This window comes from Macaca mulatta, chromosome 12, assembly GCF_049350105.2.
Source record: "Macaca mulatta isolate MMU2019108-1 chromosome 12, T2T-MMU8v2.0, whole genome shotgun sequence".
In the NCBI taxonomy this organism is placed as follows: domain Eukaryota; kingdom Metazoa; phylum Chordata; class Mammalia; order Primates; family Cercopithecidae; genus Macaca; species Macaca mulatta.
In genome coordinates, this window is record NC_133417.1 from 121,612,568 (window position 1) to 121,755,567 (window position 143,000).

At 44.1% G+C, this 143,000-nt stretch overlaps 3 protein-coding genes and 3 long non-coding RNA genes across 9 annotated transcripts; 4 read left to right on the plus strand and 2 right to left on the minus strand.

Moving 5' to 3' along the window:
• Positions 1 to 4,800: 4,800 nt before the first annotated feature.
• Positions 4,801 to 71,806, plus strand: SMARCAL1 (SWI/SNF related, matrix associated, actin dependent regulator of chromatin, subfamily a like 1). Of its 4 annotated transcripts, none has more exons than XM_077957520.1 (18): positions 4,801 to 5,133; positions 6,179 to 6,215; positions 6,920 to 7,774; positions 8,525 to 8,575; positions 12,557 to 12,790; positions 16,199 to 16,249; positions 21,148 to 21,334; positions 25,477 to 25,627; positions 28,098 to 28,256; positions 32,415 to 32,480; positions 40,957 to 41,097; positions 44,813 to 45,031; positions 52,357 to 52,427; positions 55,994 to 56,096; positions 63,840 to 64,022; positions 65,689 to 65,789; positions 67,098 to 67,194; positions 71,490 to 71,806. In XM_077957520.1, the coding sequence occupies exons 3-18, from the start codon at positions 6,979 to 6,981 to the stop codon at positions 71,727 to 71,729; spliced, it is 2,850 nt and encodes a 949-aa protein (XP_077813646.1). In that variant the 5' UTR covers positions 4,801 to 5,133; positions 6,179 to 6,215; positions 6,920 to 6,978; the 3' UTR covers positions 71,730 to 71,806. The 4 variants fall into 4 exon arrangements, with proteins under 4 accessions (XP_077813646.1, XP_077813647.1, XP_028686926.2 ...); XM_077957521.1 differs by having other exon boundaries at positions 4,801 to 5,069; XM_028831093.2 differs by having other exon boundaries at positions 4,801 to 4,983.
• Positions 57,881 to 58,619, minus strand: LOC695847 (chromobox protein homolog 3-like). The gene has a single exon (XM_015110932.3). The coding sequence runs from the start codon at positions 58,488 to 58,490 to the stop codon at positions 57,939 to 57,941; it is 552 nt and encodes a 183-aa protein (XP_014966418.1). The 5' UTR covers positions 58,491 to 58,619; the 3' UTR covers positions 57,881 to 57,938.
• On the minus strand, positions 66,833 to 88,122 carry LOC144333475 (uncharacterized). Its single transcript, XR_013402143.1, has 2 exons — positions 87,915 to 88,122; positions 66,833 to 68,319 (listed from the first exon to the last, which is right to left on the minus strand). It is a non-coding gene; the product is annotated as an uncharacterized LOC144333475 (long non-coding RNA).
• On the plus strand, positions 87,716 to 88,087 carry LOC144333476 (uncharacterized). The gene is made up of 2 exons (XR_013402144.1): positions 87,716 to 87,856; positions 88,045 to 88,087. It is a non-coding gene; the product is annotated as an uncharacterized LOC144333476 (long non-coding RNA).
• Positions 88,123 to 88,151: 29 nt separating the features above from the next.
• RPL37A (ribosomal protein L37a) lies at positions 88,152 to 90,798 on the plus strand. The gene is made up of 4 exons (XM_015110933.3): positions 88,152 to 88,185; positions 88,582 to 88,710; positions 89,261 to 89,343; positions 90,672 to 90,798. Exons 1-4 carry the CDS (start codon positions 88,183 to 88,185, stop codon positions 90,733 to 90,735), a joined length of 279 nt encoding a protein of 92 aa, XP_014966419.1. The 5' UTR covers positions 88,152 to 88,182; the 3' UTR covers positions 90,736 to 90,798.
• An 18,021-nt stretch (positions 90,799 to 108,819) lies between these two features.
• Positions 108,820 to 128,003, plus strand: LOC106992721 (uncharacterized). Its single transcript, XR_013402146.1, has 4 exons — positions 108,820 to 108,879; positions 108,993 to 109,124; positions 110,189 to 110,263; positions 119,310 to 128,003. It is a non-coding gene; the product is annotated as an uncharacterized LOC106992721 (long non-coding RNA).
• Positions 128,004 to 143,000: the final 14,997 nt, after the last annotated feature.

Here is a 143,000-nt window from a genome sequence, read left to right on the forward strand (position 1 = left end):
AGGTAGGAGAATTGCTTGAATCCAGGAGGCAGAAGTTGCAGTGAACCGAGATCGCGCCACTGCACTCCAGCCTGGGTGACCCATCGAGACTCCGCCTCAAAACACAAAAAAAAAAGAAGAAGAAGAAGTCGGAGTTCTTTGGATGCAAGCAACAGAGACTGACTTTGGTTAATTAGAGTCTCCCTACTCCAAAAATAAAAATAAAGAATTCACTGGAAGGCTAGAGGTAGTTCACAGAATAGCAAAATCAAGGCTCAGGAATAACAGGGGCAGGGTGACTCTCGAAGCTAGGTGACAGGAACTAAGGAACAGACTCCATTCAAAGCCACTGCTGGGCTCTATCAGCTCCGTTGTCTTTTTCTCATTGTATCATATCCTTATAGATTAAGTTCCCAGAAGGAGGGGTCTGGTGTTTTCCCTCATGTTTTGCATCCACTACTTTCCCCGAGGGTGAGGCCCTCTGATGAACACTCTCCCAAGTCTGCATGAAGTTGGGGAGGGATGGTTACTCCAAAGAGAGATGGGAAATCGATGTTTCTTCCACCTGGGGAATTAGCTTTGGCAAAAGAGGGGCATTCTTCTGGGGTGGCAGCAAGACTGCCATTTGGCCGGGGACCCCGCTGGGGGCTGGCAATACTCTGCTTGCAGTGGGTTCTGGAGCCAGGCTGCTTTCCTGGGAGAAAGGGGTGTGTTTTTACAACACACAAAGGTGCTGCTATGGACTGAACTGTGTGCCCCCGAGATTCATATACTGAAGCCCTAACCCCTACTGTGACCATATTTGGAGACAAGACCTGCAAGGAGGGAATGAAGGTTCAGTGAGGTCCTAAGGGCGAGGCTCTGATATGACAGGATCAGCGTCCTAACAAGGGACACCAGAGGGGCCTGTGCTCTCTCCCTCTCCACTGCATGAGGACATAGAGAGGAGAGGAAGAGCCGGGCGCGGTGGCTCAAGCCTGTAATCCCAGCACTTTGGGAGGCTGAGGCGGGCGGATCACAAGGTCAGGAGATCGAGACCACAGTGAAACCCCGTCTCTACTAAAAATACAAAAAATTAGCCGGGCGCGGTGGCGGGCGCCTGTAGTCCTAGCTACTCAGGAGGCTGAGGCAGGAGAATCACGTGAACCCAGGAGGCGGAGCTTGCAGTGAGCCGAGATCGCGCCACTGCACTCCAGCCTGGGCAACAGCGTGAGACTCCGTCTCAAAAAAAAAAAAAAAAAAAAAAAAAAGAGAGGAGAGGAAGAGAGTCCTCACCAGAAACCAAATCGGCCTCGATCTTGGACTTTGCAGGCTCCAAAATTGTGAGAAGATAAATTTCTGTTGTTTAAGCCACCCGGTCTATGGTGGTGGTTTTTTGTTTTTTTGTTTTTTTGTTTTTTTTTTTTTTTTGAGCCTGAGCAGACTAACACAGGTGCCATATGGACTGGCAGCCGATCTGGCCTCTATTCCCTCACCTATGAAACCAGATGGTCTCTAAAGCCCCTTCTAGCTTTAAAATGCAGTGTGTCAATATATCCGTGAATCATCTATCAATGCATATTTGCTTGCTGCTCAACTAAGTCCTGAGCTACTGATAATAGGAGGCTGTTAAGTAAAATACAGTATGCCCAGTTACATTTGAATTTCAGATATGTTTAAATCCATTTTTAGTGCAAGTATATCCCACACAATATTTGGGACAAATATTTGAGACATTTGTTAAATCTGGCTGTTCTAGTTATTTGTCTTCTGTTCTCCAAGTACTGTAACCTTTTGGAGGGAGAAAAACTGGACCTTACTCATCTCTGGATTCCCTTATAGTGGTGTCTGCCAGCTTTTTGGATTTCACAGACTAAACATTATTGGATTAAGTTTTGGAAGAAAAAACAACTTTTTATTTTGCCCAATAGAGGTATTTATGATAATCATCACTTTACTAAAGAAAAACCAGTTAAACTTTAAAACCTATCAAATAGACCCTCAGGATTTTATAATTAATTGTAAAAATTTAGTTTTACAACATATTCATTCCATTGTCCTTTTGTTTGCTTGTTTCTAAGGCAACCAGGTGACGCTTCCCACCATTTTGGCACTGCTCAGTGCTTAGGTAACCAGTATTTGGGAGCTTCAGCTGTGCTGTGTTTGGTTGAAGGTCTTACATGACTTCTGGACATTTTTGCTTATCCGCTAGAAAGCTCAAGGTCAAATTGGAGCTTAATTGCTACAACTGTCTTCTCCTCTCTTTTCACTCCTTGTTTCCTATGTTTTCTTCCAGGCCTTTAAACTTTTTTTTACTAAATGAATTTTCATTATAATCTACCTTAAGAACTGGTGAAATAATAGTTTTTAAAAAAGCCTTGCATACATTAAGACTTCAGTAAACGATGCTATTGACAAAGCAAAAGATGTAACTGTTGAGTGGGATCTAATTAGTTTACTTTCTGAAGAGGATTATTCCCCCCAAATGCATTTTTTGTTGTTGTTGAGATGGAGTTTCACTCTTGTCGCCCAGGCTGAAGTGCAATGGCATGATCTCAGCTCACTGCAACCTTCGCCTCTGGGGTTCAAGTGATTCTCCTGCCTCAGCCTCCCGAGTAGCTGGAATTACAGGCGTGCACCACCACACCTGGCTAATTTTTCTATTAGATGGGGTTTTGTAGAGTTGGAGTTTCACCATGTTGGCTAGGCTAGTCTCGAACTCTGGACCTCAGGTGATCCTGCCCACCTTGGCCTCCCAAAGTGCTGGGATTATAGGCATGAGCCACTACACCCAGCCTCAAATGCATATTTTAATTTCCTATTCTTAGAATTTTAGAATGGTAGAGCTAGAAAGGTAATTACATCTTCTAACTCAATTCCAGACTTACTGAATTGGAATTTCTGGGGTAAGATCTGTGAATCTACAAGAATTCTAGGATCTAAGATTAGGATCCGCTGGTCCACAGGCCCTCTTAGCATATGTCATAGCAGGATATCATTTTACAGGTGAGACGACTGAGGCCCAGGAAAGTGAAGTGATGGTCATATGAATTGGTGACAGACATGAGTCAAGTGCACAGCACTCAGCTTTCTTAGCAAATTAACTGACTCTGTTGGGAGACAGGAAGGGCAGGGACAGGTGTTCATTAACTAGTTTCTGTTCACACTATATAGTAGGAAATGAGCACTAGGTATAGAGAAATGGACGATATAAGAGATTTACCTCAAATAATAACAACATTCCTCTCTTACCTGTTCCGGGATTTCACAGTTCACTAAGCACTTCCCCTCATAATGCCCTGCTTTGATTCTAATAACAAGGGGATTTACCAAGGTGGTATTGTTTTCTACATTTACTTTACAGATGAGAAAATGGAGGCCCAGTCACTGGGTATGTCAGGTCAAAAAAAAGGCAGAGCTGAGATTTGAATACTTTCTACTACTAAACCTCACACAAATCCCCTAAGACAGGCAATGTCTTTGTTATTTAAGAAAAATGGGCCAGGCGCAATGGCTCACACCTGTAATCCCAGCACTTTGGGAGACCAAGGCAGGTGGATCACTTGAGGTCAGGAGTTCGAAATCAGCCTGGCCAACATGGTGAAACTCTGTCTCTACTAAAAATACAAAAATTAACCAGGCATGGTGGCGTGCACCCATAATCCCAGCTATTTGGGAGGCTGAGGCAGGAGAATCATTTGAACCCAGGAGGCGGAGGCTGCAGTGAGCCAAGATCACACCACTGCACTCAGTCTGGGCAACAGAATGAGACTCTGTCAAAAAGAAAAAAAAAAGCAAGGAAGGAAGGAGGAAGGAAGATTATTTATTGCTTCAAAAGTCACACAAGTTCTACATTATTATTTTAGAAAATTCAAATCATTCTGAAAAATAGAGATTAAAAAGCTGAAAACTGTATTCCATGCCACTCTGCTCCTGGACAGTTTGGTGAGTTTTCAAATTTCCTTCCCAGACCTTTATGAGTTTACATACATGTATAGGTGAGGATTAAAAAAACAAACAAACAAAAAAAGAATCAAACTACACACATTGCTGTGCTTCCTTTTTCTTAGCATGTCTTGTCCATTTTTTTCCAAATCCTTTAGTAGACATGTTTGTTTTTAAATAAGCCATGTTTGAAAATAGAACAATAGCAACATTGATATGCACACTGATGATAAAGAAATATTATATTTATCACCAATGGTACTCAGGATAGCTCAGGATGTTGGTGCTCAGGATGGGGTAAAATGACTCAAGTCTCATGACTCATCTTCTCTCAAGAGGAGGGACTATGGAATCAGAATCACAAGCTAGCTTAATAAAGCCTTGAGAAATATTATCAACTAGCTGTCTCAATTTCCCCCTCTGTAAAATGGGGACAAGAATGTGTTCCATAGGGTGTTGTGCGGTTAAATGAGGTGACTCATATTTATGCTAAACGCAGTGACTGATGACTGCAATGATGACGACGATGGCAGGCGGGCGCAGCGGGTAGGGCTTAAATTGCAAGTGTAGCAACACCAGTAATGGATGCCCCGGGGAGATACTTTTTATTAAGAGCTGCCAAGTTAGTATGGCTGTCTGGGATGCCCTCTGGAGACACGAGACTCCGGATTTGGGAACCTCAATGTCCCAGGCTTTCAGGACCTGGCGTTTGGCTAAACCTCTGGAGAACTACAACTTCCAGGGTGCACCACTTTCTCGCCGCCCGTGACGTTGCAGCTCCCGTTTCTCGCCAGGCTCCCGTCCCGAACTACAAGTCCCAGAAGACCCTGCAGCCCCGCTCGCGTTCTCGTCTTACTTTTGGAAGCGAAACTGAGGCCGCGTTGCCTGCTGGGAAGTGTAGTTCAGCGGTAGCCGAGCCCTTCAGACCTGGCCGCTACAATAAGGCGGGTGAACTCGCAGCGCTTGAATACCCAGGGCCTAACCGTCCACTCGGAAGACTGGCCCCTCTCGGGAGGCTCTGGAGTCGCGCCTGGGGTCAGGGCCGGGGGCTAATGCGGCTCGCGTTCTGGGCCTCCCTGGGTGAGAAAGTGGTAGACTGGCAGGAAGGCGGCGGAGGCGGACGAGACCAATGCCAGCCTGGAGGAGGAAGTGGGCCAGTGGGAAGGGTGAATCCAAGTGGAGATCGTAGGGGTGGGAGTGGGGCGTGGCGCCCGCTTACCTTGAGGCCGGGTGAGGCGCGCCCCGAAATGCCGGGGAGGTAGAGGTCCCTGCCTAGAGAGGAAGAGGGGCGCCCATGTGGCGGGATGGATTTATGGTTTGGGGCTGATCAGTGGGTCTTATGGCCTCATCTCCCTGGTTAATGGAGACAGCTCACCAGGCCTGGGATTTGGGGAGTTTGGAGGTGCAGGAGATCCCTGGTTGGAAACTTAGGCAGTAGTGTGTTACCCAGCGAGACTGAGGGCTTCTGCTGTGCACCTCCAAAACCTTTCCCTAACCTCTTCACCCCTTCCTAACTGCTAATGGTTGAAGAAGGTGGAAGTTCTCTGGGGATAGATACTTCGTGGTGGGGGAGTGGGGAGAGGGGTTGGGTTCTGGCCAAAGGGAGCTCCAGCAGGGAAGGAAGCCTTTGAACCCTATAGCTGCTCAGAGGCCTAAGCAGTGCTACTGGAGTACCCCTACATCGTCATTCTAACCATTACACAGCATTACATTAGATGCAGGCTATTTAGTCTGAACCAAGCCAGACAAATTGGTGTCCTGCCCCCTGCTTCTAAAATACTGTAAAAATGTCTCAGCTCATAGGAAAATAAATATTCCGGGTAAATTCACGGAAAAAAATAATCATGATGCAATATGGAATGTTTACAATGTTACTACTTTATAATAAATTCTTATGTCTCCTAAATATGTGCCATATGGTTATGGATGAAAAAAAAATCCGAACTATATACTCTAAATTATTAATTTCAACTCTGGTTATTGATGGCCGGTAAGATTACAGATTAATTTTATTCTTTTTTTGTTTACATCTTTACGTAGCATCTTAATTTGCACAGTAAACACATAATTTTTTTTCTGCCCCTTATTTTCCCAGGAGAGTTAGTCAGTTGTCCCATGTGTTGTGTTCTGGAAATCAGATACTAAGGCCAGCTGCTGTGGCTTGCACTGAGCCACAGGCAGACTGATGTGCCAGGAATGATAAAAAGGGGTGAATGTGAGGGGAGAATTTAGTGTGCAGTCTATGGGAGGCTAATGCTTTTTTTCCTTCTTCTAGGTTGGAAAGAGACTATTTTAGCAAGTGTCACGCCATGGTATGTGGTTGGTTGGTCTATTTCAGCCTAATCTATTATGCTTTCTGGTTAAAAATGTGACCTTTCTCATTATCCTGATGGATTTAAGTTGCACTGCATAACTTTGTTAGGTTCTGATAACTCACCTTGGCTGGGCCATGGGAAGGAAAGAAATATTGCCTCTGAAATGCCTTTTTAGCTTTGGATTTGCTTTTTGCTTTTTTTTTTTTTTTTTTTTTTTGAGAATTTTGCTCTTGTCATCCAGGCTGGAGTGCAGTGTCATGATCTTGGCTCACTGCAACCTCTGCCTCCCAGGATCAAGCAATTCTCCTGCCTCAGCTTCCCAAGTAGCTGGGATTACAGGCATGCACCACCACGCCTGGCTAATTTTGTATTTTTGGTAGAGACGGGGTTTCACCATGTTGGCCAGGCTGGTCTCAAACTCCTGACCTCAAGTGATCTGCCTGCCTCAGCTTCCCAAAGTGCTGGGATTACAGGCATGAGCCACCATACCTGGCCTGCTTTTTGCTTTTTGATCAGGATCTTTATTTTATCATATGCTACCTACTATTTCAGTGTGTGTGCAATTATAAAAGAAACTTTAATATATCCTTTAGTTGTGCGCATTATGCATTTTCCGGGACAAAAGCTTGTTAAAATCATGGTTGGAGCATGGCAATTAATACATGTAATGTTCATTTAATTCTGCTTACTTTCTTCCACAGCTTTTGCCAATTTTTCCAATTAAAGATTGACATTCCTGCATAAGCATTTCTCTGTGAAAATGTCCTTGCCTCTTACAGAGGAGCAGAGGAAAAAGATTGAAGAGAATCGACAAAAGGCTCTGGCCCGTAGAGCCGAGAAGTTATTGGCAGAACAGCATCAGAGGACTAGCTCAGGCACCTCCATTGCTGGCAACCTATCCCAGGCCAAGCAAGGCCCATCCCAAAATTTCCCAAGGGAGTCTTGTAAGCCAGTGAGCCATGGTGTAATTTTCAAGCAACAGAATCTCAGTAGCTCATCTAATGCTGACCAAAGACCTCATGATTCCCACAGTTTTCAAGCAAAGGGAATATGGAAAAAGCCAGAAGAAATGCCTGCTGCCTGCCCAGGCCACAGCCCACGAAGTCAAATGGCTCTCACTGGAATCTCTCCTCCCTTGGCACAAAGTCCTCCAGAGGTCCCTAAACAGCAGCTCTTGAGTTATGAGTTAGGTCAAGGTCATGCCGAGGCTTCACCTGAGATCAGGTTCACACCCTTTGCTCACCCAACTCATGAGCCTTTGGCCAAAGCAAAGAATTCCCAAGAGACACCAGCTCGTTCCCCTGGACAGCCTCCCAGGGATGCTAAGTTAGAGGCTGAGACAGCAAAAGCCTCTACCTCGGGGCAGAACATTTCTTATATCCATTCGAGCTCAGGGACAGAAGGAAGACTCCAACAGAAGTCAGGGTCCTCAGTCGAAAAAGGAGTGATCTCTCAGAAGGGAAAGTGCATAAGGAACGGCGATCGTTTCCAGGTGTTAATTGGGTACAATGCGGAACTCATTGCAGTGTTTAAGAGCCTGCCCAGCAAGAGATATGGTAATGTCTTTGTTCTTCAGGTGTTTGGTGTTTTTTTTTTTTCTTATTTTTGGAGTCTCTTTTAATCTAACAGTTTCTCATAAATATTAAGAGAGTGCATTGGCACATTCTGTCCATCCAGTTGTTAAAAATTTTTCAATTTTAGCTTGTGTTTCCCTTCATAATAGTCATTCCCTCAAACAGCTGCCAAACTTGATGGTTGTCACATGGCCATCTGGAGAATGGTTGAATGTTACTGAGAAGACGCTTCCTCTGCCAGGTGCTTTATATGCATTGTAGCACTTAAGCTGAACAGCAGTTTTTTTGAAATAAGTAGATGTAATTTCAGTTTTTAAGGCGATGGAACTGGCTCAGCAAGAGTAAGTGACAGGCCCAGTTTCATTGGTCTGGAAAGGCAGCGTCAGGATGTGACCAGCTCAATTACAGCCCGGAGCCATTGCTCCTCATACTGCTTTTCCTGACCACACTATGACCTGGAGAACTTGGATTCTAGTCCTAACTCTGCCCTCAGTCCACTTAGGTGAAGTTCATAACTTCCCAGGGCCTGAGTTGGATTCCACTACATGGAATAAAAGAATTATCTATATTTACTGTTTGTCCTCTACAGAGATTTTTATAGATCAGTGGAGGCTTGCTGGTCAGCTGTTGTGAACTTGGCGTGCATTCATTGATTCATTTAGAAGACAAGCTTGTGTTAAGTGCCCAAGTACAAATTGTAACCATAGTCATCAGCTCTCTGTTTTGTTTCAGATCCTGACACCAAGACGTGGAACTTCAGCATGAATGACTATAGTGCCCTGAGTAAGTAGGCACATGGCTGTCCCTCATGGAGGGCGACCCTGGCGCTGAAAATCTTTGGAGTATCACATGTAGTCTAGCTTATGGTATGCATGGCTTTACAGGTGGTGAAAGCTTTCAGGGCACCACCCCACACTCCTTCCCACTATGTCTAGCCTAATGAAGCAGCTCTGTGGGTGAAGGCCATTGGTAATATTAACAAAAGCTAGCAGTAAATGATGCTTGCTATGCATTAGGCAATTCTAAGTCCCTTAAGCTAACTTTTATTCCTTATAATAACTTTTACAGATGGCAAAACTGAGGTCCAGGGAGGATGAGTCAGTAACACAGGGTCACACAGCCAATAAGTTGTACAACTGGGATTCAAACCCAGACAGTATGACTTCAGACTACATGTTCCCACCAGACTATGCTGGCCCCAGCAGTGACAGGCAGCTCAGGCAGCCTGCCAGCCCCTGCTCCCAGGAAGGTAACAGTTCAGCAAACAGCACAGATCCTCAGAGTACTCTCTGTGCAGCGAACTACTCAAAAATGCAAGGAGGGGGCATTGGCCAGGCAAGTTCTAATGCAGTGTCTGGTCATAGTCAGTACCTGGTTACGTCCCTCTGTCTTCTGAGAAAACTATCATACACTGAAGTTTTTGTCACTTGATCCTGGCACATGGAGCCTGCACACGTGTGTTAAAGCGTCAGCCATGTGTGTTTTCATCTTCCATGTATTCTACTCTTCTCCCCCACCTGCCATTTCTACACCCTCTCTTCCTCCCCCCAGCTTAAGAAGGGAAAAGATAAGGATGTATGCTTAGGCCGATTTGCAGATTTGGGGCATGAGGTAGGATGATCTGGAGGCACCAGTACAGTTTGTGGGGAGGGTGGTTTGGGCCAGTGATGGGACAGCTCCCTGTAGAATTTCCTGGTTTTCTCCTTGGCCTCTTGAAATGTGTACATTAGGCGGTATGTCTTTCTTTGGTAGCTGCTAGCGTGTTCGTTTGCGAGGGCTGCCGTGACAAAGTACCACTGACTGGGTGGCTTAAACAATAGAAGTTTATTTTTTCACAGTCCTGGAGGCTGGAAGCCTGAGATTGGTAGGGTTGGTTTCTTCAGAGGCCTCTCTCCATGCCCTGCGGCGGCTGCCTTCTCTCTGTGTCCTTGTGTGGATTTTCCTTTGTGTGTGCAAATCCCTAGCATCTCTCCCTTTTCTTAGAAGAACACCATTCATTGGACTGTTGCCCACCTTGGTGACCTCATTTACCTTATTAATCTTTAAAGGCCCTGTCTCCATATACAATCACATTCTGAGGTCCTGTGCTATGTGTTTAACATGAATTTCGGAGGGACACAGTTCAATCTGTAACACTGCTTGCTGCTAGCTCCGTCTAGAGAGGGCTCATTTTTTAATCCATTTGTTTGGTGTTGGAAGGGGGAGACCCAAGGCTCTGGATAAAGATTGCAGATTTTGATGCCTGGTATTCTCATTGCTGGTGATTTTAAACCAGTGGTTTCACCTGTTGCGGTTGTTTGTTTTGTCTTTTACGCTTGTTGTGATCACGGTGCCTGGTGGCTTAGATGACTCCTGCTTTTGCAGATTCATTTAGGTTTTTTGTCTGATATCATTACTTTTTTTTTTCTTTTGAGACAGAGTCTCACTCTGTCACCCAGGCTGGAGTGCAGTGGCGCAGTCTTGACTCCCTGCAACTTCTGCCTTCTGGGTTCAAGTGATTCTCCTGCCTCAGCCTCTTGAGTAGCTGGGATTTCAGGCGTATACCACCACGCCTGGCTAATTTTTGTATTTTTAGTAGAGATGGGGCTTCCTCCATGTTGGCCAGGCTGGTCTTGAACCCCTGACCTCAGGTGATCCACCTGCCTCAGCCTCCAAAAGTGCTGGGATTATAGGTGTGAGCCACTGTGCCTGACTACCATTGCTTTGTGTAATGCTCACATGTTTTGAAAACCATGTTTATTGGGTACAAAATTCTGCCTATATACTTCTCAATGAAGCTTACAGAAGAGAAAAAAAAAATTTCCATATAGCTTTTAGATGAATTTTTCTGATTGTTTGACTCCTCTATATCTTTACCAATGTGTTACACACTTGGCCTTTTGCCTGCTTGAAATTTCTTGCCATAATTATGGATTTGTGAATTTCTCCTTGTATTTCTAAGTTTCAGATAGGTTCATGATTGTGTGTCGTGATTGGCTTTTTATCAGTATAACATATAAAATTGTCTCTGTATCAGTCTTTTTGTCATTTTGCTTTAGGTGTATCTCTGGATTTTGCTTCATTAACCCTACCACATACTCACTGTAGAACATATTTTGACTGTGAAGAAGAAAAACTATCCCCTGTAATCTCCCCACTCAACTAACCATTATTAACATTTTGGTTTCATATCCTCCAGCCTTTTTTCTGTGCATTAAAATATCAAGTTTTATATATGCATATACTTTTTATTTTGCCCTTTTAATTTAATGCTCCAGCATAAAGCATATTTATTTTACTGAATGTTAACAGTTAATTCTAAGTGATGAAAATGTGTCCATTATCATAATGGGCCATTTTGGCCTTCACATAATGGTTTCGTGTTGTTGAATTACTTTTGTCTTTTCCAAAATTTTTAGTACGAAATAAATTTTAATAGCTATATAACATTCTGTCTTACGAATGTGTCGTACATTGCTTAAATTGGTTTTTTTTTTTTTTCCTGCTTGATTTTAATTTGCTGCCAGTTTTTCCAGTTTTAAAGCTGGAGAGGAACACCTTCGTACCTAAGTTTTGGTCTGTATTTTCAATTGGTAGTTGGGATAGATTCCCAGAAGTTGAATCATTATTCTTAGAGCTCTTGCTATAATTGCCAAATTGTTTTCTAGAAGGTTTTATTCCCAACTAGCAATATGGTTGTCTAATTGTTTCTCATCAATTTTGATAAGTAATTTTGACAAGTTTGATAAGTAAAAAAGTCTCTTGTTTTTCTGATTATTTGTGAAGGTGAACATTTCTTCAAATGTTTGTTAGTCTTCTTCCTCCTGTTTTGAATTGGCTACGTCTCTATCCTCTTCTTTTGTGGTCTTAGTACTTTTTTAAAGCATAAGCTCTTTTTATATTTCTTTACTCAGGGTTTTTGCCTTTCACTTCAGTGTGTGTCTGTTGACAGCTTAGTGTTATACAGTTGAATTTGTTAATTATAAAAATGCATCTGTAGTAGATGAAATAATGTTTAGAACTGTGCGTTTGTGACCTGGTGATCCTGGTCCTCACTCCTTTCTTCTCTGAGCAGTAGACAGAGTAGCGACCTAGGAGTGGGCTTAACTGGGTGATTTGTGGTGTGCTGACCTCAGTGGCTTCTCCAACACAGTGCCAGAAATTATCTAATAAGTTTATTCATCCTGGTAAGCTTCCTCTTTCCCTTGTTAATTTCTGAATTTTAAATTTTTTGATTTGAAAAATGTAGGGAGGCCAGGTATGGTGCCTCACGCCTGTAATACCAGCACTTCAGGAGGCTCAGGCGGGTAGATGGCTTGAGCTTAGGGGTTTGATACCAGCCTGGGCAACATAGCGAAACCCTGTCTCGACAAAAAATACGAAAGTTAACCCCATGTGGTGGTGCACACCTGTGGTCCCAGCTACTGGGGAGTCTGAGGTGGAGGATGGTTTGAGCCAGGGAGTTTGAGGCTGTAGTAAGCCCTGATCATGGCACTGCACTCCAGCCTGGGTGACAGAGCAAGACCCTGTCTCAAAAAAAAAAAAAAGAAAAACTTAAGGAGATGGAAAGTTACATTCAACAAATATTGAAATTCCCAAAGCCCCAACTAGAAAACACTTTCAAGCCTTCCTAATCTAACAGTGCCTTTTCTTGCCTTCCTGCCAAACCTAGTGCCTCTTGAACATGTCCCTTCCCCACTTTCTCCCTCTTCCCTTGCCTGTGTTTCAAAGCCACATCATAGCCCTCTGCTTTATCACTTCTGTTCGATTCTTCTTCTTTGGCAGTGAAAGCAGCCCAGAGCCTCCCCACGGTCAACCTGCAGCCTCTGGAATGGGCCTATGGCAGCAGCGAGTCACCCTCCACCAGCAGTGAGGGACAGGCCGGCCTTCCATCAGCTCCGTCGCTTTCCTTTGTCAAAGGGCGATGCATGCTCATATCCAGGGCCTACTTCGAGGCAGACATCGGATATTCACAGGACCTGATTGCACTTTTTAAACAGATGGATTCCAGAAGATACGGCAAGTAATTGGTCTTTGTCTGATTCCCCGAATGTGTAGTATGGTCTGTGATCTCAACATAGGGTGTTTTTCTCTACCTTGAATATTCAAAATTTACTTTCTTGGGAAAGCCTTCCCGTTCTGCTCCTCTTCCTATAGAAAGATGACACGTTAATTATTCCAGATAGTAAACATACAGTGGCGGCTGTTTTGTCATTAAGGCCTTCCAAAGAGAAGACCCCATAATTTCCCCCTGGTCAATGCCTTCTTGGTGGAAGCAGGTAAATTCCTGCTTCAGCCATTTAAAACCCATCTGTTTTTATTTTGGCCTTTGCAGAGCAAAAAAACAGGTGGTTGCCATAAAATAAATGCTTTTCCATATGCAAACTTCGTGGTTTTCAAACTTGAGCCTGCAGGGAACCGCCTGCAGGGGATGTTAAAACGCAGATCGCTGGGCCCCACTACCGGAGTTTCTGATTCTGGAACTTGAGCGTGGAGCCAAAAATTTGCGTTTCTCACAAGTTCTCTGAGCTGGTGCTGCTGCTGGTGATGGTGCCATAGTTTGAAAATGCTGATAGTTCTCCTCTCGGCCTGCCCGTCAGCATCACGGGGCCACTTTAGAAACACCGATGCCTAGTTCTTATCCAGATAAGTTGATTTATTTTGTCTGAGGTGGGGCTTGGACATTGCTGTTTTGTTTGTTTGTTTCATTTTTTTTTTTAATCTTCAGATGAGCCTAATTATAAGCCAGTCTTGAAATCTACTGGCCAAGGCAGAATAGTTTTGCTGTATTTTATTTATTTTTGAGACAGAGTTTCACTCGGTTGCCCAGGCTGGAGTGCAGTGGCACAATCCTGGCTCATTGCAACCTCTGCCTCCTCGGTTCAAGTGATTTTCCTGCCTCAGCCTCCTGAGTAGCAGGGACTACAGGCACCCGCCACCACACTGGGCTAATTTTTGTATTTTTAGTAGAGGCGGAGTTTCACCATGTTGGCCAGGCTGATCTCGAACTTCTCCGCCCGCCTTGGCCTCCCAAAGTGCTGGGATTAATTACAGGCGTGAGCCACCACGCCTGGTCGTTTTGCTTTATCTTTTTGTGAGGTTCTTCAAAAGCTGCCCCATCAGAATAGAGGAGAAGCAGCTATAGATTCTGGACTCCTGGGTGTCATTCTTAGCTTGGGCCACATTGTTTTTTAAAAACGATATAGTTTTTATGGATCGGTGTTTCCCCATTCTTGAATTGGTTTAATCTTGTTCTTAATCAGGTAGAACTTAAATACTTAAAACCTCATGCCTTTGAGACCTCACATTCAAGCATCGTCCTGGAAGAAGCCTCTAGAATTGCTTGCTCAACAAGAGTTTTCATCAGGATTTTGGTTCCTTCCGGGGGAGGCTGATGCTGGTTGCTACGTCATCATCCTTAGGTGGATGGAGTTTGGACTGATGAGGGCAGGCTGGTGAGCAGGGCATAGGGGAGTTGTGCGAGGCCCAGACGGGTCGTGAAATGAGCTGCTCCACAACAGCCTAGATCCTTTGCCTTTCCTGCCCCCTTGGATGTTTGGCTTCTGCTTGGGGTGGCCCGTAAAAGGCAAATACAGGCCGGGTGCAATGGCCTGTAATCCCAGCAGTTTGGGAGGCCGAGGTGGGTGGATCACCTGAGGTCACAGGAGTTTGAGACCAGCCTGGCCAACATGATGGAAACCTGTCTACTAAAAATACAAAAACTAACCAGGCATGGTGGTTCCAGCCTGTAATCCCAGCTACTTGGGAGGCTGAGGGAGGAGAATCACTTGAGTCTGGGATGCAGAGGTTGCAGTGAACCAAGATCGCACCACTGCACTCCAGCCTGGGCTACAATCTCAATAAAAGATAAAAAAGGCAAATACAGTGATGTGTGTCTGTCACCGGCCTGTGAGATCACACTCCTGACATGGTCTGCATTCTGGGAGTGGGTACCATGAAAGTATTGATACTGATACTGCTCACACCCGGATGTCCAAAAACCATGATTGGTTCCTTTGCCTCAGCTGTTGCTCACAACGTTTCCTGATTGCTGCTGTGCCACTGTGAGAATCAAGTTGTCAGGAAGGGCCTTCCTCTTCTAGTTCTGCATTTAAGATTAGTCTGTCTGCTTTGTTCCTTCCATCCGGTTGTACCTGGACGACCTTGCTTTTTCCTGAAACTGACTCACTGTGTCCAAGATACCTCTGTCTGACCACCTTGCTTTTGAAGGAACCATACAGTGAAGAATGAACTTTCGCTGCCCAGATAGCATTTACCGAGACCAAGCGTCCTTGATTTTCCAAAAGATAGATTAGTAGAGAAATTCCTCTATTTAAATAATGAGCCACCATTGGGTAGAAAGATGCTCACCTTTTTAGTTGATAATGTGTGTAATTTATACTACACTATGCTAATTAGCAGATGATGTAATAATCACACTAACAATAATTCATAATAACTGGATTTTTAGGGTGCTCATTGTTTTCCAGTCATACTTTTATAAGCATTTTACTTTATTTATTTATTTTTATTTTTTTTGAGACGGAGTCTCGCTCTGTCGCCCAGGGTGGAGTGCAGTGGCACGATCTCGGCTCACTGCAAGCTCCGCCTCCCGGTTCACGCCATTCTCCTGCCTCAGCCTCCCGAGTAGCTGGGACTACAGGCGCCCACAACCGCGCCCGGCTAATTTTTTTTGTATTTTTAGTAGAGACGGGGTTTCACCATGGTCTTGATCTCCTGACCTTGTGATCCGCCCGCCTCAGCCTCCCAAAGTGCTGGGATTACAGGCATGAGCCACCGCGCCCGGCCAAGCATTTTACTTTAATTTCACATAATCCTCACAGTAAGCAGTGAGGTAGGGGCTTATTTTTCAGAGATGGAAACTGAGGGAGAGGTGTTACAGTGAATTGCCCGAGGTGACATAGCTAGCAAGAGGCAGAGCTGAAATGGAAACTTCGGCAGTTTGACCACTCTGACCACATGCAGCTTCTTTCCCATGTGTAAAATGGAGTTAACAACAGCCCACTTGGGAGGGTAGATGAGATGGTGCCACTGAGTGTTGGCATAGTGCCGGGCTGAACATGAATGGTGCTTAGGTGTGAGCTACAGTTATCACCCCCGTCACTCAGGGCATTTCTGACCTGCTAGACCCTCCCCAGCTGTGTATCCTGTGGCACCTTTTGTCACAACCCTTACAACCCAGTGTTGCCAGCATCTCTGCCTCTCTTTCCTCCCAGTATATTGGGGAAGCCTCCAGGGAAAGTACTCTCCTAACTTCTCTATCCTCAGTGCTAGGTACAGGACCAGCTGCCACATTGTCTTTAAGCTTAATGGAAGTTTATGAAGCCAAGTAATAAATGAGTAAGTGTGATCACGTAGCAGGAGGACAGGGTGTCTTATTTGCTTATTTATTTCTTGTCATTGCAGATGTCAAGACCAGGAAGTGGAGGTTTCTCTTGGAAGAGCACAGTAAACTAAGTGAGAAGCCTTACTTGTTTTATATCATGCTTTGTTAAGCTTTAATAATTCACCTTAAATTTGATGTATTTTCGAAGAATCTTCTCCTTCGTTTGCTCTGGTGGGATGCTTGAGTACAGGGTAAGTAACGGTGAGGATGCAGCCTTGTCCACATCCACTGAGACGGTGGCTTTATGACAGCCCAGACAAATGCCAGGCCTCTTTTGCCATAAGGGTGAGGTGGCAGTAGTGAAATTTCCCAGGCCTGGGAAACCTTCCTGCTGTCATGGAAGTGCTAGAAGCATGGGTACATAGACTTTAGGAATTAGAAGTGAGCTAGGATTGCTTAGCTTAGGTGGAAGTGACCATAGATTACTTCTGAGAATAGGCTCTCAGTGTACTTCTAAAACTGGATGGGATGATCAAGAAAGATAGGAGAGTCTCACTAGGAATGGACTTCCTAATAGAGTTCTGTCTGAGGCAGAAGCCAGGCCAGGGACTTCTGCATTGTAACAAGCACTTTACAGACTGACCAAGGCAAGGGGTATGTGTACAGACAGCATAAGTGCAAGAAGAAGAAGCCAGCTTGGGCTTATCATTTTTCTTCTCTGTGTTTTGCTTAGATAGGGCAATAAATTCTAACATGCCTGGAAAAAGGAAATATGGTCATATCTCAGACTGTACCAGAATACTAGTCCCTTATCTATCTGGCTGTAACAATTCCGCATTGGGTTTGCAGCTAGCATAGCTTATGTTCCTCTACTTTACTCCCAATCCTGACGGCCTATTGGGCCTCCCAAACCAAGGAAGGAGTCATCTGTGGGTACCAACCAGGCCAGGACAGACACGAACCAACCCTGGGAGCTCTGAGTCATTGGCCATCTTGCCTGGCAGGCTAGGGCTTCAATGTGAGGGAAAAACTGGGTTCCTTCCTTTTGTCTCCTTCTTATGTGACTTACTGTGTGACACTGGGTAAATAATTAAACATTTTGGGTCCCATTGTCCCTTTAGTAAAAAAAAAGAGGTGGTCTTTAATCTCTATCTGCTCTCCTGACATAGGAATTAAATATAAAGGAAGAGCCTTTGGTTCCTTGAGCAAAACTTGCTGTGAACTGCACAATTAGGTTTGAATGAGATGATAACTTAATAAGTGCTGGCTGAAGCAGAAAGGATGGCTCATGTTGATCTTGAGACTCTCTGGCTGCTACTATTTGGAACTTGTGATTTAGAGGGAATTATTTGGCAAAAGCTGAATTTTTTTTCTTTTTGAGACAGCGTCTCACTGTCACCCAGGCTGGAGTGCAGTGGCACAGTTTCAACTCACTGCAACCTCTGCCTCCCAGGCTCAAGCGATTATTGTGCCTCAGCCTCCCAAGTAGCTGTTACACAGAATCCTTTTGGTGCCACTTTGCCAGCTGGGCTTGCCGCTGGGCTTGCTCTGCCCGCTCGGCTCACGCTACTAGTCCAGATTCCACACTCACTGAGGGCAAGCTAGGCATGGAGCAGTGGAAAGTGTGTGAGCGAGTGAGTGTATGGTCTGGCCATGGCACACAGCCAGGTGCACCAGTTGCTGCACCGGAGCGGGCAGCTCCAGACTGTGGCACGGGTACTAGCTCCACGTGAGGCTGCAGCTGGACGAGGCATACCACAAGCTGCTTCTGCCTTGGGCACCAGCATCTGGATGATGGGAATATGCTGGCGCCCAAAAACTTAAAGATACCAGCACCCGTGGAGCCCCAAGGGGGTGTTACAGCATGTTACAGCTCTGGCTTAGGGAGTCCCAAGGTCTGGGCCCCCAGAAAGGTTGCCGCTCTTCACTCCTGTGGTCCAGCAAACAGGAGCACATCACTGCCCACAGCTGGGCGAGCAGACTAGGAACGTGTTTAGCCCTTTTCTCACCTGCCATTCAGCGGGTCCCAGATTCTTGCCCTGCATCCAAGAAGAATGAGGTTACATGAACAACTGGAGAGTGAGCAAGGCAGAGAAGGGTTTTATTGATCAACAGAACAGCTTTCAGTGGAAAGGGGACCCAAAGTGGGTAATCCCAACATGTGGCTGAGTCCAGGGTTTTTATGGGCTCAGAATGGGGGCATGTTTGCTGATTCGTCCATGGGCAGGCCTGGAAAAAGCACCATTCAGTTGGCTAAAAGGCACTGAGGAAGTTCTCACTCTGGGTTGTGGACTCCACCTAGAACTGGCAGCCCGGTTTTCAGGTTTTAGTCTGTCTTCAGCTTGAAGGTTGGGTTTCACTGTGGACCCACCCCTGTCTGCCTATGAAGTTGTCTGCCTCCTGCTGTTATCAGCAGGAATTGTAGGTGCATATCCCCATGCTTGGCTAATTTTTGTATTTTTAGTAGAGATGGAGATTCGCCATGTTGGCCAGGCTGGTCTTGAACTCCCGGCCTCAAGTGATCCTCCCACCTTGGCCTCCCAAAGTGCTGAGATTACAGGCCTGAGCCACCATGCCCGGCTGCAAAAGCTGAATTGTTGATGAGAAATAGGAGTGAGTTCTTTCCTTCTCGCCTTTGTCTTTCAACCAGGAAACACAAATATGTTAGCTATAAAGTCTTGACTTTTACGGAACAACAAAAAGCAGGACACTTACAGCATTAGCAGATAAATGTAGTGTTGAAAAACCATGACTTGTGACTCACATAGCATTGTAGAGTGGTTCCTGATCTTTGCAGACAACACACTCCTTGAAATACCTGATGAAAATAATGGATTCTTCACCCAGAAAAGAAATGCACATAATGGCCACAAATAAGATTTTGCACTTGATAAAAATGATTTCATGGATCCTGAGTGAAGATTCTAGATTTAGAGTTTTTACCTGCTATCTCATCACGACAGTGTCTCACGGAAGATAAGACTGATCTTCCTATTTCGTAGACTGAGAGAAGGTTGGGCCCAGAGAAAGGAAACAGTGGCTTTTCTTACTGGGAGCATTGCAAGGTCACAGTAAATCAGTGACAGAAATAAGACTAGAATTGCCATCTGCCTTTGTAACATGACCCATTATAAAATTTAGAAGCTAGCTATACTAAGAAGCTGGGGAGGGAAAGCGGTGAGAATAGAGCCCAGTTCCAATTTAGTTCCAATTTCTTTGCCAGTACTGTGAACCTGGGGAATGCCCACCTCTCTCCTCACCCCATGCTCTCCTTCCTCATGAGTGAAATTAGATGGTTGACCCTGAGCTAGTGAACGTGTGCCTAGGAAACTAATGAAGAAATGACAATAAGACCTGCGTACGTGCATGCTCATGGGTGAAGCAGTGGGAGTTATTTTCTCTAGTAAGGAGAATCTAAGCTTTCCTCCTCCCTCTTTTCTAAGTGACTCAGGCCTTTTGCCCCCAGTGAAATTGGCATAAGGCCTTTTGTTTTCCCCTTGCTGTCAGTCCAGAAGGGTTCTCAACAATCTTGTCTTGTCAGCTGCTATTTGAAAACATTAGCATCTCTGCTATGTGGCTAGTAGCATTCTGCCAAAGAGCTATTTTACAGAAATGACTTCTAGATGACTCACGAAGCCAGACAGCACGTCTGTCATCTCCCAGTACCAGGGAAAGGACAGTAGAGACAGTTGTTGTCAGGGAATGGTGGCTTTCTCAGAAACACCGAGATGGCTGAACTAGCAGCATAGGATTTTGGAAACAGTAGTTGGTAGGAGACAGAGTAGATGTTGGTTTTATTCCTCTTAAATGGCTGAAGGAACATAATGCCTACAGAGCACTGCATTTTCTATCAGCCAGTTCATCAGCCCTTTCGTAACTTTCATCGGGTATTTGAGTTCTGAAGATCACTAGAATTAAAATGAAAATGGTTTTTCTGAAAGCACATGGAGTGCTCAGCCTCCTGAAGTGTGCAGAAATCAGCATGCTAAGATTTAATTTGGAGGTATAAAATGTATTTGTGCATCAATATGGACAGTCTATTCTGTATTAAAGCCTTCAACCTTACCTAATTTCCTCTCATGGTGATTCTTTTCGTGGAAACTGTTTCCAGAAATAACTGGTACTTATATTTAGTGGAGGAGAGAAATGGACTTAAATACATTGAAATACAAAGCAGTTGGAGGTAGCAGTAGATGGCTCAGCCCTGCACGTTCACATCAGCATTTACAGTGGTAACCGATTGATGGTTGTGGCAAAAGACTTTTGGAATCGGTTGTGAGGGTATTAAGAAAACACGATCACACATGACCATGTGAACTAGAGAACCAGCCTTAGAATTCCAAATAAGATTGGATAGAAGTAAAATAATACCCAGTTTCTCTTTGTAGTTTCCTTTACTGGATACCGGAGGACAATTAGCCTCTTGGTGGGTCACTCTCACTCCCAGGGTGCCCTTGAAAGGGTAAAGGATAAAGAGCAATTGACGATCTGTAAATAATGGCTACTCTTCTAATTAGATTTTTCAAAGGAAAATGATAAAAGGGAAGAACATCCTGAAAGTGACAGCCCGCAGGACAGCAGGCTGTGGTTAGTGATTTAACGGTAATTCCACTGCCAGAGGTCTCTAGGTCCGTCATTTTTTTCTATGCATTTTTAATTTGTAATTCAGCCTCCTTCTCCCAAGAATTATGTGTTTTTTTAATCTCTCTGGTTTATTCTTTTTCTGTTTCTCTGTTGAATAAAGGTTTTTTTTTTTCCTCGTTTTTGAAGTTTAAAATCAGGTGAGACTGCATTCTTTCAGAAAGCAAGGTCAGTGCAATTCATTTGCTTTCATTTCCATGTAGATCCCAAGTAATTTATTTTTCCCACTTGGGTTAATGATCCTGACTAGGAGAGATTTCTCCACCCATTATATAGGGACCTAGGACCAGCATCACTGGAAGGAAATATTTATATCCCAAAGCTTCCCTTTCTCCAAATCTTTTGGGCATGAACACTCCAGCTCATATGCTTCTGTTCTTCTTTCCAGTTGCAAAGGTGCGCTGCCTCCCACAAGTTCAGCTGGATCCTCTGCCCATGACTCTCACCCTGGCGTTTGCTTCTCAGCTCAAGAAGACATCTCTCAGTCTCGCGCCAGATGTCCCGGAGGCAGACCTTTCTGGAGTGGACCCCAAGCTCGTGTCTAATCTGATGCCCTTTCAGAGAGCTGGAGTCAAGTAGGTTCTTGAGCTTCCTCTCTCTTCCTCTCTTGCTCGAATTTCATTACTCACCACAGACCACATTCAGATGCTTCCTGTTTTATGAACTTTTATTTTCCACGGAGAGATGAAAATTTAGAAGAGTGTAGGCATTAAACCGCCAGGTGTGCTGTTACCAAAGCCTTATTGTAACCATTGATTTCAAATTCCATGGGTTAATCAAGACTCGGAATTACAGGTGTGCAGAAACCCAATTCAAACTAGCTTAAGGAAAGAGATTTCTCAGTGCCTATAAGAGAAAATCCAGCATCTCTAAAGGTCTCATCAGGCTGCTGTCCTCTCTCAGATCTGCTTTCTGTTTGTTTGCTCTGTTCCCAAGCAGGTGCTCCTTAAGTGTGGCAGCTCGGGCAGCCAGGGGCTTCCAGCTTGCATTCTCAGCTTAGCAACACACAGAAGCACCTTTTTCCTAATTGGGCTAACACTGCAATGGCTTAAGTCTGGTACCAACGTTGGAGCCAGTTATCGTGGCCTTGGAGGCTTGAGGTCTTGTTGATTAGACTTGGTGATAGGCCCATCCCTAGAACCAGAGGGTAAGACCTGCCCAGCTAAATTACTTGGATTGAAAGTGGGAGGTAGCAGTTCTCCAAAAGAAAGTCAAGGTGCTCTTATTAGAGGAAGAAAAAAGGTAAACCTACATCTTGATCTTTCCTTTTTTTCCAGAGTTACTTGGGAGAAGCAAAATGCCAGATTCGAAATCGACTTCTCTTAAAAATTTGGGAGTTCAAGGAGAAGAAAGAGGAAGTCTTGATAGTCTGTCTAGAAATAAGAAGCTGTTATTAGACAGTGTAGTTGGACATAGAGCCCTGTGCAAGGGAAGGAACCTAAATTATCAATGGCACTGACACACCGCGACAGCCTGCCTGCTTGAAGCCTGATTGTGGTATTCTGGTGAAAGCTTGGCTACCGTCTCTGGCAGGATTTGGGTCTCGGTGTGCTGTTTGGGCACAATGCACTTTATTACATTACCTGGCCCGGCCCTTCCCCCTAATTCTTTTCTTCCTTTCCTTCCATCTCTCTTAAATAGCACACTCTGCAAAACGTCCTCTGGCATTGCCATTCCAATCCTTCAGCTGGTGAGATGTCCTTTGGGCCTTGTTTTAACCGGGCTCAGGGTGGTTTTTTCCTTTCATCTTTCTTCCTCTGGGCTCTTTATTAAAGCTGCAGTAGAGGTTGCCCAGCCCCACCCCCTGGGCAGCCCCTGCCTTCAGCATCCAAGTTCTTCGTGGCACTGTTAGCCATCCTTGGGCCCACGTGGTGGGTGCTGGTCTTACCTGTTACCCCATTATCCCTGAGAGAGGCTCTGTGTGTGAGGCACCCCAGGGCAGATCTGTTTCTCCCTCTGTGGCTCTAAAGCTGCTAACAGTACTTGTAATCTTTCTTCAGAATTTTCTAAATAAACTCAGATTTTAACTTTCATACTCTGAAGAGGTAGGGGCTTGGCATTGGAGGAGGAGGGCTGTCAATTCCGTGTTTTGTTGTCTTTAATGCAAGAACTACAATTGAAAACACCCTTTAATTTATAAAGCAAAATCTCTTAGAAATGTCAGCATCTTCTAATATCCAAGTCGGCCTCTTCAGCAGGTGAATGAGTTGAGGCTCAGAAAGACAGTCAGTTGCCTAAAGTTATTCAGCTGCCAAAAGTGGAACTGGGGCTTAAATCTGTGTTTTCTGATTGATTAATTTCTGAGTATGGCATTTTTTTCTATTTCTTTTTTTTTTTTCAATTTTGGCATGTGTTTAATTTTGCATATTTGTAGTTACAATCATGTTGCCTTATAGACATAACATAAAAAAATCAATGTCTCTATTCAATAAATCATAAAAATAGTAATAATATAAATACTACAATTCAAATTTTAAAAACATAAATTGTAAACAGGACTCCAGAAAATTTTTTCTATTATATTCAACTATCCTGTGGAGGATGACATTTAATTATGTTATTGTTCCTCTGTTATCCAGGCTTTTTCTGTCTTTGTTGTCACTTTTTGGCCACTTTGTTCCTTAGTTGGGCTCCCTCTAGGCAGGGGAAAAAGGAGAGAAAGAATGTGAAATTCAGGGGGTCCATTCTGCTCTAAGGATGCGGATAGACCAAACTTCTGGAAATTATAGATGGTAAAGATGAGGAGGCTGAAACAAAAGACGCTCAAAGGGCGTGGGGCTCTCCATGGATTCCGTTGCTTAGGTACTGCCTGTCCTCGCTGGCCACCAATTTTGTAAATCAGAAAGTGAGGTAGAAAATACATCTTTTCACACCTGCCCTCCCCCCATCTGTCTGTGTTGTGGGTTGATCCCAGAAATGGTCCAGAAGATTTCATAGAGGTGGGTGTACAGGGAGGAGGCTGTGCCTGTTCTGGAGAGGTGAGGCAGCCCACCGCTCGGCTCCGTTCCTCCCCAGTGGAGGGTGAGGCCGCCAAAGCAGGGCTTTGGGAAGGGCTGCCTCCTCTCCCAGGCAGGGGCCCGCTCAGGCTGCAGGGAGAACAGAAGGGTGCCATGCCGTGATGCCTGTTGTCTCCACACTCTACTGGCCTCGGGCTGCCTGGGGATTTGCTGCCCAGTTTTCCATCTTTGGAAACGGTGTTTCCAGGCAATTCAGAAAGGGCAAGTGTAGCCTAGACTTCTTGTCAGCCCTGCTAGCTGCTGATTAGAAGAGGTGACATTCTCTGTTTTCACTGTGTGAGAAGGAAAGAGAAAGAGCTATCCCAGCGGCTTATTATCAGGATTCTCAGCAAATGATCTCCTTTTCAGAGATTAGATGAAAGAAGACTAGTATTTGGCACAGAGGACCAGACATCTGGCACTTGGGATCCTTTTAGCTTTTCACTGTTTCATCATGCGACACGAGCAAGTCATTTTTACTGTTTGTGTTTTGATTCTTTTTCTTTTTGTGGAATAGTAGTTATGATAGAAGCACTTCCTTAACGCTTATGATGTTTCCAAGCACTGTTTTCAGTATTAGCTTTATTAACCCTCCCACAGCTTCATGAGATAGGTACTGTTATTACTCCCTTCTTACTGCTGAGGGGGCTGAGGTATAGGGAGGTTAAATCATGGGCATGAAGGTATACAGCTGCTGAGTGATGGAATTGGGACTCCAACCCCAGCCAGTCTGGCTCCAAAATAGTGGAATACACCTTTATTCATAAACTATTAGCAAGGGATGCTGCACTTACGGGCTTTAGGGTCCTGGAGGCTGCCATAATGAAAAACTCGATGCTGAGGTCGGTGCTCGCTTTTGGCCAAGCACCCTTCCTCCGATCCTTTTCTCTACCTCTCTTCTCGTTACCAGCATCTTCTGTCTTTGCCAGCCCCTTTCTCTGCCTTTATGCATACTGAATGCTCTCTGATCTTCAGAAAGCCTTCTTTTCACCCACCAGCCCTTCTTTCCTTCCTTTCTTTCTTTCTTTTTTTTTTTTTGAGATGGAGTTTCGCTTTTGTTGTCCAGGCTGGAGTACAATGGTGCAATCTTGGCTCACTGCAATCTCTGCCTCCCAGGTTCAAGCGATTCTCCTCCCTCAGCCTCCCGAGTAGCTGGGATTACAGGCATGTGCCTGTAGAGATGGCGTTTCACCATGTTGGTCAGGCTGGTGTTAAACTCCTGGCCTCAGGTGATCCGCCCACCTCGGCCTCTCAAAGTGCTGGGATTACAGGCATGAGCCACTGCGCCTGGCCCTTTCCTTCCTTTCAAGGCAGACTCTGGAGTGAGTAAGCATGCCCTCCTCAGTGCTAGTCCTGGACTCCCATCGCCCTCCTCCACGTACGTCCCCTGGGTCCTGCCTACAGTGGGCTGAGGTGACTCCTCCCTGGAAACTTCCTTCCTTGGCCTCCACGACCTAATCATCTTCCAGATCTTCTCCCTACCTTTCGACCACATTCCACATTTTTCCTTTTTAGACTTTCTCTCTCTCTCTCTCTCTCTTTTTTATTCTGCTCCCTATTTGGCCCATGCTCCTTCCCTTCTGGGGAGCAAGTCTGGTGGTGGGCTGGGCCTGGGCTGGCCAGTGCGGTGGCCTTCACCCGGCAGTGCTGACCCACCGGACGTGAGGGCAGATGAACTCGTGCCCTGGGAAACATGCCGTCCTCACCTTGTCTGCCTTCAGTTTTGCCATAGCCAAAGGAGGCCGCCTGCTGCTCGCTGACGACATGGGCCTGGGGAAGACCATCCAAGCCATCTGCATCGCAGCCTTTTACCGGAAGGAGTGGCCTCTCCTGGTGGTGGTGCCATCCTCCGTGCGCTTCACTTGGGAGCAGGTTAATGCTCTTCAAATTGCAGTTTTCACAGAGAAGGTTTTCTTCAGTGTTAGAGTCATAAAATAATGGTTTGCGGACAGGGTCTAGGGATCTTTAAGGATCCTGTCTCAAGTAAAGGCAAAGGCAGGAAGAGAGATGAGATGCCACCTGAGGGCAGGCTGGGGGTTTTCTGGATCAGAATCAGGTTACACCTTGAGGGAAGAAAGCCGAGGAGAAACCGGCTTAGAGACTTGTGTTCATCTGTCAGCAGGCACTTCTGGGACCTCTGTGCCCTGCTCATAATACTTTTCATCTGTACCACACTTAGTTTTCTTTATTTTTCTCGTTTATTGTTTTTTAAAATTTTTATTTATTTTGAAACTGGATTATGAGACTGGCTAGTTTTTGTACTTTTTGTAAAGATGAGGTTTTGCCATGTTGCCCAGGCTGGTTCCCGAACTCCTGGGTTCAAGTGATCCACCTGTCTTGGCCTCCCAAAGTGCTGGGATTACAGGCGTGAGCCACTGTGCCCGGCCCACACTTAATTTTTAAAATATTTTTACCTCCTATGTTTTCCTCAATCCCGTGACAGTCCTGTGTGGTAGGTACAATAGATAGTAACCCTATTTATAGACGAGAAAACGGAATCTCAGAGGTTAAGCTCCGTGCTTCCTGTTAATGAGGAGCCCTGCTGGGTCTTGTGGCATCTCCTGACTGCCCAACTCAGGGATTTTGCACTCTGTCGAGCGGGGAGTGAGTGGGATGTTCGCCGTCTGCCCGGTAACTTTATGGATGCAGAGCCTGGCAAGAACACTGTATCACTCACCCTTGAGCTTTTTCTACTCTAAATCCAGGAATCAGTGGTTGGTTTTGTGAAATGAATAAAAAGTCCGTGAACAAACTTAGTGAAGAAGGAAGACCTAGTCCATCGTCTACAGCTTTTTCTAACTTTATGCCACTGACGTCAGCCTGGGGCTTCTTCCTGAGGCCTCCATGAGCCTCTCGTGCAGAGGAGGCAGCTCCTCCTGCTGCCGGTCAGCCCAAGGCCCAGATGTTCTGACCGAAGAGATGGCAAAAAAAAAAAAACAAAAAAAAGAAAAACTAAAAAATGTGCACCTCGTTTTTTTTCTGTCTCAGTGATCTGAATTCTTTTTTTTTAATTTTAATTTTTAATTTTTTTTTTTTTTTTTTTAATGAGACAGAGTCTCATTATGTTGCCCAGGTTGGTCTTGAACTTTTGAGGTCAGTGATCCTTCTGTCTTGGCCTCCCAAGTCTTGTGATATGAATTCTGCCAGTGCCTGTAGAAAGTAATCTTCAGTACATATTTTGTGTGTGTTAGGTTCCCACAGCACCCTCAGAAATTCTAGGAAGAGTCAGCCAGATGGTGACCAGCCTGAGGTTAGAGAAAAGGCCAGCCCTCCTTGTATCGAACAATGTCAGCCCAGGTGGTGCAGGTGAGCACCCAGATGCCTGGGTGGGTTTGGCTAGAGATGCTCAGATTGCCAGAGAGAGAAGGTGGATTTGTAGGAATATTGACATAAATAGTTTCATCATCATCAATAAACGTTTATGATTTGCCTTCAGTGTACCAGGCTCTGCTAAGTCCTTCATAAAATTCCTCTTAAAAAGAGTCGTATTCTTTCCCTGCAGAAACTTACCATCTAGTTAGAGATCTTAGAGATGAAACCCAGACACCATGAAGTGACTGCTGACAGGCAGGGAGATAGCCACGCATGGTGGTTCACGGCTGTAGTCTCAGCAACTTGGGAAGCTGAGGCAGGAGGACACTTGAGGCCAGTAGTTCAAGACCAGTCTGAGCAACATACTGAGACCCATCTCTTTAAAAAAAAGAAGAAAGAAAGAAATTAGCCAATCATGGTGGTGTGCACCTGTAGTCCCAGCAACTTGGGAGGCTGAGGCGGGAGGATCACTTGAACCTAGGAGTTTGAGGCTGCAGTAAGCTGTGATGGTGCCACTGTACTCCAGCCTGGGCAACAAAGTGAGACCAACACAACTCTTTTGAGACCCGAATTTTCTCTCTTGTTGCCCAGGCTGGAGTGCAATGGTGCGATCTCGGCTCACCACAACCTCCGCCTCCCAGGTTCAAGCGATTCTCCTGCCTCAGCCTCCCAAGTAGCTGGGATTACAGGCATGCACCACCATGCCCAGCTAATTTTGTATTTTTAGTAGAGACAGGGTTTCTCCATGTTGGTCAGACTGGTCTCAAACTCCTGATCTCAGGTGATCCGCCCTCCTCGGCCTCCCCAAGTGCTGGGACTACAGGCATGAGCGACCACGCCCAGCTCCCCCAACTCTTAAAAAAAAAAAACAAAACAAGGAGTGTCCTGTCAGTGGCAAGTGAAGGGGTGCAGGTGGGTGAGAGGAAGGTAGAGGTGATGGCTGTTCATGGCCATGAGACTGCTGCTGTCACAACCAACAGCTGCTGTGCTGGGTGTTCATTGTAGCTTTATTCCCTCCTGTCATCCACAGGCCTTCCTTCGCTGGCTACCGTCTCTGAGCCCAGACTGCATCAACGTCGTGGTGACTGGGAAGGACCGCCTGACAGCTGGCCTGATCAACATTGTCAGCTTTGACCTTCTTAGCAAGTTGGAAAAACAGCTAAAAACCCCTTTTAAAGTTGTCATCATTGTAAGAAACTTGGCAAAGTCTTTAAGTACTTCATCTCTCTGGAAACTTTCTTTGTAAAAGCTCTGAGAACTTTCATGTCTATAATCTCCTTGAGCCTCATTTAGTTTCTAGAAGAATAGAAATCACTGTCTTTATTTTGTGAGGAACTGGAAATTCATTCCCTTCAAATAGCCATTCTCAACTCTGGCTGCATACTAGAATCTCGTAGGGAGCTTTTTTTGAAATTGTGATTTAATTAGTCTTTGCTGGGGATTTCTAGCTCATCTCTTTCCCAGCATGAGTCATGGATGGAGGCCATGATGTGGACCCCAGGCCACCTGGGGCTCTGGGGACTACAACCTAGACGGCAAAGGGGTGTGCCCACATCTGGTGCCATCTTACTCAAACAATTGAGTTTTCTTTTTTTTTTTTTTTTTTTTGAGACAGAGTCTCGCTGTGTCACCCAGGCTGGAGTGCAGTGGCGCGATCTCGGCTCACTGCAAGCTCCGCCTCCCGGGTTTACGCCATTCTCCTGCCTCAGCCTCCGAGTAGCTGGGACTACAGGCGCCCGCCACCACGCCCGGCTAGTTTTTTTTGTATTTTTTTTAGTAGAGACGGGGTTTCACCGTGTTAGCCAGGATGGTCTCGATCTCCTGACTTCGTGATCTACCCGCCTCGGCCTCCCAAAGTACTGGGATTACAGGCTTGAGCCACCGCGCCCGGCCAACAATTGAGTTTTCTTCCAGCCAATGTGAAGATACACCCCCACCCCACAAAAGCACTTTTTACTCTAATTGTTTTTTGGGGCCTTTTTTTTTTTTTTTTTTTTTTAATGGAGACAGAGTTTTACTCTTGTCACCCAGGCTGGAGTGCAGTGTCACGATCTCGGCTCACTGCAACCTCCGCCTCCCGGGTTTAAGCAATTCTCCTGCCTCAGCTCCCCGAGTGGCTGGGATTTTAGGCACCCGCCACCACGCCCAGCTAATTTTTGTATTTTTAGTACAGACAGGATTTCACCATGTTGGCCAAGCTTGGTCAGTGGCTGCCAATGGGAGGCCTTGCTCTCGTTCCTTGCAATTTGGTGCCCTTATTTGTTTATTTATTTATTTATTTATTTGAGGCAGAATCTCACTCTGTCACCCAGGCTGGAGTGCAGTGGGGCAATCTCAGCTCAGTGCAACCTCCACCCACTGAGTTCAAGGAATTCTCCTGCCTCAGCCTCCCGAGTAGCTGGGATTACAGGCACCCGCCACCACATCTGGCTAATTTTTGTATTTTTGGTAGAGATGGGGTTTCACCATGTTGGCCAGGGTGGTTTTGAAGTCCTGACCTCAGGTGATCCACCCACCTTGGCCTCCCAAGGTACTGGGATTACAGGCGTGAGCCACCTCACCTCGCCTCTAATTGTTTTTTAAAGAAGGTCTTACTGGACCCGCTTCCAGATTTGACAACGTATCTTTCAATTACACACAGGCTTTCCGACTTTTAACTCCTTACATACTTCCTAAGGATCTCTAGACAGATTTGGTACCCAGCCATCTCTGTCAGTACTCAGTGTATTTACATAGCTCACACAAATATTGTGGGAGCTTAGAGAAAGGAAGGAGAAGATACCGTTACTGACCTCAGGGGATCTATTATTATGTTTTGGACATGAGAACCACACTGTGTTCTTAGCATAAGCAAACTTGAGCATTGATAGTTTTGCAAAATGATAGAGGTAATGAGTCTTTGGGGGAGTCATTTCTGGTTTGGCACAAATTTAAGTGTGGCTTGGAAAAGATGTCAGCATTGCTGGGCGCGGTGGCTCAAGCTTGTAATCCCAGCACTTTGGGAGGCCAAGACGGGCGGATCATGAGGTAAGGAGATCGAGACCATCCTGGCTAACACGGTGAAACCCCATCTCTACTAAAAAATACAAAAAACTAGCTGGGCAAGGTGGTGGGCGCCTGTAGTCCCAGCTACTCGGGAGGCTGAGGCAGGAGAATGGCATAAACCCGGGAGGCGGCGCTTGCAGTGAGCTGAGATCTGGCCACTGCACTTCAGCCTTAGCAACAGAGCGAGACTCCATCTCAAAAAAAAAAAAAGAAAAAAGAAAAAGAAAAGATGTCAGCTGTCAGCATACATGTGAAATGAAAACATTATAAGAAGTTTTCCAGGATGATGGGGATGGCTCTAGAGTGTGTGGGAAGAATAATGCTTTCAATTCTTGACTGTTGCCTTGTGTTAGCTGCTGACATATAATCATCTATTTTCCCAGTGGTCCCTGAACAGGCTTTATCTTTTATCCTTGTGAATTATCCATTTCACAGCTGATGAAACTGGCAATGAGAGTGGGTACATAAATTTGCCCATAGGCACGAAGCTAGCAAGTTGGAGGTTATTGATTAAAGCTGGGTTGCGTCTGCCTTCAGAATTCATGTTCTCTTTCTGGCCCATCACTTAACCTGCCGTATGATTTTTTGGCAAGCCACTTACCACCATTGTTGGTTTGTTCTTCAGTTAAGTAAGAGCTCTGTCCTCTTGCTTTCAGAGAAATGTTGTAGGAAAGAACAGAGTGATGGCTCTGAAGTGTCACACTTCTCAGAAGAGGCTTCGGTTTCCAGCCATTCTTTGTGATTTGTTCCAGTACTGGCACATTTTTGCCTGTTGGTTGAAAGGGCCCATTCTCTTCCATATCCTCTGTACTCTCTGTGTTTTTTCTCCACAAATACCTTTTTCTTGACTGTAATGAGGCCTCATCATCAGAAAGGCATATGACTATAGCACTCCAGCTTTCTGGACAAGATACTGTCTTGACATTTTGAGGGTTATTTCACACTCCCCTCTATTGTGCTTTTGTGGCCCTATTTGCTCGTGATAGCTGAAATGGAATTTCTTATAGATCATCTTTAAGGACAGAGTTGGGATCTCAGTGGTATCCCAGCTATAGGAAGGCTGATAGCATTGAGTGCTTACTGAGTGGCAGGGCTGTGCTAAGGACTTTACATGTGTTCGCTCATTTAAGACTCACGGGAACCTAATACATAAGGAACTATGGTACCCATTTTACAAATAGCAAAACTGGCACTACAGAGAGGTAGTTGTTTACAGTCACACAGCAAGGAATTTGACTGTACCAAACTAGAAAATTTCCACTCAAATACTCATGTATTAGTTACTCATTTGGCTTTAGAAAATATGATCAACTGTATATTTGCTTATGCAACAAAAAGAAAAAAAAAGAATAAAGAAAAACAAACTATGTATAAACATATATATATGTATTTTCTTTTTTTTTTTTTTTTTTTTTTTGAGACGGAGTCTCACGCTGTTGCCCAGGCTGGAGTGCAGTGGCGCGATCTCGGCTCACTGCAAGCTCCGCCTCCCGGGTTCCTGCCATTCTCCTGCCTCAGCCTCCTGAGTAGCTGGGACTACAGGTGCCCGCCACCGCGCCCGGCTAATTTTTTGTATTTTTAGTAGAGACGGGGTTTCACTGTGGTCTCGATCTCCTGACCTTGTGATCCGCCCGCCTCGGCCTCCCAAAGTGCTGGGATTACAGGCTTGAGCCACCGCGCCCGGCCTATATATGTATTTTCTTATGCACCAGTGCAGAGTGGTTAATCAGACTTCATGTTCTAAACATAGCAGTTCCTTGAGGATGGGAATCACATCATCTTCTTTCCATTTCTCAGTTTCCCCAGCGTTTTGTTTACACTCACCTCAGTACTAATAATATAGCCTGATCGCTTGTCAGTGTGTCTGGCATCCTTCCTGCACCCTGAGCCCCTGAGAGCAGGGGCTGGACACCCCAGAGCTTTGCATCAGTGCAGGGCCCACTATGGGGCACTTGGTCTAGTGCTCCACAGGTGCGAGGTGCCTCTTACAAAGCAGCAAACCACCTTCTAGTGGTTTCTTTGAGCAGCCTCTGAGGTGGGTGGAGCAGGGAATCATGAATCCCACTTTATAGATGGAAAATTGTCCCCAGAGAGATGAAGCAGCTTGCTCAGAATGCAGTAGAGAAGCTGCCACCAGAACCCTGGGTCCTGACCTAGGCCCACTGAACCATCTCTTTAAATGAGAAAGTGCTAAGGGAGCGTCCACCTTGCACTTGCCATGCCAGGGTCAAGCCTCAAGTGGCCCTTATTTCTGTCCACTCAGGATTGGACCTTGTTCACTTACGTGGTTGCTTCTTTTCAGGATGAATCTCACTTCCTCAAAAACAGTAGGACTGCCCGCTGTCGAGCAGCTATGCCGGTCCTAAAGGTGAGTACTTCTGAGAACCGAGCCCACTGAGCATTGGCGTCCTGTAATATTTTGCTCAGGCTTGCATGTGGTCCTAGTCCAGCAGGGGTTGCAAGTACAGACCTGTGGGCCATGGTCATGACTTGGTGTTGACTTAGGGTATCTCTCCCTCCTTAGGGCTGTGGTACCAATTTCATCTTTCTTCCTAACATCCTGCTAAGGAACTAGTAATCAGTACTGGTAGTCAGTAGTACTGCCTTTGTCTCTCGAAGGTCAAGACCGTTGAGGCTGGGTGGGCACTGGACTCCAGAATCCTCCTTTGGCTTCCTGCTTAGACAAGGGAGAGCCTCTAGCAGTTTGTCCACTAAATAGCTTAGAAAAACTGCCTGTCTTCTAAGTCACTTGTAGTGGCAAAGCTGTCAAGATGCTGGAAATCAGGGAAGAAGAGTTGTATTAATGAAAGTAATGGCAAAAAAACCGTAATTACTTTTGCATCAACCTAATACAAACAGAACTGAGCAAGGGCTGGCGGGGTCAGTGAGATGCGCTGGTAAAGCCGAGATGGGCTTTAAAAGTTGATACTGTTTTCTGTGGCTACTGTGAGCCTCTTTGGTTGACAGAAGGGGCAGCCATCCACATTCCTCCCTGTGGTGGCCTAAACTCATCTCTGAGTGCTTTGGTGGGTGTGAGTTCTGGCTTCACAGCAGGCAGGCGTGGGTATGTGATGCAGATTCTAGTCTTTATCTAAGCATGTTCTGATGTGCAATATAGGCTCTGTGTTTCATCTGTCTCTCTCTTCTGTCTGTGTTTGGTTTCTTGGTCCCCCATCCCAGCAGAGGGTAGGCCTCCAAATTTCCTTCCATTTTTGGGGAGGGTGATTTTTTTCCTATTACTGGAAGAGGGAAGGGGAAGTACAATTAGAAAAGTAGCCTTTTCTCTCGTAACAAGTTAGAAATGTATCACAGATGACTTTGGAGGTATCCACTTTGGTTTGTTCAGACTGAGCTAACCAAAGTGTGTGTTTTTCTTGTGCTCAAAGCAACCTTTGTGTTGTATCAGCATCTTAAAACTAGCTTTTTATTGATTAAAAGAAGCTTTAACTTTTACCTAAACTGGGGAAAACAAATATGCTAAATGTTAATGAAGCTTAGCATTTGAGCATTAATCTTACCAGTTCCTCACAAAACACCCATAAGTGTCCACTCATTTCAAGTTTTCATGTGTTTAGGAATAACGGAATATGACACATCTTCCAAGGCAGGGTCATGTCATGTGCCAAACCTAAGAATAAAAGTCTTTTACTGAGAAAGTTTGGTTTTGCTGGGGTGGTGGCTCACGCCTGTAATCCCAGCACTTTGGGAGGCCGAGGCAGGGGGTCACTTGAGGCCAGGAGTTTGAGACCAGTCTGAGCAACAAGATGAAATCCTATCTGTACTAAAAATAGAAAAATGAGCCAGGCATGGTGGTGTACACCTGTAGTCCCAGCTACTCAGGAAGCTGAGGCAGGAGAATTGCTTGAACCTGAGAGGTGGAGGTTGCAGTGAGCCGAGATTGCACCACTGAACTCCAGCCTGGGTGACAGAGCGAGACTCTGTCTCAAAAAAAAAAAAAAAAAAAAAAATACCTTGATTCTCTGCCAGTAATACCTATAAATATTTATATGCCGAGAGCTGTTGATGGACACACTTAAATAAAATGTTTTTCCTAGGTTGGTGACCTTTCTTTTGGGAGGCTTTAATATGCTTTCTGTAGGAAAAAAAATAGGCTTTGGTATTATGGTTTCAGTATTTCAGCCATAACTAAATTAAATCTTTACTCCTGATTGTTTAGACAAAAGAAATTGCACAATAGATAGATTCTATCATTAAAGATACAATGTGAAAGCTTCTTAGCAACCACTTGTTAATGTAGCATTGCCTGGCTGGGTAAGCTGAGCCAGATAGTGGTTTCTGAAATGTGTGCTTCTCATCCAGACCTTTGGAAGCAGCGTATACCTCTTTAATATCTTGAGGATGTTTCAAAGTGACAGGTTTAAAATAAATCTTTAAACTGCTAACTAATATGTACTACTCTGCATTTGCTGTAGAACTTGGTTGAATTAATATTTTAAAATAACCCCACGAACATGGCCTGTGTTTATGAAGGTGTCTTGAGGCCACACTCTTCTGCAACATTAACTTCATGTAATGCTGGACTGTGGCAGGACTGGGGTGAAGGAATGGGATGGAGCATTCTGTGCTATTCTGTTAACCGAACCTTTCATCTCTGTCTATTGTATTTTCATCTAGATTGGAGTCTCAACCTTGGCACTGTTGACATTTTGGGCTGGTGACTCTGTTGTTGGGGGGCTGTCCTGTGCATTTTAGGATGTTTAGCAGCATCCGTGGCCTCTACCCACTAGATGCCAGCAGTTCCTCCCCAGTCATGACAACCAAAATTGTCTCCAGATGCTACCGAATGTCCTCTGAAGGAGGACAAATCACTCTCTACCCACCTTGCCCTACCCCAACCCCATGGAGAACCACCAATCTAAATAAGGAGATGAATCTAAATGTTTTTGGAATAATAAGGTAGTTAGGAGAAAGTAAAGTATGTCTTTGAAAAGCCACATAAGGACCTAATTTAATACCACTTGATTGTTCCTCTAATGTGAACATCTCTTAGAACTATATTCTGATAATTAATATTACGAGCATATTTTCAGCAAATAGGCATAATGAGGTATTTAGATTAAATCATACAGTTCGTTGGATAGCAGGGCCAGATCGTGTCTAGAAAATGTGGCCTTTGAGTCAGCAGAGAGAGGACGTGTTAGATTGTAAGAAACTGGTGTCACCATCCCCTGGGAAATGTGACCTTTTTCGTCCCCCACAGTACTGTTTGCTGTGGCTACTAATCCTAAATGAGGTAGATCTATTTTTATATATAAATATATGAAAGTAGACATGATAGAAGCTAAAAAGAACAAAGTTAAAATTACCGTTAATCCCTGCAACAGAAAAAGCCACTGTTAACAGCTTATTTTTCCAGCATGTCAGTTATTGGGCAAGATCATCATTTTTCAATAACTATGGAGCATTTACATAGTAGAGACACATCCCATAATTTAATCCTCAGTGTCAGATATGTGGTTGTTTTCCATTGTTGCTGTTATAAATAATTCTGCAAGTGAACATCATCTACATGTACCTTGCATATTTATCCTATTAGGACAAATTCCTACAATCAGAATTGCCAGGTCAGTTTTCATTTGACCTTTTTGGGGGAGGCCTCTGAAGTCCAGTCTGGCCAGGCATAACAGTCTTCACTCCCATTCAGTCTTCAGTCAGAGGCTTTTTTTCCCCACGTGACTCCAGCCCTCAGGATTATCGGCACTCTTTTGAACAGTGAGGTGTGTGTGGGGGGTTTTTTGGTTTAGTTTAGTTGTCTTTTGTTTACACTGGCTTTTATTGTTAAACTAGTATAATAACAAAATTAAAAATTTTTAAAAGGCAAAGGCTGCCAGATTCCTACCATTCTTTCCTAATAAGCAGCTGTTTCTTTTTTCTGTAAGTAGAGAGTACTTTTTATATCTCTGTTCATTGGCTGGATGAGATAGTAGCTAAAATGTATAAGGCTTTTTTCTTTTTCCTTTGTAATTAAAGTAGTTTAAATAGATGATAAATTCAAATGGGGCCAGGCGCAGTGGCTCATGCCTGTAATCTTAACGCTTTGGGAGGTCTGTAGCAGGAGGATCACCTGAGGTCAGGAGTTTGAGATCAGCCTGGCCAAAATGGCGAAACCCCATCTCTACTAAAAATACAAACATTAGCCGGGCGTGCTGGCACCCGCCTGTAATCCCAGCTACTCGGGAGGCTGAGGCGGGAGAATCACTTGAACCTGGGAGGTGGAGGTTACCCTGAGCCGAGATCGCACTCCAGCCTGGGCATCAGAGCTAGACTGTGTCTCAAAAAAAAAATTCAAATGATACAAAAGGATGGACAGTGAAAAGTAAGTCTTTCAACCCCTCTGGATCCCTCGTCCCCAGTCTCTTTCCCCAAAGGCAGCTATAGTTACCAGTTTTCAGGTTTACTTCCATAGAACAGCCTGCATCTATGGAAGTACGAATGTGTGTTTCCTTTCTGCCTCCTTAGAGTGTTTTACCACCATTGTTTTACACTTGTCTTTATCCCCTTAATAATGTATCTTGAAAATCATTCCATATGGTTCCAAATGACTTCTACCGCATTCTTGCAAATAGCATTCTATTGGATAAATGTATCATAATATGTATCGTCTGTTCTCTTTTGATGGATTTGTAACCAAATAGCAGCTATTACATGCAATATTGCAATGACAATTTTTTCATATGATAGAGACGTGGAGAGTAGAAAATGCAATCCCTCTGTGTCTGAGATAGCTTACTGCCTATCAGGCCAGAGGGGAGAGCCGTGTCAGCTGGCAGATGCCGTTTTCTCCCCGAGTGTGATGAGGCTATAGAAGTCCCCTGGGGTCCGACCATTCTCATTTGTTTCCTCACTTTCATTACATAATCAGACTTAAAAAGGAAATTATTAGAGTTTGAAACCTATGGTAAAATAGACTGTCTTTTCCAGAGTAAAAAAAATCTACCTTAGGCCAGGCGCAGTGGCTCATGTCTATAATCCCACCACTTTGGGAAGCTGAGGTGGGCAGATCACTTGAGGTTAAGAGTTTGAGAACGGCCTGGCCAACATGGTGAAACCCATCTCTACAAAATTAGCTGGGAATGGTGGTGTGCACCTATAATCCCAGCTATATGGGAGACTGAGGCAGGAGGGTCACTCGAACCTGGGAGGTGGAGGTTGCAGTGAGCCGAGATCATGTCACTGCACTCCAGCCTGGGTGACAGAGTGATACTCTGTCTCAAAAAAAAAAAAAAAGAGAGAAAAGAAAGAAAAGAAAAAAGCTTGGAATGGCATACTTTTATCAGCTATAATTATACCATTCGATGTATTCTCATTATAATATTTTGGTATTTTTGGACCAATGTACATGCAATCACTGTCTTCATTCTGTCTGTTCTTACCCAAGAACTGCTTTATATGTGGCATTAAAATTTCATTTATGTTAGAGCAACAATACTCATTTAGCTTGAAGGCATTATGGTTATCATAGCAAATTGGTTTAGTTAAGGTTAGTACTATTCAGATTTGTGACTAGAACTTTGCCTCTTTTAGAACATAGGCTAGAACCTAGAGGGAACCATTTATGTGAAATAAGCGGACCTGACCAGAGATTCAGAGGCCATGCATAAAGTATCACTGAGTGGTAGGTGGCCTTCTGCCAGTGCTTAGGGCAGCCTCTAGTCAGCAGTGGCCATAATTATGCTGTTTTCTTGGTTTGGCCTGGTTTGTTTTCGGGGGCACCACTCAGGAGTAAAGAATACACCTGCGGTCTCCTTCCCTGACTCCAAGCACTGGGTTTCTCCTGAACGTTGAGCTTTTCCTTTCGCTCTTAGACTTTCGATTTAACTACAGGTGTCTCTTTTGTTGCTCCTTGGATAGTGACTGTGATCCCACATTTATTCTTGATCTGTGTACTTTTGGTCACTTGTCCCCAGACTATGCTTGCCACTATCCTTATTTTTGAAGATTGTATAATGACCTCTGAACTAATTAAAACACAGCTTCAATGTCCCTGCCACATCAGGGTTACTGAGTATGGAGACTTTCCAGCAGTGTGGACTTGATCTTCTCTTTGATGTTACCTGCCTTCTTCATGTCTTATTTCTAAGTTGAATATATGGTATTGTGTAAATTTATTTAGAGTACCATTAGGAATAATTCTGGGTATAAGACTGGACTGAGCTTTGTTTTCCTAGTCTGGGGTTTTGGTGAAATATATTACAGCCCATCAGAATAATTCAGTAAAGTGAGTTACTGGCTCAGTTGGGGGAAAAAAAAAGAAATAACATAAAGTGATGAAGAATTTCTGGACTGCTTCTTATATAAACTTAGGACTTCAGCTCTTTTCTCTACAGTAGTACATTCTCTTGGCTCTTAATTTTATTTTTTATTTTATTTTACATTTTTTTGAGATGGAGTTTCATTCTTGTCACCCAGGCTGGAGTACAATGGCATGATCTCAGGTCACTGCAACCTCTGCCTCCCCTGCTGAAATGATTCTCCTGCCTCAGCCTCCCAAGTAGTGGGATTACAGGTGTGCACCACTGCACCTGGCTAATTTTGTATTTTTAGTAGAGGCAGGGTTTCACCATGTTGGCCAGGCTCGTCTCGAACTCCTGACCTCAAGTAATCTGCCTGCCTCAGCCTCCCAAAGTGCTGAGACTACAGGCGTGAGCACCATGCCCGGCCAGCTCTTAATTTTACAACTATGTATAGTTTATCCACTTTCAATTACTACATTGAACTCTCTGTGGCGAATTATATATATACACTAACTCAACCTATTCTGCAGGACTTTCCCACCCCCAGCCCAAGAAGAAACGAAGCCTGTCTTTGAGGGTCATCTGACCCCAACAGTGTCTGCACATGTGAATCACATTATCTTTTTAACACCACACAGAAAGTATTTTTTTACGTTGTTATATCGTAGATTTCTCAGGTGTTGCTTTTCTCCCTTAGCCATGGGAGTTCACTGTAAACTGTTCAATTTAGTGTTGATTTCTTTAGTTTTACAGATTTATGTTTTCCTAGATTTGGGAGTTTTCAGAAGTAGAGGGCGACATATGACACCTTTGCAGCTGGGCATGTGTTAAAGCCCTTATGGGTGATAGTGATGACATGCACACATGTTGGGGACTGAGCAGGGAGCAGGCCAAATCACGCCATTACAGACCAGGTGCCATTCTGGGTTCTTTTCAAAGCTGGTCTTTTTCTTTTTTTGTAATGCTGCCTCTGCCTTTTTGAGGCCCACAAACACCCCTTTGCAATGCTCCCATCACTCTCTAGTCTGGGCAGTGTATGGGAGAAGCGATTCAATACTAACTATATCCTATAAATATCTGACAGAAGACCCCGGAGTTAATTTCCATCATCTGATCCATGAACTGTTTTTGCCCTGGCTCCATCCCCAGAATAGGTTTGGGGTGATGAGGAGATTTTCTCTTATTGATAAAACTTTTCATTTTCCCTTTTTCATTGAAATGATCTTAAGGCCAAGGCAAGAGATGCTACCAACGTCAGCTCATTGTTATTTTAATGAGTCTGCCTTAAACCGTGCAGGAAATTAGAAGGCTTAGGTAATTGAACTGTGGAAAATTATAGCTGGAGACATTCATAGCTCTCCCATCATAATGGAATTAGATATTGGCGATTGCTGTGAGGGCATAAGTGCGTTTTGATAATTGTATATATTGTATATTTATAAAGAATGATTTTTCTTTTCACTGTTGCACCTTTATTTATTTATTTTTATGAGGCAGTGTATCCATCTGTAAACCTAATTTATTGTCCTAGGTGATTTATTACATGCAATTGCCTTGCATTACTGTCATTAACTCAAGGTTATAGTGGTTAACAAGCTGTTTCTAGACTACTGAGCTCCATGGTAGGGTCCCTTCCCAGAGCTGAAGTGAATTTTACCTCCAGTAATTTGTAGTGATTCTGTGTTCTAACACAGTAGGAAGTGTCTCCTTTTTTTTTTTTTCTCACCGTCTTTCCCATCTTAATAATAGGAGGTGGGATCTTTAGGTCTGATCCCCATGGGTCAGATTGGTGTCTGGGTAGTGAGGAACTTGGAATCTGTCATTGCTGTTGACCAACTATTTTTTCCCATCTTGCCCATGCTAAGCAGGCTGCTGCAGATCTGGGCTGTTTAGGGAGAATGGAACCAAGTATCACCTTTTAAGGTTCTTATTATTAATAACTGCAAAATGAGCCTGAGTCAGGGTAGGCTTGAAGCATTGTGAAGCTGAGTTAGTAAAGGCCTTATTTTCCTTTAAAGGAAGTCACATGGAGACGTATACATTGGCAACCCCTGACACTTCCTCTTGGGAATGGGAGAGGGCTCATTGTAATTGTCATTATCTAAGTTCAACTTGCATGTCACAGATTCACTCTGGAGGAAGTTCAGACCTGCCACTGTCTTCTCCCACTTCCTGTCCAATGCTGGAATCTTTGAGTTTACTCTGTGTTCCCTAGGATACTAATTAGCTTCCTTGTGAATTTTTTTGCAGCATACAGTGAACATTTATTGGTTACTTGGTGTCAGGCATATGCTACAGAAAATAAAGGTGAATACAGCCCAGTCCTTATCTCAAGAGGCTTGCAATCTAACAAGGGAGGCAGAAAAGTTATAATTCAATGTAATATGTTAAGCACTAAGATAGAGCTCAGCAGAGGGCAGGCAGGGAGGATTTAAAGAAAAGGAGATGCCATCTAACTGCTTGCATTGGCAATGCCATTAGGTTCTTGCCACACCCTGGGCATCCAGCTCCTCCGTCACTGGGGCATTTTGAACATTTCCTGTGTGCTCCTCCCTGTGTTCAGAACACCTTTGGTTGTTTGTCTGTTAGGTTGCCAAGAGGGTGATCCTGTTGTCGGGCACACCAGCCATGTCCCGGCCCGCAGAGCTCTACACACAGATCATCGCAGTCAAGCCAACGTTCTTCCCCCAGTTTCATGCCTTTGGACTTCGCTACTGTGATGCCAAGCGGGTATTTATTATCTCTTCCCTCCCAGCCCACCCATTTCTCACCCTGATTTTGACACTTACCTTTCTCTTCCTTCTCTCTGGCCATGATGTGATCAGAAGAGCACTGGCCAGGGAAATGGATTTCAGTCCTTCTGTTTCTTACTATGGCTTTGGAATGTCCTCAGTGGTAAGAGGAAAATGGTCATCTTACCCTTTCAGTCTAGTTTTAATGGTTATGGTGATCCAAAGTCATCGTTTTCCAGTAAAGGGACCAGTGGCTGATATATAGGTGTGTGGAGCTCTGAGAGCTGGCTGCCCTCTTGCTCAGGGTCACAGCTCTGCATGAGGCACACTGCTGGAGCTATAAAAGGAAAGTCCATGTCAAGTGCTGGCCCTAGAGAAGATGCTGGCACTGATGTGAGCTAGGAGTGAGGCTGAGGCCCCAGGCAGAGGGAAGAAGTAGGTGAGGGGGTAAGGGCTTCCTCCTGGCATGGGAAGAATATGAAGTAAAGGTGGGAAATTCCTCCCTGTGCCAAAAGAAAAGAAAAAAAAATGATAAAGATAGACTGGGGAGTCTGATCCCAAAATGCCTTGGGTGGGCTCTGTGAGTGCAGTGCCAGTGGAACAGGCACCTCAGGACCTATAGCCAGCACCCCAAAAATGCTCTCCCAAAATGGCAAGGAAGCCCTATAAACACAAATGCATTGCCGTGGAATCTTTGTTTTTAAAACCACATTAATTCGGACCTTAGGGATTCTTGTTTTGTGATCAAGTCACAAATGTATTGACACTTTGGAGAAATGGCTGCAACTTACCCTACAAGCCATCTATGAGGGGACCACCCATCTATGAGGGAAAAGCCTTGCTGTGCAAATACATGATATAAACAAGAGTGTCTGCCTTATTTTTTAAATTTTTAAAAGAAGAAAAAAAGTTTTCAAGTACTTTAAAAATATCCACTTACACTCAAACAAAGTACTTATAATGTAAATTGTAGTGCTTAGCATAGTTAATTGCAAACTATTTTTAGCTGGTTATTGAGGCAGGAAATTTCCCAATTGTTAAATGTGTTTAAAAGCCATATACTTCTTTAATCATATATTTAATTCATTTTCCCTGTAGATCAATCCAGATTAGATTGATGCTATATAGTTTTCATGGTGCCTCAAAACTCTTCATGTGTGATTTAGATTTCTGTCCTATTTGCAAACAGTCCACTTTCTAAAAAGGATCTTCTCTTTCTTGACTATCTGGGCCCATGGCATAATAATGTTCAGCTAGTGATGAAAGGGGCTGAAGATAAAATTCATTGCCTTTCCTCCCCAAACTGTCCCTTCCTATGTTCCCAATCTTAGGCCAGCATCTCCTCAGTAGTTTCTCCTGCCAGAAACTAAGGCATTAACTTTGAATTCTCCTTTTCCTGCCTTCTCGATACACCTCCCCAATACAACAAAGAATGCCTTCCTCCTCATCTTCACATCCTCCTTTCAGCCTAGCCCAGTGCCTGGTATGTGGTAATTTTTCAATAAAAACTTGTTGGATTGTGACTATCCCAAAGTCCAGTTTAAAATCTTTGCCGCATGCAGTGTTACACACCTGTAGTCCCAGCTACTCTGGAGGCTGAGGCACGAGACTCGCTTGAACCCAGGAGGCAGAGGTTGCAGTGAGGCAAGATCATGCCACTGCACTCCAGCCTGGGTGACAGAGTAAGACTCTGTCTCAAAAAAAAAAAAAAAAAAAAAAGTAACAAATTATTTGGTATTACTAAGTTTTAACCTACAAGATTAAGAGCTAACAGTATTAGAACCTAGGAGCACGATATCTGTCTTAGTCTGTTTTCTGTTGCTGTAACTAAATACCATAGACTAAGTAACTTATAAAGAATAGAGGTTTATTTAGCTCATGGTTCTGGAGACTGGGAAGTTCAAGAGCATGGCACTGGCATCTAGTGAGGGCCTTCTTGCTGCTTCATATTTATGACATGGCAGAAGGCATCATATGGAGAAGAGAGCAAGAGCATATGTGTCAGCTCAGGTCTCTGGTCCTTTTCTTATAAAGCTACCAGTCCCAACATGGGGGACCCACCATGATGACCTTATCTAATCCTAATTACCTCCCAAAGGCCCCACGTTCAATCAACATATGAATTTGGGGATTACTTTTCTAACATGTGAAATTTGGGAGACACATTTAAGCCATAGCAATATCCAAACTAATTATGATATCCACTTGTTCTCAGCATGGTTTTTATTTAATGCAACCCAGAAGCCAGGGCTGCTTTTTTTTTTTTTTTTTTTTAATTTTTTTTTGCCAGCTTCATGCATTAAGAAACCACTGAAAAGAGAACTTCATGCTGAGCTCATTTGCAAACCACTAACTATCTGAAGGCATTTGCTGAGAACTTGCAGTTGATTTCAGAGTATTTTTTAAAAAGAAGAAACAGCTTTACAACATTTTATTCCTCCACCTTTGACCATCTCTTCCTTCTGTCAATTTAGCAAAGGTTTATGAGACACCTATTCTGTCTCCACTATTATGCTAGGCTCTCTAGCCCTCTATAATGGAAAAGCCTAGCCCCTACCCTCAGGTAACTAGCTCATCAGCTAGGAGGGGAGATGAGCTCCTTAAAATACAAAGTAGCAGGCACACTAGCTCCCTGATTTTCTACAAGATTATAGAAATCAGTTCCATTTCCAGTAAGATTATTGGTGAAGGATAGGGTTTTTAATGGTAATGTCTTCTTTTTTTTTTTTTTTTTTTTGAGACAGAGTCTTGGTCTGTTGCCCAGGTTGGAGTGCAGTGACGCCATCTTGGCTCACTGCAACCTCTGCCTCCCAGGTTCAAGCAATTCTCCTGCCTCAGCCTCCCCAGTAGCTGGGATTACAGGCACACGCTGCCACGCCAGCTAATTTTTGTATTTTTAGTAGAGATAGAGTTTTGCCATGTTGGCCAGGATTGTCTCGAACTCCTGACCTCAAGTGATCTGCCTGCCTCCGCCTCCCAAAGTGTTGGGATTACAGGTGTGAGCCACTGTGCCTGGCCGGTAACGTCTTCTCTAGCTGTGTGACAGGTAATGGACATTTGAGCTCACTGCCTCCCATGAGCTACTCAACAAGGGGGGCCATGTTTATGAAGGACTACCTAGGCACTCAGCCAGACTGCCAGAAGCCTATATGGTGGGCTCCTCCTGCCAACCCCAGCTGCCATCAACAACAACACTGCATTACTTTTATTATATTGTACTTGTTTGTGCTGGTGTAATCCATACTGAGGAACAACAGTTTTTTAAATCCCCATAAGTCTCATCAAATAAAGATGTTACTGACATTATTTTATTACATTGTGCAACAGACTCTGTAGGATAAGCCATAGGGAAGATTTAGTATTTAGTGTACAGGAATAGTCAGACAAGCCAAGTTTTTTGTTTGTTTTTTAATAAAATGGACATGCAATTGCTTGACTTCCGGCATTTGCTGCTGGAAAAGAAAGCTCACTGCCAAATTGTAGAATGCCGTGATAGGTGTTTTTTGTTCACCTCATTCCTGACTTTTTCTCTCTTTTCCTTTCCGTTTCTCCTTTGTTTTACTGGGGGTTTATTTGTCCCTATAAGTCACTTGAAATTCTCTGAGCTAAGCCAGGGGTGGTTGTGAGAAGAGGGACCTCCTAGGATCCCACATCCCTGTTGGACTGGGCCTGAAAGGAGCCTCACGGGGCTGTCGCTGTCTTGTTCTCTGCAGATGCCTTGGGGGTGGGACTACTCAGGTTCCTCCAACCTGGGAGAGCTGAAGCTTCTGCTGGAGGAAGCGGTCATGCTGCGGCGCCTGAAGTCTGACGTCCTTTCCCAGCTGCCTGCCAAGCAGCGCAAGATAGTGGTGATTGCCCCAGGACGGATCAATGCCAGGACCAGAGCTGCCCTGGATGCTGCAGCCAAGGAAATGACCACCATGGACAAAACTGTGAGTCCAGGGCTGGAGACGGATTTGGAAGCAGACGTGTCTAGGCGTTCCTTTCCATGAGGGGCCCTTGAAAATGACCCGGCGTTCTCTGAGCTTTCCTTTCTGTAACCTTTTCCCTCTTCTCTAAGCAAGAAGAGCAAGTCCATTTCATTCCTCAGCCTACCTAAGTCGGTTTTGAAAAAATCCCTTATTAATTTGTGGTTTTATACTTGTATAGGTCGCTGTTGATGGATGGCCATAAAGATAAGCAAAGGCAACAGCAGGGTGGTGATCAATATTCCGAATCTCTCAAAGAATGTGGAAATTATGTCTACTATATTTTGAGAATGCCTCAGTCTAGTAACAGTTGTTAGAAAATTAGTCCTAACATATTTGATACATATGTTAATCCTTTAACCATACTGTGTCATTTGTGTTAGTCAAAATAATAAGTCAACATTCATATAACAAAATAGAGTTTTCAAATCCTCCTAACCTTTTAAATCCCTATTACAGGCATTTATGGTTAGCAGGAAGTTGGCAGCCCCCTTTTACAGAGAGGGAAACTGAGGCTCACAGAGATTGCAGTTTGCCAGGGTCTCTCAGCTGCTCCACCGCAGAGCTGAGGTTGGAACCAAGCCTCTTGCCCCTATATTTTAGGACTCTTTTCACTATGATGGTTTTATCTTTTCAAACACTTTTATTTTATTTCTGTCTTTAGTGTCATACTGTGCTAAGTGCTATAATCTACACCAGCTCTGTTTCTGTCCTCTTAGATAAAACCTTGTAATTTGTATTACCAAGAAAATAACAGTCATTGATAGTTTTCAACATCATGAAGCATTAGCTGGGCTTGATATTACCCCATATAAAGATATTTAGATATAGATCGCAGCCTTCTGGGAGGTTACAAAATAAGTAAGAATGACAAGAGACAGAATGCATGTTTTTCATGTTATTTTACCATGTGATGAGCAAGATTCATTGATAACTTTTAAGAAACGGCAGGATAGAGGATGCACTGGCAAAATGTCAAGCTGTATTGAATTTATGCTGTATTACATGTAATAATCTGGATGGTCTGGAGTAAGTGAGCAGGCATCATCTCTTTACTGTGAAGTTTTCAAACAAAGTTAAACAACATTGATGTGAACGTAGAGACCAGTGTTCCCAGATTATATTTCAGTGGAACCATGAGTAAAACCAGGAGGCTTTGTCACTAAAATCAATCTTGGTGCTCTTTTGTTTATTTTTAGAGATAAAAATGCAATGAGTAAAATATTTTTTCTCAATTTGAAGTTTTTTCTTATAACTTTTTCTTAAACAATAACTTTTGTCTACTGGTGAACTCTACCAGACAAAACAAATGAACTGGTATAGCAAATATATTAATGGAAAAATTGAGACATGCAATATTTTTAGATGCAAAGATCTGAATATTTATAAAAGGTTATTTTTTTTTTGCCAGCAAAGTTGTTCCTTGTGTGTGTGAGATGGAAGTAAGTTTGTTAGTGTTTCGTGAGATTCCCCAGAGAACACCCTCACCAATACCTGGTTCACCTCCTGAACCAGTTCCAGAACAGCCAAGGTAGACACCTGAAGAAGCAATTAGTGGGCATTTGAATTAAGGAGGAAAAGCACATTAGCTTGTTAAAACACAACTGTGAATTGTGTAGTATGGCCAAAAAGGAAAAAAGAAAACAGTAGAAATTTTGTACTTAGTGCAACAAGATTTGAAAGCATTTTGTAAACTTCCGCCAACTTGTATAGTTCTTCAGGTAAAGGGAGTGGCTCTTTTCAAAGACGGTTTCAGATGCCACCTGAAAGTTTGATTTCTGAGCTTGTTGGTGATGCTATGAAATTAACTAGGAAGTACCATGGAACTTAAGAATGTTGGGTGTTTCATAACTTTAGGTAGCTATACAAATCCGGTATTTTGGGGGATATTTTCATATTTTCTTGCTTAGAAATGGAGCCACAACTCCCTTTTGGTTGTGGAAAAGTACATAAGGGGCCGGGCGCGGTGGCTCACGCCTGTAGTCCCAGCACTTTGGTAGGCCGAGGTGGGTGGATCACAAGGTCAGGAGATCGAGACCGTCCTGGCTAACACAGTGAAACCCTGTCTCTACTAAAAATACAAAAAATTAGCCGAGCATGGTGGCGGGCGCCTGTGGTCCCAGCTACTTGGGAGGTTGAGGCAGGAGAATGATGTGAACCTGGGAAGCGGAGCTTGCAGTGAGCTGAGATCGCGCCACTGCACTCCAGCTTGGGCGACAGAGTGAGACTCCTTTTCAAAAAAAAAAAAAGTACATAAGGATAGTGCCGGTTGCCTAGAATCCTGCCTGGTGGGTGATTATCCCCTTGCTTTGTAAACACTGCAGTCTTAACTCCATTTTGCAGATGATGAAAATGAAGCCTAAATTGCAGCATCACTCTTTAAGAATCCAGCTGAGAAAGAGCCCGGAGCTCTTCTCAGTTCAGCACTGGAGAGTTGCTGTCTGCTTCCTTGGAGTCTTAGGAAAATTAAATGTTTATCCCTGAAAGATAGAAATTGAGTTGGTACAGATTACCTTCAGTGTGATGGCTGAAGCCAGACATAAATTCTTTCAGATAATAATTCCTTAAGAACTTGCTGCTTTTTTGTGTCTTAATATAAATCCATTTTTATAATGGAAAATCCAAGTAGAAAACAGATGTGTGTGCTTTGTGCTTTGGGCCATCAGAAGCTTTGGATTTCTAAAGTCATTGATTTCGTGCATTTCTAAACCATGGATCTAATCAGGAGCATTGCTGTAACTTACTTCAGGAAGGGAGTCAGCATCAGCTGCAGGCTGGACTACATGACCGTAGGCATGTCTTCCAAACCCTGGCCAGCTATGAAATCCTGAGTTGGAAGGGTTAAAATGGGGAATTATGGTTTGTTTTTTTAATGGTTTTAGTCGAATAAGGAGGCCCTATGGACCTATAGAAAGTCCCCTCTCTCCACTGCCCCCAGTTTTTTAAGTTACTTTTTAGTCCCAAGTTTCCTTGCAATTTTGCAAATCATGGTGACTCCAGCCAAGCACTGCTGACCTGCCTGTCAAGAATTGATTCTTTCTTTGTTCCTTCACACCTTTCCATCTGGAAGAATACATTTCTTAAAAAACTTTATATCACAGGAGCCGAGGTGAAGGAGCCAATTTATAGAATATAATGTATAATGAAAGCCTTTTCTCATTTTTTCAGCTGAAATAATGGATTTCGCTTCACAGGCTAAGGAAAGCTGACTGTGGTCATCTTTTGTCTAAAGCCATTTTTTCGTCCTCAAGACCAGGAGCAGAGAAATGGAACAAGTCCATACAGATTTCCTGGTGACAATATCAGTTCACCCTTGCCATTTGATAATCCACTCAAATTTCCGATGTAGAAAAATTTAAAAACTCCATTGGATCTAATTTAATTAAGGTCTAGTCAGGAACAAAGAATGCAGGTTATTTAAAATTTCCTGGCCAGTAGCTGGCAAAAGAAGTAAGATCATGAATAGAGAGTATTATGTCTGCATAGTTTGGGGGAGTTTTTTTAAAGCTAAAACTATTGATTTCTCCCACATTAAAAGTATTAATACAATAGATATCCATTGTATAAAATCTGAAAAATAAAGAAAAATACTTAAAATCAGTAACATTTATTGAATACTTGCTATGTGCTGGGCATGGTGCTTTACGTGTATTGGGTCATTAAATTCTCACCATCAGCCCAGATATTTGAGCCTCAGAGCCTGCACTTTTAAGTGCTACAAATTCTGGTTCTACCATTTAGTAGCAGTGTGACAAGTATACTCACTTGACTTTTTTTGCCTCAGTTTCCTAATCTGTGCAGTGGTGATAATAGTGCCTCCCTCATAGCAATGCTAATTATTAAATGAGTTAATGCATGCTTAGTTCTTAGACCACTGCTTGGCCCATAATAAGTGGTATATGAGAGTTAGTTGTTATTTTTATTACTATACTATAAAAAAGAATCATCTTTTATACAACCATAATTTTGGCATGTATAATTTGAGTATTTTTCTATAATTATGTGTGTATATGTTGCTTTAAGATATATTTTTTATATCTGCATATAAATATATATAAAATATTATATTTTATATATGCAGTAAGCAATACGTATATTTTAAAAGCAGAACTTGGATCGTACAAATACGTCAAGTGGGAAGGAAAACAGGTTACTGACTTATGAAGACTTTTCCATGTTGTTAAATATTCTCTTAAAACACAGTATTTAGCCAGGTGTGCTGGCTCACTCCTGTAATCCCAACATTTTGGGAGGCCAAGGCGGGAGGATCATTTGAGCCCAGGAGATTGATACCAGCCTGGACAACATGGCAAAACCCTGTCTCTACAAAAAATACAAAAAAATTAGCTGGGCGTGGTAGTGTGTACCTGTAGTCCCAGCTACTCTGGTGGGAGGCTGAGGTGGGAAGTCCCAGCTACTCGGGTAGGGGGTTGAGGTGGGAGGATCACCTGAGCCTGGGAATTTAGGACTGAGGTGAGCTGTGATTGTGCCAGTGCATTCCAGTCTGACAGAGAGAGACCTTGTCTCAGAAAAAACAACAACAACAACAAAATCGTTATATTTAAAGACTGTGTAGTGTTTTCTCACATGGCTATAATTTCGTGGATCGTTTTTGTTGGGCCTTTAAGTTATTTTCAATTGCTCACTATTCTGAGTAATACTGTACTGAAAAAGTAGCTTACATAGAAATTTGTGCACATGTGATTTTATAATGAGAATCGCTTTTAAGGAGTAAGTTGCTGGATGATGGGGTTTTGGCATATTTTAAAGGGGGTTGGTACATTTTGCTGCATCATCCCCAAAAGGGCTAGCCCAGTGTACCATCCCACCAGTCATGTATACTAGTGTTTGTTTCTTCACACTCTCATCAACTCTAGGTGCCAAATGTTAGGGCAAGATTCCTGAAAGTGCTTCTCAGCAGTTTTCCATCTGTTTGTTTTGCCCTCTTTCTTTCTTATTAGGGAGTGTGGCATGAGTGAGTGTGGGTGGGAGGGGTAGGCTGTCTCTGAAGGACACAGGAGTAAAACTGTAGAGGGGGACCGAATGGGGTGCAGTCTGATGGAGGCACACATGCTGCGAGTGAGGTCATCATAAGTAAGCCTGCCCTGCCCCTTTGGCTACTAGAAACTGCATTGGGTTGGAGGGCTAGCCTGCTGCTGGGGACCCTTAGAGGTCCATAAATGGATTTCATGAAGTCTGAGCTCACTAGCCACAGGTGAAAAGTTGTGTATGTTTCCAGAGGCTGATATAAAATAGGATAGGTCGCTGCCACTGCCAAGACACATGTAGGATATGAAAGGGATCTATGGTCTAATCAGTGACCCCACAGCTTCCTGTGGTTCCTCAGCATCTTTCTTTTTGCCGGTAAAGTCCTAGAGGAAAGACATCATTCAAAGCTAAGAAGCTGGCCAGGTGCAGTGGCTCATGCCTATAATCCCAGCACTGTAAGAGGCCGAGATGGGAGGATTACTTGAGCCCAAGAGTTTGAGACCAATCTGGAAAACATAGGGAGATCCTGTCTGTACAAAAAAATTTTTAAAAAGCTGGTGTGGTGGTGCACACCTTTAGTCCCAGTTACTTGGGAGGCTGATGTGGGAGGATCGCATGAGCCCAAGAGGCTGAGGCTGCAGTGAGCCATGATCGTGTCCAGCCTGGGTGGCAGAGCAAGACCCTGTCTCAAAAACAATAAAAACAACCCCAAAGCCAAGAAGCTGTTTTAACCAGACAGCTTTTTCCTCCATCCATGGTTATTAGTTTTAGGTACAGTCTGGCTGTGGTTGCTTTCCTGAGTTATTGAGATCTCAAGAATGACAGGTTCAAGGCTGTAGATGTTATTGCTGTTGAATCATGTCTTTGTTCCCCGGGGAAGCTGTGCTGTCAGTCACAGATCTTACAGAGGCCAGGCACAAGAAGAAGGTCCACCTGTAAAACCGTGCTTGCTGGTGGAAGGAGATGGCCACCTGTCTTGGTCCATTTGTGCTGTAACAAAATACTTTAGACTGAGTCTTCTATAAACAGAAACGTATTGCTCACAGTTTTAGGGGCTGGGAAGTTCAAGGTCAAGTGGCCAGCAGATTCAGTGTCTAGTGAGGGCCCAGTCTCTGTTTCAAAGAGGGTGGAAGGAACAAACACGCTCTCTGTCCTCATGACCTAAGCATCTCCCAGATGTCCCACTTCCTACCACCACTGCACTGGAAATTAAGTTTCAAATTATGAATTTTAGGGGGACACTCTTACCGATGATGGTAAGAATATGATCTCTGGGAGGCCAGAGCAATAGTAAAGGTGATCTCACATTATTATGAAACGATTTGAGCATCTCCTGTGTTAGCGATCTTTATTAGGAGTCACGTAAATGTAAACCCTAAAGAAAACACTGTTTCTTCTTCTGGGAAGTTAATTACCTTATGGGGGAGGTAGACCAAGAACATCTGAATAATGGTTTTAAAATGATGCTAAAATAGACCAGGCACAATGACTCACGCCTGTAGTCCCAGCACTTTGGGAGGCCGAGGTGAGTGGATCGCCAGACATCAGGAGTTTGAGACCAACCTGGCCAACATGGTGAAACTCTGTCTCTACTAAAAATACAAAATTAGCTGGGCATGGTGGCACACGCCTGTAGTCCCAGCTACTCGGAGGCTGAGACAGGAGAATCGCTTGAACCTGGGAGGCAGAGGCTGCAGTAAGCCGAGATCGCGCCACTGCACTCCAGCCTGGGCAAGACAGGGCGAGACTTCATCTCAAAAAAATAAAAAATAAGGTAAAATAAAATGATAGTAAAATAGATAGTCATGGTCCATTGGAATTGATTAAGTAAGTCTTGGAGGGAGGTAAGCTCTGTAAGTCAGGTAGTCACAGCTTGGCAGAAGAAAAGAGGGAAGCAAAAAGCAAGTTGGGGAGATGTCACATGTAAGTTGTCACCAGGCTGTGGTAAATAGGTATGCTTAGGCCACATTTCAATGCGTCACATGGGTTTGGTGTATATGGTGAAATGCCTACCTGAAATGCTTTTCCAAAGAGCTTTTATGTTTCTTGCCTCTTGGATTCTTGCAACAGTTCTTGGACAATGGCAGAGTACCTCTAATGCTGTCTCTGAGGACAAAACCAGACCCAGGCAGGTCTTCTGACTTGGCGAAAGTGAAAGGGGAATTATGTCAGCACCAGGGTCTCCTGACTCTCGTGAGGGGTGGTTGAGATTTGTAAAACACATAGGAGCAATAATTAGATCCACTCATCCCAGAGTCTCAGACTGGGGCACTTAACATTCTTAACTTCTTTTTCAACAGAAACAGCAGCAGAAAGACGCCCTCATTCTCTTCTTCAACAGAACGGCTGAAGCTAAAATCCCATCTGTCATGTAAGTGGTCACTAAGCGTCGACCTCTCTCTCTCTCATCTTTAAAAAAAAAACAAACAACTTATTACTTTAGTCTGCCTGAATGATTTTACTGCTAAGAAATGACCAGAGATTATTAAATGTGCCTTTTGTTGAGGAAGGAAAAAATAAAACAGATGATCAGAGAGTAGAATCATAGCTGCCTTGAAAATAAAATTTAGGGGCCAGGCTTATGCCTGTAATCCCAGCACTTTGGGAGGACAAGGTGGGAGGATTGCTTGAGTCAAGGAGTTTGAGACCAGCCTGGACAACATAGTGAGGCCCCATCTCTACAAAAAATGAACAGAATTAGCTGGGCATGGTGGCATACATCTGTGGTCCCAACTACTCGGGAGGCTGAGGAGGGAGGATTGCTTGGGAAGGAGGACGGTTGAGGCGGCAGTGAGCTACGATGGTGCCACTGCACTCCAGCCTAAGCAAGAGACTGAAACCCTGTCTCAAGGGAAAAATGAAAAAAGTAAAAGTTTAGGGCACCATGCCCTTAATTACCCACAAGGCGTAAGTTGGCCAGTAACTGGAGCTACTACTAGGATGCACCTGGGTCCCTAAGAGATCCTGTCTTGAGCCAAGTAGGCTGGGAGCCCTAGGAGGGTGGGGTTGTCCCCAACACTAAAAGGGAGAGTTTTTCTAGGAGAACTGGGATCATTTGCCTTTAGGGAAAAAAAATGAGAAGGAAAAGCTGCCTTATGGGGATACTTGGGTCTTTCCCAAAGTCAGGGATTGTCATCCATTACTAACCTAAATAAAAAGATAAATGTCAAAGTCTGTTCAAAAGATATGGGCATTGTCATGCTTAGTTCTATTTCCACCTCATAAACTAAGCTAAAGTAATAATTTCTATTCTTAGAATTATTCATGACAGAATCCTCAATCGTATGCCTTTCTTAAAGAAAAACCCACTCCTATTTAAATATCACTGGGGTAGAAACCTGGCAGTTCTAATGATGTGCAGTTTGCCTGACTTTTTTTTTTGTTTAACATTCATGTGATGCTCTGGCAGGATAATGGTCCAACTGATGAAATTACAATGAGAATGGATTCCGTAGGGCTGAGTGGTGCCAGACTGGCTGTGGGGACTGAGATCTGGGGATAAATTAGGAAACATACCTTCCCCACCCTCGTACTCGGCCCACCTACCTCTCCACACCCTCCACGGAGGCAAGAGAGTTCCCCACACCACTCAATCTGCACTGCTCCCTGGAAAGACTGCCCAGTGCTGGCCTGTCCCCTTCACCTCCTGGGCACTGCCCTTTTCTTTTTCTTTTTTTTTTTTTTGCGGCAGAGTTTCACTCTTGTTGCCCAGGCTGGAGTGCAATGGCACGATCTCAGCTCACCGCAACCTCCGCCTCCCAGGTTCAAGCAATTCTCCTGCCTCAGCCTCCCTAGTAGCTGGGATTATAGGCATGTGCCACCAGGCCCAGCTAATTTTGTATTTTTAGTAGAGACGGGGTTTCTCCATGTTGGTCAGGCTGGTCTCGAACTCCCGACCTCAGGCGATCCACCCGCCTTGGCCTCCCAAAGTGCTGGGATTCCAGGCGTGAGCCACTGCGCCCGGCTTGCCCTTTTCATTTATGACCCTGTTACGGAGCTAATGAACTCCAGATGTGGTTTTTATGGCCTGGAAACTTTTCTCCCAGAAACACATCTGAGTTGCCCCCGCCGACCCATTTCTCATGTGCTGTGGAATAACAGATGGCAAGGGTGTGCGTTTCTCCCTTGCTCCCTCAGCTCAGGACCTGCAAAATTCAGAGTCCACCGGGTGCCTCTCTCTTCAGATACTGTGCCCAGAGCCACCCATTTCCCTTAGAAATTTTAAGTCTTTCTACCACCTCATAAATAAACTTTGGTCATACCTTCTATATACTTTCTCAAAATTCTATATACAATAAATTGTATAGTACTTTGTAGTTTCCAAACATTTTTTACACCTGCAAACTCATTTCACATTTACAGCATCTTTGTGAGATCACGTAAGTCACACTGGCTCCGTTTTTAAAAATGCAGACACTGAGTGAATCTGTGACTCTCTGGCCCTCGGAGTCACACAGCTAGTCAGTGGAAATTAGACTGTACGTCTTCAAAACCCCAGTTTCCTCAGCCAGTTGTTTTTCTTTTCTTTTTTGCTGTTGTTTGTTTTTTCATTTTAATGGGCATCTTTTAATAAAAAAGCCAAGGTTGTTGTGGTAGGCAGATATTTCAAGCCTAGGAACTTGTAGAAGGTTATAGAACCACAAAACTGTGTATGAGATATAGAGGGGATAGAGGCATTAGGAAAATTGGGGCCTGTGGTTATTATGAGCTCACCAAGTGGATTTTGTGGCCTTGTGACTTTTTGATGCTGTAGCCATAAACTTTTTTGCTTATATCATGGCAAATTTTATGTCTCTCAAAATAATTAAAGTAAATTCTATTAGTATGAACAGTTCACAAATTGAACTCAAATCTGGTGCCCTGGTCAGTCATAGTGCTGTTTGAAATGACTCTTGGATGTTTACAGGGCAGTCCACGTACCCTTCCCCCACCTGAGACATATCCTTCTTTAAGGAAGGCGGAGTCTGTTCCCCGCCCAGACGCACCCATGGCTGGTGATGGCTTCAGCGAAGGAGCTCACTTGCCAGTACTGGGCTTACCTCTTTGGAATTGTGATCCCTCTTCAGGGAGTTACCAGGGGAGAGGGGGACCCAGCCAGGGTCTCTTAACCCGGTGACTTCCCACCCCACTGCTCCCTGAGGGTAGCCACCTCAAGGCCAAGCGAAAGATAAGAGGTGGGAAGCTTGCCAGGTGCGGTGGCTCACGCCTGTAATCCCAGCACTTTGGGAGACCGAGGCAGGCAAATCGCTTGAGGTCAGGAGTTTGAGACCAGCCTGGCCAACATGGTAAAACCCCATCTCTCCTAAAAATACAAAAATTAGCTGGGCGTGGCGGTGTCCATAATCCCAGCTACTCAGGAGGCTGAGGCAAGAGAGTTGCTTGAACCCGGGAGGCGGAGGTTGCAGTGAGCCGAGATTTCAGCACTGCACTCCAGCCTGGGCGACAGAGTGAAACTCAGTCTTAGGAAAAAAAAAAAAAAAGTGGCAAGCTAAGAAAAAACACAGTGGATGGAACGGAGAAGTAAATTAAAGGTAGGCCAAACAAATGAGATCCTTCTCTCCATAGTCCTCTGCCTTGGAAGAGAATTTATTTACTACTGACTTAATTACTGGCCCTGTCATTTGAGGTCTAAAGTGGGAGGAGCTGGAGATCCTTCCCGGAATGTCTCTTTAGTATTGTATATGTCTCAATGTTTAGCTTCTAGAAATCTGTGTACTGTCAATAATTCCTTAGTCCCCTCCCTAAGTACTTTCAGTTCTACAGAGGACACTCTAATTTGTATATAAAACACATTATAATGATAGTCGGAGGTAAAGTGAAAACTGTTGATCATCTTCTGTGATCCCAGATAATAAGAATGTTTCAGCAACATACCAGAGACACATAAAACATAAGAAGTATATGTTTAATCTGTTTTGTTGTCATTGTCAAATGCAGTGAATATATCTTGGACCTACTGGAAAGTGGAAGAGAGAAGTTTCTAGTGTTTGCACACCATAAGGTGGTCCTGGATGCAATTACACAGGAGCTTGAGAGAAAGGTGAGCTCCCTTTGAAATTCACTATGGGCTGCTTTTGCCATGTTCCAAGTTGTTCTGGTCAGGCTTAGATCAGATCCAAGCAAAGTGAGACCGATGGCTTCCGGAAGCATTGCTGAAGACTTTCTGAAGAACAGTTCTTCTTGTTTGTAGAACCACAGCGGGGTCAAAATGTTTCCCCAGCCCTGTCATTTTAACTTCCTCCATGCTCCAAATAGATATCGCAGGAGTCTTGCTTTAGGAACGTCTCCCAGGGGCTGTTCATTATTCTGCATAAATAATTACAAAGTTGGCAAGAGAGGAGATAGCAAAATTGTCCTTTTGTATGGAGACAAGTATTTATGTGAATGTTTTCCTCTTTTCCTTCCTTTCATTTCTCCTCAGCACTGTCAAAGCACTTTTATTAATTGCACGTGGCGGTGTGCAGACGTTAGAAGAGAGTTTTCTGGCTCTCTCGGAATTGAACGAAAGGGATCTAGAAGGATTTCCAAGGATGTTTATGAAAACTGAACACATTTCATCCCCTTTTCATTTTGGTTAAATTTAAGGCAGTAAATTGCTCTTTGTCTTCCCTCATCATTTATTTTTATATAATATTTGAATATACATTAAGGATACAGAGAAATATACAACAAACACCCATGTATCTCCCACCCAGATTTAATAAATGAAAAGTTTCACTGTATTTATTTCAAGGTTGTTTTAGTTTTTTTATTTTGAGGCAGAGTCTTGCTGTGTTGCCCACACTGGAGTGCAGTGGTGGCAGGATCTCAGCTCACTGTAGCCTCCGCTTCTCAGGTTCAAGTGATTCTCGTGCCTCAGCCTCCCAAGTAGCTGGGACTACCCGACCTTGCCTAATTTTTGTATTTTTGGTAGAGACGGGGTTTCACCGTGTTCCCCAGACTGGTCTTGAACTCCTGGCCTCAAGTGATCTGCCTGCCTCGGCCTCCCAAAGTGCTTGGATTACAGGCATGAGCCACCACACCCGGCGTGAAGATTTATTTTTTTAGTAATAAAATACTTAGGTCCCCTCAGTGTTCTAACTCTATTCCCCTTCCATCTCTCCAGCAATAACATCACTATTATGAAGGTAATGGGTATCCTTGCCCTCCATGTTGTCTTACTTTATTCTAGGAGTATGTATCTTAAGCAATTTATAGTCTCCTTTTTGCATATTTTTTAAAATTTAAAATAAATGACAGCATGGTGTAATTATCCTGCAACTTATTTTTTTCTCAGCATTGTTTTTGAGATTTTATGCTACATTACACATATAGTTCATTCACTGTAACTGTGGAATTGTATCTCATTGGACAGCTATACTGCAGTTTATCCATTCTCCTGCTGATGGTTGCTATTGTGTGAATATTATAGTAGGTGTATGTTTGTATCTATGCATTTCTTTATGCCTTGTGTATGTGCTTTGTGTGGGAGAGGCATATTCGGGCATGCTCTTGCATGGTTATTAAATAGGCTCATCTTCGTACTAAGTGGTGTCAAATTGTTCTCCAAGGTGGCCATTCACATTTATAATCTCACTAACAACATATAAGGGTCCCTGTTGTTCTATGTGCCCATTAACACTGGTATTATCCGACTTTTTAATTTTACCAATCCAGAGATATGAAATATCATCTCATTCTTGCTCTAATTTGCATTTCCCTGACTACCAGTAAAATGTGTATCATTTTATTTATTTATTTATTTATTTATGGCCATTTTAGCTGTCTCCTGTGAATATTCTGTTTGTATCCTTTGCCTGTTTTTCTTTTTTTTTTTTTCCAAAATCCAAGACCCAAATTTTATATATATATATAAATATATATAAAAAAACAATGTGAACAATTATTGAGCTTCATCTTCTGGACAAGAATGCCAAGTTAGTCTCTCTTCATAAAAAGCAATTACAATTTGAGGACACTTCATATTTGCCTCTTTCGCCAGCACCAAGTCTGCCTCATCTGAATCTTTCCATTTCATAAGAAACATCAATTCTCCACTGCTGTCTGTGGCACCAATTATTCTTTCAGGATCAAGACCTCTGGCAAATCCTCTTGGTTTGTCAGCAGCATCTCTTTTCTTCTTTGATTTGCTGTCATCAGATTCACTGTCAGATAAAGATTTTCTTTTTGTACCATCTTTTTCTTTGCCAGCTTTCTGAGAGTTAAGAAATGCTTCAGTCAACTCTGGACAATCTAAATTTTCTTCAGGTTCCCAAGTATTGTCAGCATCTGTAAATCCCTTCCACTTCAGGAAATATTCCACTTTCCCATTCACTACACGTCGATCTAGTACTTTTTCTACCACAAATTCTTCAGGCTCTGCCTCTTCAACTTTTTTACTCTTTCCATTCTGTTTTTTCCCCATTTTTTGCAATGTAGTTTTATTGGAGGCCATTTTTTGTTGCAGACTTGAAGAACTATTATTCACCGCCTCTGAGCTGCTCCGGGTCACGGGTCTGCAGCGTCTCCGGCCTTGCGCGCCTATAGCTCGAGCCACATCCGAGGGGGGAGGGAGCCGGGAGCTCCTTTGCCTGTTTTTCTGTTGGATTGTTTTTTTCTTATTGATCTAGGAAAATTCTTTATAAATTCTGGATATTAATGTTTTATCAGTTATCTTTTTATCTTTTAAATTTCTTTTGTTGGGGAGAGGCTCTCACTCCATTGCCCAGGCTGGAGTGCAGTGGCTTCATCTCAGCTCACTACAGCCTCTGCCTCCTGGTTTAAGAGATTCTCGTGCCTCAGGCTCGTGAATAGCTGGGATTACTGGTGCGCACCACCATGCCCAGCTAATTTTTTTTGAATTTTTTTAGTAGAGATGGGGTTTCACTATGTTAGCCAGATTGGTCTTGAACTCCTGGCCTCAAGTGATCCACCCGCTTCAGCCTCTCAAAATGCTGGGATTACAAGTGTGAGCCACCAGGCCCAGCTGGTTTAATTCAATTCTAATAAAAACTGCAACTAGATCTTTTTTTTTCTGTTTTCTTTTCTTTTTTTTTTTTTTTTGAGGCAGAGTCTGACTCTGTCTCCCACACTGGAGTTCAGTGGCACGAACACTGATCACTGAAGCCTCAACCTCCTAGGCTCAAGTGATCCTCCTGCCTGAGCCTCCCCAGTAGCTGGGACCTCAGGAATGTACCACCACGCCTGGCAAATTTTTAAATTTTTCTGTAGAGACGGTGTCTTGCCATGTTGCCCAGGCTGGTCTAGAACTGGGCTCAAGCAATTCTTTTGCCTCGGCCTACCAAAGTGCTGGGATTACAGGCATTAGCCACCGTATCCAGCCTCCAGGTAGATTTTTTTAAAGGGAACTTTATACTGTTATTCCCACGAACATCTCAAAAAAAAAAAAAAAAAAAAAAAAGCAGGAGAGATATCTAAGCAACTATGAAAAAGAAGAGCAATGTTGGAAGACTTGACCCTTCAGATATTAAATATTAAAATGTATTATAAAACACCAATAATTAAATGTCAGCCATGCTGGCCCCAGAGAGATGGCCAGATGGATGGAAGAGAATAGATAGCCCTTTACCATAAATGGGAAGCAAATACATGATCAAGGAATTGTCACAAGTCCATTTTCAATTTCTTCAACAAAGTTTGGGTAATTGCCTGAATAATTGGGGGGTGGGGAGGGTAGATGAAACTTTACCTCACTCTTTACTGTATTAAATTCCAGGTGAATCAAAGATCCTTGAAACCGTGAAGTATTAGAAGAAAATACCAATGAACAATAGCTGATCACTGGGTGGAGAATGACTTTCTAAGCATAAAAACAAAGAAATTACAAAGGAAAAATTGATTCGAATTACCTAAACAGATGGATTTTTTCTGTGATACGTATATATAGTGGTTAAATTTTTTTTTTTTTTTTTTTTTGAGGTGGAGTTTTTGCTCTGTCGCTCAGGCTGCAATGCTGTGGTGCAATCTCGGCTTACTGCAACCTTCACCTCCTGGCTTCAAGCAATTCTCCTGCCTCAGCCTCCCGATTAGCTAGGACTACAGGTGCCTGCTACCATGCCCAGTTAATCTTTGTATTTTTAGTAGAGACAGGGTTTCACTGTGTTGGTCAGGCTGGTCTCAAACTCTTGGCCTCAGGTGATCCACCCACCTCGGCCTCCCAAAGTGCTAAGATTACAGGCGTGAGCCACCATGCCTGGCCCACAGTGGTTATGATTCTCTTGTATATTTGTTACATTTTTGGAGAGCAGTTTGGCAGTAACTTAAGGTGTGCACTCAGTTTTTCAAATTTCACTTTAGGAATTTATCCTAAGGAAATCATCAGACTAGTCAGATTTATAAATGAGAATATTTCATGCTGTTTATAATATTCAATAATTGGAAATCTAAGTTTTTATCAACAGATATACTATTAAATATATTATAGTCCATTCAGCCATAAAATACAATGTTGATCAGTGGTTCCTAACTTTGGACATCACTGAACACTGTAAGAACCTGAAGAAGCTCCAAAATTGAAGCTCTTGGTATCTGGTTAGTATGTATTGCTATCAGAAGATGTCCATACTATGGACAAAAAGCTATTGTATGTATAATAATTTAAAAAAATTGTCATGTTGTCTGGGCGCAGTGGCTCACGCCTGTAATCCCAGCACTTTGGGAGACTGAGGCGGGCAGATAACCTGAGGTTAGGAATTCTAGAACAGCCTGGACAACATGGCAGAACCCCAACTCTACTAAAAATACAAAAAGTAGCTGGGCGTGGTGGTGCATGCCTGTAATCCCAGCTAGTCAGGAGGCTGAGACACGAGAATTGCTTGAACCTAGGAGGCAGCAGCTGCAGTGAGTCGAGATCCTGCCACTGCACTCCAGCCTGGGTGGCAGACAAGACTCTGTCTCAAAAATAAAATAAATAAAATAGTCATGCATAGAAAAAAGCCTGATGAATATATACCAGTATGTTAATGATGATTATCTCTAAGTAGTCGTCATTATCTTTTTAGGTTTTCTACATTTTTGCAATGAGTGTGTATTCTTTTTATAATAAGAAAATTTACATGTTTTTAAAAATAAAGGAGCATTTAGAAAACAACAGAAAATTAATAGAAGGAAATAAGCTAGGGAAACTATTAGCCACCTCTGTGACATACAAATAATAGTTTTTACATGTAAAGGTATTTCCTAACTCCCAGTAGGAAAAAAAAAAAAATGGGCAACCTGCATAAATAGATAGTTCATCAAAGAAATGACACCGATAGCCAATTAAACGATGCGAAAACACTCAATTTCACTAGTAATCAAGTTAGTGAAAAAAAGATTTTTTTTTTCACCCCATCAAGTCAGCAGAGGTTTTAAAAATGTGCGGGGCTCACTGTTGATGAAAGTGCACCAAGATGGACATGCTAATACATTAGTTATTGGAAAGCAATTTGGCAATAATACCAGGAGCCTTAAATTAAGTTTTTTCTTTTTGCTCTTGTACTTTGATTTGTAGTCCAGTCTAAGAAAATCACCAAAAATTGGCATCCTCTTAAAAACTTTCCATTTTAATAGCATTATTGAGGTATAATTGACATGCAGTAAACTGCACATAATGTGTACAATTTTATAAGAATCAAGACAGGAAACATATCTGCCGCCCACTGCCCCCAGCCCCAGAGTTTTCTCGTGTCCCTTTGTAATCACTCCCTCCTGCCCCTTCCCTCACCCTCCCATCCCCAAGCCCACTCTGGTCTATGGTCTGTCACTGCGGATTGGTTTGCAGTTTTTTAGAATTTTATATGAATATGGAATATAAATGTGGAGAAAAGGACATTCAGGATGTACTTTTTTTTTTTTTTTTTTGAGATTTATCTGTGTTGTATGTCTCACTTCTTTTTAGTGTTCACTCCTTGGATTTCCTTTTTTGTTTTTTTTTTCTTTTTTGGTTATCTAGACCTGCAGATATTCACTCCCTTTTAGTGCTGAATAACATCCCATTGTACATCGTCTGTTCACCTGTTGATGGACATTTACCAACACATCCTTTTAGGAAAAATTAGAGACCCCTAAATCTGCAGAAATAGAATGGTTAAATTATGCTGTTGCTGCATAATGACATCTTATAGGGCCATTAAAAATGATATTTTAGAACGCTTAATAATACAGTTTTACTTACAATACGTTTTATTGGGGGAAAACAGGATATAAAACTTTTTATTTAAAAGATATATATACCATACACATCAAAAAAAGAGACAGGGAAAAGTAAATTGCTTAGATTACTAAATGTTTTTATTTTCCTTATCATGTTTATCGCTAGCAAGAATAAATGCCATTTAAAAGACAATAGCTAAACTAAACATGATTACCATACAACACAACAATTGACTTTTGAGCATTTTTCTCTGGGAAATGAAAACTTAGGTTAACAGAAAAACCTGTACAGAAATGTTCATAGCAGCTTCATTTGTAGTAGCCCCAAATTGGAATCAACTCAGATGTCCTTCAACAGATGGATGATGAAACTATGGTATATCCATACTGTAGGCTACTTCTCAGCAAAAAAAAGGAGAAAATTATTGATACAGGTAACAACTTGGATGAACCTCCAGAGAGTGCTGAATGCAAAGGTCCATTCCAAAAGGTTATATGCTGTGCAATTTATATAACATTTGTATAGCATTCCTTTTTCTTTTTTTTGTTTTTGAGACAGTCTCGCTCTGTTGCCCAGGCTGGTTGGATCTCAGCTCACCACAACCTCCGCCCCGGGTTCAAGTGATTCTCCTGCCTCAGCCTCCTGAGTAGCCAGGATTACAGGCATGCACCACCATGTCTCACTAATTTTTGTATTTTTAGTAGAGGCAGGGTTCCGTCATGTTGGCCAGGCTGGTCTCAAACTCCTGACCTCAGGTGATCCACCCATCTTGGCCTCCCAGAGTGCTGGGATTACAGGTGTGATCCAATGTGCCTGGCCTATAGAGCATTCTTGGGAGAAAAAAAAAAAAAAAATTGGCCAGGTGCAGTGGCTCACGCCTGTAATCCCAGCCCTTTGGGGGCCCAAGGCAGGCGGATCACCTGAACTCAGGAGTTCAAGACCAGCTGGCCAACATGGCAGAACCCCCGCCTCTACTAAAAATACAAAAATTAGCCAGACATGGTGGTGCACGCCTGTAATCCCACCTAGTTGGGAGGCTGAGGCAAGAGAATCGCTTGAATCCTGGGGGAAGGAAGTTGCCATGAGCCACTGCACTCCAGCCTGAGTGACAAGAGCAAAACTTCATCTTAAAAAAGAAAAAGAAAAAAAAATTTTTTAGAAATGCAGGTCAGATTAGTGGCTATCAGGAGCTAAGGATCGTGGAAAGGGGAGGGAGGTAAAAGGATCCTTGCAATGTTGGAATTGTTCAGTATCTTGACATTGGAGGTGAATACATGAAAACCTACCCAGGTGATAAAATTGTGTAGAACACACACATACAAGTAGAACAAGAAATCTGAAGATCAGTGGATTGTATAAAAGTCAGCATCCTGGCTGCGGTATCATACTATAGTTTTTATAGAATGTTAACCATTGCGGGAAACTGGGCAAAGGCCTAAGAGGGATCTCTGTATTATTTCTTACAATGGCACCTGAGTATAAGCAATCATCTCCATACCAATTTCAATTTGAAAAGAAAATCTCTGAAGGCAGGGGCCTCTGCTGAGCTGGAACCTGGTTCCGTGTTTGAGCTGTGGCTGGGTATGGTTTGCTCAGAAGCCCCCGGCCCGGGGCTGTTGCCCACCTTGCTTCTGCCCCTTGTTCCTACAGCACGTGCAGCACATCCGCATCGATGGCTCCACATCGTCGGCTGAGCGGGAGGACCTGTGCCAGCAGTTCCAGCTGTCGGAGAGGCATGCCGTGGCCGTGCTGTCCATCACCGCTGCCAATATGGGCCTCACCTTCTCCTCGGCTGACCTGGTAGTGTTCGCTGAGCTGTTTTGGAACCCAGGGGTAAGAGACGCAGAAGACTTGGATACCCCACTGGCATGCTCATGGCTGTGGGCAGGAAGCAGCGAGTGTCGGTCGTGGAAAGTGTGGTTTCCCTTTTATCCATTCATTATACTTCCCACAAGTCAGTTTTCACTTCCTTTAAGCACTTCTATGTCGATCGGCTAGTTTCTTTTTTTTTTTTTTTTTCTTTTTTGAGACAGTCTCTTATCACGCAGGCTGGAGTGCAGTGGTGTGATCTCGACTCACTGCAACCTCCGCCTCCTGGGTTCAAGTGATTCCCCTGCCTCAGCCTCCCGAGTAGCTGGGATTACAGGCATAAGCCACCGCGCCAGGCGATTGGCTGGTTTCTAGATTTTCACAGCAACCTATAGGATTATCGGCTCCGTTTTATCAACAGGAAGGTTGAAGTCTTCCAGGGCTAGAAGGAATCTTAGACTTCATGTCTCATAGGAGGAAGTTAGGGCACCGAGAGCTCAAGGGGTGAGGCAGGAAGGACTGCACTGCCATAACTGAAGAGGGACACGTGGTGGCACCAGGTTGCAGCCCAGGCCTCACATTCCAGCCTGTGCCCCCTTCAGTAGCCATCATTGTGAGCTGCTTTAACAATGGACCTCATGCAGAGTGACAGCAGTGAGTAGTTCCCTGGAGACCACTATTGGCCTTAGCTGACCAACTGAGAGCAGAGATAAGACATTTGTTTGAACTCATAAATTTTTCTGGTAATCTCCAGGAAAGTTATATCCCCTTTAATATCTGATATTATGGCTTTTGTTGGCTACACATGAGGGACTACATTAATAATGGGTAGACCTTGAGGGTGAAGCCATTTTATAAAAGAAATAATGCTCATGATGTTAGGTGGTTTCTTTTTTTTTTTTTTTTTTTTCCTTTTTTGAGACAGGGTCTTGCTCTGTCACCCAGGCTGGACTGCAGGTACTTATTGGCTCACTGCAGCCTTGATTTCCCGAGCTCAGGTGATCCTCCCACCTCAGCCTCCTGAGTAGCAGAGGACTACAGGTGCACACCTCCATGCCTGACTAATTTTTGTATTTTTTGTAGAGATGGGGTTTCACCATGTTGCCCAAGCTGTTCTGGAACTCCTGGGCTCGAGCAATCTACCTGCCTCGGCCTCCCAAAGTGCTGGGATTACAGGTGTGAGCCACCACACCCAGCCTTTAAGTATTTATTATAAGGCTTACCACTATATTAAACCACCACCCTATGCCCAAATCATGGATAGCCTCTCCCTTGTGTGTGATGCTTTTATTTATTTAGAAGATAACTTTTTATTTCACACAGAGAAGAAATGAAAGTGTGCAGGCCTCCATCACTGGCCCCTCCCCATGCAGCCTGATGGCAGAGCATGTGCCTTTTCATTTGCAGCACCTAGCTCAGTGCCCAGCACCAAACGGCCACCTGCAGATCTTCTGTTCCAGATGCCAGTTCCCCAACCAGGGCTGTTTTGGGTTCTCTCTTTTGTTAAAGTGGCAGGTCATTTGTAGGTCTGAGATGGTGAAGTGCAGGTTATTTCTAGGTCTGAGACAGTGAAGTGCTTTGAGGAGGGAGGGTTGTGGTGGGGCTGGAAATGGGGTGGAGAGGCTACCTGCTATGGTGGGTGGAACTGCTTCAGGCCTTTACCTGCCTGTCTCGATTTCTGGACACACAGGTGCTGATCCAGGCTGAGGACCGTGTGCACCGCATTGGACAGACCAGCTCTGTGGGCATTCACTACCTCGTGGCAAAGGGCACAGCTGATGACTACCTTTGGTATGGTTTGGCTGCATGGCCTGGCATTTGGAGTTGAGCAAGGGTGGAAGCTGATGATATGTTTACTTTGCTCCCTAAGTCCTTCTGCTTTTGCTAAGTAAGGTCTTTAAGGATCTATAGAAAGTTGACTAGTGGCCAGGCGCAATGGCTCACGTCTGTAATCCCAGCACTTTTGGAGGCCGAGGCGGGCAGATCACTTGAGGTCAGGAGTTCGAGACCAGCCTGGCCAACAGGGTGGAACCCGGTCTCTACAAAAATACGACAAAATTAGCTGGGTGTGGTGACGCACACCTGTAGTGCCAGCTACTCGGGAGGCTGAGGCAGGAGAATCACTTGCACCTGGGAGGCAGAGGTTGCAGTGAGCTGAGACTGAGCCACTGCACTCCAGCCTGGGTGATAAGGCGTGTCTCTGTCTCAAAAAAAAAAGAAAACGAAAATTGACTAGTAATGCCCTCCTGCTTTCATCATGACCATATTTGGCCTCCCTCACTAGTGTTCACTGGTGGCTTGCAGGGTGCATGTGGAATCTTATAGCAATAAGGGGTTGTGACTCCTCTTCCTGCTGGTCTGAGGCAGGGAGAGGTGCCGATTGTGACAAAATGTAGATGGAATTTAGTTTGTAAAACACCCTGTTCCCAGACGTGAAGGCATTTGTTAGGACAGGGTGACAGTTTTTTACCTTTTATGATGTGCATTTATCTGGTGGGTACATCTTACATTGCTGCTGCTGGACCACAGGGAGGAAGTGGCTTACCCTGGACCATGTAGTGTACTTCGTTAGCAGAGCTGGAGTAAGATTTTCAACCTGGGGGTTTCTGTCTGTTACCTAAGTGAAAAATCTCAAAAAGCTCCTTCCCTTCATCTCCCTCTTCCTGATATTAAATTTCTTGATTATCTCATTCATTTCCACTACTTGTCTCTGTTTCCAGCCTTATGACTAAGGAGTCTTTCCTTTGCAATGTGTGTGGGCCACTCCTACTTCCCTCTGTTTAGTGGATTCGTTAATTGGGCACCTCATAACACTACCAGATTCAAAATTGTGTTGTAATGAGGCAGGATTTATTTCCTACACATCTTCCATTAGAAAGAATATGGAACCTGATGATATTCTTAGCCCTAAATTGGAGTTTTTACAAATGAGAGGGGGCAAATTTTTCAACATGGATGTTTGCGCCTTGAGAGATGCAAAGATGTGAAACTGTGAACAAGCCATGGTCCCATAAGAACAAGGAGGAGGGTGGCTTCATTTTCATTAGTCTGGTGGTTCTGCACAGGTTGTATTCACTGCAGCTTATTTCTCCCCAACAGGCCCCTGATTCAAGAGAAGATTAAAGTTCTGGCGGAAGCTGGGCTTTCTGAGACCAATTTTTCAGAAATGACAGAATCCACTGATTACCTCTACAAGGTAATGCCAGCACATGGCTCTTCACCCCTGGAGCAGAGGGAGGCATTAAGCTGTCTGCCAAGTCTTTGGGTCCTGAGTAGGAGGATGTGAATCACTCCTAGGGACCTCCCCTAGCCCCAGAGCTGAAAGCAATGGCCTGCAGTCATTCTCAGTTGAACCATGCATGCATCGCTTTATGGGGAAGTGATGGCATTAGCTCCTACAGCTGCTGACATTCCCGCACAGACTCCGAATGCTGCCTCTTCAATCAGACCGTTAGAAACTGACAAAACTCCCCATGGCAAATGTTGAATTGTTTCAGAAAGTACACAGCAACACCACACATAGGGCTGCCACAGGAATGTGTCCCCAGCACAGAATGGGGAGTGTTTAAAATAGGATACTGGCTTCACAGAACATATTTTCCCCTCTGTCATTTTATTTTATTCTCAGTGTCTCCCCACTTGATAGAGGGGTAAACTGAGACATGGCAGTGCAGTAGGCTTGCACAAAGTCACAGGGCATGTGAAGCCAGCCCAAGGAAGAAGGCTTCCTGACTTGGCCCAGCATTCTTCTTTTGAGTTCAGCCCCTTGTTGTAGAGGAGTATAAGAGGCATCCCTCCATAACCAGGCAGGCCTTGTCAAAGGTGCTGAGGGGGAAGGCTGTTGCCTCTGGACGGGACAGCCCTGGGCCCATCATGCCTGCCTGGCCTCAGTGCTCCAGCCCAGTGGCTGCCACAGACTCTTCCTCCCCCATTTCAGTGAAACACAATGGAGGGAGCAAGAGACCCAGAGCCTTTCGAAAGCTTGTTTTCCTTCCCCAGCTTGGATTGTTGGCCAGAAGGTGAAAACTAGGAGTATGGCCTCCTCGAGCACAGCTCATGGTTGAATTGTTTCTGCCAGAGCTTGAATCAGGTCTGAGCCTCATGCAGAAAGGGGCCTTACGGTAGCTTATCAGGAAAGTGAAGCACCTCCTCCTTCCTGTGAAATCACCATCAGAAGTTGAGTTAGGGCAAGCGTGGTGGTGCATACCTGTAGTCCCAGCTACTCGGGAGGAAAAGGTGAGGATCATTTGAGCCTAGGAGGTCAAGGCTGTAGTCAGCCATGATGGTCACTGTACTCCAGACTGGGCAACAGAGCAAGAGCCTGCCTCAAAAAAAAAAAAAAGGAAAAAGAAAGAAAAAAGTTTAAATAAATAAGAAGTTGAGTTAAATCTTATCGTTGACACCAAGACTTAAGACTCTGTGGATCTGCTCATTCACTTACATTTATTTAGCAAATAAATTCTTTCTTTGCAAGAATTTATTTGCTAAATATTGGGATAAATAAGACTCAGATCATATTTTTAAATGCAGATTGCAAATTATCCTTTCAGGCATATATAGTTAATAAGCCAATTTTAAAACAACCTTATTTTTAAGCTTTTTAAAGAACTCTCCAGTTCAGCTGAATGGTAAATGGTAACAGAGCCTAGGTTATCATATGCCTTTTGAAAAGAAAGAGCCTGAGCAGGTATAGTGGCTCAAGCCTCTAATCCCAGGCCGAGGTGGGCAGATAGCTTGAGCCCAAGAGTTTGAGACCAGCCTGGGCAACATGGTGAAACCCCCATCTCTACAAAAAAATACAAAAATTAGCCAGGCATGGTGGCACATGCCTGTATTCCCAGCTACTCAGGAGGCTGAGGCAGGAGGATTCTCTGGACCTGGGAGGCGGAGGTTGCAGTGAGCCAAGATCACACCACTGCATTTCAGCCTAGGCAACAGAGCTAGACCTTGTCTCAAAAAAGAAAAAAGCCTAGTTTTAAAGGAGTCTCACTTGAACTCATTTATTCCTCCTTGCCTTTCTCTTACTCTAAATTAGTTAAGAATTTCTACCTAAAATATAAATGCAAGGTAATATCAATGAGTTTTCTCAATATTTATTTTGATTAATAACTATATCAATTTATTTTTTAATTAAGATGGGGCTGAAAAATTTTAACAAACTACTAGAAAAAGAAAATGTTGCTTCCAATATAGGAGACAAAAGCAGAAGAGGTTATATCTCACTGAGATAGGCTTCCTTCTGAGAGGGGAAATGAAATATTAATCTGATCTTGGAACTCGCTTCCAATTAATTATGCATGCCCCAAGTTAGCATACAGTGTTGCCATCATCATAATCAAATGCACATTAGCAGCTTTTTCTACTTGGAATAGGCTGCCTTACAGGGTGGCATTTGCTTGACATTGCAGGCATTCAGAAAGAGGCTGATGAGGGCATCCTGGAGGAGGACATGTGGGTTATTTGGGGGTCAACCTTGATGATCTTTCATATCACTTCCCTCTCTGCAGGGCTGGGATCCTGAAAGGCTAGGAGATTTTGGGAGCAGGTTAATTGAATAATCTGAAGTTCTTAAGTGACAGGCTGTCATCAGTTTTCAAGGAACCCTCCTTCACCATTGTGGAGGGATTTGGTTAAGGAATAGTGAGAAACAGTGGCCAGCTGGCAAAGATCTGTACGCTGTTTGAAATGGAAAGAAACCTGAGGCAGGAAGTGCAATTGAGCTGTTGCAAATCCATGCAGTACCAAGTGATGTGGCCCAAGTAAAGATGGTGCCTAGAAGGAGAGAGGAGGGAACTGATGGGGGGAACAAACTTGCATGAGCCGAGGACTCTGCCTGGATGATTTCCACCTGGGAGACTACGAGAATGTAGGTAGACTATAAAAAATAGACTTACGGGAAGAGAAGCTGCTTTGGGAGTATAGGAGAGAGATGAGAGACCATTGATTTTTTATATTTATTTATTTATTTAGAGACAGGGTCTCACTCTGTCACCCAGGCTGGAGTACAGTGGCACTATCCCAGCTCACTGCAACCTCCGCCTCCCAGGCTCAAGTGATCCCCCCATCTCAGCCTCCCAAGTAGCTGGAACTACAGGCGCACACTGCCAACACCTGGCTAATTTTTTGTATTTTTGGTAGAGATGGGGTTTCGCCATGTTGCCCAGGCTGGTCTCTAATTCCTGAGCTTAGATGATCCCCCCGCCTCAGCCTCCCAAAGTGCTGGGATTACAGGCGTGAGCCCTCGCAGCCAGCCTTATTTTTATTTTTTTATTTTTATTTTTTTGAGACAGAATCTCCCTCTGTCACTCGGGCTGGAGTGCAGTGGCGTGATCGTGGCTCACTGCAACCTCTGCCTCACGGGTTCAAGCAATTCTTATGCCTCAGCCTCCCAAGTAGCTGGGACCACAGGTGTGCACCACCATGTCTGGCTAATTTTTTGTATTTTTAGTAGAGATGGGGTTTCACCATGTTGGCCAGGCTGGTCTCGAACTCCTGACCTCAGGCGATCCATCCACCTCGGCCTCCTAAAGTACTGGGATTACAGGCAAGAGCCACTGTGCCCAGCCAAGAGATCATTTGATTTTAAACCAGTTTAGTTTTATGAAACTGTGGGATGTCAGTGGAGATATGGAAAATATACCTCTGGATTGAAAAATGGTCAAGGTTGAAAATTTAGATGTAAGAAAGATCGGCAGAGGGGTGATAGTGATCGTGTGTTGTAGTGGTATCCACTGGTCATGGTTTTAACACTACACCATTGTCATCAATGTATAGATGCTGTTGGTAGGTATTTTGATTATTTGTAATTTAAGGTAATCAGAATAGGTACACATATCTACTTATGAATATGTTAAATGTGTGTATGTTTTTTCCACCACTTTGAAAATCAGGTATAAGCCATGGCTGAACACAGAGATTTGGAAGTCTAGGGGGCTGGGCACATGGTGGCTCACACCTGCAATCCCAGCATTTTGGGAAGCTGAGGTGGGCAGATCGTTTACACTCAGGAGTTTGAGACCAGTCTGGGCAACATTTAGTGAGATCCTGTCTCTTAAAAAATTTAAAAAATAAAAATAAATTTAAAAATAGAGATTTAGAAGTTGAATTACACCTTAACTGACCCTTAGTAGAGAAAGGCTTTGGAGGAAATGAGATCTTGAGTGCAGTATTGAAATAGTGATTTGGAAAGTTCGAAGGGAGAAAACATTTCCAATGTAAATTATAGCGTGAGAGCAGCTTCTTTGCACTCACAATCATTTCTTTTTCCTAACCCTGTGAGTGCAGAGAGGGTAAGATGTCAGTCACTAAAACAATGAGGCTGCTTTAGTGATGGTTTGCTGAGATGATGTGCACTTGCCATCATGTAGCGCCCTGACACCATAAAATGTGTGGTCTCTCATCTTTATATTCTCCCATCAGCCCCAGTGGAGAAGAGTCAGTGTTGGAGCTTGGGTTCTTCCTTTTATCTTTTCTTTTCTTTCTGTGATGAAGGACCCAAAGCAGCAGCAGATCTATGACCTATTCCAGAAGTCCTTTGAGAAAGAAGGAAGTGATATGGAGCTCCTGGAAGCAGCAGAGTCCTTTGACCCAGGAAGTGCTTCAGGAACATCTGGAAGTAGTTCCCAGAACACGGGAGACACCCTGGATGAAAGCTCATTGACAGCCAGTCCACAGAAGAAAAGGAGATTTGAATTTTTTGATAACTGGGACAGCTTTACCTCTCCCCTGTAAAAGGGGCAAAAAGAAAAAAAATAAAAAGTATTTTAAAATCATGGAATTAAAATAAAGTAATGTATTTTGTTTTAAAACTTTTTGCACTTCTCTTGCCATTGCAGCAGTGCCTGTGCCTGTGTCCAGGCTCAGCAGGAGACCAGGCCGAGCATCAACTTTCCATTCCTGTGTCATTATGTGTGGGCTTGCTTGGGGTCTTAACCTCTGCTCTTCTGGCTTAGGGATGGACACAGCAAGTCGTAGTAGTGGGTAATTCATGTTCTCTAAATAATGAGGTCCTTCCTACACAGTCCCCATAATCTAGAATTTTAAAATTTACTGACTCAACAAATATTTATAGGGCACCTAATTTGTGCAGGCACTGTCCTAGGTGCTGGCAGTCATTCATCCAACAAAAGACAAAGTATGAGCCTTTGTGGAACTTACGCAGTGGGAGAAGCAATGGTTGTAGGTTCTCTTTTCCAATACAACTCTTCATGGACACTGAAATTTGAATTTTATTAATGTTCATGTATCACAAATTATTCTTTTTTTTCTGCCATTTAAAAATGTAAAAACCATTCCTTGTTTACCAGCTGTACAGAAACCGACAGTGGGCTGGAAGTTGGTCACTGCCCATAGTTGCCAAACCTGGTTTAGAGCAGCATGGTCCAATAGTAATGTAATGCAAGCTGCATATGTGATTGTAACTTTTCTAATAGAAGATTTCAATTTAAGATTAATAATATAGGGAGGCTGAGGCAGGAGGATCACCTGAGGTCGGGAGTTCAGGACCAGCCTGACTAACATGGAAAAACCCTGTTTCTACTAAAATTATGAAATCAGTCAGGTGTGGTGGTGCATGCCTGTAATCCCAGCTACTTGGGAGGCTGAGGCAGGAGAATCACTTGAACCTGGGCGGCGGAGCTTGCAGTGAGCTGAGATCACGCCATTGCACTGCAGCCTGGGCAACAAGAGCAAAACTCTTATCTCAAAAATAAAAAAAGATTAATAATATATTTAACCCAATAGATTATGTTATTTCAATTTACAAACAATATTTAAAAATTATTAATGGGAAATTTTACATTATTGGGCTGGGCGCAGTGGCTCATGCCTGTAATCCCAGCACTTTGGGAGGCCAAGGTGAGTGGATCACTTGAGGTCAGGAGTTCCAGACCAGCCTAACCAACATGGAGAAACCCCATCTCTACTAAAAATACAAAAATTAGCCAGGTATGGTGGCACGCGCCTGTAATCCCAGTTACTCAGGAGGCTGAGGCACAAGAATCACTTGAACCTGGAAGGTGGAGGTTGCAGTGAGCCAAGATCGTGCCACTGCAATCCAGCCTGGGCAACAGAGCAAGACTCTGTCTCAAAAAAACAAATAAGAAATTTTACATTCTCTTTTCTGAACTAAGTCTGAAATGATGTATTTGACATGGGCAGCATCTCAATTTGGGCTAGCCACAGGTTTCACGTGCCCAGTAGCCATATGAGACTGGTGGCTCCTGTGTTGGAGAGCTCTGGTTTAGAGAGTGATGAGGGAGTAGGATGTCATGTGGGGAAGAGCAATAGTTGATAATGTTGAGGAGAGGGACAGAATGATGCAGAGCTCATAGGCCATAGAAAGGAATCTGGGTTTAATTCTGAATATGAATGGAAGCCACCAAATGGCTTTGAGCAGACATATGAGGCAATCTGATTATATTTTTAAAACTTATAAAATTATATATATATTCTTAAATAAAGACACAGCATCTCACTATGTTGCCAGACAGGTCTCAAATTCCTGGCCTCAAGTGATCCTACCACCTCGGCCTCCCAAAGTGCTGGGACTACAGGTGTGAGCCACTACGCCTGGCCCTTTTTTATTTTTTATAAATATAATCAGGCCCAACATAGCAACACCCTGTCTCTATTTAATAAAATAAAATAAAAAGTATTTCACGCCAATGCATGTGCAGAAATAGAGCAGGAAAGGTGGGCAGAGGGAACGCTTAGGTAGGAAGCTATGAAGCTATTGTGACTATCCATGGGGTTGGTGCTGGAGTGTGGCTGAGTATGGGCTGCACCATGGAGGAGATGAGAAGTGGTTGGGTTCTGGACGTATTCTGAAAGAAGCGATGGAACGATATGTGTAGATAGATTGACTGTGGGGCATTTGTGGAAGAGAGGCTGGGACTTTGGTGTTGGCGTGAGCAACGTGGTAAGAGAAGAAAGAGTGGGAAGGGGAGGTTGGGGAGCCGGGTAAAATCAAGGGTTTGGTTGCGGACTTGTTGAGTTTGAAATGGCTGGGAGATAATCTAGCAAACTTGGAGACACCCCACCCAGATCCCCTTCAAGGAGGGGCTTGCTCAGCTGTGGGGAGTGAAGCTGGCAGATGACTTCCACCTGGCCACAACTGGTCTGCAGAAAGCCACTTTGTCTGAGGTCACACCCTTCTTAAGGCAGCTTGCATCCATGACTGAGCAGGGCAGGGCACAAAGGCTGGGCCACTTTGGCCTGATGCAGGGCAGCTCTGATGAAATACTTAACATCGTGTTACAAGTCCCTGCATATTCAGTACAGGAACATGCTATATAGTTTGTAGCCTAGGGGCAATAGGCTAGACCATATAGCCCAGGGACTATGTCCTGGGCAGTACTCGCTGCAGAGCTCCCTGCTGGATTGTCTAAGGTTCCTGCAGGCCTGTATCACAGTTCCCCTCTCCCCATGCCAAACAGGCCTCCATCCCCTTCCTTTCACCGGTGTTAATCCCTAATAGATATCTTGTGCCCCAAACTCTGTCTTGGTGCCTGTTTCTGGAAAACCCACACAATCTAGCAAGATCCAAGTGGAGATGTCCTGCAGGCAGTTTGGATGTGTGAGTCTTCAGACTGTGGAAAGGTTAGAGAAAGAGCTGTGGATTCTGCCCCAGCATGGGCTGAATGAGGTCACCAAGAGGGTAAGAGTGGCTTACAAAAAAAAAAGCAGTTCTGACTGACCCCCACAAACTGCAACATAGAGAGACGACTGTGTAGGGAAGTAAATGAGGAAGAAAACCAGAATGGGTGTCCAGGAATGGTAGTTTTTGGGATTTTTTGTTTGTTTTTTGAGACAGAGTCTCACTCTGTTGCCAGGTTGGAGAGTAGTGGCACGATCTTAGCTCACTGCATCCTCCACCTCCAGGCGACTCTTCTGCCTCAGCCTCCCGAGTAGCTGGGATTACAGGCACCTGCCACCACGCCCGGCTACTTTTGTATTTTTTGTAGAGATGGAGTTTCACCATGTTGGCCAGACTAGTCTCGAACTCCTGACCTCAAGTGATTCGCTCGTCTCAGCCTCCCAAACTACTGGGATTACAAGTGTGAGCCCCCGCACCCAACCAGGAATGGGAGTTTTTAAAAGTATTTTACCAAAGAAGGAGCTGCTGCTCTAACTGGTCTTACAGAAGGGCAGTGAGCCAGATGTACGTTAGAGTTTAGAGTTAGTGCAATTTTCACAGCAGCAATGAAAGATGCTTAATTTGTCTGACGTCATGGTGTGTGGATTTGTTAGACTTAAATTGTTTTCACTATTCAGTACTTACTAGGTGCCAGGCACTGGACTAAGTGCTTTACATAATTGTCACACTTAATGCAATCTTGGAGGAAGGTAGTGGTATTTTGATTGTGCAGGTGAAGAAACTGAGCCAAGAAATAGTACAAATTGCTCGAGTCTAGCTAAGAAGCTAAGAAGTGGCATAGCAGAAACTGCAACCAGGCCACCCCACCCCTACAGCCCACCCATAGGTGTGCTGTTCCCCAGCAGGAGGCCCAGTGGTGCCTTGGTGGTCCGTTAGCTGAGTTTGGTACATGGCTCCCTTCCTGAAGGGCTTGGCCCTGGCTGGAAGTCGGTCTCTGCAGTCCACCTGCTGGCTCTCTGCAGCAGAGAACAGGAAGACACTGGAATGCACCACTTTCTTATCCTTTTTAATTCCCTTTCCTGAGCTTCTCAAAAGCTCCAGTTGACAGAGTAGATCTTTTGAGGCCACCTAACCCCCTTCACTGTTGTTCAGGGTGGGGGCGGGGGAGGCTTCCTGACACCTCAGCACAGTTGGGACCAGGGCATCCATGTCCTGCGTAAGGAAGGCTCTGGCCTCAGGAAATGAGTGAAGATGATCACCTTGCTGCATGGCGTGCAGCTGCTGTGCTTCAAGCTGGTCACTGTGTCAAGCTGCCAGCTGCTCCTTAGGCCAGATCTCTTCCAGAAGGCCCAGTCTAAGCATCTGAGTCTAAGTGGCATCAGTTGCTTCTCCCAGCTTGCTGAGGAGGACTGTGGGATTAGCCCTTGAGTCTGCTTTCCACTGGCTTATCCTGCCACGAGGAGCTCTGCTGTGGCCCCAGATCTCCATAAATAACTAGGCCTTTGGTCCCCTCATTATCTGCTGAAATGAAAATCCGGGGCCAAAGGCCGAGAGAATGTCTTGTCTTGGCTTTCCTTTGGGCCACCTGAATTTTCTTAAATATTCTCACTCCTAGCTCTTTGTTTTAATTTTGTTAGATATACCAGTTTGACATTTGACTATTATAACAGTGACTTGTGTCTTGTCAGAAGCTTTCCAGAGGACAAATGTTGGCTCTATCTAAATTTTATTATAATTTTGTCCAAATCAGGCACTCAGTTTTCGAAGAGCAAAAATCAGAGCAATGGGTGCAGTTTCATCTAGTAAGCTATACTACACCCCCTTGTGAGTGGTTGCTCTGAAAAGCCAATTATAGTCATTCACCACATAACAACTTTTGGTCAACAATGGACTGCATGTACCATGGTGGTCCCTTAAGATTATAATGGAGCTGGAAAATTCGTGTTGCCTAGTGTCTGTCATAGCCATCGTAATGCTGTAGCACAATGCATTACCTTTCCTATGTTTAGATATGTTTAGATACAGAAACACTTACCATTGTGTTACAAGTGCCTACATATTCAGCACAGTAACATGCTATACAGGTTTGTAGCCTAGGAGCAATACGCTAGACCATATAGCCCAGGCGTTTACTGGATGCTACTATCTAGGTTAGCATAAGCACACTCTGTGAGATTCATGCAATGACAAAATTGCCTAACGATGAATTTCTCAGAATGTATCCTGATTATTAAGTGATGCATGACTGTACATCACCTCATGGCTATTGCCCTTGGAGGTTTATAATTGGCAATGGACCCAGAGATTAATGCAGGTATGGAGAAGGACATAGTCGTTCACGTCCTGTGTGGCATAATGGGAGGTGGTCCAAGAGGGACAGACCCTGTATAAAAAGAAATGCTAAAATTGTACATAAATTTTGCCCACATGTTGTTTGCATGGATTTTTGCAGACTTAGGGGTCTTCTCAATGGAAACAACACAGTCACTTCATTAGGGAAAAATCTTTGGAATGAGTCAAGGACCAGGAAGTAGAAAGGATTTTGGATCACAGGCAGATCTTGAGAGAACTTCAGGAAGGAATATTTCTTCCTCACCTGCCCCAGTGCCCATCCAAAGCCTCTGCTCTGTGTATCTGAATCACATGGCTTGAGAAACATGAAGAAGCCCTCACCCGGGGCCCTGTGGACATCTCCCGAGATGCTTCCACCTGCCTGCTGCTCACTCAGTCCCCACCAGAATTTTGATGCAGCTTTTATGTGGGCTCTATGGACTTGGATCTCTTAGGATCTCATTCTCTATTCCCATTAACAGTTTCTCCTCCAGGAATGTGGTTAGGATACGATGGTATACAATGGTTATGCTTCAAAAATAAAAGTGAAATGTACAGGTGATTTTAGAGACCTTCATACCCAGTGTTGCTATGGTGAATCACCGATCATCATTAAATTACTAAAGTCCTGCTGTATTCACCCCGGAACCTGCAGCACAGAGTGGCCCTTGTGATATTGCAAGAAGTCAGGTCAGTGGCTGCCAATGGGAGGCCTTGCTCTCGTTCCTTGCAATTTGGTGCCCTTATTTATTTATTTATTTATTTATTTATTTATTTGAGGCAGAATCTCACTCTGTCACCCAGGCTGGAGTGCAGTGGGGCGATCTCAGCTCAGTGCAACCTCCACCCACTGAGTTCAAGGAATTCTCCTGCCTCAGCCTCCCGAGTAGCTGGGATTACAGGCACCCGCCACCACATCTGGCTAATTTTTATATTTTTGGTAGAGATGGGGTTTCACCATGTTGGCCAGGGTGGTTTTGAAGTCCTGACCCTAGGTGATCCACCCACCTTGGCCTCCCAAAGTGCTGGGATTACAGGCGTGAGCCACCGCACCCTGCCTGGTGCTCATATTTAAAACCATTATTCGTCTGTAGTCTTAGTAAATATGGCCTGTTGAGCCTCCATCTGAGGCCTCTAGTTGAACCTCACTTTTAGCTGTTCTGGAAAAAAACGAACTCTCTCTTTGAGATGTCGCTGAGGTCCTCCAAAGCAAATTTTATTTATACCATGTAGCCTATCTATTTTAAGTTAGACCATCCCATATGTACCTCTGAAATTTGTTAAGAGTCACCTAGCCAGTTCTGCATAATTCAGCAAAAGACACTTGGGCTTATTTATATAGAGAGTGAATATCACTGGGTTTAAAGTGGTATTAATATTTCCACACTAACTCCTTTTCCTCCTCCATTTCACAGCACAGTCCAGATCCCCAGAACTGTGTTTTCTGGAAGCGTCAACTGAAATGAAGAAAATCTGGGCCCATCTCCTCCCACTCCTGTCCCTGCCATCAATTGTACCCTTATAGGATTTTACTAGACATCCCCTCTGGCCCCTGGAGCTGGTCTCTGCCTTCCCTCACCAGGGTCACTGAGAGGTATCTTGTTTCCTGAGTGATCCTGGTTGATTTCTGCCTCTAGGGCTGGCATCAAGGAAGCCTCTAAGAGGCAGCAAAGGATCCTGTTAGTCTTGATCCACTTGTGCTTGAATTAATCATGTCTTTTTCCTTCTTGGCTTCAGAGGAGCCTTTTTCTAGATCAGTGGGAGAGCTGAGAAATCGAGCAGGAGGTGTCATCCCCACACCACTGGCTCTGAGGTGTTGCCTTGTCTGTTCATTCTTGTCTGTTAGAACCTCAATGCTCAGAAAGTTCTATCCTCTTTTTTGCAAAGGGGAGAGAATGAAGTCCAACCTTATATTTACTCCATCCTCCCACTTCTCACCAAGTTCAGAATTACCAACATAAAAAGTGGCTTGGAAGTTTAAAGAGGGTTAATCGGAGAAGTCTCTGCTACCTGTGTTGTGTTTTGGTTTTGTGTTTTCCTGTGAGGTCTCAGTGAAGGAAATGAATTCCTGACCACAGCAGAAAGCATTAAGAAGCCTGTGAGTCACAGTCTTTTGGGCATGATGACAATCAACAGTTATTTGATTTTGCAAGATCCTCTGCACACATGTCTCTCCCACCCCCTATTCAACAGATTTTGAGGCTCTTTTTCTCTTTTTTTAACCCCTCTTTTTGGGGGCAAAAGACAATATACAGAAAAGTTCATAAAACAATTTACAGTTTAACAAAATATTTTAAAATAAACATCCATGTAACCATGACCCCAAGGTTATAAAAATAGTATGTTGTGAGGTCAGGTGCGGTGTCTCATGCTTGTAATCCCAGCACTTTGGGAGACCGAGGCAGGCGGATCACCTGAGGTCGGGAGTTCGAGACCAGCCTGACCAACATGGTGAAACCACATCTCTACTAAAAAAAAAAAAAAATAGCTGGGCGTGGTGGTGCATGCCTGTAGTCCTGTAGTCCCAGCCACTCAGGAGGCTGAGGCAGAAGAATCACTTGAACCCAGGAGGCAAAGGTTGCAGTGAGCTGAGATCGTGCCACTGCACTCCAGCCTGGGCCACAGGGTGAGGCTGCCTGGGCAACAGAGCAAGACTTCGTCTAAAAAAAAAAAAAAAAGAAAAGAAAATAGTATGTTGTAGAAGCTTTTGTGTTTTGCCTTTAATGTTTAGATCTACAATCCACCTGCAGTTTATTTTTGTATATGGAGCGAGGTAAGGCCAAGGTTAATTTTTTCTATATGAATATGCAGTTAGCTCGGCACCACTTACGGAAAAGGCGGTCCTTCCACCTACTGCTCTGCAGTGCCTTCTTTCCAATATTATGAACTTGATGTAAAAATACATCTAAGGCTGGGTGTGGTGGCTCATGTCTGTAATCCCAGCACCTTGGGAGGCCAAGGCAGGCAGATGACCTGAGGTCAGGAGTTTGAGACCACCCTGGCCAACATGGTGAAAACCCGTCTCTACTAAAAATGCAAAAAAAAATTAGCTGGACATGGTGTTGGGCGCCTGTAATCTCAGCTACTCAGGAGGCTGAGGCAGGAGAATCACTTGAACCTGGGAGGCGGAGGTTGCAGTAAGCTGAGATCGTGACACTGTACCCCAGCCTGGGCAACAGAGTGAGACTCCATCTCAAAAAAAAAAAAAAATTCATCTAGAAATGTATAAGCTCAAAAATAAGAGTCCTGCATTCTCCTCCCTCCCGCCCTCAGCCCTACCTCCTAGAAGTAATAACTAAATAATTTGAGATGAAGCCATTTGTAATTCATTCTCTATGCATACAAATATATGCAAAATACACATAGAATGTTTTTACAAAAATTTTATCAAATTCTTCATACTGAAAATGACTCACTTCACATGATGTATTTGACCATTGTTTCATATTGATCTACCCATTAAATTATTATTTATTTATTTAGTTATTTAGTTAGTTATTTTTTGAGACAGAGCCTCTCTCTGTCGCCCAGGCTTGAGTGCAATGGTGTGATCTCAGCTCACTGCAACCTCCGCCTCCTGCTACTCGTTAAACTAAGTTTAATCCAATGCTGCCTCGTTACATATTTTAAAGTCGGCCTAAAAGTTTCTCTGTACAGAGTGAACTGTAACCTAACTGGATTGGTAAACAGACTGGGACCCACGCTTGTAACAAGTAGCCAAGTTTCAGGCAATTACTGCAGCCACATTTCAGCCAATCACAGGTGGCTAACCATTTGCACTGTGTTCAAATAAGGCAAATGTGGAGTTGCAACCAATCCAGCTCTTTCTGTCCTCACTTCCCTTTTCTGTATGTTACTTTCTTTGTTCTGTCCATAAATGTGATCCAACCATGTGGCAACCCTGGAGCTGCTCTGAACCTCTCTGGTTGTGGGGCCTGTCCAATTCACAAATCATTCTTTGCTTAATTAAACTCTATTAAATTTAATTTGTTGAAAGTTTTTCTTTTAACATACCTTATCCCACTTAAGAGTTGCCAAGTGACTAGTCTTTACACGTGCACTTCCTGTGTAAATGCTCTGTGACGGGTCCATTAATAACTAGAACAAGTTTAAACGGAATTTGAGGCGAGAAGGAGGAAAGGAATGGAGGGTTGCCTAAGTTAATTTCCCACACTCTTATTCTTGCGGGGCATCCAGGACTGCCTTGGAGGGCCTCACCTCTCCTGCTGGGTCAGCTCTTACCTGTGGCTCTGGGCTCACAGGGCTCTCAACAATGCTGTATGGGCCCCACTCCTGTCTGTGGCCACCAGGGCCTTTGTGGAGAGCAGGCTCTCTTGAGGCACGAAGTGAAAGAAAAACGCCCCGATAAATCCTTTCTGTCTCCAGCACAAGAAGAATCTGGAATGACGCTTGCACCTCAGATTTCTTTCAAGAATAAAATGTTCCATATGCCTCAAGAGAACTGGTTAATAGCTACAAGAACTCCTCTCTGGAGGCAACTTTTAACTTATTTATTTTTCTTTATTTTTATTTATTTATTTTGAGACAGAGTCTTGCTCTGTCACCCAGGCTGGAGTGCAGTGGCGCAATCTCAGCTCACTGCAAGCTCCGCCTCCTGGATTCACGCCATTCTCCTGCCTCAGCCTCCCGAGTAGCTGGGACTACAGGCGCCCGGCACCACACCTGGCTAATTTTTTGTATTTTTTTTTTTAGTAGAGATGGAGTTTCACCACGTTGGCCAGGATGCTCTCGATCTCCTGACCTCGTGATCCACCCGCCTCGGCCTCCCAAAGTGCTAGGATTACAGGCATGAGCCACCGCGCCCAGCCAACTTACTTATTTTTCTAAAGGCAAACAGTGAATGTTGAGGGCTCCTTAAGAGCAGAGGTGAATCAGCAGTGATTTTTACTGAGTTTTTTATGGGGACACATTACAGTTAACATTCTCTACACCGGATGTCCTCTAATAGGGATGGAAATTTATGAGCCCACAGATAAGACAAATTGAGACTTTAGGAGAGGGCCAATTCTCTGAAGTCACTCAGAGCTGATTTCATGAGTGCTATTTGTACATCCTCAAGCCTGCTATTTAAAGAGAATTGTTCAGTTTTGACAAAATTGCTCTGAACATGAACAATTTCCTCCTATTATGGAGTGTCTCATTTTCAGCTGCTTATTGCATTCCTACTCATGCATTCCCTCTTCTCTTGCTCTCTCTCTCTCAGACCCCCTGAAGGCCAGAGACGTAGGAGGCTCTGCAGCGGAGGGCATGGGGGAGGCAGCACATTTGCTAACTAGCGCCAGCCCAGGATGGCTCACCTCAGCTCTGCCTGGACTGCCCCAGCATGAAGCTGACTCACCCACTCCCCAGATCAATTGAGCACCATCCTGCTTGGCCAAGAGGCACAGTCTGAAAAGGGAGGACTGTGGTGAGTGTTTAAGATTCCTTCCACTAGTTTTCGTTGTTTGTACCAATATGGATATGTTTTTGTTTTAATTTATAGTTTTCTGGAGGCAGGCATTGTTTAGGTGGAGAGCTTTCCAGACAACCCCAAAATGCAGTGCATTTCCCTTCTGAAGGAAGAGGGACTTGTTCCCTTGGCCCCTTGCCATCTTCCACCCTAACCTATGGGGGCAGAGGGTGCATGAGGCCTGTGGTGGAAGCGAAACATCTGCAGCACGTCTCACTCCCTTTGTGGGCCTCAAGTAGCAGTTACCATGACTGTAGTGGTTTCATTGTGTTCAAACTAAAGAAATTAAGGAGAAAAGAGATGGGCATATTTTTCAGGGAAAGGAGAAGGCAGATCTTCTGCAGTTCCTTGAGTATGGCAGAAGAGGAGAGAGGATTGAAAAGGCAGAAAGAGGGCTGGGCGCAGTGGCTCACGCCTGTAATCCCAGCACTTTGGGAGGCCGAGGCGGGCGGATCACGAGGTCAGGAGATCGAGACCATCCTAGCTAACACAGTGAAACCCCATCTCTACTGAAAATACAAAAAATAGCCGGGCGTGGTGGCGGGTGCCTGTAGTCCCAGGTACTCCGGGGGCTGAGGCCGGGAATGGCGTGAACCCGGGAGGCGGAGCTTGCAGTGAGCCCGAGATGGCGCCAGGGCACTCCAGCCTGGGCAACAGAGCCAGACTCTGTCTCAAAAAAAAAAAAAAAAAAAAAAAAGAAAGAAAGAAAAGAAAAGGCAGAAAGAGATGTTGAAATCAGGTAGCAGCAGCATCTCAGCAAACACACTGGCCAGTATTTTAAAATGTCCACTAGACACTTCATGAAAGTTATTTTATCCTCTGGAGACCCTTAAGAGGTGTATAGTGTACTCATTCTGCAGCTGAGGAGAGACCTAGAGATCTGAATCATGTGATACAGTGGAGAGAACACACGTCTAGATGTCACTTAATGGCTATGTGACCTTGGGCAAGTCATTTGACCTCCGTGGGCCTCAGTTTCCAGTTTGGGTTTCCAGAGAAACCAAAACATATAAAACGCTTCATATACCCATCACCATTATACCATGCAAGGTAACTATCCCCCATTCAACAGATATTACTGCTGTCATGTCAGGCTTTTGTATAGGTCCTGGGATGCAGAGGTGAACAACATAAGCCCTGTTCTCATGGAATTGACTTGTGGTGACCTCTTTGGGTGGTGGTGGTTGTTTTAAAATAGACTTTATTTTGTAGAACAGTTTTAGAATTATATTAAAAAAAAATTGGGGAGAGAGTAGCTTTTGTATACCCTTACCCAATTCTCTCTATTGTTAACATTTTTTTTTTTTTTTTGAGACGAAGTCTTGCTCTGTCGCCCAGGCTGGAGTGCAATGGCACGATCTCAGCTCACTCCACCCCCACCTCCCAGGTTCAAGTGATTCTCCTGCCTCAGCCTCCCGAGTAGCTGGGATTATAGGCACGTGCCACCATGCCTGGCTAATTTTTTGTATTTTTAGTAGAGACAGGGTTTCACTGTGTTAGCCAGGATGGTCTCAATCTCCTGACCTTGTGATCTGCCCACCTCGGCTTCTCAAAGTGCTGGGATTACAGGCGTGAGCCACCGCGCCCGGCAACGTCTTAACATTAGTATGGTAAATTGGTTACAATTCATAAAGCAAGATTAATACATTATTACGACCTAAAGTCTATAGTTTATTTGGATCTTCCTAGTTTTTAACGTATTGTCTTTTTTTGTTCTAAGACATCATGTTACATTTAGTCATCATGTCACCTTAGGCTCCTCTTGGCTGTGACAGTTTCTCAGGCTTTCCTGGTTTGACAGTTTTAAGGAGCCCTGGTGAGGTATATTGAAGGATGTCCCTCTTTTGGAGTTTGTCTATTGTTCTCACAATTAGCCTGAGATTATAGGTTTTGGGAGAAAGATCACAAAGGCAAAATGCCATTTTCATTCCACATCAAGGGGACATACTAATAAGATGATTTATCACTTTTGATGTTGACCTTCATCACCTTGGCTGAGGTCGTGTTGGCCATAAAGTTACTCTTTTTTTCCCTTTCTATACTGTGCTCTTTGGAAGGAAGTCATTCTGTGCAACCCACACTAAGGAAGTGGGGAGTTATGCTCACCCTTGAGGGCAGAATATCCACATAAATTATTTGAAATTCTTCTTGGCCAGGCGCAGTGGCTCACGCCTGTAATCCTAGCACTTTGGGAGGTCGAGGCAGGTGGATCACGAGGTCAGGAGTTCGAGACCAGCCTGGCCAATATGGCGAAACCCCATCTCTACTAAAAATGCAAAAATTAGCTGGGCGTGATGGTGCATGCCTATAGTCCCAGCTGCTCAGGAGGCTGAGGCAGGAGAATTGCTTGAACCTAGGAGGCAGAGGTTGCAGTGAGCCAAGATCATGCCACTGCACTCCAGCCTGGGTGACAGAGCAAGACTCGGTCTCAAAAAAAAAAAAAAAAAAAAAATTCTTCTGCAAAAGAGAATTGCCTCTTGTCCTTCATTTATTTATTTAGTCTATCATTTATTTATACCCACGTGGACCCATGGATATTTATTTTACACTTGGGTTATAAATCAATACTACTTTATTTATTGCTCAAAAATTTCTAGCTTTGGCTATTCGGAGTTCTTTCAGTTGACTCCTATGTCTCTCTGACATATCTCCATCAGTGTAGGGTTTTCTGAACATTTCCTTACTTTCTGGCACTACAAGATACTGCAGGCTCACCTTGTATATTTCCTGCTGCAGTCCTAGAATGAGTCACTTCTCTAAGGGGCCCTGGTTCCTTTCATTAAAGAATGATATTATAAACCAAGATCTGGGGTCCAGGCATAGTGGCTCATGCCTGTAATTCCAGCACTCTGGAAGACTGAGGCTGGAGGATTGCTTGAACCCAGGAATTCCAGACCAGCCTGGGCGACATGGTGAGACCGTCTCTACAAAAATAAAAAAATTATCTGAGCACTATTCAGGAGACTGAGGTGAAAGGATTGCTTGAGCCTGGGGAGGTCAAGGCTATAGTGAGCTGTGATCACACCACTGCACACCAGCCTGGGGGACAGAGCAAGACCCTGTCTCAAAACAAAACAAAACAAAACAAATAAAAACAAACCCTGAGATCTGGGGCGGTAGGTATACTCGTTGTTACTGGAGATGTTTGGATTTTTTTTAATGGGAGTTTTTTAGATTATAAAAGAAACACATGCTTATTATAAAAGATAATTAGAAAATTCAAAAATGTATGCAAAAATCAATTTAACTATTTCCACTATCCACTACTTTTTGCTTTTTCTCCTCCTTGAATTTATACAGCCAGAGTTGGAATAACAGATTGGGGAGGATAAAGAGACTACTACCCTTTATCCACAAAAATGTGCAAGATGTGATGACATAAAGCACATGGTAGGTCACTGCCCCAATGGCACTCAAAGTCTGGAAGCTCTTCCTGGAATCATGGGAGGGAAGAACGGGACAGGACCTTGGAGACCACCTGGTCCAGCTCCTTGTAAATAAAGACGGTGGTTGCTGGGAGGTGGGGAGGTGGTTCTTCATGTGGGGACTGTGGCTTACCTAAAGTCAAACCACAAGGTAGTTACAGAGCCTGGCCCAGACTGAGTGCCAGGGACCTGATTCTAATTCAAGTATGTTTTTTCATAATGTGCTTTTTCAGTGCACTAAATATTATGATTTAGAGTAGTACAAGCCAGCAATTAGGAGAACTAACTTTGGGGTCAGACAGACCGGATTTGAGTTTTAATTGCTGTGTGACATTGAGCAAGATTCTTAACTTCCCTGAGATTGAGTTGCTTTTTTCTTTTTTTTTTTTGTTTTGAGAAAGGATCTCACTCTGTTGTCCAGGTTGGAGTGCAATGGTGTGATCATAGCTCACTGTAACCTCTGAACTCCTGGGCTAAAGCAATCCTCACATTTCAGCCTCCTGAGCAGCTAGAACCACAGGTGTGTGCCACCATACCTGGCTTATTATTTTTACTTTTTGTGGAGATGGGGTCTTGCTATATTGTCCGGGGTACCTAGAACTCCTGGCCTCAAAGAATCCTTTGCAAGAGAGACTCTGTCTCAAAAATTAAAAAAAAAAAAAAAACAAAAACAAAAAAACAGAAAAAAGAAAGAATATAATAACTTGTCAGAGGTCCCACAGCTGGTAAATAGTTGTTTTGAACCCAGACTGAATCCAGAGCCTCTAAGTTCCTAATCATTACATGAGACTTCCTCTCTTTTTCTTAGTAATGAAGATAATCATTCCTATCATAAAGGATAATGGAAAATTAAATGAGCACATCCATATAAAATACTCAGTGCCTACCATGTGTTACCTTCCAACAATTGTAACCATATAAAGTGCATAGCTGTCTACAAGTTGCTGTGATTTGATTTATATATATTTTTTGAGACAGGCTCTCACTCCGTTGCCCACGCTGGACTGCAGTGGCGTAATGACAGCTTAGTGCAGCCTCAACCTCCCAGGCTCAAGTGATCTTCTCACCTCAGCCCAGGTATGCAAGTTGATTTTAATATAATTGTGAGGAAAAGTGAACAGGTGCAAAATTATTTGAGACAGTTAATATTGTTAATATTAAGCTTCGGGAACGGAAGCTACTTGTTAGCAGAGTTCTGATTGGAATTAGGGCCACACAATGCCTTTCAGCTCTCATGGTCTTTCTTGGTCCTCAAATCATGGATTCTCTCTTACAGTCTTATTCCAGTATTTTTCTGAGCTTCTTATCCTCTGGATTAGCCATCCCCTGAAAAAAGGCAGCCAAACTTCCTAGTGTGTGTGTTCTACATAAAGAAAGAAAATCATGTGTCTAGTCCCAGAACACACCCTCCCCACCCCGGGCCTCAACTAGAAATCCAGTTCTTCCCTGCTGACCCCTTTGAGAGACCTGGAGGGACAGAGAATTGATGGTGGGCAGAGGTTAAGATGTTAGAGTTTAAGGGTTCAGGCCTGGACCAGGAAGCTGCCTAACAGCCTAGTGTGGGGCCATGGGAGTGGGTTCTGAAATGAAGTGGAAGGCGGGCCATCCGCACTGAGATGGAGCAGCTGGAACACAAAACTCCAAGGTGACTGTTAACTTTTCCCCAGCCTTCCAATTTCAGACTTTCCTCAGGGAACGCCAGGCTCTTCTGAATTAGTCTCGGGCGGAACCATCGTCCTTTCCTTCAGAACTCTGATCAGTTTGAACTATCTAACTTCTTAATGTGGCTATACGATTGTTTGCTGCTGGCCTGCAACTTGTTCTGGGAGTGGAACTTTGGATTTTAGTCACTACTGTCGCTAGCAGCCTGCCGTCAGCCACTTTTAGAGAGTATAATGCAGCAGGGAAAGAAATGAGATTTGGAATAGAGACGGGGTTTCATCCTGCTGACCAGGCTGGTCTCGAACTCCTGACCTGCCCCGCCTCCCAAAGTGTTAGAATTAAGGCGTGAGCCACTGCGCCCAGCCCCACAGAGGTAAGATTTATGCACTTCTCCAAGCCAAGCGCTGTGCATCGAATGGAGGAACTCGTACCTTTGCAGGATTTTGTAATATATCTGAAATAATCTGGACGTGCTTCTGCTATGGTTGTTTGTCGCCATAGTTTGCGAATCCGGGTAAACCTGGGTGAGAGAGACACCTTACAATTGCAAACATTTCTCAGGAGGTCGCCGGAAAACGCCCGAACCATAGAGCTCAGTTCCTAGCTAGGCCTCCACCAGCCACTTCCGCTCGTCTGCCTAATACCGCGCCTGCGCACCGCATTTCTTCCTCTCTGGGCTCGGACCTAGTTCGCGACGACATGGTGAGTGCGGTTCTCTGTGCGGCCTAGGTCTCTATCTGCCTGCATCTGTCCTTGTTTTCTTCTCCCGCACCCGTCTCCTCACCTGCCTTGCCCCGTGTTCTCTCCTGTCTCCATGCCTTCGCAGGAGACACCACTGTCGGACGCTGCCCCACAGCGGAGGAGCGAGGCGCCTTGGCTGGTCCTGGCGCGCTCCGGCCGGGTTAACGCCGGGCGTTCGGAGCGCGCGGCGAGCCCTGGGCGCTGGTTTTGTTGGGTTGAATTTAGGGAAAACTAGGTCACATGTAATTCACATGTCGGTCACCCGTCAGTGAGGTGGAGGAATGGTGTGTGGAGGCTCCGGGGCCTGCCTGGGTTCCAGGTCTAACTATCACTAGTTTCTCCCTTCACTCTAAACAGGCCAAACGTACCAAGAAAGTCGGGATCGTCGGTAAATACGGGACGCGCTATGGGGCCTCCCTCCGGAAAATGGTGAAGAAAATTGAAATCAGCCAGCACGCCAAGTACACTTGCTCTTTCTGTGGCAAAGTAAGTAAGGCAAAATCTGGTGAGGGGAGAGGGAGGGCAGGTTTCTTACCCAAGTGAGGTCTGACTTCAAGGTATTTTGTAAGCCGTGTGCTCGTGAGCAGTTAGAATTACTCGTGCCGTTCATTGATCATGAGTTTTAAGATAAAAGTGTTGATGGTAACTTTAGATTTTGTGAAACGTTTTTCATTTAAAGAAAACCACTTAAAAGTTAATGGGTAAAATAATCATTTGACAGAGCGCCCCCAGCCTAAGCCAAACCTGCTTTGTGGGAAATGATTCCATCAGTTTTGTCTACTGATGTTTCTGTACCAACCCCCAAGATACCTAGTCTGTCCATCTAATACCATTCTACTTGTTCTGCGATTTTTGTTTGATAAAGGTTTGAATGTTTATGTGCAAAATACTACATTACAGCAATCCTTGTTTTTGTTTTTGAGGGAGGAAGGAAGGCTTTCACATCCTTGACAATAAGGTGAATCCAAATTTAGACTTCTGGATGCTTGTAAGATAAAATACTTGGTTCATGGTGAAAATTTGTTCTCTTTTATAGACCAAGATGAAGAGACGAGCTGTGGGGATCTGGCACTGTGGTTCCTGCATGAAGACAGTGGCCGGCGGTGCCTGGACATACAAGTGAGTCTGTTTCCTTGTCCTTGTATTTCGAAGTGTGTGGGCCACATAGGCCCACATTCCAGGTTGTTGCTGGATGGACTCGTGTTAACACTTTCTCAGGACAGAGAGAATAAGGATGCCCTTGTATTTTCAGGATTCTTTTGTGGTGATTTATTTTCAGTTACTGAAAGAGTAAACACAAAACTACCAAAATAGAAGTCGGAAATCTATTTCACAGACTGCTTTAGAATTAGATGGTCACTGGGCACATAGTTGTGAACATTGTCATGATACTGTGCAGGTCCGTTAGTGGGACTGAATCTGCTGAACGTTGATGTGCATTGCAAGTTTTGACAAAAATAGGTGAAGAGGTCAATTAGTTCAAAACTGTATTTGGAAACTTGAGGCCATCAGGACCACCGCAATTTCGTCTTTCTGAACAGTGTTAGACTCCTGCAGGTTTGTGAATCTGCAACTCAGTATCACTTGACAGGGCGATACTACAAAGACTACACTACAAACCAGTGTCCAGACCTGTGTTGTCCAATACACTAAGCACATATATGGCTAGTGTAATTAAAGAATGGGATTTTAAGTTTCAGTCAATTTAAACTTAAACCGAAGTGGAAAATGTTGAAATACATACATATATATACACACACACACACACACCTTGTGGGGGTTTTTATTAGGGCAGAATGGGAAATGGAAACTAGAGTGCTTTCTTGGTTCTGATAGGAAAGTTAATTCGCATTTATATACTCACCATATAGGATGGTGATTTTCAGGTATAGTTCCTGAATTTTGTGGTAAAACTTTTGTAGTCATTTCAGTAGCTGTCTTTCCCAAAGGCACTTTAGTGTCCACTCTATTTCCTTATTCATTGTTCTCACTGTACCATCTTGTAATTTATTCATTTCTTGTAATCTGTCCATTCCCTTTTAATAAGTTTGGGTCAGCCTCTTAGAACCATTTCTGTTTTGTGGGTTGGGGTAGGGGGAGTTAAAGCTTGCTTGTCCACAACTGAGTTCCTAAAAAAAAAAAAAAAACTGGTTGAGAAATCAGGTGCATGTGATTGCATGTCTAATTCTGCAAGATCCTGAAGGCATGGCTCTTAAAGGATGCCATCATGTAGTTTAGAAGCCACTCATTTCGGGGGAGTAATCTAATGTTGGTTAGATGTTTGGATCGACTGCAGCAAAGTATTGGTAGAGCAGTCTATCTCAGTATAATTCTTTCCGGGAAAATTTGGGAAGAGACTTCACCACAAAAACGAGGCAGATTTACTTGTTTGCCATTTTCTATGTTAACATGCTTAATTATGTTGGAAACTGAATCTTTCTTTCCAGTACCACTTCCGCTGTCACGGTAAAGTCCGCCATCAGAAGACTGAAGGAGTTGAAAGACCAGTAGACGCTCTTCTACTCTTTGAGACATCACTGGCCTATAATAAATGGGTTAATTTATGTAACAAAATTGCCTTGGCTTGTTAACTTTATTAGACATTCTGATGTTTGCATTGTGTAAATACTGTTGTATTGGAAAAGCATGCCGAGATGGAATATTGTAATTCAGTCTCCTTTTTAGTAGTCAAATGGTAAAATGCAGCATAAGAATATAAGTCTTCAAGTTAGATATGTGTATTAGCTTTTTATAAGTCTGCTCTTGCCAGTTTGACTTTGAGATACATTGGAGCCAACTGTGAACTTTAGTTTTTAAATTACAGTTAATATTTTTTTGTTTGTTTTCTAGGCGGGTCTTTGTCACCCAGGCTGGAGTGCAGTGTACTGATCTTGGCCCACTGCAACCTCCACCTCTTAGGTTCAAGCAGTTCTCCTGCCTCAGCCTCCCGAGTAGCTGGGATTACAGTCACGCACCACCATGCCCAGCTAATTTTTGTATTTTGAGTAGATGTGAGGTTTTCGCCACATTGGCCAGGCTGGTCTTGAACTGACCTCAAGTGATCCATCTGCCTCGGCCTCCAAGAGTGCTGGGATTACAGGCGTGAGCCACTAAGCCCAGCCTTACAGTCCAGTATTTTTATAAAATTTGTTTAGGCTGGGTGCGGTGACTCATGCCTGAAATCCCAGCACTTTGGGTGACTGAGGCAGGTGGATTACTTGAGGCCAGGAGATTGAGACCAGTGTGGACAACATAGCGAAAACCCATCTTGACGAAAAATATAAAAAATAGCTTGGTATGGTGGCACATGCCTGTAATCCCAGCTACTTGGGAGGCTCAGGCACAAGAATCACTTGAACCTAGGAGGGGGAGGTTGCAGTGAGCCAGGATTGTGCCACTGCACTTTAGCCTGGACAACACTCTGTCCCCCCCAAAAAAATTTCTGAAGGTAAAAGATATACTGAAGGATATACATATACTGCCTCTTCTATGATGTTTCATTTGGCCTACACTGTCAGCATCTTCAGGAAACAGTATGAAACTAATTTCACATTAAATGTTGCAAACGTCTGCAATTCTCCAGTTTTTAGTTTGCACATAAGGATTTGTAGGATTGATTTCAGATTGACAGATGGTTGTAGTAACAAAATGAATTGCCTTGGAGGAATTCGAGTTATTTTAGGTCTGTCTTTGACACTTTTATGCACTTAATTCACTGCCAATTTAGTCTAACTTCTCAACCATCTGTGGTATGGACTTCTCAGTCCTCCTAATTGGTATGTCTTTTGTCTATTCCAGAGTCAGTAATCCTTTAAGGATGCAAATTTAATTCGGTAAGAATGTGGATTTACTTCATCTTTAGGACAAAGTAAAAACCTTTGTTTCACTTGGGCTGACCCCTATCTTCTATAGCTTTTTTTTTGCCCATTACTGGCTTTTGCACAGATGTCTCCCTTGACCTTTACCTCCTGCATTGCCTCTGGCAGAAACATAACTACCCTAGAAGAATACTTAACTGGGTCAAGCGTTTGCTAGATCCATAGCAGTAACTGGTCATCTTTGGATCTCATTTGTGTCACAAAGTGGTACTACTGATTTTGTACTGTGAAGCAAGTACTGTAGGTCAGTAGGGGTAGGACCAGGAGTGACAAGTCAGGATTTTCAGGCTTCATAGGCGTGACGCAGCTCTCCAGGTGAATCTCCTGGAGAAGCTCTCCATAGGATCTCCAGGTGAGTGACCAGGATTTCACATAAGCATAGGGAACTGAGTGAGCATTAGATGGCCTAATGCTGTGGTTAAGAACACCAACTTAGCCAAACTGCCTAGGTAGTTGTGTGACCTGGGTTAAGTAACAACCTCTCTGCTTCAGTTTCCTGTATAATTCGTGGTAGTAGAATGGAGTAGATGATGGGTGTTTGGATTACGAATTTGGAGTCTTAACAAAGCTGGTATGTTGCCTTTGAACATGATTAGGCATGGAAGACTACTCAATTTTTATAATAAGTGAAGTACTGCTTTTTGATTGTTTTCTGAGACAGTCTCACTGTCACCCAGGCTGAAGTGCAATGGCACAATCTCAGCTCACTGCAGCCTCCACCTCCCAGGTTCAAGCACTTCTCATGCCTCAGCCTCCGAAGTAGCTGGGATTACAGGCTTATGCCACTAAGCCCAGCTAGTGTTTGTATTTTTAGTAGAGACAGGCTTTTGCCATGTTGACCAGGCTGGTCTCAAACTCCCGGGCTCAAGTGGTATGTCAGCCTTGGCCTCCGAACGTGCTGGGATTTTGTAAACCACCTCAACCAGCCATGTGTTGATTGCTTTTTTATGACAGTCAAAGAGGAAAGGGCAGCGGACAGTTTACAGACCAGTGAAAGTGTTGAGATAAATATTTTTATATCTAAGGAAATAGTGATTTTCCCAAGATGTTAGGGAGGCAGGTGATGTAGGTAAGGCTGAAAATCAGGTTTCTCTGACCCCTAGTCTGTGATTTCCTGCTGTACTAGTCTGCCTTCTATTTTATGGGCTCAGAGTGTTCCTTACCTGCCTCTTCCCATACTAAAGATGCCCACCTTCATTTTGTTATTTAAGCAACTTCATCCCCTGGCTTGTTTTCACAGTGGTTTTCTGAGCGTTTGACTCTTAAGTCATTTAATTGAACATTGTGTCGTGATATAAAAAGTAAGTTAGGCTTGTGTTTTTCACCAGGCCATTTCATTGTATCCTAACTATGCGGGTGGCTGTGATAAATGTACAGGTAGCCAATACAGAAGCACATCTAATTCCAAGTTTTGGGTATGAAGTTGAGACATGGGTAAGCTTGAGCTTCATTTTGTCAGCAATAGGTGAGGCGTGGAGAACCGGGACTGAAGGGATTTGGGGAGAATCTGTTCAATTAAGATTGGAAATAATACATCAACTTGGGAATGTAGCAACTAGAACCAAGCAATCTGCACAGCGATTTTACTGTTGGCTGTCTTCCTCTGGGAAACTAAAAGCCATTTTGTTGATAGCACTTCAGGTCAGAATTCATCAACGGGGAATGGAAACATTGTTTATATGCTTTGGGGTACATCAAGATAAATTGAGGGTAAAGTTAATGTCATGCCACAATCAACCCTGTATGTCAGGAACCTTGAGAGCAGAGTAGTGTCTGGAGAGTGGGTGGTATGGTTGACACAGAGACCCACACGGGTTCACTTAATGAAGTGGGGGCTTGGTTGAGGGTAGAGACTCTTCATTAAACCAACCTGTGTTGACCACTCCATGCAGTATGGACAGGACCTGATCACCATCCTCAAGTCCCAGTATAACAGGGGAAACAGTATGCTTAATTAAGCTTAATTATAAACTCTTTGAGCTAGACACAACTATGGTGAAAGTGTTATTTCCTCCTAATTATGTATATATACATGCCAATTCCAATCAGAACGCTAATTTTTCTTTTTAACCCCCAGAGCTGTGCAAAATATTTTTCAAATTTATTCGGGAACACAACAGTTGGAAAGGACAAGAACTGTCTCCAGCATAATGGTTAAGAATGTGGAGGCTGAGGCAGGAGAATGGTGTGAGCCGGGATCACGCCACTGCACTCCAGCCTGGGCTATAGAACAAGACTCCATCTCAAAGAAAAAAAAAAAGAATGTGGATTCTAGAGTCAGAAGCAGGAGTTATTTGGTGGTTCTGTTATACTGGCTGTGTGACCTTGGAGGAATTACTTAATCCTCTCCTGAACTTTACTCTTTTTTTTTTCCCCCGAGACAAGAGTCTTTTTTTCCCGAGACGGAGTCTTGCTGTGTCGCCAAGCTGGAGTGCAATATCATGATATTGGCCCACTGCAACCTCCGCCCGCCTCCTGAGTTCAAGCGATTCTCCTGCCTCAGCCTCCCGAGTAGCTGGGATTACAGGTGTGCACCACCACGCCCGGCTAGTTTTTGTATTTTTAGTAGAGACGGGATTTCACCATGTTGGCCAGGCTGGTCTTGAACTCCTAACCTCAGGTGATCCACCCACTTTGGCCTCCCAAAGCGCTGGGATTACAGGCATAAGCCATTGTGCCCGGCCTAATCTTTTCATCTGTAAGATGGATATAATAGTTTTCCTCTTAAACAGAACAAGTTAGATAAATTTGGATCTAGAACACTCATAGTGAGGTTCAGGGACTGTAGATCTTGGAAAGACAAAAAACACTTTGGACATAATGCTGTTTTTCAAAGATGGGGTGGTGGGTGAGTGTTAGAGGGTGCTGTCAGGCCAAAGGAGAAGGAATCAGGAGGGAGACTGTCTGTGGTGAAAGGATGAGTTATGATGTCAGGGAGAGGGAGAGACAGGGTTCAGGCCAAGGAAGCCTTTCTGTTTTTGGCCCAAGGAGCTTCAGTAAGATCTTTGAACATACTTTGAAGTAATTGAAAATACTTTGAAGTCATTTTGTGTGTGTGTACGTTCATACACAACTGATTTGTTTTTGTTTTTTATTAATTTTTTTTTGAGATAGGGTCTGGCTCTGTTGCCCAGGCTAGAGCGCAGTGGTGTGGTCTCAGTTCACTGCAACCTCTGCCTCCCAGGGTCAAGCCGTCCTCCCACTTTATCCTCCCCAGTAGCTGGGACTACAGGCGTGTGCCACCTTGCCTGGCTAACTTTTGTATTTTTCATAGAGACAGGGTTTCACCATGTTGTCCATGCTGGTCTCAGACTCCTGAGCTCAAGCAATCCACCTGCTGCGGCCTCCCATAGTACTAAGATTACTGGCGTGAGCCACCGTGCCCAGAATATGAAACACTCTTGAGGTTCAAATCTCTTGAATCTTAGAAATTCCGAGAAAGGCTTATTTTCCTCTTTTCCATCGGATCTGCCTTTGCTGTTTATATTGTCTATGGGAAGTTGTCGTGTGGACCTGTTTGTCATGGGTTAAATTCTAGCACATTTGTGCTAAGGGTCAAGTAATGCCCTGTTTTCCCAGGGGCTTCACTTAAGTAATTTCGTGTAATTTTTGGTTGGTTAGTCTCTGGCTTACTTCAGGTCATAGAGAAAATGAGATGTATTGGCTGCATTTACACAGGAACCATAAAAGGATTGTTCCAAGCACTGTGGGAAAAGGATGGTGCCATTTGCTTAGTTAGAGGGCACTGACTAGAGATAGAAAAAGCCATTCTGAAAAAATAGAAACCACAAGAACTGAGGACAGATTTAATTCCTGGTGGCTGAGAGCTGGTTCTTATTGCTTCTCTGTTCTGCTCTCCCATTGAGTTGGCTGCACCCAGTTTTTCTAGATATAGAAGGTTGGGACCTCCAGTGACTGGGAGATTGCTATAAGCAGCAAGATGCCAACATCACTTGCATCTTAGGCCCATTTATAAGAACATCAGAAGAACGAGTTTCTATCTGTGTGCCCCGTGGTTCCTTCCAGGCAATAATCAATGAAAAAAGTAGGAGACCAACCACATGGATCTACAACTACATGATTTATTGTCTACACCCACTAGACTAGAGTAAGCTGGAGTTTGGAGCATGCAAGCAAAAGGTAACACTTTTTTTTGTTTGTTTGAGATGGAGTCTCACTCTCGCCCAGGCTGGAATGCAGTGGTGTGATCTCGGCTTGTTATAACCTCTGCGTCCTGGGTTCAAGTGATCTTCCTCCTCAGCCTCCTGAGTAGCTGGGATTACAAGCATGTGGCACCATGCCCGGCTAATTTTTCTATAGAGACGGGGTTTCACCATCTTGGCCAGGCTGGTCTCGAACTCCTGACTTCAAGTGATCCGCCCGCCTTGGCCTCGCAGAGTGTCGAGATTACAGGCATGAGCCACCACACCCAGCCAACACTTTTATATACAACCGTATTGGTCCATTCTTGTACTGCTATAAAGAAATACCTGAGACTGGATAATTTATAAAGAAAGATTTAATTGGCTTACAGTTTCATGGAGTACATAGGCAGCATGACTGGGGAGGCCTCAGGGAGCTTTTACTCACTGTGGTAGGCAAAGCCAGATCAGGAATCTTCACATGGCTGGAGCCTAGAGCAGGAGGAAGAGTGGGGGCTGGGGGGGTGGGTAGGAGGTGGTACTACACACTAAAAACAACCAGATCTTGTGAGAACTCTCACAAGAACAGCACTAGCGGGATGGTGCTAAACCATGAGAAACCGTCCCCATGATCCATTTACCTCCCACCAGGCCCAATCTCCAAAGTTGGAGATTTCAATTGAACATGAGATTTGAGTCGGGACTCAGATCCAGACCATATCAACAACTAAAGTTTCTTTTTATGACAACATTATTTGTGGTATACCTGAACTCCTCCCAGACTCCCTAACTATTTCCCTGATTGGGTAATATGTCAGTGTCCTAGCAGGGAACAGATGACACATTCAAATTACAAAAATACAAGGTTTTTATAAAGACATTTACAAAAGGTGTATAGTACGTTGGAAAAGCCATAGGAGATAGTAGAGTGGCCTGAAAGGGAGGAGAGTGAGTAGTTACTGGAAATTGTTAAGGAAAGCCCTGTGGAAAGGGTGACCTTAAAGTGATTCAACCAATGAAATATGGCCATGCAGAGTGACCCAAGGGGATGAATATCCCATCCTCATTCTCTCTTCTTATCTGCTACTGTTCTCCAGTGACCAAGCCCAACCAGTAGGCAAAAGAACCCATTCACATAGTACATAGAGGTCAGCCTCCTGGAGCAGAGATCAAGATAGTGAAGAGAGGAGGATGACGTCGGAGATGCATGTGAAAACTGTCAAGCGTATACCATCTGTTAGGGCTCTGCATTCTGTTAAGATCAGAAGTTGATCTTGAAGATTTTCTTTTTTTTTTTTTGAGATGGAGTCTCGCTCTGCCACCCAGGCTGGAGTGCAGTGGCCGGATGTCAGCTCACTGTGAGCTCCACCTCCCGGGTTTACGCCATTCTCTTGCCTCAGCCTCCCGAGTAGCTGGGACTACAGGCGCCCGCCACCATGCCCGGCTAGTTTTTTGTATTTTTTTTTTTTAGTAGAGACGGGGTTTCACCATGTTAGCCAGGATGGTCTCGATCTCCTGACCTCGTGATCCGCCCGTCTCGGCCTCCCAAAGTGCTGATATTACAGGCTTGAGCCACCGCGCCCGGCCGGATCTTGAAGATTTTCAACTTCAATAGGTTGTCATTGTGCAGTCCTTGTGGGTAGGGACTAGGTTTCGTTCTTTATGTCCTCTTGTATTAGCTACTGCAAAATCCAAACCACCTCAGAACTCAAGAACTGAAAACAATAAGCATTAATATTACTCAAAAGTCATTCTGATAATCTGAGTCATTCTGGGCTTGGCTTGCTCTTGCATCTGTGGTCAGCTGTTAGGTCGGTGGGGATCTGATTGGTCTAGGATGGCCTCATATCTGGCTGGTAGTTGGCTGGCGTTTGGAGCAGTAAGTGTGACTGGGTCATGTGTCTGTCATTCAGCAGCTAGCCTGGGTTGGCTCACAGTTCAGTGGCAGGGTAATTGAAGTTCACACATCATTACTTGTTCTGCATTATAGTGCAAAGAAGTCGGTCTCAAGGCAAATCCAGATTTAAGGAGTAAGAAAATATACTCATTTCTTGATGCAACAAGCTACACATTACAAAGGGTGTAGATACAGAATTATGGCACTTTGTGCAATCTAGTCCCCATAATAGGGTCTGGGATAAAATGGGTCCTCTGTTATTTTATGATTTAATAAATAAATGGATGGTACTAGAGAGGAGATTTTAAATGTCCTGAAAGCTCTGACCATTTTGTGGTCCCCATCTCCTATTAGTTTACTTTTTTGGTGGTTAATTTAGACGGGGTCTCACTGTCACCCAGGTTGGAGTGCAGCGGCATGATCTGGGCTCACAGCAACTTCTGCCTCCCAGGCTCAAGTGATCCTTCCACCTCAGCCTCCTGAGTAACTGGGACTACAGGCAGGTGCCACCACGCCCAGCTAATTTTTTTTGTATTTTTTTGTAGAGAAAGGGTTTTGCCAGGTTGTCCAGGCTGGTCTTGAACTCCTGGACTCAAGTGATATGCCTACCTTGGCATAAAGTGCTGAGATTACAGGCATGAGCCACTGCCCCCAGCCTACTTATTAAGTATTTGTAAAACTGTCTGATTATAATGTCTTAGGCATTCAGAGGAAGCACAATTGCTGGTACTCTTGAAAGGGGTGTGTTGAGCCATCTGTGTCATATTCCAACTTTTGTCTTGGCTCATTTCAATTTTATGGTCACAAGAATATAAATATTCTACTGTCTCTTCATTTTGCCTGTTACTTGGTGTTTAGTGACTTGTTCATGTTCTCCCTTTACTGACGTCATACTTCCTATGTCTGTTAGCTGGTCTTGATACTTTTCTGATGATCAGATTACCTAGTCCTTTTGATACATGAAGTTTTGCCTATTCTTGGGCCAGTCAACTCTCCATATTTTGCAGAATTGTGAGGATTGTCATCACCAGTCTCTGATTGAGAAGCAGCTTACAAAGGTATCGCATCTTGGTATGGTAGCTAATTGGGAATTGGGGTTGATTAGTGAAGAGATTTTTGGTTCCACATGTGATACTTTGGGGCATCTTTGGAATTGCATGTAAGGAAAGAGAGGCATGTAGAATGCATTAGAAATTCCATCATAATCATGTCTGGGCGCAGTGGCTCACACCTGTAATGCCAGCACTTTGGGAGGCGCGGGTGGATCACCTGAGGTCAGGAGTTTGTGACCAGCCAGACCAACATGGTGAAACCCTGTCTTCACTAGAAAAATAAAATAATTAGCCGGGTGTGGTGGCTCCCGCCTGTAATCCCAGCACTTTGAGAGGCTGAGGCAGGTGGATCAGGTGAGGTCAGGAGTTTGTGACCAGCCTGACCAACATGGTGAAATCCCGTCTCTATTAAAAAAATAAAATAATTAGCCAGGCGTGGTGGCACACACCTGTAATCGCAGCTACTCAGGAGGCTGAGGCAGGAGAATCACTTGAACTCGGGAGGTGGAGGTTGCAGTGAGCTGAGATCGCTTCACTGCACTCCAGCCTGGGTGAGGGAGTGAGACTCTGTCTTAAAAAAAATATAAAAAACATAAAAATAACTTCTGTCATCTAGCCTTTGGTACTCTGTTTCTCATAACTGAACACTCTCAGTAGGCTCAGTTGATTGATAGAGTAAATGGAACCAATCAATTATCTTTAGAGAATTTGGATCAAATGACACAGGAGCTGAGTTAAACGAAGGCAAGATCACACTGCCCCAATTCCTATCCCAGCCGGAGTGTTTGGTTGCATGCAATAAAGACTGACTGCAGGTAACTAAAGCAGAAAAGTGTTTATTGGAGGGTAATAGAGTGCTTCACAGGATTGAAAAAAATCTAAAGGGTCAGGTTTATAAGGGGAAGAAAATAGGGCGTTCTCACAGATACCAAAGGGATGAGTGAAAGACAATCCCCTTAAAAAATCCCCAGTGGGGAGCTGAGCTTCTGGTCTGTTTTGTCTTGACACTATTCAGGAGTCAAAAACCTGAACAGAAGAGTCCAGTGGCCTAGTTGGGGGCCACACTTCTATCCCTTGGCACCTTAGTTGGCAGTCCCACCAAGACTACAGATGACAGAGGAGAAATAAATCTCTAATAGGGAATTAGAGATTATCCATAATTTTAGGAGGGCAAATGTTCTTCACGTCAAGCTTGAATTACCATTTAGAGTGTATTTGTACTACTTACTCTTTTATAAACCATCTTACTAGAAGGTAATGCCTCTTGGATTTTGTCCTTCAACTCATGGAAGAACACTACAACAGAGCCAGAGTATACAAGTTGGGGGGCAAAGTACCCTCCACCTCTTCCCCATGAGAACCTGAGACCAGTGACTGGTCAGAGTAGGAGCTTATGGAGGTCAGATGGTAGATGATGTCTTGGATTGAATATCTCACAGTGGGTAATGTGGAATGGTGGCTCTATCCTTTGTTTTTTACCCTATTTCCAGAATGATGAAACTGCTTTATTTGACCCATGGCCCATGGAGGGAGGGCTATTAGGGTTGGAAAATCAAATGCAAACCTCTAGGGTTGCCTCTCCTACACACAGTAAAACAAAAGGAATCCCTGGGTCGATCACAGATAAATGGCTTAGCCAAACATCTGACATTTTCATGAATAATGATCTTATGATCATAACTAACCTCCGCTATGATTCTGGGTATAAATCTGTATTGGAGGAAATCAACATATCTCCTGGCCACGACATACCGCTGCTATTAACCTAACAAATGTGTTTTTTCCTTTCATCCCTATCTGCAAAGTAGTCAAAACTAGTTTATCTTCACATTGCAGGGACAGCAGTATACTTTCACTGTTTTACTTCAGGGCTATCAACTCATATACTCATATACAACTCATATATGTTATTGATGTTAACATGTAATGGGGTTGTTGTTGTTTTTAAATGAAGTGGTACATTTTTTTTTTTTAATTCCCAGTATTAATTCCTTTTTGTTTTTTTGAGACAGAGTTTCACTCTGTTGCCCAGGCTGGAGTGCAGTGGTGTGATAGCTCTGCAACCTCTGCCTCCTGGGTTCAAGCAATTCTCCTGCCTTGGCCTCCTGAGTAGCTGGGATTACAGGCATGCACCACCATGCCCGACTAATTTTTTTGTATTTTTAGTAGAGACAGGGTTTCACCACATGGACCAGGCTGGTCTCAAACTCCTGACCTCAGGTGATCTGCCTGCCTCAGCCTCCCAAAGTGCTGGGATTACAGGCATGAGCCACTGTGCCCGGCCTCATATACCATAATATAATCCAGAAAGATCTTGACCATTTTGGTGCCTCAGGGAAGATACTGATCCATTACACCGATGACATAACAAGTGGACCTAAAGAGATCAGGAAGTGTTGAGAATGATATGCCTAGTATGATATGAATATGGTGTTTAGGTTATCGGGGATTTCCTACCTAAAGTGATAGACAAGTTGCTGCACTTTAGACTACTCCCAACTAAGAGAGAGAATCTTTATTGGGTCCGTTTGGATTGAGGGGGATGGTTGCAAAATAAATCACATTTGAGTGTGCTTCTCTGTCCCGTTTACTGAGTAACCTGTAAGACTTGAGTGGAGTCTGTCAGAGTTTTCAGTAGAGCCTGGAGAAAGAACAGACTTGGCAGCAGATCCAAGTTGTAGTCCCAAGTTGTTCTGGCACTTGCTCTGTATGACCTAGCAAATCTAAGTAGATTTGAGGTGTTAGTGGCAGACAGAGATGCTCTATGATGCTGCAAAAGAAAAATTGTAGTGCACTAGGGATTTGAAATTAATGACCTCTTCTGCTGACATCTGTTATCTATTTAAAAATTAGGTCTGGTTTGCTACTCGACCCTGGTAGAATACCTGAGCATGGAACATCAACTTTCTTTGCAACTGAATCTGTTTACTATAAACTTGATGTTATCTGATCTATAAAATTATAAAATTAGATGTGTGCCACAGCATTCCATTCTAAAATGGAAACGGTTTATACAAAATTGGACCAGAGAATATCCAGAAAATACAAGTAAGCTGTTTAAGCATGTAGATTCCCATGGAATATATTTAGGTGTATTCTCTTACAGCCTCACTGTTTCTCTTGTAATCAGTTGTCTTGGGGAGTTCGTTATATCAGCTAATGGAAGAGGGAAAAGTGCATTATGGATGGAACTACATACTATACTGGCATCAGCTGAAAATGGACAGAGGTAGAGGGAAGACAGTGGTAAAGGGAAGTCCTCCCAGTGGGCAGAACTTAAGATAATATCCCCTTGCATGCAAGAAGAGATGGCCTAAAGTAGAGACTTACACTGATTGATGAGCAGGCAGAAAAGGTGGTGTCTCCAGGTATTCACATCACCTTGAAATGGCTAATGGATTGGTACCAGCTGGCCAGAGATTTGGAAGGAACAAGCATGGAAGACGGGATACTTCTTCAAGGTTGGAAGACGATATTTCAAGCATGGATATGTGGATAGAACCGCAACAAAAGAGGCCTTTGCTGAGCAGCTAATGTGACACTATTCCCTAAGGGTACGTTAGATGTCTCCCATCATGCAAAGGGCAGCAGTTTGTCATCCCAGGGATAGACATGCATTATGGGTATGGAGTTGTCTTTCTTACCTACAGTATATCTGCCAGCATTACCATTCATGGGCTTGCAGAATGCCTTATCTATCAGTGTGATATCCCATACCATATAGAGATTAAGGTACTGTCCTACAAGATGTAGTTTATATCTTAAATCTATCAGTATATAGTGCTATCTCTTCCATAGCCAGAACGGATAGGTCAAGAAATCAAGTGATGGAGATGGAGCCTACTACATTGAAAATTCTGCCAGTTAACCCACTGAAAACATTTTTATTTCCCCTGCTTTTGACCTGCTTTTGAGTTTGGTGACTTTGGAGGTCCTAGTTCCTAAGGAAGTAATGTTTCTCTCAGGGAGTTCAACCTTGGTTCCATCTAAATTGAAATCTTGAGTCAGTTCTCTGATCACTTTGAGCTCATTCTACTGCTGAACCAGCAGGCGGAAAACGTGGTCTCTCCAGATACATCACCTTTACCATCCAATTTGAGCTCTGTGCTTCAGATATCTTGCTCTATCAAAAGAAAATATCCAGAAAGAAGCACCAAAAAAGGAAAAGAACAAATACGTGTACAAGCCGTAGGAGCTAGTTAAGAGTTCTTTTCTTTTTAGAGACAGTCTCCTCTGTTGCCCAGGCAAGAGTGCAGTGGCACGATCATAGCTCATTGCAGCCTGGGACTTCTAGGCTCAAGTGATCTGGCCTCAGCCTTCGGAGTAGCTAGGCCAACAGGCGTGTGTTACACCCGGCTTACTTTTTTTTTTTTTTTTTTTTTTGGTAGAGACTGGATCAAGATACCAAGCCACAGATTAAAGTATCCCTGTAAACTTACACAAAATAAAAATTTAAAAGTTACACCTAAGAATGTCATAGTATTACTGAATACCAAAGATAAAAAGAGCATCATAAAAGCAGCAGAAAAGGTGTAACACTAACAGTTAACTTCTTAACAACCATAGAATCTAGAAGACAATAGAGTTATACTTTGAAAGAGCTTCAAGTTCTGTACTCAGCAATTATATCATCACAATATGAAGGTGAAACAAAAACAGTTTCCTCCGCCACCACCAGCAATAAAATACTGACAGAAAGAATTGATCACTAGCACACCCACACATCACACAGAAAGTAAAGAATCCATGGATGAGACTTGAAGATGAAGGAAGGAATGGCAGTCAACAGACGGGAACTGTGTCAGTAAATACAAGTGAATTTAGACCACATGAATAGTAGCAGCAACAGCTTTGGGGAGTGATACAAAAATGTATTACTGCAGCATATACATTGGGAAAGGGTAAATAGTGTTAAATATCCGAAGATTCTTGCATTGTTCTGTAAGAAGTCAAACTACAAAGTTAGTATATGTTGTAATCTCGGATAGTCATGAAAAGAATAGGAAGTAATATATAACTAACAATACAATGGAAATAGAATTGAAAAACAGGAGAGAGGAATTTGTAAGGCAAGTAGTACCTAGTAAGGTGGATTTAAACATACCTGCGTACACGTATATATATACACACACACACATATATATTATTGGCACATTTATATATAAATACATTTATAATATACATTTGTAATATATATTTATAATATAGTACATACTACATATGTATTACAATATTATATATAACCTATACCTGTGTAGACATGTATATATACACATGTATAATATACATATTATATATGTAAATGTGCCAGTAAACTTTGCATACAAATAAACTAAGTGTGTCAATTAAAAGATATAGTCAAATTGGATTACATACCCAAAGTATAAGGATTAAAGAAAAACCTAAAGCATAGGGAATCAGATATAAAAATAAAATATAAGGCTACAGACTCACAAAAGTTTTAAAGATACTGAAAGACTGAAAGTAAAAGGATGGAAAAAGATATAACAGGCGTTTAAGAAATAATGATCCATGAAATGAAAGCTATGTTAATATCTGTCAGTGTGGACTTAAAGGCAAAAAAGCATTACCAGAGACAAAGAAGGACATTTATATTGTTAAACATATGGAAAATGTGTGCATGATTTTTCAACAATTCTGGGGCATCGATAAAGATATGAAACACTAGATAAGTAGGTGGCAATGGCTCTGAAAATATTCTTGAGGTGCAAATTGAACAATTAATTAAAGAACTCAGAGGAACACTGACTAGAGAAAATCAAGGGACTAGGTATGGTGGCTCACACCTGTAATCCCAGCACTTTGGGAGGCCGAGGTGGGCAGATTACTTGAGCCCAGGAGTTCGAAACCAGCTTGGGCAACATGGCGAAATCTTGTCTGTACAAAAAGTAGAAAAATTAGCCAGGTGTGGTGGCATGTGCCTGTGGTCCCAGCTACTTGGGAGGCTGAGGTGCAAGGATGGCTTGAGCCCATGAGGCAAAGGTTGGAGTGAGCTGAGCTGAGATCGCACCACTTCACTCTAGCCTGGGCGACGGAGCCAGATCTTATATGAAAAAAAAGGAAAAAAGAACATCAGTGGCAATGAACAAGATGACCCAGCAAGTTGAAATCATCATAAGATGGAAACTGTGAATTTGTTAATTTCTAAATAATAGAAATCCCTGTGGAGCAAAACTCAAAATGTTAAGAAATGTCTCAACACTCAAGAGGTAGCAGTAATAGATGCTAATCATCTTTTTTTTTTTTTTTTCTTTTTTTTGAGATAGAGTCTTGCTCTGTCATCCAGGCTGGAGTACAATGGCGTGATCTTGGCTCATTATAATCTCTGCCTCCCGGGTTCAAGCGATTCTCCTGTCTCAGCCTCTCAATGACAGATTACAGGCATGCACCACCATGCCCAGCTAATTTTTTTTTGTATTTTTAGTAGAAATGTGGTTTCATCATGTTGGTCAGGCTGGTGACCAACTCCTGACCTCAAGTGATCCACCTACCTCAGCCTCCCAAAGTGCTAGTATTACAGGCATGAGCCACCATGGGCCTGGCCAATGCTAATCATTTTTTTAAAAAATTGACTTTTCACACTGTACAAAAACCAACACCTTTGTGATTTGTTTTCTGCTCCTGAAGCCTGCCTGTTCCATTTTGTTTCCTGAATTGGCATTAAACATTGATGTATTCCTAAAAATGTCTCTCTTGGTTTTGAGACAGGGTTTTGCTCTGTTGTCCAGGCTGTAGTGCAGTGGCACAATCACGGTTCACTGCAGCCTGAAACTCCTGGTCTCAAGTGATCCTCCTGCCTTAGCTTTTTGAGTAACTGGGACTACAGGCATGCACCACCATGCCTGGCTAATTTTTTCATTTTTAGTAGAGACGAAGTCTCAATATGTTTCCCAAGCTGGTCTCAAACTCCTGAGCTCAAGCGATCCTCCTGCCTCAGCCTTCCAAAGTGCTGGGATTACAGGCATGAGCCACCATGCCTGGCTATTCATAACAATGTCAAGAGGGAAATACAATAGTTATTGTTGCACGTATATCACCATATTCACTATTTGTTTTGTGTACTGACCTAGGTGTCACAGTATAGTCAATAGGTCCTCTAGTTTTGAAGATTTACATAGTGCACTTTAGCCTTGGAACTTAATGCATTTTCATACATTTTTGGGGAACCTAACCTGTAAACCAAGAAAGTACTTATCTGCAGGTACTCATTCCTTCAACAAAGCAATATGTATTGACTGTAAGCATCATATGTAACACTAGGGGGTGATAGAACATAGCCAGAGGAAGGAAAATAGCCTGACAAGAATTAAATGTAAGGTTTGGAAGATCCATTTTGAGGGCATATATAAAATGGATACAAGCCTGTGTAAAATTACAGTTTAGTAAATACCAATTCTTTTTAAATTAATATAATACGACCGAGCTTTTAAAAAAAGACCAAAAGGAGTTAATAAGTATAGGTCTTCTGGGACAAACCACCCACTAATACATAATGAAGATGAACTTGGGTGTATTTTCTATGATCTGTTCATTAGAAAAGTTGAATTTAGTGTTTTGTTTTTGTTGATTATATTAAAAATTATCAGATATAAAAGCAAAACTTCAGTGATAATGTATCATTAAAGTATATTTCATTGACTGCGACTTTATCAGGTGTTTCTCAAATTATAGTGTTTAGGTCTGTGGCCACATTTTCAGGGTGTTCAAGAATTTTTTTTTCCTTTAAAAAGGAAAACCAGTATAGGAGGACAGTATTAAATACACCATTATAAACACTGGACTTTGTAGTTGAGTAGAGCAATGAAGACGTGAACTGATGAGGGAAGCTAAGTGAGAGCCCAGACCCTGGCAGGTGGGTCAAAAGGTTACACTGATGGAGGGAGACACCCTGATGGCACTGCCACCGGGCAGAGCCAATGGGATGCTCAGTGGAAGCATAACTTGGAGGGGAGCCAGGAGGAGAGTCATTGTTTCTGTCCAGTGGGCACTCTAAGGTGCATGCCTCACCTTCACACCTTTACACATGAAATGATGTAATTTGTTAAGGTTGAAGACCAATATTATAGGGGTGATGTGGCTCTTCTCTTTCCTGATGTTCTTCTGAAAGTCTTTTGCACATCCCTCCCCAAAACAACTATTCTTTCAACTCAAGGCTGTTCTGCTTATATGCTTCTCTTCTTTAGTCTCTAAGTCATGATTAGCATTGGGAGGGTTTTATCAGGAATACCTAACACATGCACCTTGCTGTGAGCCAGGCTGCATTCCGAGGAGTTGAACTATATAAACTCATTTAATCCTCATGACAGCTCTGCCCTAGGTAACTGTGGGACCATATTTTACAAAGCTCTTAATGACTTGACCCCTGCTTGTCTTGCCAGCTGCATATGTTGTCACATCCTATTTCCACTCTAAGTACCAGCAGTACTGAACTTCTTTGAGTTACTTGAACATGCCTGAATACTGTAGCTAGTATTTATTGTACTCTTTCTATTGGCAAGCGTGTATCCCCCTGCACTGTCTCCCCTTCTCTTTCCCTCAAACTCATGGATTAATATGATTGTTTCCCCCATTTTACAGATGAGGAAAAGAAGCTTAGATAAGTTGAATGTCATGTCTAGATTATACACTTCAGAAAGGGATAATAATGTGGGAAAAGGATGAGCTTTGGACCTAGAAGTTACGTTATCCAACTTCAGCTCTGCCGTTTACTAGCTTAAACCTCAGAGAGGATAGGTGCAGTGGCTCATGCCTGTAATCCCAGCACTTTGGGAGGCTGCAGCGGGGGGATCACAAGGTCAGAAGTTAAAGACCAGACTGACCAACATGGTGAAACCCCGTCTCTACTAAAAATACAAAAATTAACTGGGTGTGGTGGTACGTGCCTGTAATCCCAGCTACTCAGGAGGTTGAGGCAGGAGAATTGCTTGAACCCGGGAGGCGGAGTTTGCAGTGAGCTGATACAGTGCCATTGCACTCCAGCCTGTACGACAGAGCGAGACTCTGTCTCAAAAATAAACAAACAAACAAAAACCCTCAGAGAGTATAAGAAACCCATGTAGAGTGGCATATTGCGACAGATTTTGGTGATTGGGAGGGCCAACCCAGGAATGAGACAAAGGGATACAATTAGGGGAAGAACAACAGAATGGAAAGGAAAGAATGCTTTCTCTTTTTTCTTTTACTTTTTTTTTGAGACAGAGCCTCACTCTGTTTCCCAGGCTGGAGTGAAGCGGCGTGATCACGGCTCACCGCAGCTTCAACCTCCTGGGCTCAAACAATCCTCCTGCCTTAGCCCTCCTGCGTAGCTGAGACTACAGGCACATACCACCACACTCGGCTGTTTTATAATTTTTTTATTTTTTAGTAAAGACAAGGTCTTACTATGTTACCCAGTCTGGTCTCAAATTCCTGAACTCAGGGGATCCTCCCACCTTGGCCCCTGAAAGTGCTGGGATTACAGGCGTGAGCCACCTTGCCCAGCCTGGAAAGAATGTTTTTGAAAGATAATGTTAATGAAGAGCAAACAGAGTTCCACTGATTAAATTAGGGCATTTGCACATTCTGTGCCCCACACGAAGGAATATGAGTGTGTTACTTTCTATATAGGAAAATGAATGCAGAGAATGGACAGCAGAGGGAGCCCTTGATGAGTTTTGACCGTCAAGGTAAGAAGATGGAGAGAGGGACACTTTCCCTGGTGCTCTCGGACCATGAGCTTATTTCTCCCCACTCTGTCTTTACTTCTTTACAATAACAGTTGTATATTATTTCCTAACAGAAGTGGCCATGATGTGCTAGCAATTGTGCCTGTCCTCACAATGCTCTGTGAGCTTGCTGCTTTATTCCTTCCTCTTTACAAGATGAAGAAAGTAAGGCTCAGAGAACTACCCCAGGTTGAATTACACAACTGGTACGTAATTGAGTCAGGATTCCAATTCTTAGGGCTCTAGGATTTTAAGTGAATCCTCATGCCAAAGTCACTGTTCTGTGCCCTCACATCTATGGTCCTTTTTCCCCCTCTGCAAATGCAAAGGGCATTAGAAAGACACTCTCAGAGTAACGTAGTAGGTTCATTTTAGCAGGGACATTTCAGAAACACAATGCATTAACTCAAGGGAGGTACCCCACACCCAGCAGGCTTGTGGGGAAAGATGTGGAGGCTGGTAGCAATGGCAGTATCCAGGATGTGGATATGGGGGCTTTAAAATCCCCCCATAATTTCCATTTACCACCACCCCCACCTGGTCTCTTTTAAAAAAATTGATATTATCTGAATCTTATGTCAAAAGCTTGCAAATACGCTTCAAAATCCTTCCTGGCTGCCACCTCCCAACCTTCCCTAAGCTCCACTGTGTCTGGCCTTTCCTGGCAGCACTCAGGCTCCCTCTGGTGAGTAATGGTGGGCTGGGCCAGGCTGTGTGTGCTTGGAGACCCTCAAAACGAAGGAGCTCCAATTCCACATCCATAGTTGCCACAAAATAAAGGCTCCTGTCTTCTCTCCTTCTTTTTCTGGGACCCCCACTGCGTAGCTCGGCATGGGACCAAGTCTTCAGGGGGGCTCAGCAAAGACTTGGTGACAAGCTGATTGATGGATTCCCGGCTTGCCTGCTCTCTCGCCCACGCCTGCAGGCTCTGGCCCTGGTCCACTGTCCGGCTGCCTGAGGGGTCTGCTTTTCTTTGTTGAGTCAGCACCAATGAGTCAGGGCCAAAATCAGCTGCGGGGAGTGGGGAGTACTGCAGGAAATTGTGGGGATGGAGTAAGAATTTAGTGGTCCTAAAGGAAGGTATAGCCAGGAGCATCTGAAGGGTTGGCACTGTGGGAGGTGGTCAGAGGAGGATCCTCTCTGACCTGCTGATGTTGTTGACCAGTGGCTCTTGATGGAGCACTTTCCTGTAGTAAATCACAAGAGCTTACTCAAGTCATTGCCTAAGGCCCTAAAAAGGAACCCCAGTCTTGTCTCTTTTGTGCTTCAGCTCTACTCTTCTAGAGATGCCAAAATGGAACCAAATCTCCATGAACTCTGCTAATGGAAGACGAGGAAAAGGCAGGTAAGTGAAATTCTCAGATACATCCCAACAGCAGCTCAACCCTATCCTTTTGCTGGAGCTGCTGAGTTTTCATCCTCAGTGGCTGATGGCATCGGCTGCCCTCCTTCTGTATTTGCTCATGCACAGGTTGTACACACTAGTAGTGTGGACAGGGGGAGAGTTGGATATTGCTGGAAGGTAGGTAAGGATGGGCTCATGATGTGTCTCTATACTCAGATTTGCAGGTCCCAGGGAGGTTTGTTCATTTTGTCCTACTAGGCCTCACAACAGGTGCCCCTCAGCCCCCTAAGACAGGAACAAGGAACAATAATGATTCCAGGAAGGGAAGTCCTACACCTTTTATAGAACAGCATTGGTGGAACACACCCAGACTTCCCATATCCTGTGCCCAGGAAGACCATGCAACAAAGACCATGCAACAAACAGACCCTCGTGCGTCCTTCCTTATTACTGCCATTCTTTTGGTAGACAGAAGCCCAAAATATTTTCAAGGGGACATTCTCATTCTCCATGGCCCTCTCTCAATGATCTGTCTCTTGGGAATGAAAGAAGCTCAAGAGGCCAGCTTAGCCAGGCACAGTAGCTCATACCTGTAGTCCCAGCTACTTGAGAGGCTGAGGAAGGAGTTGTCTTCACCCCTCAAGAGGAGGGCAGTGGTGAAAACAGGTCTTGGTTTAAAAATTGAAGACTAGGGCAGTTGTTACCACATGATGACGTCACAGAGTCTTGGTGTATCCCAGACAGATGAGGTCTTAGAGATGACCTGATGCAACATGGAGATTAGGAGGCTGGGCTCTAGTGTCAGGCCATTTGCATTCTATCAGTAATTATTCTTAGTATCTGAGTACTCTTGCTACCCACTGGGCAAGTTTCCTAACCTCTTGAGGCCTCTGTTTCCTGGTCTATAAAATGAGGCTAATAATAATATCAACCTCATAGGTTGTTATAAGGATAAAATGAGATAATTTTTCTAAAACGCTTATCCAGACAAATGATAAGCAATCAATTTATGTTTGATATTTTTTATCATTATGTTATCCTCTTCACTTCATAGACATTGAAACTAAGGCCCTAAGAGGTAATGTTTCTTAAAGTCACAAAGGCAAACTAATTGTATATGAACATTTCCATTGCTTGGAAATAAGGGAACATAAGCCAGGAAAGGCCAGGTTATGTTGCAGTAATAACTCCCAAATGTCCACTTCCTGCCTACATTCCATGTCCACTGTGGGTCCAGCTGTAGGCTCTACTAGGTCCTATTACTGTCCTTTCTTCAGGACCCAGGCAGATGAAGTACATGGCCAGTCCTTCGGAAGTGACTCGGACCACTTCTGCCCACATTTCATGAACAAAGCAAGCCACATGGCATATGGGAGTTCAACAGTGTGGGTAAGCATAATCTTACAGGGAGGTAACCAGATATTGGTGAATAATAATATAATTTATGACCATCTGCTATCTAAGCAAAGATGATCTTAGTGTGAGCTATCCCCTGGCATTAACCAACTGAAACACCTGCCCCAAGATGTCAAAATCAGTATGCGAAACTAGACGGCCCTTCTGCAGCATTAACAGAAACATCTATTGATGCCCACTCCTTGAAAAAATATCTCAAAAGCCCCAAACCATGGACAGAATAACAACTTCCACTTACTGAATATTAACCACACTGAGTCATGTGACTCACCCTAGGATGTCCTTCCTTATACCAGAACATCACAGAGGGCTCACCTCCCTTCTCCCCTCTTAAAGTGTTTTCAACCTATCCCATCCTATTTCATTCCCTTTTTTGCATTTCATTCCATTAGTGTCTGCTGATTTGGTGCTAATCACTGGTCTAGATGGTAGAAACACAAGAGAAGGGGGCACAGATCTTATCCTTAAGGAAGGAGGAAAACTTCCTTCCAGTGGGGGAAGACTAATAGTAAAGTCAATACATAGAATATATTGTAAGTGCTGGTATGGGCTGAAGGCTGTGAAACCACAAAGGAGAGTCACTTAATCTAGCATGGGAATGTCAGAAAAGTTTGGCATGGGAAAGCTGAGGTTGCTGGAATTTCATTCTTAAAAAGGTGTGAGAATTATGCAACTAGTCATCATGATGATGTTGGAGACAAACATTTATATCTTTTTAGAAGCAAGTATTCAGGGTTCCTAGTATTTCTTATTTATTAGCAAGCATCTTTTCTGAGTGTTGGGCATTGGCAATGTGCTAGGCAGTTAAATGACACAGTCCATGCCTTTTGGGACTTAAGTAAGCATAGGGTCTCAAAGAATAGGTCTCTCTTGAAGACCAGAATAAGTCTTAAAGAAAAGGTGAATCTCCCAGGGAGCTTGTTCATAATGCAGACTTGTGGGGTCTACCCTAGATTTTCTGGATGTGGGACCCAGAAATTGACATTTCAAACAAGTGCCTATGATATTTTGATCACACTTGAAGTTTGAAGGTTACTGCTCAAAAGAGAGCCATAATATTGATGCATGTAGAGAGGGCCCAGGGAAAAATGGGGTGAGCATATTGAACAAAGAAATACATTGGAGTAAAAAATATTTGTGTTACCTGTGAGTCAGAGGCCAATGCCCTTTGAAGTGTGGTGTAAAGGTTAGAGAACTTGGCATTTCTTTTTCAAGGCTGCTGTTGACTTCAGTTCAGGACCATCTCTTCAAAACTGCTTTCTTGTGCTAACATGTTTCTTTCTTTCTTTTTTTTTTTTTAATTGTGTTGCCTTTTATCTCTTCCAATAAAACAATTTTATGGCAGAATCTGGTACCCACTTTGTGTACAACAGCCAATTAGAGGTAAAGGTGATTAATGAATAAGGACTAATGACATCTCTCTGTCAGCTTACAGTTTACAAAGAACTTAGATTGGTCTCTATCTTTTTTTTTTTTCTTAAGAGGGTCTCCTTCTGTTGCTCAGGCTGGAGGGCAGTGGCACAATCATAGCTCACTGCATCCTCAAACTCCCGAGCTCAAGCATTCCTTCTACTCAGCCTCATGAGTAGCTAGGACTACTGCTGCATACCACCATGCCTGGCTAGTATTTTAAATTTTTGTAGAGATGGGATCTTGCTTTGTTGCCCAGGCTGGTCTTGAACTCTTGGCCTCAAGCAATCCTCCTGCCTTGGTCTCCCAAAATGCTGGGACTATAGTTGTGAGCCACAGCACCCAGCCTGTCTCATTTGATTCACCAATACCATGGAGATAGGTGTTCTTATTAGCTTCATTTTTCTGTTGAGGAAGCTGGATTTGGAGAGGATAGGCAACCTACCCAAGGTTATATAAGGTGATGATAAACTAGCCATGCTGAGATGTGCTTTGTTGAGAACTGTCTTTGGGACTATTCCATCATCTCTAATAACTCTGAATGAGCAGTTGGCCTCATTTATACCCAGACTGCCTCTGGCAGAGAATTCACTCCTACAAGAAAGCTCTATGAATCCCACACCTATCACTTGATCCCCACCCTTGGATTCTGGCATCCCTTAACACTGTGGTGGTCCAGGTAAGTGTGAGGGAGAGAAGGCAGAAAAGACCAAATGAAGGGTCAGAAGATGGAGGCCTCATCTCACTCCCTAAACCCAGCAGACTGTCTATAGCCCACGGGATGAACTTTAGGAAAACCATAAAGAAGTTTTATGTGGTTTTCAGTCCTCTTCATCTCCTGTCAACTGTCTCCTTCACCTCTGGCCCCTTGCCTAACTTTTAGCTTGGTGTTCTCCTTTCTGTCCCAATGAGACTGAACTCTCTCAAAGTGAAAAAATTAGGGAGCTTGTGTGTTACTCAGGGGTATATTTTTGCTTTGAACACAAGGCCAATTTTGGGAGCTGTATAACCCTAAGGAACAGATGATTCAGGGGGAGAGTCTTGACTGGGAAGGAATCTCTCGGTTGTCTGTCATTAGGGAGTGTCTTAGTCCATTCAGGCTGCCATAACAAAATATCATAAACTAGGTGCTCATAAACAACAGAAATGTATTTCTCACAGCTCTGGAGGCTGGGAAGTTCAAGAACAAGGCAGATTTGATGCCTAGTGAGGGCCTGCTTTCTGGCTCATAGATGGTGCCTTCTAGGTATGTTTTCACATAATGGAAACGGTCAGCTAGCTCTCTAGGGCCTCTTTTTCTCTCTCTTTTTTTTTTTTTTTTTTTTTTGGAGATGGAGTCTCGCTCTGTTGCCAGGCTGGAGTGCAATGGCACGATCTTGACTCACTGCAACCTCCACCTCCTGGGTTCAAGCGATTCTCCTGCCTCAACCTCCGGAGTAGCTGGGACTATAGGCTCCCGCCACCACGCCCGGCTAATTTTTGTATTTTTAGTAGAGATGGGGTTTCACTGTGTTGGCCAGGTTGGTCTCGATCTTTTGACCTCATGATCCGCCCACCTTGGCCTCCCAAAGTGTTGGGATCACAAGCATGAGCCACCACACCTGGCTCTAGGGCCTCTTATAAGGGCACTAACTCCATTAATGATGGCTCCATTCTCATGACCTAATTCCCCTCCCCAAGTCCCTACCTCCAAATACCATCACCTTGCAGTTTAGGATTTCAACACAGAAATATTGCAGGGCCACAAACATTCTGACCATAGCAGGGAGAATTCCAGAGAACTGTTTTCAGACCTCTGGTGAAAGGAGGAAAAAAACCAAAGACCCTAGAGAGTCTCCTTCCTTTTCTTTTCTTTTTTTTTTTTTTTTTTTTTTTGAGACGGAGTCTCACGCTGTTGCCCAGGCTGGAGTGCAGTGGCGCGATCTCGGCTCACTGCAAGCTCCGCCTCCTGGGTTCACGCCATTCTCCTGCCTCAGCCTCCTGAGTAGCTAGGACTACAGGCGCCCGCCACCGCGCCCGGCTAATTTTTTGTATTTTTAGTAGAGACGGGGTTTCACTGTGGTCTCGATCTCCTGACCTTGTGATCCGCCCGCCTCGGCCTCCCAAAGTGCTGGGATTACAGGCTTGAGCCACCGCGCCCGGCCATCTCCTTCCTTTTCTTTGTTATGTACTTTCTGTGTTAGTTCTTTGTTGTGGCACCAGCAATAGAAGATAGCCTTGTCTTTAGAAAACTGGGCTAGCATCCCAGCTCCACCAAACATTTGCAGTGACCTTGACAAGTTTCTTTACCCCTGTTAGGCCCAGTTCCCCCATTTGTTGAGTGGATATAGAAAGGCCCACCCTGTCCACCTCTGAGGGTGTCTGTGATACTGAAAGGAGAAGCTGTGCAGAGGGGAATTAGTGCCAGCTGCACAGCATGGAACATTCCTGGGGGACACTTGTGCAGAGTCAGAATGGAGGTGTGCAACTCCTGAGGACAGGTCTTTATGAGTGACAGCTCTGAGTCCAACGAGGGATTTCCACTGATCATCCTGCCATGAACATGAGCAAGGGTCACCAGTGAAGCTGTCGTAGCCATCAGAAGCTAATAAGGCAGTAGAGGGGACTGGTTCAGAGGGTGGGCTTGAACCAGATTACCTGGGTCGTCTTGACTCTGGCCCTCCCTAGCTATGTGACTCTGGGAAGACATTTAACTTCTCCAAACCTCAGTTTCCCCATTTGTAAAATGGAGATAATAACAATTTCTATCTCAAGAAATTTCTCTGAAAATTAAATAAGACAAGAGTGGAGTGCTTAGCAAAATACTTGGCACAAGAAAGAAGTCCATGAGTGTTAGCTGCTGTTTTTATTACTATATTTTACTACATGAACTAAGCTGAGGTCAGTGCTTTTCTGGGTGGTCACAGGGCCTGTACTGGAGGGGCCTGAAAGGCACAGGCTAGGCACTGAGCAAGTGGAAGAATTAATTAAATTGGTAAACTGATGCAATCGATGAATAATGCATTGACACTTGTACATACCATAGACAGGCAAATGCACGTCTGATTGGATTGTTCTGTTTCTGTGTGCTCTCTGAAGTGTAGGGGTAGGGCCAGTCACACAGGAGTCCATATGCTGCGACATCCTGTAAAACAGACAGAATTAGACTCTGTTTTGCCTCACAGTCCTCTCTTGGGTCCCTCAAGGGAAAGAGGACTGACTGTGACTGTAAAGCTTTTCATACTGGCCATGTGGCCACTTCCAGCCCTGACTCACATTCGTCTGTATGTATATTCTCAGCACCAAACCCCTCCTCCAATGTGCTCCTCCTCCCCCACCTTAATCTTAAATGAAAATGAAAATGAGGCTGCAGGAAAGCTGCTCTGCTGTTTTATTGAAAACAGGTCTGGTTGGTAACAGTTTGCAGTTCCTGGGCTCAAGTGATCCTCCCCGCTCAGCCTCCAGAGTTGCTGGGACTACAGGCATGCACCACCATACCTGGCTACTTTTTAAATTTTTTTTGTGGAGAAGTGGTCTCACTATGTTACCATGCTGGTCTTAAACTCCTAGACTCAAGCAGTCCTTCTGCCTTGGCCTCCCAAAGGGCCACTACTCCTGGCCCATGCAAATATTCTTATCCCCAGCCCCCATCTTTCTTTACACAAAAGTTTTGCAGGTTAAATAGATATGGACCTACTTGTTTTACTTAACCATATACCTTGGAGATATTTCCATAGTGTTCCATACAGAGCATGTTCATTCTTGGCTTTTACTAGCTGCATAGAATTGTTTTCCTTTTCTTTCTTTGTTTTGTCCTCCCTCCCTCCCTCCCTCCCTCCCTCTCTCTCTCTCTCTCTCCTTCCTTCCTTCCTTCCTTCCTTCCTTCCTTCCTTCCTTCCTTCCTTCCTTCCTTCCTTCCCTTCCTTTCCTTCTTTCCTTTCTTTCCTTTCCTTTCCTTTCTTTCTTTCCTCTTGCCCCTTCCCTTCCTTCCCTTCCCTTCCCTTCCCTTCCCTTCCCTTCCCTTCTCCTCCCCTTCCCCTCCCCTTCCCCTCCCCTCCCCTTCCCCTCCCCTTCCCCTCCCCTGCCCCTCCCCTTCCCCTTCCCTTCCCTCTTTCTCACTTTTTCTCTCTCTCTCTGTTTCTTTCTTTCCTCCTCACTTGGTCACCCAGGCTACAGTGCCATGGTGTGATCACAGCTCACTGCACTGCAACCTCTACCTCCTACACTCAAGGCATCCTCCCACCTCAGCCCAGCCCCCGAGTAGCTGGGACTATAGGATAGGTATGCACCACCACACCTAGCTAATTTTTTCTTTTTTCTTTTTTTATAGAGACAGGGTTTCGCCACATTGCCCAGGCTGGTCTTGAACTCCTGGGTTCAAGCAAACTAATCCGCCTGCCTCAGCCTCCCAAAGTGTTGGTATTACAGGTGTAGCCACCGCACTCGGCCAGAATTTTCATTGTATGCATCTACCAGAATTTATTTAAACCAGACATTCTATTAATGAATATTTAGGTTTGTTCCCATTATTTTGTGCCACAGTGGGCAGATCTTACGTAAATGTTTTCCTAAAGGCTGAGGAAGCTGACAGATCAAAGAGGCTGACAAATCCAGTGTCTCACATTTAATAGGGATTTATGAACAGAAGCCATCATCTCAGCAGGAGATAGTAGATCCTGGGCCATTACTCCCCCAGACCCAGGGCTTCTATACCCTAGAGAAGAAATGTGTAGGATAATTGAAGTTGGCCCCTTAAGGAAAGGCAAGAATGCTATGTGAATCTGCCTAAGGGCAGGATTTATGGTCAAGGTTGTTTTGATCTAAGGGCAGGATTTATGGTTAAGTACATGCTCTTACACAAGGAACAGTAGATAAAATAGAAATCTTAGAGGTATTCCCGAAACTGGGATTAATCAGAAGTCAACATGGTGGATTAGCATGTAAAATGGAGTTGCTTTAACCCGCACATCTTTGCTATTATAAATAGCGCTATTTTATATATATATATAAAATATGATTTATATTTTATATATGATATATAATATGATTTATATTTTATATATGATATATATATGTCTGTGAATCTTGCTGTTTTCTTTTATGATTTTATTTTCAGTCTGTAAGATTGAACATACGTCATTTTGTTTATACATGTGTATAGACTGAGTATTTGTGTTCCCCCATCAAATATGCTGAAGCCCTAACTCCCAATGTGATTCTATTGGGGGATAGGGCCTGTGAGGAGGTATTGAAGTTAAATGAGGGCATAATGGGGCCCTGACCCATTAGGCCTGGTGCCCTTGTAAGAAGTGCGAGAGACATCAGAGATCTTTCTCTGCCATGTGAGGACACAGTGAGAAAGTGGCTGTCTGTAAGTCAGGAAGACATGCTTTACCGGGAACCAAATCAGCTGGCTCCTTCATCTTGAACTTTCTGGCGTCCAGAACTGTAAGAATACATTTCTGTTGTTTAAGTCACCCAGTCTATGGTGTTTTGTTATGGCATCCTGAGCTTACTAATACAGTAAGCATGTCTGAAAGCTAAAATTGCCAGAAATAGAAACGTGGAATCACGAGGTCAAGACGGGAATGCATTTACAAATTTGATACGTGTTGCCGAATTACTGAATGAAAGGGATACCTGCTTTAATTCCCTTCAGCAGTACACAGCAGTGCCTGTTTTTTACCCACAGCTTCACCATCAAATTGTTTTCAAACTTAGTGTTTTCCCCTAAACTGAAAGGTGAAAGTGATTATTTTATATTCTTAACCTATTTTATTTACCAAGGAAATGCTCTATTACTATTGTAAATTGAATACTAGCCTATTTTTCACATATAGAATGTAACTGTCAAAATAAAAACAAAGAAAAAAGTACTGTTAAATGTGTGCTGGATGTTGTTGCCTATAGAAAGGTCTGAGTCTGAGATGTGTTCTTTCTTGTTAAAAAGAGAAATCAGGAATTTTAAGGGGGTGTTAATGACAGGTTGAAACTGAGGCTTCTTGCTGATGTAATCCAACAGTGGAAATCAGTCTGACTGTGGTCCCAGACTCTCTTACCTTCTGCCATTCCGCCCAATCTGCTGTTGTGTAGCTGAGGCGATACTGTGTTAGGTAAGCCAAGGGAGCCATCAGCTAGGTGGTTCTACACACATAACTGCAAAACCAGCCCAATCCGGTTCAACTTTGTGTTACTTCATGTAACTGAAAATGGTTAATTTTCAGTTACCTCCATGTTGCAGGTGACCTAAGCAAACCCAAATGGACCAAATGCAAAGCTGATGGAATCTTAAGTGCTCAGACCAAGGAATGGGGACACCACATGGCATGATCCAATCAGATTTAGCCCTGGAAAGATCATCCCATGGCAAGATCCAGTTAGATCACACTTCCTGGCATCACCTTATTGCAAGATCCAAGATCATGCCTTTACCTTCTGCCTATAAAACCTGCCCCAGCCCCCAGCTCCAGGAGACAGATTTGAGCCAGTCTCCTGTCTTTTCTCTGCAGCCTTGCAATAAACTTTTCTTTCTACAAAAACCCAGTGCTTTGGTGTTTGGATTTTTTTTTTTTTTTGGATACAGGGTCTCGCTCTGTAACCCAGGCTGGGGTGCAGTGGCACAATCATGGCTCACTGTAGCCTTAAACTCTGGGGTTCAAGCAGTCCTCCTGCCTCAGCCTCCCAAGTAGCTGGGACTACAGGTGCATGCTACTACACCTGGCTAATTTTAAAACATTTTTTTGGAGAGACAGAGTCTCACTATGCTGCCCAAGCTGGTCTTGAACTCCACCTTGGTCAGTTCTCCCACCTTGGCCTCCCAAAGTGCTGGGATTACAGATGTGAGCTACTACCCCCAGCCATGTTTGGCTTTTCATTGCATGCAGTCAAACAGACCTAGTTCAGTTTGGTAACACACATACCTGTTTGCGCACAAGGAAGGCTTGATCCTGCTTATAGGCTCACTGGGTAAAAGTGAGGAGGTCCCTGAGGCTCACCACATGTTGGCCTTGTCCTAGGAATTAGAAAGGTGCCTGCCTCTTGCACTTTCCCAGGGAGGAAGGTTCTGGAGCAGGAGTTTTACCCTAGTTTCTGACCAAGTGCCTGCTAATGGTAGTTTCCTAAGTCACATTTTTTAGGCTTTTTAAAAATTAGTAGACTTTATTTTTTAGAATAGTTTTAGATTTAAGGAAAATTTGAGCAGATAGCACAGAGAGTTCCCATATGCCCTCCATATATACATAATGTTCCCTATTATTAACATTTTACATTCGTGTGCTCTATTTGTTATAATCAGTGAAACAATATTGATACATTATTATGTGCTATGGTCCATAGTTTCTACCTGATGTCTATTTCTGTTTGAGGATCTCATCCAGGGTACCACAGTACATTTACTTATCATGCCTCCTCACATTCCTTTTGGCTGTGACAGTTTCTCAGACTTTTCTTGGTTTTAATGATGTTGACAGTTCTAAGTAGCACTGGCCAGGTATTTTGTAGGAAGCCCCTTTATGGGAATTAGTCTGATGTTTTGTTTCATGATTAGCCTGGGATTTTGGGTTTTTGGGAAGAGGACCACAGAGGTAAAGTGCCATTTTAATGACATCGTATCAAAGGCACATGTTACCGACATGATTTATCACTGTTACTGTTGATCTTGATCACCCGGTTCAGCAGTGTTTATCTGGTTTCTCCACTGTTAAGGTACTCTTTCCCCGCTTTCCTACTCTTTGGAAGGAAGTCACTCTGCCCAGCCCACACTTAAGGAATGGAGAGTTACGTTCCGTCTTCTGGAGGGTACAATATCTACATCAATTATTTGGGATTCTCCTATAGGATATTTTTTTTTCTCTTTCCATTTATTCGGTTACTTCTATCAGTGTGGATTTATGGATATTTATTTTACATTATTTTTGGGTTACAAATCAACACTACTTCATTTTATTGCTTAACTTTTTCCAGCTTTGTCCATTGGTAGCTCTTTCAGTTGGCTCCTGCGTCCCTTTGACATATCCCCATTATGGTAGGGTTTTGTTTATTTTTTTGAGATGGAGTCTCGCTTTGTCGCCCAGGCTGGAGTACAGTGGCACCAAGTGGCTCACTGCAAGTTCCGCCTCCTGGGTTCACGCCATTCTCCTGCCTCAGCCTCCCACGTAGCTGGTACTACAGGTGCCCGCCACCACGCCCAGCTAATTTTTTTGTATTTTTAGTAGAGACAGGGTTTCACCACGTTAGCCAGGATGGTCTCGATCTCCTGACCTCGTGATCCGCCTGCCTCGGCCTCCCAAAGTGCTGGGATTATAGGCGTGAGCCACCGCACCCAGCCCGTTTTGTTTTGTTTTTTAAGAGACAGAGTATACATCTGTTGCCCAGGCTGAAATGCAGTGGCACAATCATGGCTCTGCAACCTCAAACTCCTGTGCTCAGGTGAACCCTCCTGCCTCAGCCTCCTGAGTAGGTGCGACTACAGGCATGCACCACCGCACCTGGCTAATTAAAAAAAAATTGGGGGCATGCATGGTGGCTGACGCCTGTAATCCCAGCACTTTAGGAGGCCAAAGATGGATCGCTTGAGACCAGGAATTCGAGAGCAACCTGGTCAACATGGCAAAACCTTGTCTCTACCCAAAATACAAAAAAAATTAGCCAGGCGCGGTGGCACATCCCTATAGTACCAGCTACTTGGGAGGCTGAGGCGGGAGGATCACTTGAGCTTAGGAGGCAGATGTTGCAGTGAGTTGAGATTGCGCCACCGCACTCCAGCCTGGGTAACAGAATGAGACCCTGTCTCAAAAAAAAAAAAAAAAAAAAAGGATAAAAAGAAAATTGCAGGGGGTAAATTATACATAATTGAGTGTGGTCTTGCTATGTTGCCCAGCAGATCTCAAACTCCTGGGCTCAAATTGTCCTCCCACCTTGGCCTCCCAAAGTGCTGGGATTACAGGCATGTACCACTGTGCCCAGCTGTATTGTAGGTTTTTTAAAAAATTCATTTTTGATCATTTCCTTATTTTCTGGTATTTCAAGATATTCCAAACTCATTTTGTATATTTCTTGCTGCAGTCCTACTAGAATCAGGCATTTCTTCAAAGAATGCTAATTCTTTTTATATTGGACAGTGTTACTAGAAAACCAAGATCTGGATGCTAAGTGTACTTATAGCTACTGGGATGTTAAGTCACATTTTTAATGTGCTGAAAACATTTAAGATTGCCTATATTTCTAGTCTCTCCTTAATTCCCTGATAATTCCTATTAAAACTAATTGGTCGCCTCACAGTTTCCCCAAAAGGCCTTGAGGTTTTATTCTTTTTGTCTGTTTGTTTTTTAATTTTTGTCCCCACTTTGTTTAAATCCTTCCTGTCCTTCAAGCTTCAGGCCTCCTTCTGCCTCCACCTCCCACCCTACCACCCCAGCTTCCTTTTTGACATTGCTGCCTCTTATCTCCTGCTTCAGGAGGCTCTAACAATGCAAATGCAACAGAAGCCTGATTTATTCTTGGAAACAGTTCCATGAAAACCAAGCAGGAAGGAATTTAGAAAGGAATATAGCAGCTATATAATATCTTTTGTCTCCATTTTTTAAAAATTTAGTTTTGTGGTTTGAACCCATATAACCAGACTATCTGAATTTTATTAGGGCTTTTTTTTTTTTTCCTGTCTTTTCAGGGTTCAGATGGGGGCACCTGGGTTGAGTTTTGTGACTCAGGGCTAGAGCTGAACTTTGAATCCTGTGCCCAAGCACTGCATTTGTGAAGCAGGAACAGAGAGAAGCAGTGAAGGTGGGCGATGCTTTGAGATCACTTTGTCCAGACTGTCTACTTTAGTTTTACAGATGTAGAAACTGAGACCCAGGGAAGGGAAGAAATACCCAGAGACATATGACTCATTAAAGGAAGAGTTGGGTCTAGAAGAATTTTTTTTTTAACTATAGGATTGGCCAGGCTGTGTCTAGAATTTTTTGTTGGTGTTCCAATGTGCTTTCTGCTGCTGTGTAAGGACTTCTGATTGTTTTCCCGAAGAAATTTGTCTTAAAATCCCCATCCTGTAGCCCTGAGGCACCCAATGACATCCTGGTAGAGGGAGCAGCCCAGTTTTTCAAAGATGCATGCATTTTGTAACCAGTGAGACCTGAATTGAAACCCTAGCTCCATCCCTTAATAGCCATCTGATCTCCAGGCAATCTCTCAGATTCTCAGTTTTCTTATCTGTAAAATGGGCATAAGGATGCCTGGGCCCACAGGTGTGTTTTATGGCTTAAGCAAAAGCATGGTTATGAAGGCACCTAGAGCATACATACCAAGCACATAACTGGTGCTCAGCATTTCTTCAAGGATCATTCTGTGGCTTCCCATGTGTATCCCCAGTATCCTGAAACAAATAGAAACCTCCTGGGTTACTTTTACTTCCTTTGTATCTCTACAAAGCGGAACACACAACAGATGTTCAAAAGCCCTTTCTGGATGAAGGAATGCCACAAAGAGCTCACCCCATAGGGAGACAATGGAGGGTCAAAAGGTGTTTGTGCAGTGTGAAGGAGAAGGAAAACAGGTGAGTGAGGTAGATGGGCAATGGAACAGCTGGGCCAGGCGCTCATTTTACATTCAGACGGAGTACTCTGCAGGGAGAGGGACTGCCTGAGGCTTCCCAGGGAGAGATCTGCTGAGCCAGGCCTCTGCCCAGTGGTCAGGGTGGAGGCCAGATAAAGAATCAGGGAGCCTGAAGCCCCTGTGCTTTCATCATTTCCAGCCTCCTGCCCCTGCTTGGGGCCTGGGCACGTTCACAGCTGAACAAGATGTAGCAGGAAACCATGAATCAAGGGGGTGAAGGCATTAATGAAGCTGAGCTGACTTCTGGCTCTAAATTCCTTTCCCTTTGCTTTCAGGCTTGCTGTGGCCTGTTGTCTCTGCCCGGCAGAGTCTGGTGGCTGCTCTTGGCTCTGCCTTTCAAATCACATTGCGAGCTGGATGAAAGCAAGAACCAAGGGGCCTCAGCAGGCATAAAGGAAAGTCAGAATCTGGAGACCAAGATTTATTGCTGCAGAGATGGGTGCCCTTTTTGTAGCATGACTTTTATGGAAAGGGCAGTTTTCTTTGCATTAAGTTTGTCTGTAAGAGTCAGTATGACATAGAGCAGGGTGTAGCAAACTTTTTCTGAAAAAATTAGATAGGGAATATAGGCTTTAAGGGGTATGCAGTGTCTCCTGCAAATATTTCAACACTTCTGTTATAGCAGCCAATGTATAGTTGGCAGGACTATACATTATATAATGTATAGATGAACAGATGTGGCTGTGTTCCAGTAGAACTTTATTTATGGACACTAAAATTTAAATTCCATGTAACTTTCATGTGTCACAAAATATTAATCTTTTCATTTTTTTCAACTATTTAGAAGTGTAAAAATCCACCTTGGCTTGATGGCCACACCAAAACAAGCCCTAGGTCAGATGGCAGAAGGCAGTCTGCAGACCTGCTCAGGGTACAGCATGGCCTTGGGAGTCAGACGGGCTTGGATTCAAACCCGGCCTCAGCTCTATACTTGCTATCCGACCTTATTGAGTGACTTGATCTCTCTGAATCTATCCATATATAGGGACAATTTCCTATCCATATATAGGGATAATAATGTCTACCTTAGAGAGTGTTAGTAGCCAATAAATGAAGGTACAAAGAACCTAACATGGACCATTTGAAGTCCTTGATAGGAGGATGTTATTATTATTGCTTTTCTCAACCTCATCCTTAAGAACACTAGTAATGAGAGCTGAAAGCAATATTCTACTGTGCACATCTACCCAGAACCTCTGAAGTCTATTTATAAAGACAGTCATCATAGACTTTTTACAAAAACTGTAATGCCCTGCTTTTCGCCACAATTATCTTTTTTGTTACAATTCAACTTAACAGATTGCTCACAAAGCACAACTATGCACAAGGCTCAGAGTGCAGCAGGATTGGAAAGTTGAACTTGACACAGTTCCTGCCAACAGATAGATATCTCTCTAGAAGGGGAGATACGATACAAATCCAAACAACCATAAATCAAAAAAGCATGTGGAATAAGACCTCCAAGAGCGGCAATCATGTCTCCCATTTACTAAGTACCAAGCCCTGTACTAAATGCTTTCTTTATATATGTTGATCTTATTATATAACCTCATGAGGAGGGGACTATTATTATTCCCATTTGATAAGTGGGAGAATGGAGACAGGGAGATCATGAAGGTTCTTGCCCAGGGTCACACTTAAGTGAGCAGAGAACAGAGAATCAAAACAGAGATCCAGACCTGGCTGATGCAGGAGCCAGAACTTTCCCCACTAGCTTTCAACTGCCCCTGGAGCTCAGGAAGTCCATCCTGGCTCTGATGGCTGGGAAAGAGTCACAGAGGGGGCAGCTTTTAAGCTGTCCCTGAAGCCTAGGGAGGGTTACTCCAGGCATGGATGGGAGTAGGGATGGGAGGATTCAGTACCAGAACAGCGTGAGCAAATATCCTGTGGTGGGAATGTGGAATGCTCTCAGGCGTGTTGGGGGAACAGCAAGTGGCGTGGGAGTGTAGGGTGCATTCTGTACCAGTGTCCTTTTCCTCTGTGGACCTCCGGATGCCTCAGGGAGGGGCGAGGGAGAGGCAAAAGGTCTGATGACTTCACCAGACTTACATAAACAGGAACTTCCTTGCAACGAAGTATGACTTTCTCATTTTAAAACAATTTGCCAGGCAGTGTATTCAACTCTTCAGTCTTGCTTTTCCGTCCATAACTCCTCCCCCAACTTCCAGATGCAGCTTTCCTAGTGTGAAGGAGATGCTAAATTATGTCATAAAAACAGCGCTGGGCATAGAAGTGGCACGTGTCTGAACAGGCACTGTGTGACCCTAGGCTGGCCACTTTTCCTCTCTTGCCTCAGTTCCTGCAAACATAAAATTAGGAGTTAAGTGATACCTGAGTGTTTTCCAGTGATAACCTTCCAAATTATGGCGTACTAAGCCTGTCTCAGTAAGGGAAGCAGCCTTCACCTCTAGCTTAGAGGAGGTGATGCCACTTTGTAGCAACATTAAACGACTGCAGTTCCTGGGCTTGATGGGGGCTGGGATTAGAATTCTGAGCCTTTAACTTGTCAATGTGCTGCTTAGATAACTTGCTCCTTACTGGAGTTCATGGGAATCCATGTTCTTTGCCCATCCATCCACCAACACATCAACTTTCAATTAATTCATTTATTTATCTACACCTAGTCCCTGGAGCCAGACTGCCTGAATTTGAATCCTGGCTCTACCAGTTCTGTGACCGTGGTCAAGTTACAGAACCTCTCTGTGCCTTAGTTTCTTCTTCTGTAAGACAGGGATAACAGTAGAATCTGCCTTACAGGGTTGTGAGGATTAAATTAGTTCATGTGTGCACACACACACATAAATAAAATATCAAGTGCTTAAAACCACTCATGGCATGTAGTAAGCATGATGTAAGTGTATACTATTATTGTTATATTTGAAGCATGTTTTAAGTAGATAGTGTGTGCTGGATGCTCTGTTAGGAGCTTTTTCTATGAAACATAGCACTCTTCCCTACTGCCTTACAAGGTAGGCGTTATGAGCCTGCTTTTCATATGAATAAATGAAGGATTGAAGAGTCGACATGCCTTGTCTGAGATGTGCCACGGACTGGGCTGCAGAGGACAACCAGACACGTCAGCAGAGCCCAGGAGGCAGAGGCTGGAAAGAGCGGGCGGGTCACTGCCTGCCCCTGTCACCTAATAGCCAGCTCACATGGCCTCCCCGCTCACTATTTGGTTCTTGCTCCAACCCAGGCTCCTGCTGATGTCTTGTCTTGAACTGTGTAACCTGTCAACACATGAGAATCATTTGCAGCGACTGGGGAGTGATGTGATTTAGGAGCAGGGGAGGGGAGCTTGTGGAGAACAGAAAACTGCCGCTCCATTTTGGAGCTGCCTTTCAGCCTAGCCAAATGGGAAACTTCCTGCTTAGAAACAGTCAGGACACTAATACTCAGATGAGTGAAGACACACATGTCTCCACTAATATCCCAGGCGGATCAGACTGATTATGCTGCACTGTAGTGCAATTTCCTCTTGGTTTTTATTTCTTTGGCCCAACATTGTGCAGATGGTAAGCTCTGCTCACTGAAAATATGGAAATGATAAAATAGAAATATGAGGCATTTGGATATCACTTGAGTTGAAACTTGACACTGCAGGTCTGATTGAAAATCCAGCAGGCGTCTTTCAAGACCCTTTACTATGGCTCCTCATTTGCTTCAGGAGGCGCCTGACAAACTTGCCCAGTTCTCCCTAAATCTCGCTATTGTTAGCTCTGGCCCGGGCCACCTGCTTTCTCCTCACCAGAGATATTTGGCCAGATGATCCTTACCATTAAAGTCCCAGGATGTGTGTGCATGAGCACACACACACACCCCACACATGCGCCACACATGCATGCACATAAGTGCACACACACCACACATCACATGTGCACACATACCACACACACATACCACATATGTGTACGCATGCACATGCCACACCCGTACATGCACACTACACATACACATGCATACACATAAGCACATACCACATGCATACCATATATCACATACCACACACCATATAGATGCATGCATACACAAACATTACATGCATCACACACCACACACATACACGCACACATACTACATATACCACACATACATACACCATACATGCATGCATGTGCACACACATACCACACATATATCCCACAAACACACATGCCTTTTAGGTGCTGCCCAGTACTCCCCTTCTAGCTTTAAACTCTTCATGGAGAACTTTCTGCTGTCCACTGAACCTTTGGAGTTTCTCTTTCTTTTCTTTCTTTTCTTTTTTTTTTTTTCGAGACTGAGTCTCGCTCTGTCACCCAGGCTGGGGCTCAGTGGTGTGATCTCGGCTCACTGCAACGTCCGCCTCCCAGGTTCAAGCGATTCTCCTGCCTCAGCCTGTTGAGTAGCTGGGATTACAGGCGATCACCACCAAGCCTAGCTGATTTTTGTATATTTAGTAGAGATGGGGTTTCACCATGTTGGCCAGGCTGGTCTTGAACTGACCTTAGGTGATCCGCCCACCTCTGCCCCCCAAAGTGCTGGGATTACAGGCATAAGCCACCATGCCTGGCCACTGGAGTTTCTCTTTCATACTTTCCAAGGGACAAAGCACCCTCCTCTGTCCTTTGAGCTCTATCTCCTTCCTGCTCCAGAGCCCAGTTTCCAGAGTACCTCCTCCAGAAAGTCCTCCTTATTTTCCCCATCTTTGGTCAGGCTTCTGTTTGCCCTAGTGACCTGTACCTGTTTTAAAGTCGGCTGTCAACACAGAGATGCAGTGTTCTTAAAGTTTCAGGATGCCTTTCTCGTTCTCTAGGCCCTGCTGCAGTGGAATCCAGAGCCGTCACTCCTCTATACTTCTGGTGTTTTCTGTATTGATTGCAGATTCCAAGGCAACTTAGGTCTCCGCAGTATCATCAGGGGCTGATTGGAATTCTTGAAAACCTCTTCCCCACCCTACTCTCTGACTAGACCAATTTTAGTTTAATCAAACCTCAAGACTATATTTTCACCTGTTCCCTTTAATAATTAACTTGCTTCGAGGAATCCAAGAGAACCCAGACACAGTGATTGCTGACCTAGTTACTGACCCATCCTAATGACGCCTCTCCAGAGGTTCATCCTCTGGGCTCTGGCCCATTTCGTGTGAGAAAGTGAACTCCTATTGGGCACTAATTTTGCTTCTCAAGCCAGGTGGAAATATTGGCCTACCCCCTTGACCCTACTTCTCGTGGTGGTTTGGTGTATCAAGGTCTATAGAGTAGAAAGATTATGCTGGCTTTGTTTTAGGTTTTGTGATTTAATCTCTTTAAACCCCAGTTTTTAATCCTATTGCTTTCAAGTCCTGATCTTTTCAAGGAAGACACCATCAATTGCACTGCTGTTGTACAACTCCAAGCCATCTGGGGCTTATTGCTGTCAGAGCTGAGCTGAGGATGCTAAGGGGTTCTCAGGTGTCCTACAGCTGAGGGCAAGGCAAAGGCATGCAGGCGGTCAGCTCCCCTTCATGGGTGCCATGTGGTCCCTGCAGCCTTGTTTCTCCTAGTTTCTCTAAGGCACTCCTGGGTCACTGCTGTCTCGATTTATTTGTGAGGGCTGCCATAATAAAGGACCATGGACTAGGGGCTGAACAACAGAAATTTATTTTCTCACAGTTCTGGAGGCTGGAAGTCTAAGATTGACATGTCAACAGGGTTGGTTTCTTCTGAGGCCCAGCTCCCTGCCTTATAGATGGCTGTCTTCTCCCTGTGTCTTCGCATGGTCTTTTCCTCTATACATGTCTGTGTCCAAATTCCCTCTTCTTACAAGGACACCAGTGATAGTGAGAGGTGAAGCCAGCTGGGCTTCTGGGTCGGGTGGGGACTTGGAGAACTTTTCCATCCAGTTAAAGGATTGTAAATGCACCAATCAGCACTCTGTAAAACAGACCAATCAGCACTCTGTAAAATGGACCAATCAGCACTCTGTAAAATGGACCAATCAGCAGAATGTGGGTGGGGCCAAATAAGGGAATAAAAACAGGCCACCAGAGCCAGCAGCTGCAACCCGGGGTTCCCTTCCACAGTGTGGAAGTTTTATTTTTTTGTTCTTTACAATAAATCTTGCTGCTGCTCACTCTTTGGGTCCATGCTGCCTTTATGAACTATAACACTCACCACGAAGGTCTGCAGCTTCACTCCTGAAGTCAGCTAGACCAGGAACCCACCGGGAGGAATGAACACTCTGGACGCGCCGCCTTTGTGAACTGTAACATTCACCGTGAAGGTCTGCAGCTTCACTCCTGAAGTCAGTGAGACCACAAACCCACCAGAAGGAAGAAACTCCGGATATGTCCGAAGATCAGAAGGCACACACTCCGGACACACCCATTTTTAGAACTGTAACACTCACAGCGAAGTTCTGAGGCTTCATTCTTGAAGTGAGGGAGACCAAGAACCCACCAATTCCGAACACAATAGTGGGTTAAAAGCCACTCTAATAACCTCATTTTAACTTAATCACCTCTTTAAAGACCCTGTCTCCAAATACATTCACATTGTGAGGTGCTGGAGGTTAGAACTTCAATGTAAGAATTTTGGGGGGAAAACACAGTTCAGCCCATAACATTTTCTGCTTTTAAAATACATGCTGCCTGGTTTTAGGGCACCCTGAACCTTAATACAGCCTTCCTAGGGGATATTTCCTCTTCTGTAACATGTGAGCAAGAATGCTGATCTCTTCCGATTGTTATGAAGGTTAAGTGCATGTAAAGTTTAACGTAGCCTGGCTCACAAGTGCTTAGTAAATATTAGAACCGTTTAAGTAAATAAAAATGGTGATGATGATGATGGTGGTGATGAAAGTGAGCACAATTATTATTTGCAGGTGGCGTCATCACAACGAATTTCCTTTAATAGCACCTGATGATCATTTTGCTTGTGTCACATTTTGCTTGTGTCGCTTTCATTTTACTGCTTGCTTTCCGAAAGACGCTTGAGTGCGGCTGCCCAGCTGCCCAAGACTCAGCCCAAAGCCACACTCTGTGCCTGCTGTGAGGATTTGAAAGCGCTTTGGCAGGAGAGGCCCTGGGCGGGCCCACCACTCCTGCCTCCTCTTGGTAACCGGGAAGCCCTGGGGCTCACTTAGTCACAACTGAGTCAGGCATCGCTTTTGACCTTGACACTTTCCCCTGTATTGTGCCAGGTGCTTGGGGTACTGCCAGCTCTCCCAGCCTGCCAAGCTGATTGTCTTCCTTTACTCAAATGACTGGGGAAACCCCATCTCCCCTCCAGCAGGAAGCCTCCCGGGATTGATCACAGGAAAGGTGCTGTGGGCACATAGCTCTGTCTTCCTCCCGCTATACACATTCATGCTTGGCATGCACTCCAGGCACCTTCTGATACAGGCATTCTGCCCAATAATTTCCTTCCACCCACAAGCATCCATGTGTCCATCTAGTTTAACATTTTTAAAAAATCTTCAATTATAAGGCTGAGTCTAATTTCATTCTCCGTGCATTACGTGTACATAAACATGCCCAATGGAGAGGCTGGATCATTACCAAGTTTACCAAGCAGTCACGCTTGTGCACTTTCCCTCCCTCCTTCATCCTGTTTCATGCTTCCGTGCCTTCGCATCTGCTTTTCTCTGTCTGGAAGCACGTCTTCTGCCTTGTCCCTGGGTGAATGCCTGTCCTAAGTCAGGCCTGGATCAAGGCTCTAGGAGATGCATCACTGACCCCAGGCAGAGCCAGGACCCTCTGCTTTGATGGCTCCCTTGTGCGTTCGGTGGCATCTTGTCTGTACTTACCATACTGTACTGTGATTTTGCTGTTTGTGTAGCTTTCTCAGCTGGCCTGGGAGCTCCTCAAGGGCAGGGATGATGATTCATTCAACTTTGCATCCCCAGTGCCTAGCACAGTGCCTGGCTATAGGTGAGTGAAGCCAGAGGGGAGGGCTCTGGGATCCAGCCATGCTGGGCAGTGCCTTTCATGGTATTTTCTGTTTGGCCTCACCTCTTCCTTTGTTCTGTTTTTAGCCTAATTCCTTTCAAGGCTCTGGCATGGGACTCTGAGCTCATTTTCATGATTGCTTTAAATATTTGGGGCTGTTGGCATGCCAACATGGGGACCCACGCTAAGGAGGGAGAGGAATTCTCCAGCTCTCTGGGTCCTGCTGAAACACAAGGAATGTGCCAGAGGCAGGGGAGGTTCTGAGAAAGTGCCAGTTTAGGTCGAACTAAACCGCTTTTTTACCTGGCTTAAGGAGCTAGGAATTTGGGTAGAAGACAAGAAAGTGAGAGGACACAGAGGCCTTGGGGGAATACAATGGGGGTAGGGAGGAATGGCATTCCCAGAAGTCTAGGAGGAGTTCCAGATGAAAGGGAAAGGGAAGCAGCAGGACAGTTGTGGAGATGCAGTGTCTATGCCTGAAAATGACCAGGAGCCCCCTGGAGTAAATGCCTGGACATGGGCAGTTCCAGGAGCCACTTTTGCAAAGCAGATTGACAGGAGGAGACTCTGGAAGTCTTGTCATGGAAGAACTAAGACGCCACAAACATGAGCTTGGTAGTATAGGGAGGGGCCTCAGAAACCACCTTATGCAGCCTTACCACTTTATAGACAAGAAAACGGAAGCTTCGAGGTGACCAAGACCACACAGCTCATGGTGGTAGCACCAGGACTGGAACCCAGGTCTCCTGTTCTCTTTCCAAGCCTCCCAGCCCCTCAAGGGCTGGAGAGAAGCTAGAATTAGGCCAAGTTCATGACCCCCAACAGGTGTCATAAATGTAATAGATTGCCTAACTTCTGCTTGATGGGTTCTTGCTCTATGTCAGCCATAGTGTTAAGTGGTTTACATGGTTTATCTTATCTCAGAGCAGCCTTATGAAGTAAACATCCTTATCTCCACCTTAAAGATGGGGAAACCGAGTTTCAGAGGCTAAATGATTTGCCTTGGATCAACCAGCCACTGAGCAATGAGGCCCAGATTCTAACGCAGACTGTCATTCTGGAGCTCAAACTTTTAACAATTTTCTAAAACTTGTCTTACCTGGCCTTTACAGATCTCAAGAGAGTGGGTCAAAAAATAGATGGCCTTGGCCAGGCGCGGTGGCTCATGCCTGTTATCCCAGCACTTTGGGAGGCTGAGGCAGGTGGATCAAGAGGTCAGGAGTTCAAGATCAGCCTGGCCAACATGGTGAAACCCGGTCTCTACCAAAAATACAAAAATGAGCCAGGCGTCGTGGCATACGCCTGTAATCCCAGCTACTCAGGAGGCTGAGGCAGGAAAATCACTTGAACCTGGGAGGCAGAGGTTGCAGTGAGCTGAGATCGTGCCACTGCACTCCAGCCTAGGCAACAGAGTGAGACTCTATCTAAAAAAAAAAAAAAAAAAAAAAAAAAAAAAAAAAAAAGATAGATAGATAGATGGCGTCGAATTTCTAGATAAAAATGCAACATCCCAGCTCTCCTGACAGTGAGACTTGAGGCAGGTAGGTGTGGGCATCTCAAGGAAGTGAGGCATTTTTCTTCCCTGAAAATTCTTCAGTCCAAAAGAGGCCTGCGGTTACAGGGTGTGGAGAGGGACAGAGGACCTGTGGTGGGGCTGCTGACCCAAGAGTAGGCTTTGAGATGCGGCTGCCCAAAAGAGCAGTCCAGAGGAAGGAGATGGAGATTCTTGACTCACTTTGCTGGTTAGCTGCTGGCTTTAGAGTTCACTTGCCTGAAAGTGGATTCCTAAAGGAGGAAAGCAGCCCTTAAAATCCACAGCACCTTCCATTTGCACAGCACCTTCCAGCTTGCAAGGTGCTGCCTCACATCTTCTCACTGGATTCTTACAATACGAAGGCAAAGTTATCATTCTCACTTTAGATGAAGACACTGACTCAGAGAAGTTAAGTGATTTGCTCAAAGTCACCCCGCTGGCTAGCAGCAGTGCCAAGGCCGGAACCTAGGTCTCTTGAGTCCTACGTGGAAATCCTTTATCTTGACACAACAGTCCATGGACAAAGGAACCAGCAGAGATGCTGCTAGAAGTTGCCTTGTCTCCAGGGATGTGACCCTATCACAACTCTAGGCTTGCCCGGACTGGACTATACAAAATCCTATTTACTTTGGCACTCATTGGTTTAAGAAAGGCCACGTGACACAGTTCTATCTAATAAGGTAAGAATGGGGTCTGCTGAAGAGCCTATAGGAAAGCCTCTCTCGCTCCTCAAGAGAGACACAGGAAAGGGCAGTCTCTACTCCTCTCATTGTTCTGCCTAGAACATGAGGACTGGGACTGCTGTTGCCAACTTGCCACTTGGAAGAAGCCAGCACATGGAAGAAGGATATACAAGGAGATGAGCGTCCAGGTCTCAGACGGCATCACCCAGCCAACACTGAGGCCCCAGCTGCCCAGGCTGCATGGACCAGGCAGCATGCTCAGACTTCCGACATGGCGCGGTATGGAAAATAAAAGGGTCAGACAATCTCAAGTCTCCTCCTTAAGAGTTAAGACGACATCGTTAGAAGGTCCCCAGTGGACTCCCCTCATGGCTTTCTGGCCAGCTCTGGATCCCATGGCTACTCCAAACCAGGCAATAGCGAAGAGCATGGGAGTGCCATTATTGTTTTACCCCAGTCGGTAAAAACAGCAAGTGCTCTGTAAACACAACTGTTATTATGTGCCAGGCACTGTTCTAAGTGCTTTACATATATTATCTCACTTAACAACCTTAATGCTCTAGGAGTACTGCTAATATCCTCATTTTGTACATGAGGAAATTGAAGCACAGTTTTTGTTTGAGACGGAGCCTCACTCTGTCACCCAGGCTGGAGTGCAGTGGCGTGATCTTGGTTCACTGCAACGTCTTCCTCCTGGCGTCAATTGCGATTACAGGAGTGCACCACCACACCCAGCTAATTTTTCTATTTTTAGTAGAGACGGAGTTTCACTAAGTTGCCCAGGCTGGTCTTGAACTGCAGAGCTTAAGTGATCCACCTACCTTGGCCTCCCAAAGTACTGGAATTACAGGTGTGAGCCATCGTGCCCAGCCATTTGCTTGCTTTTTTAGAGAGACAAGGTCTCACTCTGTCACCCAGGCTGGAGTGCAATGGTGCAATCATAGCTCTCTGTAGCCTTGATCTCTCCAGCGCAAGCAATCGTCTCACCTCAGCCTCCAGAGTAGCTGGGACTACAGGTGTGCACTGCTATGCCTGACTAATTAAAAATTTTTTTTTTTTTTTAAGCAGAGACGAGGTTTCGCTATGTTGCCCAGGCTGGTCTTGAACTCCTGGACTCAGGTGAACTTCCTGCCTTGGCCTCCCAAAGTGCTGGGATGCACAGAGTTTAAATAATTTGCCCAGGGACCCCACAGCTAGGAAATGGCAGAACTAAGTTTTGAACTCAGGCTTCAGCACCCACGCCCTTAAGTATTCACTAGAGCTAAGAATGAGGTCAGCTTCCCAGAAGCATGACACTGTGCAGACTTGAACAAAAAGAGGAGTGGGAGACTTGAGCAAAACTGAACTTCTGTTAGGAAAGAGCAGCAGTGTTTGCTATAGCCTCGCCCTTCAGCTCTTCTGTGTGTAGATTTCCTGTGACGCGAGCTAACAAATATCCCTATGGTTGAGGCCAATTTGAGTGTTTCTCAAACTATTATTTGTAGCCCAACTGTCCCAAGTACAACTGGTTATTGTAGGCTGGAGTGGCCGGAAAAAACTTCTGGGAGGAGAATTATTTGGAGAATAGATAGGATTTAGAGCTAATGGACATTACAGGCAAAGAGAAATACAGGTCAGGTCCAGAAGACAGGGCTGGAAATATAGAATGGGGTCAGGTCTTTGAAATTCTTGATGCCAGAGGGAGGAGTATGGGCTTTGTTCAGGTGATGAGGTCTGCAGAGGAGCCTTGAGTAGGGAAGTGGTGGGGCATTTATAGAAGATCCATCTTTAAGCCCATCAAAGGAAGGAGTGTGCCAGGGAGAGCTGGTTGGCAAGAGGACTTAACCTTATGATAAAAGTGTGAATAAAGGTGACAGTATTAGGAATGGAAAGGAAGAGACAGTCCAGGAGATACTGAGAAAAAATAGCATGTTGGATCTGATGACTGCTGAGATGTCAGAGCGTGGCATCCGAGGTGACTTTGAAGTTTCAAGTTTTGGTAATAGGAATATGGAAACTGGAAGCTTGCCTGTGAAGGTGGAGGGGGGGAACCCGATGTGGTAGATTTGGTTTTGGATTTGGAATTTGAAACCATGGGACAGTCACTTGGAATTAATCAGTCATTGGAGACTAGGGTTACAACACTTGTGACGAATGAGAAGTAGAGGTGTCAGTTAGGAAGCTAAGGGGATGGCTGGAGTGGATGAGACCTCTGAGAAAGGGGATGTAGAGAAAGGAGAGAAGACCACTGCTGTCTGGACCTCGGGAAACATCCCAGTATCTTGAGGTCTCAGGAAAGGGGAGGCAACGAAGTGGAGGGAAGATCAGAGATGTGAAAGGGAAACCCAGAAGGCAGGGGAAGAAAACCAGGGAGTCGAGAGTTTCAAGAAAAAGGGATCAATAGTGCTGAATCCTACCACTACAGAGAAGTCCAGGTTGCTCACAGTAAATGTTTTGGGTATTTTAAAAGAAGAGGTTTAGAAGACTGTGAACAACCCGATGTGTTGATAGATTGCTTATGGGAATGTAAATTGGCCTAATCCAGTTGGGCAATATGTTTCAAAGGCCTTAAAATATGCAAATTTGCTGACCCAGAAATTCCTCAAGGAATATAATCCAAAGATATCATAATTAAAGTTCACTGAATACTTTCTCAACCATACACAGTGTTAAAGTGGCATTGTTTTAAGCACTTATATTTATTAACATATTTAATCCCTAAGACAACCCTGTAAAGTAAGTACTATTAGTACGTTTTACTATAAAGAAAATGAGGCATGTGAAGACCAAGTCATGTGAGCAAGGTCTAACAAGGAACAAGTCATGACACTGGGATTGAGATCGGGAAGAACAGCTGCAACACCCTTGTTCTTAACCCCAGCTAGCCTGCTTCTTGAAATGATTAGAAATTAACACAACAGTCACCCTGAGGGTGTTCATCATAGTGTGATAACAACAGGAAACAATCTAAATGCTTAACAGCTGGAGACTGGCTAAATAAAATGACTTCCAAATGAGGGCATGCTATATAGATGTTAACAATCACATTGTAAAAGAACATGCAATGACATGGGAAAAGGTTGATGATACATTTTTAAGTGGGAAAAGCTGTTTTCCATATTTGGAAAAGCCCAAATATGAAAAAAAAAAAAAGAGAGATTTCTTATTATTCATACGTGCATTCTGCACTGGACTGTCTGCACCCCCACCAGATACCCGCTCCCACTCTCAACTGGAGCCCATCCTGATACCCCAGTCAATTCAGGGCAGTTGTCCCTAAGTCTCTGGATTGAAGTGCTGCATATTTTAACAAAGGGAGAAGATAACCAGGCCTCAGGGTGGAATTCTATGCCCAAAGTGTCACTGTGTTTCTCCTCAAGTCATTCCAGGAATACTTTCTGGATAAGACGGGATTCTTAGGGAGTGTTGACTATTGGAAATAGTTGGGTAAAGCTCATAGGAAGAATATTCCAGATACTTGGTGCCACTTAAGAGTAGGTATGGCAGAGAGGATGGGTCCCCCAAATGTGGGGGATTCTGGAAAGTGCCTGCAGGGAGGGTGTCCTGCTCCTTGGACATGGAAAGTAGGCCAGCACCCCTGCCCCCTGGGGTCACCAGCTTTACATTGCAAGCAGTTAAGCCCCAGGATGATTCAGAAGCCCCACTGAGATCTTCTTGGCTTTCTGTCCTATGCTTCACCCCAGCTCTCTATCCATGTTCAGGCAAAGCCCAGAGCTGACTGCTTAGAAAAATATTTAATTGAGGTTCCTCCTACAGTGCCTATTTCTGTCTCGATAAGGCCTTGGCATGCCATGGGTGGCTAAATATATTGGCTGTTTCCTCTCCAATGCCAACCTAGTTTTTTAAATGTTCCCAAGTGTGTCTGCCCAGCTTTCCCCTGAGAGAGAATTTACAGCATTAGCCCTCTGTGACCTAGAAGAAAAAAACAAAACAAAAAAAAACATAGAAGATGTTAACTTACAGAAGAGAAACCAGGAAATTATATATTTGTGTAGAAGTGTCTTCGTGCATTAATGCGTTCATTTGTTCATTCAGGTCTGTCAAACTCCTCCTGAGTTACTGGCACTGTGCTGAAACATGGGCCACATAGATTGATGGAATTACACATGATCCCGGTCCTCAAGGTGTTCATAGTCTAGATCTATCTGCAGTACCAAATGTTAAGTATGGAAGGTGCACAAAACAGAGCTGCGAGAAGGGTCTGCGGTGGCCTAGAGGAGGATACTCAGGGAACATTTTCCTAAACAGCAGCATCTCTACCTGTTCTAGGAGTACTTAGGAATTGAGAGAATGGGGAAAGCTAAATAAAGACATAGCGAGAATATAAAGGCAGATGCCATTTGTGAGCATGTTACATTAGTTTGGGGGCAACAGCTTGGGCATTTTTCCTAGTAGAATTCTTCTGTTGGATGTGATATATGATTCTAAAGTCTTAAGTGCAATTAGTTTTTCTTCTATATGCTTTGGTTTTTTTAAATAAAATTTACTAGTGCAGACAAGTGTTTCATAAACAGTTTTAGAGTCCTAGAACTCTTTTTGCAAACAAAATATCCCAATATTTAAGACCAATAACATCAGAGATGCTGTGGCTGAGGCAGGGGTGGGAGATGCGGAACCAGTTCTGGCCTCCTCCAATCTCTGATCAAGACACCCCAGTGGGATTCCAGGGCTCACTGAGGCTGCCATTAGTTGAAACCTACATGTTGAGATGGTGCTTCACGTTCTCAGGTTTTAAACCAGTGCCTCAGTGTTCTCTCTTCACCTCCCTTTGGGCCTGTGACTGTTTCCTGCCTCCAGGAGGAGTCTGCAGTTGCTGCTTGGTAGCTCTGATGGAGGCTTCTGGGAGGTGATCTTGGAATGCCTGGGATCACCAAGCCTTAGGAGTAGTCAAGTCATAGTTCCTTTGATGGAGAAAAGTGGGCTATCATCTGAAAGCAGGAGGAGTGTTGGCAGCCAAGAGGATGAGCACAGTCTGGTGGCACATTACAAATGGTTCTGGCCCCATTACTCATTAGGTGCCTCTGGTAGATGTTCTAGGGTGGACAGTCCTCATTTTCCCATCTCCATGGCTGGATAACCTCTCAGTTCATAGATCCCTGCAGACACTTCCTTTCAACACGCCAAGGCCTTTAACATCTCAAATGGGCTTTACTCTTTGCAATGTCAAGTAAGGCAAAGCAAGGAATGGTCTTTCCATTTTATAGGTGGGGAAACTGAGGCCTAGTGTAGTTGGCTCTTTCACAAAAGAATACTGAGACTCACTGTTCAGACTGTGGTTGTTCTCTCACACTTTCTCAGACTCCTGAGAAGTTCTTTCTGTTCTCTAACTTTTATCCATTTCATTGATGTAAACCATTTCCTCTGTGTTTGTTTCTTCAAATTGTCCAGAAAAATCTAAAGTTAGACTTCTTTCCTTTCTTAATATTGCATAGAAGGCAGTGCAGTTTCCCTTCTTAATATTGCGTAGAAGGGGTCGACTGAATGACCCATGGGAGTTGTGGGAGTCGTGGTGGATTACCATCTCGGTTAAAAAAAAATTCTGCTTTGGTAATCTTGGCAGACGGTTGAACAGTGGACATGATGTTCTTAGAGGGAGGATGATTTCAATCCTGGGGGGTCTGTAATTCCCCACATCTTAACATAGGGGTTGGATACAGGGCTTTCCTTTGGGTCTGTGCTCAGCCTTTTCTAGCAGCTTTGCCTCTGGTCTGGAACCTTTTAGGGCATTCCAAACCCCCACACCTCTCCCCCCGCCACGGGACTGGCCTGCAGTCAAGCATCTTCACACTCTGCCGCTTCCATCTGGAACTCCCTTTCTCGATTCCTGATGCTGGCTGCCTCGGGGCCTGATTGCTATTCTGGTGCCCAGAAGCCAACACGACTTTGCCAGCCAAAGCCATGCTGAACTGCATCAGCAGAGAAGGGTGGGCTTCCCTGGAGGCAGAATGCATGCGCAGGAGGACCCATCCATGGTACCTATGACGATTTATCAAAGGGTTCCTTAAAGAAAGTGAAGATGTGAATCACAGAAGGTATTTAGAATATGCATAATCCAGGAACAATATTCTTAAGAGCATCTAAAGAATATCTCCAAATTACCTTTGGGCCCAATAATTTTAATAGTATTGACTCCCTCTAAGACATGGGACTTTGCCTGGTTTGGAGTCAGATCCTTTCTAGAAACTCTTATTCTTCCGCAAAAAAGGTGGGAGAATCAGAACACAACATTTGGGAACCACTAACTGATGGCTTCAGGAACCCAATTAACACTCAGGAAACACAGGGGTTGAACACACCTCTGGCTTCCTCGGGACCGCTTGCGTAACTTCCTCCCTCCAGGCACACCTAGCTATCAATTCAGCTAAGTTTTTAAGAAACATGAAACTGGAACACAGTGAGAAGAGTGGGTAGAGTAGAATAGAAGGGGAAGCAGGCCTTCCCGCTAAGGGGTACGCACTCTCCAGAGCACACACACACACAGCGCTCTTGTTCAGGCATCTCACATAAACTTGTTCAAAATGGACCAAATGGCTCTTTCTTCTTCGGGCAACTCCCTTTTCTAACTTCTGGGCCTCCGGTATTGTCAGCATATTTTGCTTGCTTTCCTGATGCAAACCAAGAGGCATCTGTGATTCCTCTTCCCTTTTATCTGCTACATCTGAGCAGTGGGTGGACTCCACCACCCTCCTTCTTTTGTGGTTGTCCCTCCCACTGGCTCCTCCTTCTCCCACTGGTTGCCTCTTGTCTGGGGAGAGGGGAGGCATTTCATTCCATAAAGCTCTGATCTTACGGTGTCAAAGCTGACAATGAATACCATTTCAAATGAAATCATGGTCAACTGCCTCTGCCTGGCTTTCCAGTGTCCCCACACCATTACACTGCCCCTTCCCTGTCACATCATCCCCACCTTTTCGGGTCAGTCTTGTCCTATGCTCCCACAAACATGGGAATCTATTTCTCCCTCCACACCTGAGCCTGAAGTGCCAGCCTCGCCACCCTTCACGGACCATCTCTGTGCAGCCTTCCTGACGAAGCTTCCCCAAAGCCCTGCTGATAGGGGCCATCTCTTTTATGCCCTGTTTCTGTGTTGACTATTTCCAACCTAGCACCAATTCTGCAGTTTATTATATACTGCTAAATGTTATCTTTCCACAGGTTGTGATCTTTTTGATGGTAAGGGTCTGATAATGCCTGTTTGCAGCCTCTCTTAACTGCACGCAATGCAAGGATGTGCGTATGGGAGAAATTAACATTTGTTGAGAGCTTTAAGGCTTTGTCTCATTGAATTCTTTCAACCCAAAGAATTGGATATTTTTTGTCTCTATTTTATAGATGAGGACACTGAAGTTTGGAGAAATAGTTTTGCATACACAGGCACTAAGTGGCTGAGTTAGGATTTGAAAGTAGGGCTGCTTCTGGCAAGGCATCTTTCACTATTCCATGCCTCTGTTCCGAAGTGGGGTGTAGGCTGCTCATAAATGCACTGAATCAGAAAAAAAATTTCCGCACACAAAGTTGATATATGTTTAATATCATTGCTAGCATTGAACTCATACGTGTTTTTTTTTCCCACAACCTGAAAGCTTAAATCGTAGACTGATCTACTCTAACACTCTTTTTTTTTTTTCTTTTTCTTTTAAGAAGCTCAGGGTAAGTTTTAAGATTGATGTCTCTTTGAAAATGTCTTATTTATTTTCTGCGAGCATGGTTCTTCTAAAAATTTTGCTTGGTAGGAAGAGGCCTGGGGGTGTGTGTGTTGTCTTTGAACTGGGTGACCAGGGAGGAGGTTGTGATAGCTGGTAATATGCCTCTTTCAAGGCCGGTGCTGCAGCAGAGAACGTTCCTGCCCGTACATAGGATTAGATTGTAATCAAAGGAACAGGGTCATGAAACAAACTTTTGGAATGGAACTCAGATGTTGTAAATACATATACCTTGGCCAGGCTCCCAGACATGAGAACCTCCCCCACAATCCCAAAGAAAAATATTCCTTTGTATTAGATTACATGAGACGAGAGAGAGAGAGAGAGAGAGAGAGAGAGAGAACACTCAAGCATGGATGAGGAGAATATATAAAGGAAAAAGGAAACAAAGAGGAATAGGCCAGGCACCGTGGCTCACACCTATAATCCCAGCACTTTGGGAGGCTGAGGTGGGAGGATCGCATGAGCTCAGAAGTTTGAGATCAGCCTGGGCAACATGGTAAACCCCGTCTCTACCAAAAATACAAAAAATTAGCCAGGCGTGGTGTGGAAAAACATAGCACATATGTTTCACAGGGGCAGGCCTTTTGTTTGTTTTTCTCTTTATTCCAAGTATCTATAATGGTCCTAGATACATAGTTGGTATTCTATAAATATTTGTTAAAAGATCGTAAACCAGGAACATTGGGAGGGTGAATTCTGCTTGCTGGTGGAGAAGGGTGAGGGACACAGGTCCTTGCTGCCTGCAGGGGCATGTTTGGGCCAGTCTGAGTAGTCTGTGGTTCCAGCAACTCAGGAGGCTGAGGTGGAAGGATCATTTAAGCTTGGGAGGCAGAGGTTGCAGTGAGCTGAGATTGCACCACTGCACTCTAGCCTGTGGGACACAGTGAGACTCCTTCTCAAAAATAAAATAAAATAAAGAAAAAGACAGGAAGGCTGGTAAAAGGTTTTCTCTAGTAAGTGGTTGGAAAATAATGGTTGGATACATCTTGAATCATCAGAACTGGAAAGGAAAGTGACTTTTGTCTTAAGCACTAACTCTCCCCCAAATCTTTTTCGTACCCCAGTGAGGTGAATACACAGCCTGGTGGTTTGGGGTTTCAGCTGAATTAAAGCCGCTTGGCCTGTGCTTTCTGCTCACCATGGTGGAACTTGCTGACTAATAGTCCAAGCCTGGACTCCTCCTGGCTGGGTGCCTGTGTACTCTGGCTTATTCCCTGGTCCTTCTACTTCAGGAGGAAGAGAAACGACGTCGTTGACTTATCTCAGTCACTTCTGGTTCCCTGAATGTGATTCCCAAGAGTCCTTAGTCTAGAAAACAAAGGTTTCTAGGATACTAACCATAGAATTGACACAGAGCTCTCTGCAGTTCTAAAGATGGCACCGTACGGCCAGATGTGGTGGCTCACACCTGTAATCCCAGCAGTTTGGGAGGCTGAGGTGGGTGGATCACCTGAGGTCAGGAGTTCGAGACCAGCCTGGCCAACATGATGAA

Coding starts and splice junctions, on each gene's coding strand:
- LOC695847 (XM_015110932.3), bottom strand. CDS start 58,490: ATGGCCTCCAATAAAACTACATTGCAAAAAATGGGGAAAAAACAGAAT.
- RPL37A (XM_015110933.3), top strand. Junction 88,711..89,260: donor CTTGCTCTTTCTGTGGCAAA/GTAAGTAAGGCA, acceptor TCTCTTTTATAG/ACCAAGATGAAGAGACGAGC. Junction 89,344..90,671: donor GGCGGTGCCTGGACATACAA/GTGAGTCTGTTT, acceptor CTTTCTTTCCAG/TACCACTTCCGCTGTCACGG.
- SMARCAL1 (XM_077957520.1), top strand. CDS start 6,979: ATGTCCTTGCCTCTTACAGAGGAGCAGAGGAAAAAGATTGAAGAGAAT. Junction 12,791..16,198: donor GATGGATTCCAGAAGATACG/GCAAGTAATTGG, acceptor TTGTCATTGCAG/ATGTCAAGACCAGGAAGTGG. Junction 16,250..21,147: donor GGAAGAGCACAGTAAACTAA/GTGAGAAGCCTT, acceptor TCTTCTTTCCAG/TTGCAAAGGTGCGCTGCCTC.